The sequence below is a fragment of the Magnolia sinica genome, chromosome 6 (genome assembly GCF_029962835.1).
Source record: "Magnolia sinica isolate HGM2019 chromosome 6, MsV1, whole genome shotgun sequence".
Lineage (NCBI taxonomy): Eukaryota > Viridiplantae > Streptophyta > Magnoliopsida > Magnoliales > Magnoliaceae > Magnolia > Magnolia sinica.
In genome coordinates this window covers 3,957,267-4,080,911 of record NC_080578.1, presented here as the reverse complement: position 1 = coordinate 4,080,911, position 123,645 = coordinate 3,957,267, and the positions used below count along the sequence as shown (strand labels likewise).

The 123,645-nt window shown below is 40.5% G+C and overlaps 4 protein-coding genes and 1 pseudogene across 6 annotated transcripts in view; all 5 read left to right on the top strand.

Moving 5' to 3' along the window:
- Positions 1-18,572: 18,572 nt before the first annotated feature.
- Positions 18,573-27,989, top strand: LOC131247991 (NADH dehydrogenase [ubiquinone] 1 beta subcomplex subunit 10-B-like). Of its 2 annotated transcripts, XR_009172112.1 has the most exons (4): positions 18,573-18,905; positions 19,259-19,297; positions 27,778-27,819; positions 27,896-27,989. XR_009172112.1 is itself a non-coding variant. In XM_058248017.1 (3 exons), exons 1-2 carry the CDS (start codon positions 18,623-18,625, stop codon positions 19,276-19,278), a joined length of 303 nt encoding a protein of 100 aa, XP_058104000.1. In that variant the 5' UTR covers positions 18,573-18,622; the 3' UTR covers positions 19,279-19,297; positions 27,778-27,989. The 2 variants fall into 2 exon arrangements, 1 of the variants encoding a protein (XP_058104000.1); XM_058248017.1 differs by having other exon boundaries at positions 27,778-27,989.
- A 6,913-nt stretch (positions 27,990-34,902) lies between these two features.
- LOC131247990 (glycerol-3-phosphate acyltransferase ATS12, chloroplastic-like) lies at positions 34,903-53,771 on the top strand (annotated as a pseudogene).
- A 5,813-nt stretch (positions 53,772-59,584) lies between these two features.
- On the top strand, positions 59,585-74,898 carry LOC131247989 (TOM1-like protein 1). Its single transcript, XM_058248015.1, has 4 exons — positions 59,585-59,739; positions 60,314-60,926; positions 61,207-61,455; positions 74,319-74,898. The coding sequence occupies exons 2-4, from the start codon at positions 60,408-60,410 to the stop codon at positions 74,727-74,729; spliced, it is 1,179 nt and encodes a 392-aa protein (XP_058103998.1). The 5' UTR covers positions 59,585-59,739; positions 60,314-60,407; the 3' UTR covers positions 74,730-74,898.
- A 23,004-nt stretch (positions 74,899-97,902) lies between these two features.
- LOC131247988 (uncharacterized) lies at positions 97,903-109,228 on the top strand. Its single transcript, XM_058248014.1, has 5 exons — positions 97,903-98,573; positions 100,224-100,260; positions 101,068-101,304; positions 101,416-101,463; positions 108,187-109,228. Exons 1-5 carry the CDS (start codon positions 98,275-98,277, stop codon positions 108,682-108,684), a joined length of 1,119 nt encoding a protein of 372 aa, XP_058103997.1. The 5' UTR covers positions 97,903-98,274; the 3' UTR covers positions 108,685-109,228.
- Positions 109,229-117,867: 8,639 nt separating this feature from the next.
- LOC131247986 (cellulose synthase-like protein D3) overlaps positions 117,868-123,645 on the top strand; it is a 6,879-nt gene continuing 1,101 nt past the window's right edge. Inside the window, exons 1-4 of one of the 2 annotated variants that reach the window (XM_058248011.1) lie at positions 117,868-118,310; positions 119,687-120,596; positions 121,066-121,873; positions 122,534-123,645. The exon at positions 122,534-123,645 is cut by the window's right edge and continues 1,101 nt beyond it. In XM_058248011.1, the coding sequence (XP_058103994.1) occupies positions 119,719-120,596; positions 121,066-121,873; positions 122,534-123,645 (2,798 nt within the window). In that variant the 5' untranslated portion in view covers positions 117,868-118,310; positions 119,687-119,718. Of the gene's footprint in view, positions 118,415-119,686; positions 120,597-121,065; positions 121,874-122,533 lie in introns of both variants that reach the window. The other variant, XM_058248012.1, reaches the window with a different exon arrangement.

Below are 123,645 nucleotides of genomic sequence, written 5' to 3'. Positions count from 1 at the left end.
ATGATGGATCACCTTATAGGAAATAGTGGCGATGGGATGTTAATTATGAGTTTGTACCTAAGGTCATCGTGGTGTGATCCACGTAGATGAAGAGAATATACAAAAATTAGCTTGGTGGCTACACCACATAAGCTTATAGGTTATGACATAAGTCATGGCACAAAGGTCCTTTTAGCACAGTTATACCAAAAAGAAGCTTAAAGGAAAGTGTAAGTGGTCTATAAGATGCAGGCTTAGTCCGACATAAGTAATGATGTAATTAGTGTCAAAGCATGTCCATATCAAATGGATTCAATTTGGATAAAAAGATACTGTCATTTGAAGTGTGAAGTATAAATTAGCCATGAACTTTTTTTTATTTATGATGAGTTACGGGACGCACAACATATAAATTTTGATTGAAATAGATCATTCGAGGTCAATTGACCCATAAAGTAGATTGTGTTAGTTCATTTCGCAAGAAAACACACTGCTCTACTTCAGAAAAGAAAATTTAGAAAAATAAAAATAGCAATTTTAAATTTTTTAGTATTTTCTTCAATTTTAAATTTTCCATCTTCTTATAAATTACTTGTAATTATCACGTGACTCTTTTAGCAAAAGTCTATCTGAAATTATTTTTTTTAATTAGGCTTTTAAAGTGTTTTGATGTAAATAGATTTTTGTTGAGGTTAAAATTTTGTTGTTTTTGATAATTATAATTTTTGAGTTATTTTTTCTTTATTAATAGTGTAATTAGAAAATTGGATATTAGACATTATTCAATATAATATTTGAATTTTCTATTTCTTTTTCTTGTGAATTTAATAAACTATTTTGTAAATTCAATGTTTTTATCTCTTGAAAAAGACAATGATTTTCTTCATTATTAATTTATACTCTTCCTTGCAACAATTTCACATCAACTTATTATTGTAAGTTATCCAAGTTTTCTAAAAGCTGATTTTTGTTTTATTATTTTAATTTTAATTACATGTATGGTTAACATAATGCTTCTCACCAAATGAATGGTGTAGGCTATGATGAGTCCCATAAAACTTGGGTATTTCAAGCACGATTTTAAATAAGTGTAGAATTGCCATGCACGTGTCGAGGAAAGAGCTCTCTCTCTCTCTCTCTCTCTCTCTCTCTCTCTCTCTATATATATATATATATATATATATATATATATATATCATTTTTGTTTAGCTGAATCCAATCCTGGAAATACACGCAATCACCCACAACTATGTATATCGGGTAAAGCCAATAAGGAGAATCGAACCCTCACTTGTAGGGAGCAAACTTATGGTGAAGACCATTTGTCCAAACCTCGTTGGGTAGTTGAATCCTTACTTTTATCATTGAGCCTGCATTTAATGTATATATAATATATGCGATGATTTTTCATTATCGCCACATCAAAGCTAAATAGGTGACTTTAAAAAATAATAATAATAAAGAAAAAACCCCTTCTTTGTTTGTTTTTAAAATTTATGGGTGATGTAAGTTGGTATTGTGCCAGCCTAAGTATGCTCTAGGTGGCTTGATTGGTACCTTTTTTCACACCTATCGTCCATCTATGGCAGAGGTCCAGCCTCCGCCCCATTTTTCACCACCCATTGCAAAAAAGCATGCATAGTATGGATTAAGCCGCACTATGCACTTCCAACCGCACCACAAACTTGAGACCCTAGCACACATCAAGTGGAGCCCACCATGAAATTCCCGGCCTAAATATTAAGACGGGCAACTGACTGGGTGGATCGAACATGGATAAACCTGGCATCTTTGCAATCGCCAATCTTCCCTCGTGCAAATGCAGCCAAGATGGGTAAAGGTAAGGTGAAAATGAGCAATAAGCAAAATACTCCCCCCATCAATGTTATATGAGTCACCCCGAGTTGGGCTTAATTCCCAGACATATGCACGCTGTACAAGCCTAACCAGTCACTGTCCAGCTCAGGCCTGGAATACTTAGGCTGAGCTCCGGTCGCATAAGACCTTGTCCAGGCTCAGCCCACAAAGTAAAACTAGGCCCAAGCCTGTATCAAGCTGAAAAGATACCTTAGGGGTCCTTCGGCATCATGGGTTTGGGAAATTTTGAGGGAATTTAAAAGATCATTATATACCCTGCACTATAAAATAATTGGGGATTTGAAATCCAAGGTAGATGCTTGGATTTGGATTACATCGAAAATCATTCTAATAGTTGTATGTGTAACATGTGTGTCACTAGGCTATTAATCTATTAAGCACATGGTTCATTGATGATATTTTAAAACAATTAAATTATTGATTGCGTCACTATAATTACTTTAATAAGATAATGTGCGCCGTCTAAAAATTATCTATGTAAATCAATGGTTAAATTTTGTACGTTAGTCACCCGAATATGATCTTATGCTTGTGGCTCATTTGAGACTTGGAATTTCATCATTTTTTTGGGCAAAACATATATTTCAATGGGCTTATTATAATCATTGTTTCAAATATTATATACGTATACTAATTAGAGATATTAAAGTAGATTTAGTAATTAAATTTAAACCTTTGTAGGTATACTATGCATAACTACTTTTGAGTTACAGAAGATTCTAAATTCAAAGCCCCGTACACAATGGGAGGATTCCTAATCAAAGGGGTTTTAATTTAAACATTCGTAAATATACTATACATAGCCACTTTTGAGTTATAGGGGATTCTAAATTCAAAGTGCTTAACACAACAAGAGGATTCCAAATCTAGGGGGTTTAAATTTAAACCACTATAAATATACCCTGCATGGCCACTTTTGAGTTACTGGGGATTCTAAATTCAAAGCGCTGAACACAATGGGAAATTATACAGATTAATATAATTTCTGTATAATATGGAAACCGAAAAATAAAATTAGCTTGAATAAGGACAAGCTGAAGCACGTCTGAAACGTTGTCCTTAAAGTGTTATTTGCCCTTAATCAAATGGATTGAGTATGCTGATGGGTTACAGGCAATTCGCTTATAGGATACGACGAGCCTGGTGTGAGTCTGCGTTTAACAAACACGAAGGCCCACCAAATGGAATTCTTGTACACACTATCTGACAGAATTACAATATAGAAAAAATCTCAAAAAAGAAAAGAGAAGAGAATATGTGATTTTAGAAGATCGCTACACCGGTCAGTTCTTCAACCACTGGTTCAGTTGAACCGTTCTAGACCACACCATTGGTCTGTTCTTCAAGCAAAGGTTCAACCCTTGCTGTCTTGCTGGAATCACTAGAGTATAGGAGAGGAGTGATGACTGTCTCAATTCGTATGGGTCTGCTGGAGTGGGTTGAGAGATGGTTTGGAAACCCATCCAGACCCTCCTTTTATAGGCTATGGTGGCTAGGGGGTTATGGTCCAGAGACATAAATTTCATTAAGTCATTTATGGCTTTGGAAAACTAGCCATTTTTTACTGTTGTGCATGGCCATTATTCTGCTGCATACTGACTGTTATGAGACAGCAGCTAGCCGTTTTCTAGCTGTTGGGCTAGCCATGCAACAGTTACAGCTGATCTCTGCACTAATGGCACAGCTATTACAGTTTCTGCTGTAACAGCTCTTTTCAGTCCCTCTATATATACTGAGGGATATCTCTCCCAGTCCTCTAGTCTCTCTGCCAACTAGTCACCCGTTTTAGCCACTTAGTCGCACTGCAACTCGCACACGTCTCGCTCCGGTTCGCTCAAGGTCGCGAAGGAGTGACCCTATGTGACACGATATGTATGTACGAAGTGCAAAGTACGCCACTAACGCCTCTACAGCCACACAGCCTCACATGCCCACGCCCTCGCACAGAGCCCGTGACCGAGACCAAGTCCGAGTCCGAGTCCGAGACCGAGATCGAGACCGAGCCCGAGCGCGAGCTCGCGCGTGGGTGTTCCACTGCTACGCACTGGAACACGCAAGTCCATTCTCCTTTGGACCATGTAGGTAAATATTATAATACTCTACCATTCTCATATAAACTATTTTTTCTTCTCCCCTTGCACCGAGCTCGTGACCGTGATAAAACAGTGTTTTTCCAAACAACTTTTTATATATTATATATTATTTTATTATTAAAATATATTTTATTAAAATCAATATTTTTGCAACATTTTTTAAACATTTCTGCCAGAATAATCAGCTTATATATATAAAGAAAGATATCTTTCGATTTTAATCTTTCCTTAGTGTAAGTATCTCAAAACTCTGTCGAAATAACTGGTAGCCGCAGCGTTGAACTAGTTATTCCTAGTTAATAGAGTCGGAGAAACCACACACATATTCGCTATGTGTTTGTTAGAGTTCCCACAATCTTGCTCAACACATTTAATGGTTATGTGCTTATCCTAATTCGTGAACGATCCCGAGAGAAAACTCCGAACTTTCATGAGAGACTGTACCATCTCTATGTTCATATAGGTGAAATCCTTCCAGTGTCTCCGTTACTATAAGACACGTGTCCTTTAGACTGGATTTCATTAAGAGTTCTAAGATTCAACCCTTTATCATAACGCTCAGCACTTATCTATTATGGATAAGGTCATAAAATTTAGTGCTGAAAACTTTCCACATATCAGTGACTTGTTCTTACCTATTAAACTCAAAATTAGAGATTTTCTGACTTTAGGTTGGGTTACCATTACTGATGGAACTTTGGTTAAAGAGTTTCAATCTCATCCCTCTAGATGTAGCATTTACTACCTCTCTCAGTAGAGGTTTAGTGAAATAATCTGCCAGGTCGTTGCTTGATTTCACATAGGAAATAACAATAATTCCATCTCGAATCAATTGTCTGACATAATCATGTCGAAGACTGATATATCTAGACTTACTATTATAAGTGCCGCTATAGGTTCTAACTAATGTGGCTTCACTACCACAATGTAGTGACACAGCCGATATAGGCTTTACACAGAAAGGGATTTCTAATAAAAGATTCCTTAACCACTCAGTCTCTCTGTCTGTTGCAGTCAGGGATATGAATTCAGACTCCATAGTCGAGTGTATTATGCAAGTCTGTTTCTTGGATCCCCAAGATACACCTGTACCTCATAAGGTGAATATCCACCCTATAGTAGACTTGTTGTCCCCTGCACTCGATATCCAGCTCGCATTGGTATATCCTTCTAATACGATAGGAAACTCTGAATAAAATAGTCATAAGTCTTTTGTTGCTTTTAAGTAACCAAGGACTCTACTGATTGCATTCCAGTGTTCAGTACTGAGGTTACTAGTAAACCTACTAAGCTTACTTACAGCATATGCGATATCAGGTCTAGTGCATTACATAGCATGCATAAGACTCCCTATCGCACTCGCATATTCTAATTGTGCAACTATTTTTCTAGTATTTTATTTTAACTTGATACTTGGATCAAATGGGGTCTTTGCTTATTTTATATTTAAATGGTTAAACTTGTTTAGTATCTTCTCAATACAATGAGATTAACACAAAGCATAACCCCCACAATGTTTCTTAACTTTGATACCTAGGATGGTATCAACTTGTCTAAGATCCTTCATTTTGAATACGGAAGATATAAACCTCTTTATTTCACTTACACATTCCATTTTATTACTTATTATTAACATGTCATCAACATACAAACAAATAATAACGATACAACTATCATCTACTTTTGAATATATGCATTTGTTAGCTACATTATGCATAAAACCATGAGATAATATTTTAGAATCAAACTTCGCATGTCATTGTTTTGGTGCTTATTTTAATCCATATAAAGATTTGACTAATTTACATACTTTGTTTTCATTTTCTGGTAGAACGAAACCTTCAGGTTGTTCCATATATACCTCCTCATTGAAGTCACCATTCAGGAATACGGTCTTTACATCCATTTGGTGGATGTGAAGATGATGTATAGAAGCTAGCGCAAATAATATCCTAACGGATGTTATCCTAGTTACAGGAGAGTATGTGTCAAAGTAATCTATCTATTCTTTTTGTCTAAAACCCTTAACTACTAGTCGAGCTTAAAAGGTCTGGATAGTCCCATCAGTGTAATATTTCTTCATAAATACTCACTTATAACCTATGGGTCTAGAACCTAGAGGTAAGTTTACTAGTTCCCATGTTTGATTTGACAGTATAGATTTCATTTCATCGTTTATAGCTTCTTTCCAGAAAGCTGAGTCTCTAGAGGATACAACCTCTTTATATGTTTTATGATCATCTTCTATAGTCATCACTATAAGTATTTTTCTTATAACATTTTCTCTATCTCTTTCTACAAGATAGAAAATGATGCGTTGTGAGTCTATTTAGTCATCTCCTGGACTCTTATCTATTTTCATCCTTTGACTCCTATGAGGTTCAACAGGAGCTTCCACTATCTGTGGAGCTGTGCTATCTGGTTCTCTATTAGGAGTTTGGATTTCATTATCATTTGACTCCAAGGATGGTGAGTCTTCAAATAACTCAATGTCTCTTCATTCTATTACTGTATTAGACTATATCTCTATAAGTCTATGAGCTTTACTATTTTGTGCATACCCTACGAAGGCGCACTTAATAGCTATTGGTCCTAACTTAGTTCTTTTTTTATCAGGGGTTCTGCAATATGCAAGACACCCCATACTTTTAGATATCCTAGGTTAGATTTTCTACATTTTCATATTCCATATGGAGATATTTTATATTTTTTAGACGGAATTTTGTTTAGTATATGACATGCTACAAGCAGTGCCTCACCCCATAGATTTAGTGACAACTTTGCTCTTATCAGCATTGAGTTGACCATTTCTACTAATGCTCTATTATTCCTTTCAGCTATTTTGTTTTGTTGAAGTGTATATGGCATTATACATTGATGTATCAGTATATGTTCTTCACAGAAGTTATCGAATTCATTGGAGAAGTATTCTCCTCCTCTATCGCTACGGAGAATTTTTATCTTCTTATTTAGTTGATTCTCTACTTCTGCTTTATATATTTTAAACATGTTCAATGTTTCATCTTTGCTCTTTAATAGGTACACATACACGTATCTAGAGCAATCATCTATAAAGGTTATGAAGTACGTTTACCTCAACGAGTAATAATGCCGTTTAACTCACAGATATCACTGTGCACAAGATCCAAAACTTGAGACGATCTTTCAACACTTGGAAAATGTTTCTTTGTCATTTTGGATCATATGCACACTTCACATTTTTCGGTTTCATTATCTGTGTATGAGAATAAACCATTCTTAGCCATAAACTTCAAAGTACTATACCCTATATGGGCTAGTCTATCATGCCACAATCCAGCGAATTCAACCATATACGCAGAAGTGCTACTTTCATTCAGAGAAAACTTAACCATTCCGTTATAAGCATATATCTTTCCGACAAAATTCTCATTATTTGACAGAATCAGTTTACTTGACTCGTACACCACCTTTATGCCTAGTTTACCCAGAAGATCCCTATAAACTAAGTTTCGCCTCATGTATGGGACGTGCAGTACATTAGTCAGAATCACTTTCTTTCTAGAGGTGAATATCAGTTCGACAGTTCCTTTGCCGACAACCTTCGATCGGACTTCATTACCCATTTGGACTTCTTGACCATCAGTCAATTCCTCATAGATTTTGAAGGCTGATTTGTCGTAGCACACATGTACTGTAGCGGCAGTATCATACTACCAACTTGGAACTTTGTCTTGTATAGCATTCACCTCAGTGATCATAGCCATTGTCACGCCCTAAACCCGAAAATCGGATTCACAGGAATCCTGATCGCCGAATCTGGTGCCGACAGCCTCCGTAGTACCCCATTATCGACTCCCAGCGTCCATACGCCAGATTCCGATCCTGGGATCCTACAAGGAGGATTTTTTTTTATACATTTAACTCGCAATAAACATAACCACAAGATTACCCAATTCACAAAGGCAACATCATCATCATATATCCACTAATATAATCAGTTGAGTACAATGCTGGAAGGAAATACATAAATGAAAAAAAAACAAGCCCCAGAAGACCGCCGCACGCTCCAAGCTCAACATTGCTGCAACCTAACATCACCTGCACGCATCTATCGTGCATAAGCTTATAGAAAACTTAGAGGGTGGTGTAAGTGTGTGCACAAGGTAAGTGCCAAGTATTCTATATCAGAGCAATCAAGTTAAGCGGAAGTACTAACAAGTCCATGGATCATACAATATCAGGGTATACAACACAAATCAACTATGCAAATGAGGAGTCAAAGCGAGCCAAATATTAGATGCCGAGAATACAATGTCATAAATCACACAATATCGAAAGTACTGATAATCCATAAATTGTATAATGTCGAAATAAGCAGAAATACTGACAAGAGCATGAATTATCATAGTAAACAGAATATTGACAAGATCATAAATCATACAATGACAAAGTAAGCGAAAATATGGACAAGTCCATGAGTCAATCAATGTCAGAATATGCAATGTAGAACAACTATGCAAATGAGGAATGCAAGTTGCACTTGTGAAGAGAATACTCAGTGGGGAAAAGAGCTCTCTCTCTCTCTCTCTCTCTCTCTCTCTCTCTCTCTCTCTCTCTCTCTCTCTCTCTCTATATATATAGATATATCCTTGTCATCATCCTATATTTCTACAGGATGATGATGGTAATGGTTGGGGTAAAGCCAATAAAGAGAATCGAACCCTCACTTGTAGGGAGCAAACTTATGGTGAAGACCATTCGTCCAAACCTCGTTGGGTAGTTGAATCCTTACTTTTATCATTGAGCCTGCATTTAATGTATATAGAATATATGCGATGATTTTTCATTATTGCCACATCAAAGCTAAATAGGTGACTTAAAAAAATAATAATAATAAAGAAAAAAAACCCTTCGTTGTTTGTTTTTAAATTTTATGGGTGATGTAAGTTTGTATTGTGCTATGAGTTGTTGACCCACCCACCCTTATCTCTATGTGGCTTGATTGGTACCTTTTTTCACACCTATCATCCATCTATGGCAGAGGTCCACCCTCCGCCCCATTTATCACCACCCATTGCAAAAAAGCATGCATAGTATGGATTAAGCCGCACTATGCACTTCTAGCCGCACCACAAACTTAAGACCCTAGCACACATCAAGTGGAGCCCACCATGAAATTCTCGGCCTAAATATTAAGACGGGCAACTGACCAGGTGGATCAAACATGGATAAACCTGACATTTTTGCAATCGCCGATCTTCCCTCATGCAAATGCAGCCAAGATGGGTAAAGGTAAGGTGAAAACGAGCAATAAGCAAAATACTCCCCCCCCCCCATCAGTGTTATATGAGTCAGCCCGAGTTGGGCCTAATTCCCAGACATATGCACGTTGTACAAGCCTAATCAGTCACTATCCAGCTCAGGCCTGGAATACTTAGGCTGAGCTCCGGTCGCATAAGACCTTGTCTAGGCTCAGCCCACAAAGTAAAACTAGGCCTGAGCCTGTATCGGGCTGAAAAGATACCTTAGGGGTCCTTTGGCATCATGGGTTTGGGAAAATTTGAGTGAATTTAAAATATCCTTATATACCCGGCACTATAAAATAGTTGGGGATTTGAAATCCAAGGTAGATGCCTGGATTTGGATTACATCGAAAATCATTCTAAGAGTTGTATGTGTAACATGTGTGTCACTAGGCTATTAATCTATTAGGCATATGGTTCATCGATGATATTTTAAAACAATTAAATTATTGATTGCGTCACTATAATTACTTTAATAGGATAATGTGCGCCGTCTAAAAATTATCTATGTAAATCAATGGTTAAAATTTGTAGGTTAGTCACTCGAATATGATCCTATGCTTGTGGCTCATTTGAGACTTGGAATTTCATCATTTTTTTGGGCAAAACATATATTTCAATGGGTTTATTATAATAATTGTTTCAAACATTATATACATATACTAATTAGAGATATTAAAGTAGATTTAGTAATTAAATTTAAACCTTTGTAGGTATACTATGCATAGCTACTTTTGAGTTACAGAAGATTCTAAATTCAAAGCCCCGAACACAATGGGAGGATTCCAAATCCAAGGGGTTTAAATTTAAACATTCGTAAATATACTATACATAGCCACTTTTGAGTTATAGGGGATTCTAAATTCAAAGCACTTAACAAAACAAGAGGATTCCAAATCTAGGAGGTTTAAATTTAAACCTCTGTAAATATACCCTGCATGGCCACTTTTGAGTTACTGGAGATTCTAAATTTAAAGCGCTGAACACAATGGAAAATTATATAAATTAATATAATTTATGTATAATATGGAAACCGAAAAATAAAATTAGCTTGAATAAGGACAGGCCGAAGCACGTTTGAAACACTGTCCTTAAAGCGTTATTTGCCCCTACTCAAATGGATTGAGTATGCTGATAGGTTACAGGCAAATCGCTTCTAGAATACGACGAGCCTAGTGTGGGTCTGTGTTAAGCAAACACGAAGGCCCACCAAATGGAACTCTTGTACACACTATCTGGCAGAATTACAATATAAAAAAAAAAATATTAAAAAAAAAAAAGAGAAGAGAATATGTGATTTTAGAAGATCGTTGCATTGGTCAGTTCTTCAGCCACTGCTTCAGTTGAACCGTTCTAGACCACACCGTTGGTCTGTTCTTCAAGTAAATATTCAACCCTTGCTGTCTTACTGGAATCACTAGAATATAGGAGAGGAGTGATGACTGTCTCAATTCGTATGGGTCTGCTGGAGTGGGCTGAGAGATGGTTTGGAAACCCATCCAGACCCTCCTTTTATAGGCTATGGTGGCTAGGGAGTTATGGTCCAGAGACATAAATTTCATTAAGTCATTTCTGGCTATTAGAAAACTAGCCATTTTTTACTGTTGTGCATAGCCATTAATCTGCTGCATGCTGACTGTTGTGAGACAACAGCTAGCCGTTTTATAGCTGTTGGGCTAGCCAAGCAGCAGTTACAGTTGGTCTCTGCACTAATGGCGCAGCTGTTACAGTTTATGTTGCAACAGCTCTTTTCAGTCCCTCTATATATACTGAGGGATATCTCTCCCAATCCTCTAGTCTCTCTACCAACTAGTCACCCGTCTTGGCCACTTAGTCGTACTGCGACTCGCACACGTCTTGCTCCGGTTCTCTCAAGGTCGCGAATGAGTGACCCTCTGCGACACGATGCAGACGTGCGAAGTGCGTCACTAGCGCTTCTATAGCCACACTGCCTCACATACCCACGCCCTCGCACTGAGCCCGTGCTCGTGACCGTGACCGTGACCGTGACCGAGATCGAGACCGAGCCCGAGCGCGAGCACGCGTGCGGGTGTTCCAGTGCATAGCACTGGAATACACAAGTCCATTATCCTTTGGACCATGTAGGTAAATATTATAATACTCTATCATTCTCATATAAACTATTTTTTCTTCTCCTCTTTTTTTAATGTGGGACTATTCCCAAAACCCATAAAACAGTGTTTTTCGAAACAACTTTTTATATATATTATATTATTTTATTATTAAAATATTTTTTGCAATAATCCCCCACTTGATATTTTAAAAATATATTTTTTCGATTAAACATTTCTGCTGAAATAATCAGCTTATATGCATACAGAAAGATATCTTTCGATTTTAATCTTTCCTTAGTGTAAGTATCTCAAAACTCTGTCGAAATAACTGGTAGCCGCAGCGTTGAACTAGTTATTCCTAGTTAATAGAGTCGGAGAAACCACACACATATTCGCTATGTGTTTGTTAGAGTTCCCACAATCTTGCTCAACACATTTAATGGTTATGTGCTTATCCTAATTCGTGAACGATCCCGAGAGAAAACTCCGAACTTTCATGAGAGACTGTACCATCTCTATGTTCATATAGGTGAAATCCTTCCAGTGTCTCCGTTACTATAAGACACGTGTCCTTTAGACTGGATTTCATTAAGAGTTCTAAGATTCAACCCTTTATCATAACGCTCAGCACTTATCTATTATGGATAAGGTCATAAAATTTAGTGCTGAAAACTTTCCACATATCAGTGACTTGTTCTTACCCTTTGAATCCAAAATTAGAGATTTTCTGACTTTAGGTTGGGTTACCATCATTGGTGGAACTTTAGTTGAAGAGTTTTAACCCCATCTCTCTAGATGTAGCATTTACTTCTCTCGGTAAAGGTTTAGTAAAAGGATTTGTCAGGTTGTTGCTTGATTTCATATAGTAAATAGCAATGATTCCATCTCGAATCAATTGTCTGACATAATCATGTCGAAGACTGATATGTTTAGACTTATCATTATAAGTGCCGCTATAGGTTCTAGCTAATGTGGCTTCACTATCACAATGTAGTGACATATCCAATATAGGCTTTACATAAAAAGGAATTTCTAATAAAAGATCCTTTAGCCACTTAGCCTCTTTGCCTGTTGTGGGCTATAAATTCGGACTCTATAGTCGAGTGTGTTATGCAAGTCTGTTCCTTGGATCCCCAAGATACAACTACACCTCCTAGGGTGAATATCCATCCTGTAGTAGACTTGTTGTCCCCTGCACTCGATATACAGCTCGCATCGGTATATCTTTCCAATACGACAGGAAACTCTGAATAAAATAGTCATAAGTCTTTGGTTGCTTTTAAGTAACTAAGGACTCTACTGATTGTCCAGTGTTCAGTACCGGGTTACTAGTAAACCTACTAAGTTTACTCACAGCATATGCGATATCAGGTCTAGTGCATTGCATAGCATACATAAGATTCCCTATCGCACTCGCATATTCTAATTGCGCAACTGTTCTTTCAGTATTTTCTTTTAGCTTGATACTTGGATTAAATGAGGTCTTTGCTTCTTTTATACTTAGATGGTTAAATTTGTTTAATATCTTCTCAATATAATGAGATTGACACAAATCATAACTCTCATAATATTTTTTAACTTTGATACCTAGGATGGTATTAACTTGTCCAAGATCCTTCATTTTGAATACGGAAGATAGAAACCTCTTTGTTTCAGTCACACCTTCCATTTTATTACTTATTATTAACATGTCATCAACATACAGACAAATAATAACGATACAACTATCATCTACTTTTGAATATATGCATTTGTCAGCTACATTATGCATGAAACCATGAGAAAGTATTTTGGAATCAAACTTCTCATGCTATTGTTTTGGTGCTTGTTTTAATCCATACAAAGATTTGACTAATCTACATACTTTGTTTTCATTTCCTGGTAAAACAAAACCTTCAGGTTGTTCCATATATACCTCCTCATTGAGGTCACCATTCAGGAACGTGGTCTTTACATCCATTTGGTGGATGTGAAGATGATGTGTGGAAGCTAGCACAAATAATATCCTAATAGATGTTATCCTAGCTACAGGTGAGTATGTGTCAAAGTAATTTATCCCTTCTTTGGTCTAAAACCCTTAGCTACTAGTCGAGCTTTAAAGGTTTGGATAGTCCCATCAGTGTGATATTTCTTCCTAAATACTCATTTACCATCTATGGGTCTAGAACCTGGAGGTAAGTTTACTAGTTCCCATATTTGATTTGACAGTATGGATTACATTTCATCGTTTATAGTTTCTTTCCAGAAAGCTGAGTTTCTAGAGGATACAACCTTTTTATATGTTTTAGGATCATCTTTTATAGTCATCACTATAGGTATTTTTCTTATAACATTTTCTCTATCTCCTTTTACAAGATGGAAAATGACGCGTTGTGAGTCTATGTAGTCATCTCTTAGACTCTTCTCTATTCTCGTCCTTTGAGTCCCACGAGGTTCAATAGGAGCTTTCACTATCTGTGGAGCTATGCTATCTGGTTCTCTATTAGGAGTTTGGATTTCACTATCATTTGACTCCAAGGATAGTGAGTTCTCAAATAACTCAACGTCTCTTGATTCTATTATTGTATTAGACTCTATATTTAGAAGTCTATAAGCTTTACTATTTTGTGCATACCCTACGAAGGCGCACTTAATAGCTCTTGGTCCTAACTTAGTTATTTTTGGATCAGGAGTTCTACAATGTACAAGACACCCCCACACTTTTAGATATCCTAGGTTAGGTTTTCTACCTCTCCATGTTTCATATGGAGATATTTTATATATTTTTAGACGAAATTCTATTTATTATATGGCATGCTGTAAGCAGTGCCTCATCCCATATACTTAGTGGCAACTTTGCTCTTATTAGCATTGAGTTGATCATCTCTACTAATGTTTTATTCTTCCTTTCTGCCATTCCATTTTGTTAAGGTGTATATGACGCAGTACATTGATGTATTAGTTCATGTTCTTCACAAAAGTTATCGAATTCATTAGAGAAGTATTCTCCTCCTATATCACTACGGGGAATTTTTATCTTCTTGTTTAGTTGATTTTCTACTTTTGCCTTATATACCTTAAACATATTCAATACTTCATCTTTACTCTTTAATAGGTACACATATATTTAGAGCAATCATCAATAAGGGTTATAAAGTACATTTTACCTCTACGAGTAAGAATGTCGTTTAACTCACAGATATCACTTTACACAAGATTCAATACTTGAAACTATCTCTTTACACTTGAAAAATGTTTCTTTGTCATTTTGGATCGTATGCACATTTCACATTTATCTGTTTCATTTTTCGTGTATGAGATTAAACTATTCTTAGCTATGAACTTCAAGGTATTATACCCTATATGGGCTAGTTTATCATGCCACAATCCAACGGATTCAACTATATATGCAAAAGTGTCACTTTCATTTAGAGAAAACTTCACCATACCGTTACAAGCATATCCCTTTCCGACAAAGTTCTCATTCTTAGACAAAATTAGCTTTCCCGACTCGTACACCACCCTTATTCGTGATTTACCCAAAAGATCCCCAAAAACTAAGTTTCAACTCATGTCTGGGACGCGTAAGACGTTTGTCAGAATCATTTTCTTCTCAGAGGTGAATATTAGTTCGACGGTTCCTTTGTCAACAACCTTCAATCGGACTTCATTACCCGTTTGGACTTCTTGACCATTGGTCAATTCCTCATATGTTTTGAAAGCTGATCTGTCGTAGCACATGTGTATAGTAACGACAGTATCATACCACCAACCAGGAACCTTTCCTTAGATAGTATTCACCTTAGTGATCATGTCCACAATATCACCTTCTTCTACTGCACTTGCTTATTTTTTATATTTGCGATAGCGGCATACTCGAGTATAGTACCCGGTTTTCCCACAGACATGACATGGGCCATTAAACTTTTCATTTTTCTTTTGGGCATTTTTCTTAAATTTCCCTTTATTGGGTTTCAGGGAATCGTCCTTCTCTGTATGTTTGTTATTAGTGTTCTCTATTGCATATACCTTAGACGAGGTATTCCCGTTATCATTCTTTCTATCGTGGTTACGAGATTTTTTCTCAATTCTGAAGTATTTCTGGATTTGTTCTAGTGTGTAGTCCTCGGTTTTATGCAGCAACTTCTTTCTATAGTCTTTCCACATCGGTGGCAATTTAGCGACTATAACTCCGACTTGGAATGATTCGGGAAGATCAATCTTTATTGCTTTGATTTTGTTTACTATTAGCTGCAGTTCTTGGATTTGGGGCAGCAGCGGTTTATTATCTACCATGCTAAAGTCAAAATACCTGGCGATGAGAAACTTGTTGGTACCTTCTTCTTCAGCCTTGTATTTAAACTCCAAAGCGGCCCAGATCTCCTTTGCTGAAGACATCTGTTGGTACAGATCGTACAGGCGGTCGGAGAGCGCGTTCAGAATGTGTCCTCGACACAAGAATTCATCTTCGACTCGTTTGATGTGGGCAGCCACCTGTTCAGGTGTGTCTGTGTCGGATGCTTCAGGTAGCGCTTGTAGATTTGGATCTAATATGTAATAGATTTTCAGCGCCGTCAGGAGAAATTGCAGCTTGTCTTGCCATCTTGTAAAATTGGTTCTATCGAACCGATCAAGACGTATTAAGTCCTGATTCATCAACTTGATGGATGAAACACTGTTGGCTTCCATCAAATAACGCTTTAAGATTGTTGAAAATTATACAGATTAATATAATTTCTGTATAATATGGAAATCGAAAAATAAAATTAGCTTGAATAAGGACATACTGAAGCATGTCTGAAACACTGTCCTTAAAGCATTATTTGTCCCTATTCAAATGGATTGAGTATGCTGATAGGTTACAGGCAAATTGCTAATAAGATACGACGAGCCTGGTGTGGGTCTGCGTTCAGCAAACACAAAAGCCCACCAAATGAAACTCTTGTACACACTATCTGACAGAATTACAATATAAAAAAAAATCCCAAAAAAGAAAAGAGAAGAGAATATGTGATTTTAGAAGATCGCTGTACTGATCAGTTCTTCAGCCACTAGTTCAGTTGAACCGTTTTAGACTACACTGTTGGTCCGTTCTTCAAGCAAAAGTTCAACCCTTGCTGTCTTGCTGGAATCACTAGAGTATAGGAGATGAGTGATGACTTTTTCAATTCGTATAAGTCTGCTGGAGTGGGTTGAGAGATGGTTTGGAAACCCATTCAAACCCTCTTTTTATAGGCTATGGTGGTTAGAGGGTTATGGTCCATAGGCATAAATTCCATTAAGCCATTTCTAGCTGTTCGAAAACTAGCTGTTTTATGGCTGTTTTTTACTGTTGTGCATGACCATTAATCTGCTGCATGCTGACTATTGTGAGACAACAGCTAACCATTTTCTAACTGTTGGGCTAGCCATGCAGCAGTTACAGCTGGTCTCTGCACTAATGGCACAGCTGTTACAGTTTCTACTGCAACAGCTCTTTTCACTCCCTTTATATATGCTGAGGGATATCTCTCTCAGTCCTCTAGTCTCTCTGCCAACCAGTCACCCGTCTTAGCTACTTAGTCGTAACGCGATGCCACTAGCGCCTCTACAGCCACACTACCTCACATGCTCATGCCCTCGCACCGAGTCCGAGTCCGAGCCTGTGCCCGAGCCCGCGCGCGGGCAAGTTCATTCTCCTTTGGACCATGTGGGTAAATATTATAATACTCTACCATTCTCATATAAACCATTTTTTCTTCTCCTCTTTTTTCAATGTGAGACTATTCCCAAAAACACACAAATAGTATTTTTCCAAACAACTTTTTATACATGATATATTATTTTATTAGTAAAATATATTTTATTAAAAATCAATATTTTTTGCAACAGGTTCCAAATCCAAGGATCCAAATCCATACTCCCAAACATGGCCCGAGCTTGCCACCCATTTTTGTGCAAGATCTAAACTGCTCAGTGAGTAAGCCCCACCATGCATGATACATGATGGACACACCCTTAAAACCCCAATCAGGCTGGCCTTGGTTTGGTCCAATGGATCTTAGACATAGTCCAAGCTCGGCCCAAATAATTAATGGGTGAAAATTCTTAGGCCTGGGCTTAGCCCACGAGCTTAATATTTCCGTACCAGCCTCCAAAAGCCCCAACAAGCTCTCGGGTCCATCGACAGACCTAGTCTCGTTATTAGTTACCTAAATCGGTTGGAATGCCCTCGAACAATGATTTGGCCGGAGAAACCCAAATAACCGTTCAATTAGATTCGTGGGACCCTTGATTGGTCAGTTGTTGATTTTGGAACACAACAATGTAAATGGGTCTGGATCTAGCCCATGAGCCGCCAGGCTCAGCCACAACTAGGCGAAACATCTGAACATGGGCTATTCCAGCTCAGTCCAGTTTCGGCCCTACTCTTGAAGATATCCGCCCAGTCCAGGGCGCCTGAGTGAGATGGTGAATGTAGCATGCGCATGCGACACCGTGTCAGTTATTAGGTAGGGTGTGGGGCCCATCGTGTAGATGACCTAGCCCTAGAATCAGATTTGTCCACTCAAAATGTGGGTCACACTTCCATGAGAGAAGGAGCATGGATACAACCTACAATTCACTCTTAGCTCATTCGAGGTTATGGTTCAGAACATTTTCCATCTGATTGCCGGACCCGATCTCCCAAGCACGTGTCACATAGCCAGATGTACCGCGATGCCTCTTTTTAATCTCACTCGCGCAACTCCCTCCACAAAAGTCAAGATAGGCAAGGTGAAATTGGGGGAGCGGATTGCCTGTGACGCGGACACCGTGTGGCCGTGCCCGGCGCTGTGTGTGGCCCACAGAGATGTATTTGATAACTCCACTCCGTCCATCTGTTTTTAAAGATCACAATAGGACAATGTAGTAAAAATAATATGTGTAAAAAACCTATGTGGGCCACCCCAAACGAAACAGTGGGAATGGAAACGTCCATCCTTGAAACCTTCCTGGAGCTGACCATGATTTTCGTATGCCATCCAAATCGTTCATAGTGTTATCACCACTCAGATAAACTGTATGCACAAATAAAATCCTGATACAAAACTTCTGTCACCCTCAGGCGTTCAATACCCACTGTTTTGGGTGGTATGGCCCACGTGAGTTTTGGATCTTCCTAATTTTTAGATTTCTGCCCCATTGTAGTCTTTAAAAACAGATGGACGGAGTGGATTTATCACGAACATCTCTGTGGGCCCCATACAGCCCCGGTCACAGGTATATCTCTGTGCGGGGAATCACAGGCGATCTGCTCCTGTGAAATTGGGCGAGAGAACTCAGAGGAGAAGAGAGAGAGAGAGAGAGCAGGATGGTACGCACGGGCGGAGTAGAGTTCGACGAAAGTCCTCCGGACTTCGATCCGAGTAACCCGTACGGAGATCCGGTGGCGATGCTGGAATACAGAGAGTATCTGGTGAGGGAGAAATGGATAGACATAGAGAAGGCGAAAATACTGCGGGAGAAGGTGAAATGGTGCTACCGCATCGAGGGCGTCAACCACCTCCAGAAATGCAAACACCTCGTCCAGCAGTACCTCGACGCTACACGTGGCATCGGCTGGGGCAAGGACTCCCGTCCTCCCGATCTCCACGGTACTTTTCTCCTCCTCCTCCTGATGCAAGCAGTTGGTGCCAATGGGATCCAGACGGTTTATCTGATTGGTGTCGCCGTGGATGATGGCGGACGCCTCTGAAATCTTACAGATTGGAAGATCGTACCTTTCCAATTTTCCTCTTTTTTCTAGGCCGTTGATGTTGACAGGCCATCCGAGGAAGGGAAGATTTTTGGGGTGACAATATTCTAATCTCCTCAGTTGTGCCGTTTGGATCACCTAAACCATGGGCCTCGCTTGCCCGCATCAGGACCCCCTTTTTTTTTTTAATTCTTTTCTTTTTTGGCTGGGTTTCTTTCCTTTTTTCCTCACATTCTTTTATTTGATTTTTAGGTCCTAAGGTTGAGGAGTGATCCTGCTTGGAGCGTTGAGGTGAGTTGATTTTTGGTTGATCTGATTTGTTGTAATTATATAATTTGGTTGGATTTTTTGAGTTTGTGTTTATGGGTGTTTGTTATTTTGTTGAATTTGACCGAATTGTATTCAGGTGTTTGGGTGATCGAATTTGTTAGACTTTGTACGATTAGGTAGATACTAGATATTTTAATACATCATGAGAGTGTGTGTACTGACCATTCAAAAAAGAAGAAGTTCTAAAACTCCAATGTGTTCATTCTTTGTTTGGGTGCCTTGAGAATGTGATTGGGCAGAATATAGTTCTGTCCATAATGTAACGAATCATTTTTCATTTTTATTTTTTAAAAATATTTTAAATGACGTCAGGGTATCCCCGCCCCATTTTGAGGCGAGACTATTCCCTACGGATGCATGCAATCACCCGCAAACCACGTGCATCAGGTAATCCCGGGGAGCGGAATCGAACTCATGTCTGTGGGGAGCACACCCAAAACACTTGCCGTTTGCCCAAACCCTATGTGGGTATAATGTAACGAATCATAAACTTGAATGAGTAATACCATGATTTTGTTACAATTCTTACTATGGTGATACTGTGATGGCAATGCTTATGTTCTTAATTCTTATGGTATAGCGGTGGTGCTATAAAACCCTAATGTGTTTGTTCTTTGTTTGATTTCTTGAGAATGCGATTGGGCAGAATTGAACCAAGGGAGAAGCTGGGAGGAATGGGTACTGTTGCTAGAAATGACCACAGGAGAACCAAGCTTGTGTTCTCAGCTCCATCTTCATCTGGGGTTGGTGAGTGCAACCCAGCAAAGGTGGAGACTATAAAACTGAGATGCAGCTGTCTTTGGATCCTTAACAGTTTTATTATCGAAGGCAACCCATAAAGTTTCTTAACATGAATCTGGTGATCCAGGCTGTGCCCACAGAAGCATTATTTGAAGGTTGCTGAGATTAGGGCCGCTGTCTTAGTGTGTAGCCTTGACTGGTTTATATGGGTGACACTTATCCACTGCCTCAATGGATAGCCTCCCATCTTTTTCTTTCAATCAATCATCACTACCTAAAAAAAAAGTAGACATGAATTGATCAAATGCCAAATTCATGTTGAGAAGATAGAAAAACAATCAACCGCTTGGTGGTTTTTGCTTTCGATGCCTGAAATGTTTCTGTGAGAAACATGCTTTAAGTTCATGTGTGGCTAGATTACTTTTTTATTTGACTTGATGTAGCTTGAAGAGGAAGGTTCTGTGGCTAAGGTGAAGGAATGACGGAGCTCATTTAGGGTGGATGACTGGGTAGGTTATTGTCCTACCATGAAGCTAAAATTACAAAGAGCAAAGCTTAGACAGTTGAATAGGTAATATTCGGGAGCATATAGGCTAAAGGTTATTATTAGAAAAGTTCTGAGAAATATATGAGGAAGAGGATAAGCCTATTTATGTGAAAGAAAGGGCAAGAAAGAACAACTTAAAGATATAATTAAAAAGAAGGCGAGTTGGAAATTAAATGGAGAGTCGGAGTCAGAGGTCAAGGGTGTTTCTTTGTCTATGGTTGGAAGTTTGGACAAAAATACAGATTCTTTCATGGAATAACAAGTGCAAGGAGGAGACAAGATTCTCAGTTTGGTGGTGGACAGTGAAAGAATTGAGGTGGGACAAATTTGCACAGTACTAGTGAAGTTTTATTTGGCAGAAGAGTGGGTGACACCGAAACTCGACAATCTCTCATTTGAGCAAATTCTAGAGGAGGAAGCAAATTGGTTGGAGAGGCAGATTTGGGGGGCTGACAAGGCCAAGGAAAATCAAGATTGAGTTTTCTCCATTCGGAGGAGAACGATGTGACCCACCTTTTAGATTGTTTGCATTGAGCAAAGCCATCCAACCACCCATGTTTTTTTGACCAAGTTTAAACCATGGGCCTCCCGGATCCAATTCAATTAGATCCTGAGCTCTATGACTTGGAAAAGTCTTGTGCGACTCATCTAAGCCAACTCGAACTTGGTTGGACCCAATCTGGTTTGACACTAGAAGTCACCTAGATGATTCACATGATTCAAGTGAGTCGGGACGATTCCCCCCCAACCGGGCTAGTTGAGTCAATGCACCTCCAACTCGGCCAAACTACTATTTGACTTAGGACTGAACGAGCCAGTCTAGGTTGTCGAGTCTTAAAACTCTGATTAGACGTGTGCCCGGGCTACAACTTAGAGGAATGTGCATCTCAATACCAACCCAAATGGCCATTAGAATTAGCCAGTGAAATTTGGACAACTAACCCTTCGAACACACACACACACAAAGAATTTGGAAAGCTAACGATTTTATCTTTTAACCGCACATTTTATAGGCACCAATTGAATGCTTTGGATTATTTAGTTAGTATGGTTTTAGGGCTATGCTCTTTGTAGAGTGATAGTAATGGTGACTTATTTGTCTTCTTTCAAGTCGTTGAAATACAAATGACCTTTGGATTTGAAATCATTGCTTATATGCCTGGTATTGGCCATAATTTACAAAAAAAAACATCTTGTAGTATGAGAAAGAGGAATGGTTAAGGATTTACCTTGTGTGAGATATCACATTGTTTGGTGAACCCTGGGAATTATCGAAGTATAGGATTTTCATCTAGGGCATTCTAATGCATTGTAGATTCTTATCCAAGACTTGATTCATTTGATGATGCCATGTGAGTTGTTGAAAGTGTATGGCTAACCTAATTATGGAAGTTACCTAAGGGATTGGTGTAGGCTGCCATGAGATAAAGATCTAAAGAGTTTTGATTCCGAACTATTATGTCCAAGGTCTAATATCCACGATGGATCCTATGATTTGGACTATCTAATTAACGTGCATATATGCCGTATGCTACATGTGGCATATGAAACACCACAACTTAAAAAATGGCAGCAAACTATTGCCTTAGTCTTCTTCTTTGAATTTTATATAATATAATTGTAATCATCTGCAATGTGCAGTGCCATTTATAGGTCCCCAACCATGACTTGATGATGTCAGCCAAGGCCCACGGTAGGGCCTAGCATGTGCTGATTTTGGGTTGTTTGTCGCAAAATTTTGGACCCACATGTCAGATATCCCATTCACCATTTGTGAACGATTGGAAGGCTAATGTAGAAGATATGATCAATGTTATCAAAATCATACGATTCACGATATGAATCGTACGATTCATATCACATCGTATGGGTGTACGATTTGAATTGTACACCCAAATCATAAATCTTAAATAATGGCACGAATTGTAAGACAATTGTAGACTGCGTAAATGGATTTAAAAAAAAATCCTGAAAAGATCAATTAATTATTATTTTTTTATTCAATTTTTTTCCTTTTCTTTGTACACTTTTGCTTATAAAATATGAAAAGGCTCTCCCCTATTAAAAATGTCCTCATTTTCTCTTTTGAGAGAGAGAGAGAGAGAGAGGATTTTGATATTAAAAAACCCAAAACAAAGAAATCAAGATATCTTTTGATTCACGTTGGAATCGAATGCCATTTTTTCTAACATGATTTTACACTCAAGAAAGGTAAAAAACAAAATTTTTAAGGACTCATGTACGTTTTTAAGGTAATTTTTTTGAAAGACAACAAACAAAAACAAAGGAAAAAGACAAGAATCTTTTACTATCATGATATGTATACCATATACATTTTCTCAATTGATAATATCACGATATGTATTACTTTTTTAGTACATGTCAATGGTAAATGGATGATTGGTGAGTTTTTAATCTTTTAAGATTTACTCATATCTTTTCATATGCCTTTTATAAATATTTTTTGTAAATTGGGAAAAATCTTACAATTTGCGATTCAAAATTATTCAATTGCTTTTACAATTTGTGATACGATAACGATTTTGACAACATTGGATATGATTATATTGCTCTTTTTTTTTTTTGGGGGGTGTTATTTCTACTCTTGTCGATTTCTCTGCAATTTGGGTGTCACGATCTCATTGACTCGATAATCCGGTTGCACCATTTAAGTATCAGAGCATGTCATCTTAGGGTTTTTTTTTACTCTACATCATCTCCTAATGGCTTCGAAGGGGGTGAATTAGGAAGAGTTTGCACAAGCAACCTGATCCATATATTCATAGAGTGAGTAGATTAACTTACGCATATAATACAATGGGCAAACACACTAATCATGTGGAACCAAGTTGTTCCGCATCCATTGCGATACGGCTGTAATGGCCGATATGTATAGGTAATGGCCATGACCATTACATGACACGGTGGTGAAACAAGGCAATTCGTTTTTTGGGACCATATCGGTCGTTATGGATAAGTTTTCTCAAGTACTGTAAGGGAAGAAATTTAAATATCAATGAAGTTATTTCTCTCTCTTTCTGTACTCTAATATTCCCTGTGAGCATATATGTGTTCATATCTTTGTGATTTGGATGTTGCGATCTCATTCACTCGATAATTAGGTTGCGGCGTTTTAATATTAGAGCATGCCATCGTAGGATTTAAATATCAATGAAGTTATTTATATGCGTGTTCATTTCTTTGTAATTTGGGTGTCGCGATCTCATTGACTCGATAATTGGGTTACGCTAGTTTAGTATCAGAGCATGTCATCTTAGGTTTTTTTTACTCTACATCATCTCCTAATGGCTTCGAAGGGAGTGAATTAGGAAGAGTTTGCACAAGCAACCTGATCCACGTATTCATAGAGTTAGTAGATCAACTCACGCATATAGTACAATGGGCAATCACACTAATCATGTGGAACCAAGGTGTTCTGCATCCATTACGATATGGCCATAAAGGCCAATACATATAGGTAATAGCCGTGACCGTTACATGACATGGCGGTGAAACAAGGCAGTTGGTTTTCTGGGACTGTATTTGTCATTATGGATCAATTTTCTTAAGTACTATAGGGGAAGAAATTTAAATATCAATGAAGTTATCTCTCTCTTTCTCTCTAGTCTAATATTCCCAGTGAGCATATATTGTGTTCATATCTTTGCGATTTGGGTCTTGTCACGATCGCATTCACTTGATAATCAGGTTGCACCAATTTAATATTAGAGCATGTCATCTTAGGTTTAAAATTTTTATTTTATTTAAATTCTACATCATCTTCTAATGGCTTCGAAGGGGGTGGCTCAGAAAGAGTTTGTATAAGCAACCTGATCCACGTATTCATAGAACGAGTAGATCAACTAAGGCATGTGGTACAGTGGGCAATTGCACTAATCAAGTGGAAGCAAGGTGTTCCGCACTCTTTACGATATGGTCGTAATAGCCGATATGTATAGGTAATGGTTGTGACCGTTATGTGATCTGAGGTAGTTGGCTTTTTGGGACCATGTTGCTCGTTAACAGGTCATTTTTCTTGAGTACTGTAGGGGAAGAAATCTAACTTCAATGAACTTATCTCTCTCTCTCTCTCTCTCTCTCTCTCTCTCTCTCTCCCCTCTAATATTCATTGTGAGCGTATGCCTGATAATTTCTTTGCGATTTGGGTGTCACAATCTCATCGACTCGATAATGGGGTTGTAGCAGTTCAATACCAAAGCATGTCATCTTTTAGGAGTTTTTTTTTTTACCCTACATCATCTTCTAATGGCTTCGAAGGGGATGACTCGGGAAGAGTTTGCACAAGCAACCCGATCCACATATTTGAGTGAGTAGATTAACTCACGCATATAGTACAATGGGCAATCTGACTAATCAAGTGGAACAAGGTGTTCCATATCCGTTACTATATGACCGTAAATGCCGATATGTATAGGTAATGGCCGTGACCATTACCGTTACGTGATACGGTGATGAAATGGGGTAGATGGTTTTATGGGACCGTATTGGCCGTTATAGCCTTAAAGATCAGTTTTCTTAAGTACTGTAGGGGAAGAAATTTAAATATCAATGAAATTATTTCTCTCTCTCTCTCTCTCTACTCTAATATCCCCTGTGAGCATATGCGTGTTCATTTTTTTTGAGATGTGTGTTGCGATATCATTGATTAGATAATCGGGTTGCACCAATTTATATCAGAGCATGTCATCGTGGGATTTTTTTTTTTCTAGTCTACATCATCTCCTAATGGCTTCGAAGGGGGTGCCTTGGGAAGAGTTTGCACAAGCAACTTGATCCATGTATTCATAGAGCGAGTAGATCAACTCACACAATCGGTACAATGGGCAATCTCACTAGTTAAGTGGAACTATGGAAGAGCTTTGGCATGGAGGGAATCCGAGAATGAAGTTGGAGCAGGTGGACACATAAGGGAAGGTTCCTACTAAGGTTCTAACCAACAACGGACGGCCTCAACTTGTGAAGATGCCAATAATTAAATCCTTTGATTGTTAGAACGGGAAGTGTTTGCACAAGCAACTTGATCCATGTATCCATAGAGCGAGTAGATCAACTCACACATACGGCACAATGGGCAATCTCACTAGTATAGTGAAACTATGGAAGAGCTTTGGCATGGAGGGAATCCGAGAACGAAATTAGAGCACGTGGACACATAAGAGAATGTTCCTACTAAGGTTCTAACCAACAACGGACAGCCTCAACTTGTTAAGATACAAATTATTAAATCCTTCGATTGTTAGAATTGGACAGAGAGCTCGAATTAATGTAGAAATTCCAGAATTTCATGGTCGTTTGCATGTTAATGACTTCATCAATTGGTTAAGAAAAATGTGGAAAAGGTGTTCAAGTATAAGGACATTGCGGACAATTAGAAAGTTAAGTTAGTAGCTATGAAGTTTTCTTGTTACGTGTTTGCATGGTGGGACTATCTCCAAGCCTAATGAATCTGTCAAGGTAAGGAGAAAGTAAATCCCTGGGAAATGATAAAAAAGAAGTTAAAAAGAAAGTTCCTACTCATGACTTATGTACGTGACCTCATTAAAGGAACAAATTGGTATATGAATACATTGAGAAGTTCTATACGTGGATATTATGGGCAGGCTTTCATGAGTATGAAGACCAAACGATTTCAAGATATCTTAATGGTCTTAGCTAGAATACAAGAGATTACTTGACTTTCAAAGATGCATTTAAGATGTTCAGTGTATGCTCTCTTCATTAAAAGTCGAGGAGATAATTTATTCAGGACTTGGAAGATGATTTGGTGCCCCACGATGATTGTCATCGACGATGCGACAGTATGCTAACTTCCCATGTAAAGCGACCACGAGACCTTCCATAGGTCAAGGGATGATGGGCCAACATCCAGCAATGAAGCCACACCTTAGCCCGGCTGGAGGTGGCTATAAACGATGGGCTAGTGCACTTAGTCGGGGTAAAACAACACTCTTTTCACATGCTTTAAATGTAGACTCGATGCGACTTGAGATGGCTTGAGACGAGTCACCCAGTCAAACCTTTTCTATTTAAACAAAACTCAAAGAGGGATAGGCGAGATTTGAACCCTCACCTTTTCTTAGAGAAACATGGCCTTCAACCAAGGCACTGAACTTCTTGTTGTAGGCATCGTCATATATTTTATATCTTTAATTATTGTATGTTTATTAATATGACTAGTTTTTTCATCATCATCATTGAATCCTTGTCCCAATGCTGTTCTGCCATTTGACTCTATTGAGGACCAGACCTACAGTTAGACCATAGGTCATCAAGTCTTTTTGTACTACCTCCATCCATGTCCTTTTGGGCCTTCCCCTTGCCCCTTTAGAGCCTTTAACTTGTACCAACTCACTTCTAACTGGCGCGGTTCTTGGTGTCCGTTGCACTCCGTACATTAAATATTGAGTCGAGTCATGTGCAGACTCTATCGACTCCAAGTCAACCCGACCTGGCTGGATATCTAGTTGAGTTTTTGAACTACTGTTGGGCAGGGCACTAAAGTTCATGTGTAGTTAGTGACTGGGAGAGGCTCAGGTTGAGCTTATTGGTCCATCTGGTCAGGTGACGCTGGGCTGGGACCTAAAGAATTTGACCTGTTTCGATTTTTGCTCCTGGCTCAAGTTAGGGCTTACCACAACCTACTGATTCTACTAGTGTGATCTGTTGGCTGAAATTGATGTGGTTGGAATGCTACATGGTCTTGTTTATTTTTGCCAAAACTTCCATTGTGGCTTATATGCTAAGGCCCTATTTGGTAGACTTCTGAAAATGACTTCATCTCATTTTAGTTATCAGTAATTATATATTAGAGATCTTGGTAGGCACCCAAAGAATGAGTTTTCTTGTCAACAGTTATGTATTAGAGATCAAGATCTCTAATACATTACTGTTTCGATTCCCCTCCTTGGCTTTACCCGATACAAGTGGTTGTGGGTGATTGCGTGTGTATCCGCAGGGATTAGTCTCACTTCAAAAAGAGGTGGGGATGCTCTGTGTCTTCAAAAAAAAAACAACTTTGAATGTTAGAATAATAAGCAGGCATCTACCAAACGGGGCCCAAGCATTCTCCTTTGATGTCTTGTTCTGAGGGAGATGATCTTTTCTTTTCTTTTCTTTTCTGGGTACCTTGCAGGTACAGCAAATTGCCATTCAGATGCGGGAGGAAATGGAAAAGGTGATGTTAAAACGGATCTGGTGAATTCGTGTTTTCATTAATCAATTTCCGATATTTGTTTCTTTTGCATGTGAAGGTGATTTTTACCATAATCAAAATAACGGACGGCTTGGATGGATGATGTTTGAATTTCTTGCCAACGTTGCACAAAATAAGCTTTTCTTTTGCCATGATTATAGGGTTATGGTGCATTTGGATGTTGTGGTTCCCAAATCTTTTGATTATGAATTTTTGACAGAGCCGGTGGTTGTCCGTTTCTCCACATGTTTGAGGCGGCACAAAAATTCAATGCTGTATTAGGTGGAATGATCTCCTTTTTTAATTTTTTTTTTAATTAATTAATTTATTTTAAAAAATTCCCCAATCAAAGTAAAATGAGATTGTCGAGGTTGATTTGGTCAGAGAATGTTGGTTTTTACACCATCCAAAATTGTGATCTGAATGGATACCCATCCATCGTGTTGGACACCAACAGCAAAGCTTTGTTACTGGTGATTCTTAGCACCCGTTTGGATCGTAAGTTACTTATGTCGCAAGTAACTTATCTTAGTTTCTACTTATTAAGAACATAAGTATGTTTGGTAAACAACCTACTTATCAGCTTCTCCTCTATTTGGTCTCTCCTATGCCTCTCTTCAGCAATGTATGAAAAGTTGAAAAGCTAAAAAAAATTAACTAAAGTGATCAAGTACTTTTAAGTAAAAAAGTTGCTTATAACTAGTGGTAAACCAAAACTTACTAGTCTGAAATAAACTTACTGACTGCTGTAAGTAGAAAACGTGGTATCCAAACGGGCCTTTAATGTCTGATCCAGATGGGATGGTATGTGTTTGGAATCAAATGGTGTTTGCTGGCCAGTTCAGCTATTTGTCTTTGTGACGGTAGGTGCTATTGGAAGATTCTCTTTGGACTTGTGTGATCAGCAGAATTTCCACAGCTGGTGAAATAATCTTTTAGGTTATTGTATCCGAAGAAAAGTACGAGTTTTGATGGTGATTTGTGAAGTCCATCCAATGATTGGGGTCATCTGGAGAGCATGATTTGTGCTGATGGATGGTTCTGATCATCTGCAGTAGCTGCTTGTGGATCCATTTGAAATGCATGATGCAGAATTCAGGGAGTCACAGCACAGGAAGCAGTTGGGATGGGGATGCTTGCAATTAAAACCTTCCAGAGATGGGGCCCACCGTAATTTTGTATAACCCATCCAATTCATTCAAAACTCCGGTGGGCCACACCACGTGATTTGGAGGCTTTGGGTGGAAGCGGATTGCATGCTAGGTAAACTCTGTGGGGGCTCCAAGGAAAATTTTGATCATAAACACGCCCCTATTTCTCCTGCGGGAGTAAATGGTATGGAATTAACAGTATTATTGCAAAAGGATTGCATGCCTGGAAATATCACGATATTTTTACAGTCCAATCCCATGTTTGGAATTAAATTCTTCCTTCGGGAAATACACTGTATTAAGTGAAGCCTGCATTGGGTGGAACAGGAAATTGTAATCAAGAAACTAGATTTTACAACTGATGCACAGACACTTGTAAACATATACAACTCGAATGCCATGTGTAAAGGACATGTATAGATGGACGGCATGGATAAAACACATGCATCAACTTGGGCCCCACAAATTTAGCAGATTTTGAAATACACCAGAAATCTTGCAGTATTTATGATTGGTAGCGGATGATGTTATACTGAGATTGAGCTAATCCCTCTGGTTGCTTCCAAACCTCAGATGGAATTTGCACAGGACCAATTGCAATTTCATACTAACTAATACCACATCATGCACCAACGTTGCCAGATGTCTGGAAAGTTTGCCTTAGTCAAATACCTTGTGTAGCAAGAAACTTGTGCAGGTTGTTGACAATGAAGGGTAATAATTATCCTAAAGACTAAAGACAGAAGTAGGTGAATTACAGATATATAAATATAAGTGGGTGATTTGACAAGGGTTTGGAATCCTCTGCAGCAACTGTGAAGGGATTGGGTGGTGGCACCAACACCACCCATATCCCTGGTGATGGAACTACCTGGGCCCACCAGGATGTATGCGTTTTATCCCACAAGGGCCTTCCATTTTGTGAGCTTATTTTACAGTTGAGCCTAAAATTGAAGCATTTCCAAAGCTCAAGTGGATCGCTTATTTTACAGTTGAGCCTAAAATTGAAGCATTTCCAAAGCTCAAGTGGATCACACTATAGGAGATTGAATGTTTTGAAAACTTGTTGAGGGTTAAAAAAGTTTGGATCAAACTAATATTTGTGTTTTCCTTGCATCCAAATCCACCTTAACAGGTTGGATGGCAAATAAGGGCCCTAGGAAGGTTTCAAAGGTGGATGTTGTTATATCCATTGTTTCTTGCAGTGTGGTCCACTTGAGCTTTAGATATGCTTCGATTTTGGGCTTATGATATAAAATGAGTTGGAAAAATGGATGGACAAAGTGGATGAAACACATACATTATAGCAAGCCCCACAGAGTCTAGTCACCAGGGATATCTGCTATGATGGGTCAACCCAAAAACGGTCACCAGTCCCAGCAAAAGAAGCAATGAAGTTTAGAGAGGATTTTGAAATCCATTTCAACCAAAAAACAATCACTAGTCCTAGTAGAAGAAACAATGAAGTTTACAGAGGATTTTGAAATCCATTTCATATTTGTGGCCTCCATGATGATGAACATGTTTTTATTCAAGCTATTTATCCAAATGTGCCCTTTACATGCGACAATCAAGTCACACATGTATATGCATACAGGCAACCAACATTATTTGTGAAATCTGGTCCGTTGATTACAATTTAATGGTCCACCAAATGTAAGTTTTACTTAATAAAGTGTTTTTAAAAAAAAGAAGAATTTGATCCCAAATGTAGAATTGAATGGTCAATATCATAATATTTCCAGACAAAATAATCATTGTGCAATAATAATGTTAACTCTACCTAATACAACTCCATGCCATTTAATCCTGCGTAGCAAACAAGGCCTTAATGAATCAATTGGTTGCTTACTCTGTTCTGTCCAACCAATTGATTTTTTTTCTTCTTTAATCAATTATCATTGAGGAATATAAGTGTGCCCCAAGACCATGAACTTGAGACAATGCTAGGAAAGATGTGTGTATTATGGCATAAAACAAGATTGGTGCATATGTATACGTTTGTTGTATAAGAGGAAACATTCAACATTGTTGGATATCTAGAAAGTTCTAACTTAGTCATTCAGCTTACTAATGCAGCACGTATACTTGTGCCACTTTGCTAATAAATATCTCAAAGAGATTCATTTATGAGCAAGAGTAGGTGAATTACAAATATATAAATATAGGTGAGTAGCTTGATGACCCCCCACAAAACCCCACACCAAGATTGGAATGATCACGGAGAAAATGGAGTAAAAGCCTTGCTTGTTTAAAGGTAAATTCTTTTTTAAGTTTTAAATATGCATGCTTACAAGCAGTTTATACATGTATAACATGAACTCACACTCACACCTCTGCACTCACACCATAGTAGACTTTCACGACAATGGGTACTAGAACCCGTGACCTCTGATGAAACCAGTCCACCACTGACTATGAGTAAGACCACATAAGCAGATTATATTTTGCAGTACTCCTTGAATTACAAAAGAATCAAAAGAAAAGACATGTTTTGCAATTAGGCTCCGGTGCATCCTAATGCCACCGTAGAGAACGGATTAGTAGCGCCCCGGTCTCACCTGAGATGGTGTGGCCTTACTGTGGAGCCCACCTTGATATATGTATTCTATATCTCCATTTTCTTAGATCGTTTTATGGCGTGAGCCTAAAAACAAATAATAAACAGTGGTGATTGAATGCCTTACCGTTGAGAACTTCGTAGGACCCAGTTCCACCATATTGTTGAGGTCAGGTTTATTTTCTATCCAACTTGCAGATAAAGTTACATGAACCTGGACGAAGGGGATAAAATATCAACTTGATCCAAAACTTTTGTAGCCCATTAACAGTCAATCGCCATTGTTTGTATGGTATGGTCCGCCTGTCACTTGGAGCTGCTTCATTTTTGGGTCAAGCTGATATTTATGTTTCCCTTTCATCCAAGTATATGTGACCTTAAGAACATGTCAGGTAGAAAATAAGCATCACGGTGGGCCCTAGCACGGTTTCAACGGTGGGCCTCATTATCACCGCTGTTTCATGTGGTGTGGTCCACTTAAACCTTGGATCTGCCTCATTTTTTGGAATTATATCTTAGAAAAATATGGAAATTTTGAAGGATGGCGTGGATAGACCCCATACATCACGGGCTCCTCAGAGCGCTAGCCTGTGGCGAGCTCTGGACAGGCAGGGGAGTACCCAATCCGCATCCGCAGCGGACAGTCAGCGTGGGAAACTGAAGAAAAGTAATGGCAGGGATTGTCCGTTAGGTGAGTTCTGAAACAAGGGCCATACCATGATAGGAAGCACTTAGATGGGCGGTTCAGATTAACAGATCAACGCTGCCACGTCTACCATGCAAAAATCGCTGTACCATATTCCGGTTGTACCGGCGCCACGGTATCACCCCATAATCAGGATTTTGCGTGGTGTAGACCCAACGCAGTACCCACGTCTTTTCATTAGACCAACAAAAAAATTAAGCACTAAACTAAACCCCTGCTTTTTTCACTACTTTACTCTGATAAGAAGGGATATTTTCGTCAAAAAGCTAACGTCCATGCTTTAAAATCGCATTTGATAAGATAAGTTTCTCCCCGGCGAAAAAAGAAAAAAAAAGCGTTTTACGGACTCCCCTGCAATGCTAATTTTTTCTAATTCCATTTCCATACACGTCGGAGCCCTGCACATCTATACACACGAGCGTCAACATGAAAACGCATGTGCGAAATCTGAGCTTTCCATCCTGTTGGAAGATGTACTTAGATATTCTGGATTAAAAAAACAAAAAGCAGTTACAATCCTCAGGTGGAGCCACAATGTACGAAGCAAACTGACGGCTAGAACAAAATTTCTAGTGGTCCATTTTATTTTATATTCTATTGTGAATCTGTTGTGTTAAATGGCTTAATTTTCAGGCCAGAGGATCTAAAAGTATAACCGACTGATGGAAAGATCTTATCAAGCACGTGTCACATGTTGACACCTGTATCTGCGCGTGAACGAGCAGGTCTCCGCATGCACGTGGAATTAACAAACCTCTCGTAGTAAGGGGCCTACATTATCAGCTGCATTGAGCGGGAGCGGATTAAGTGAGACCCGGATCAACAGACGTGGGAGGGACCTTGACTGTGGGGTCCACTTTGATGTATGTGACTACATCCACGCCATCCATCGGTATTTAAAGCTCATTTAAGTGCATGATCCAGAAAATGAAGTAGTTCCAAATCCCAGATGGACCATAGTACAGGAAACAGTGGTGATTGACCAATAAAAACTTCCTGTGGACCATAAAAGCTTTGGATTAAGATGATATTTGTGTGGTAGGTTTGTGACCTTATCAACAGGTTGGATGGTAAATAAACATTCCGGTAGAATCCATGTAGTTTTTAATGATGAGAATTCAATCACTATTTCCTGTGGTGTCGTCTACCTATGAATTGAGTCCGCTTTATATTCATGATTATATCTAAAATGAGCTTTCAAAATGGTTGGACGGTGTGGATTTAAGGCGCATCCATCACTGTGAGCCCCATAGTCAGGGTCTCAACCACCTTGGTGGATCCCGGGTCTCACCTAATCCACTCCCGGGGCACGTGCGCTCTTCCAGTATCATGCAAACAAACAAGAAGGGTCCGGAATCCGATACAACACCTGTTTTAGGCACGCGTAAAACACCCATGCTCTGTGCTTCCCACCATTCTATGTATGTAAATCCAATCCGTCCATCGAATTCTACCTTCGAATTTAGACCTAGGGAAAAAGGAGATTGAAGAAATACTTCTGAGATGGGCCACAACAAAGGGATCAGTGGGGATGAGATGTAGCTACAGTTTTGTGTGTGAGGCCACCATGGTATATACCTTTCATCGAAACCACTAATCATATGTAGCTTATCAGAATGGATTGGAAATAGATAAATCGGCCAGATAAAAACTCATTCGGGCCACCCCACGTGATCTTAGAGGTTTTAGGATGAAAATTTTCCCATTGGTGTGGTCCTTCAGATTTTTATTTTTCTGATTTTTTTAATATACGGTTCAAATAACACTTCTCACATTCTGGACGGAGTGGATTTGCATACATAACACGTCGAATCCTCAGAACTTGGATATTTGACGCGCTGGCGTAAAACAGCTGTTGTAGACGATTCCCGTCCAACGAAAGGCACCACGTTGCAGAGCATCACTCTAGCTGCTTACACGTACATTATCTCCGACACGTTTGTTAAAGAGACGCCCTCACACTCCATGGAAAACACGTGCCAGAGACAACGGCCAATAGGTTGGTTGAGAGCGGATTAGGTGTTACCCGGGTAACAGCTTAGGGGTATTACCCGTACCGTGGGGCCCACCTTGATGATTTTATGTATATCCACGCCGTCCATCCGTTTATCCAGAAAGTTTTAGATGGGATACCAAAACCTATGCATATAAAAATCTCAGGTGGGCCACACCACGGGAAACAGTGTTGATTGAGTGCCTCACCATTAAAAATTCTAAAGGGCCCATCGTAAGGTTTTCATAATTTTTATTTTCAATCCAAACTTTTTATAATGTCAAAAATATATGGATAAAGGTAAATTATAAATATAAGACTTATCCAAAACGATTTTGGCACACAAATTTTTTTTAATGGTTATTCATCACTATTTCTATTGGAATGGTCCACTTGAAATTTTTATCTTCTTAATTTTGGTATGGAGTCATAAAAGGAGATTAAAAAACATATGGACGGTGTGGATATATAAAAAATACATCAAGGTGGGCCCTAAATTTCTAGGGTAACACCCACTAAGCTGTTACCCGGGTAATACTAATCCGCTGCCAATAGGTTTGGCACACGTGGCGCTAAATGATTCGCGAAAAGGCCCCTCGTAATCCAAGTCATGCTTTCGCGCGTGGGCGCGCTTCGTCGTCCCTTACCGCGCATCGCTGCCTATTTCGAAAATCCTCTGTAACTTCTCTCTACCAGAAGCAGCTTTTCGAGACCGAAATCTAGGGTTAGGGTTAGGTTTTTCTGTTCTTATTCATCTGCTAGATGTTTTCTTGATAGATTCGAGTTCATAAAGAAAATCAGCTGTTTTGAATCGCATTTGAGACCTCTGTTTCTTTTACAAATGTCAATATTTTCAGCTTATCTATCGATTTCTGGTTCTTTCTTAATAACTGGAATTTGTCATCATTCTCCTTCTCTACCGTCGCTGCGGATTTCTACGGTTTCCTGTTCCTTCTCCACCCGACCGAGCAGTCATCAGTGTCCGTGCATAGTCTATTCGTCGAAGCTCAGAGAAATGGCGGAGCTGGTGGAGGATAAGGAGTCGAAGAAGAGGGTGTGTACATTGGAAAGAGCGGCGGTGCTTTCATTGGAATCGGGGGCAGATGAGGAGGTCACACACTCTCGGACGTTTCTTGATGCTTGGAGCGAAGAAGGTAAGTTGTTCTTGATTTTGGCTACTCATTTCTAGATTCTATCGATGCTTCTTTTAGCAATATTTTCTGTTGGTGAATAATTTCTAACTTATTTCTGCTGCTTGGGTTTTGATTCTTCTTTTATTAGATTTATATCCAGTATTTTGAATGCATCTAGAATGATTTGCATCTAATCATAAAGTCCCCATACACATGCAATGTTATGCTAGTTGGCTCCACAAATAGCAGTGAACCCACTGCCACAAATTTTCTTCTTCTTCTTCTTCTTAACACACACCCACATTCCACATACTTATAGACTCACCCACACCAGACTGAGCCATGGAACCGGACCCTTCCTTCTCCTGGAAATTGAGGGTTGGCTTTCTAACTGGTACACTGGTAAAAGTTCCATGACTCTCTGCCCACCAGATGTCAACCTTCCTTTTTTAGCAGGGTGCTAGAACTGGCCATGGAGAGCCTCATACAGATGTAAGGAAATAAATTAAACATGTCCCCAAGTATAGAAAAATGAATAAGAAATTTTACAGTTGACATTTTCCCATAGTTTGCATCCACATGACAGTTTTCCAAACAATAGATAGAGCAGCCTTCTTAGGTAGAGAACATAGAGAGTACTTGTTTGGAGATTGGTAATGTACCTAGATAAACAATCTGTAATATCATACAGTTCCCAGTTTGCTGTTCTTATGGTAACTTTTCCTTCTCTTTTGTTGGTTAGATGCTATATTTTCTGTTAATTTTCTATTAGGGGATATCTTGATGGTATTTTCTTGGGTTTGGGAAGAAAACTAATCATGCATGTAACATTCTTTTAGGAAGTTAACAATGGCTGTAATCAGTTTTTTCCATCGTCTCTTTACTTTCTGGTTGCTTTGGAATACTTGCTTAATGTTTTGTCATGATGGATCATAAATGCAGAGCTTCTTTCTGGTATTAGAAAGGAAATGGTAGCTGGAAGGTTGCCTTCTGCTGTTGCTGCCAGGATGGAAGAAATATATCAAAATTATCGTAATGCGGTAAATAACTACCTCTTAATGCAGGATGAAATGCTATATTTTGGCCATGGATAGTATCATACTTTTCGAATATCTTTTTCTTAAATATAGGCTGACCAAGATCTGCAAGAAGATACATGCACGCATTGGCATAGTTTGATGCTGGCATCTCCGAGTATTTACAACTAATAAAAATTTTCTTTTCTTCTTTGAATTTAGACCCCATCATGCTCTTCAGCTAGCATTCACTGCATTATGTTTGTTTGTGCATTTTCACTGAAATTTCTTATATCATTATGCTATTATACTTTGTAAGTCCTCATTACAAAACACTGTTATTCTGTGATAGGGTATCCAAATTAAAAGCTTTTCTGAGATTTTTCTTTTTAATTTAAGAGGACATATGAAAATAGAAAATAAAGAGAAGCTCAGTTGCACGATCCTTCTACCTAGTTGATGCTCTTGCTTTGAGCTGTGCTTTGCTTCACACCTTGCAATTATAAAGACAAGTTAACCCAAAAGAGATGTACCATAAATATACTGAGGCAGCGCACTCACATTTTTCCTACCTAACAAGTAACAAGTATCCATGATGCCACTGGCTTCCCCTTGGACATGAAAGATGTACATGGAATGGGTCCTTATCAATTTATCATGCATGTCTGCCGTGTTTGGTGTACAGTGCACTCAACATGGGCGCTGATGTGAAGACTGAACTACCCTCTTCCTTGTGTTTGGTACTCTGTACCTGTTTCTAATGTGCATGGTCTTTTAAATGTTTCTAGGTCTAGACTCCTATATTAGTTTAGCACCATTTTGAAAATGGTGGTGGCTCGTTCTTCTCACATGTGGCACTATTTTGAAGCTATCCAGACCATCTGAATTGTGGGTCCAAATGTGATGGAGCATATCTCTAATACCACACCGATCAAGCAGTCTGAACCGTCCAATTAATGGCCTGTCAAACGGATGGTTAATAAGTAAAACAGTGATTGGTCCAAATTCGAGCGAAGAAATCAGAGGGTTAATAGTATCTTCTCAGTGCAATCTGTTGGTCATGCTCCTTTGGTACTTGGGTAAAAAATTTGGACAGTTCGGATTGCCATACAACTATGCCATGCATGCAGTTGAAGAAGAGCCACTCCCATTTTTAAATGGTGTAGAAACTAACTTGGGGGTGTAGCCCATGTTTCTAAGTACTTATATTTGTATTCCATATTATCTTTTCTTCATTAAAATATATCTTTGTGGGTGGATTCACTTATCAAGGAGAGGGCCTTAGATAGGAATGATTGGCAATACATGATTTGTAAAGGTGACTCCAAATAGTTGGGACAAGGACATTATGATGATTGGAGGAACAATGTAGGGCATCTAATAGCAGGTTATTTTAGCAGATTTAAATTTCTTTAAACATCTAGAGGTCTGGGGGTTTTGGAGTTTAACCTCCATAGGATGGTATTGATGGGTCTCCTCATCCCTAGGAACAAATCAATGCATTTCTTGAATGACCTTGAGAGCAAAAATGGATCTTCAACCTTGTTGAGAGTCATGAGACAACTAGCTTGCCAACAGGAGCAGCATTTTTATTTTTTTATTGTTTCCTTTAATGAACAGGAGTGGCATATCATGATAAAACTGAACCATTGGTGTTGTACGTTCTATTTTATACTGTTCTCAGCTTACATAGGGAACTGTAAGAAAGGTCCCATGACTTTGTATCATCATTTCTAGACAATGAGTCATGTAATATGGTTGAATGGTTAATTTTTCTAGGAATGATTTCTTTATCATGTTTCAGTTTCGGACTGGTTGCTGGTCAAATGGTTGATTTTTCTAGAGATGTTTTCTGTATCATGTTTTATTTTAGGACTGGTTCCTTGTTTGATTTATTTATTTTTTGAGTCACTAGAATTTAATGTTTTGTCTAGATTAGCTGTCTGTTTTATCCACTTGCTTGGATGCTAACATTATGAACTTCCTTAACACATGATGCTTATATTTAGGGATACACGAGATAAACACATTTTAGTAATAATGGTCTATAACTTCTCATTTGGCGTTGATACATTGGCTTATTTGGATAATGTTATAATTGAATCATCAATCTCACAGCAATCTCTTCTGTTGGTTTCCTGCCATGCATATATGCCAGTTTCACCCAATTGGTGTTTGATGTTAGATGGAACCAATATCTAGAACCTGGACCAGACCCCAACCTGTTTTTTGTGGGCTGTGCAGTTCCAAAATGGTCCAACTTGTCTGACCCATGATGTTCCCATGACAACATAAATTAATAAAATAGATATTTGATCAGTTGACTCAACTATTCATATGAGTGGGGAGAGATTGAGAAGGATGTTGTCCATAGACTTCAAGTGGGTTGGAAGAAATGGAGATGTGCCTTGAGAGTTTTTTATGTGATCATCGTGTACCACTCAGACTAAAAGGGAAATTTTATAGAATGGCTATAAGACCTGCCATGTTGTATGGGATAGAATGTTGTGTAATTAAGGAAGAATGTGTTCTTAGGATGAGTGTAGTTGGCATGAGGATGTTGATATGAATGAGTGGGATGACAAAGAAGGATAGAAATAGAAATGAATGCATTCAAGGGAATTTGGGAGTAGTACCAATAGGTAATAAAATGAGGGAAAGTAGACAGATTGTTTGGTCACGTGCAATGGAGAGACCAAGAACTGCAATAGTTAGATGGAGTGAGTTGGTACAAGTTGAAGGCTCCAAAAGGGCGAGGAGAAGTCTCAGAAGGACATGGGTGGAGGTATTAATAAAAGATGTCTAACTGAAGTTATGGCCCTTGATAGAATTGAATGGCAGAAAAGGATTCATGTAGCTGACCCCAATTAGCTGAGTTAAGGCTTAGATGATGATGATGATGACTCAAAAATTGGATAAGATGGACGGTCTTACCTGGACGGATGGACTGATCGACCTAGATGGGTTTCCCAAAATGTCCTTAGCGACCAGATCCAAATTGATCCAACCATCCTGTCTGGTCCAGATTTTAAAACACTGGATTGGACCCAAAACTTAGTCTTTAGGAGAAAATGGAGTATTTATCCTGTTATATTATACTTTTGAGCAATGTTTGTTTCTCTACTTTATGAGGCATGTGTACATTTTCTGAAGCTTTATGCTGCATCATTGGTAACTTGTCAGGTTTTGCAAACTGGAAGTCCCATTGCAAGCGAGGTCATATTGTCAAATATTGCTGTTGCATTTGACCGTATGTTATTGGACGTGGAGGTTTGGTCATTAGCTATGTGCCTTTAAGTTGTTTTGTTTCTTATAGAACTATTGTACTTGCAGTTTTATGCATAAATGTTTGTCTTATACAACAAAGTGCTGTATTTTTTGCAGCACCCTTTTAACTTTTCACCACATCACAAAGCAATACGGGAGCCTTCGACTACTACATGTTTGGTCAAAATTATATCCGTCCACTGATAGACTTCAGGTTATTTAACTACGTTAATGTTTAATTTAGCTATTTGTTCTTTTTTGGGTGTGGTACAAAATTTCGTCACCGCTTTGCATTGTCCTTGCTTAAGCTTTGATAGATTCAGATTCTTGAACAAGTTAATATTTATTCAATCGAAGTTCTGACTTTTCAGTGAAGTTATTTTTTCAAAGGTTATGAAATTGAAATGACCTTGGGACTTGGGAAATTACACCCTTCTGAATGGATTTCCCTTTATGTTTTGAATCTAATTGTTGATGAGGTTTTTCACCTGTGTGTATCCCTGCTTTAACCCTTTTTTTCCTTGTCTCTTCAGAAGTTCGTATGTTGGCAACATCTCCATTTTTCAAGACAAAAGAAAATCTCCAGAAGGTGATTAGTATAAATTGATACCTCGTGATTTGATTTAAGATTATATACATTACTTGCCATGGCCTAAAATTAGATTCTTACACCATTACCATATCATGCAATGAGAAGATATTGACTTAATAGTGACAGATAGGCATTAGGCATTATCACTTGCCATGTAAAAGCTGAGTATTGCACTTGTTATTTATTTCCCAGGGTTCACCATATTGGATGTTCTTCTCATAAAGCAACATGTATCGGTGCTTGAACCATCTTGGACATTATTTTTGGTTGCTCCATACTTTGGAAGTTATCCAAGGATAGTTGTTGAAGCCTGTAAGTCAAATTGTGCCTTCACCTTGAATGTCACAGTTCTAACACAATACATCATGACTCCTGCGTTTGAATATGGACCATTCACCGGTTGGCAGTTGTTGCTGTAGTAATACTTCTTGTCATGTCAAGTGGAGCTTCATAAAGGGATCAATTAGTTTGTGATTCCAATCACAATATGCATGGACGAATAATTTAGCCGTGCAAGAATTTATTTAATGGGGAGTGAGGCGGGTCATATATATTGAGAGTGGCATGTGCTTCTGGATCGGCTGTTTCTGTAGGGTGGATTGACCGTACCACTACCACAACAGAGTGTGATCCCAAGGTACTCTGAGGCCCTTGGATAGGGATCGTGCATCATGAACTGCCTGCACCATTGTCTCCTTTTAGTTGCTGGATATTCAAGGTGTACAGGTGGAGTGGTGGAACAATCATGATTGAATATTTGTTGGAGAGTAGTCTAGTAGATATTCAGCATACTTTCCAGATTGGTTGTTCTAGGTGGATCCCTACAAAGCCCGTTATGTGTGGGGACCCTGTTTAGCTTTAGTCATCTTCTCCAATAGATTTTTGTGTTTGGGATTTCTCAAATTCTGGGATTGGCATAAATTTTTTCTAAGTGGATTTTCTTCTTTTATATTAGAAATTCAAATGTAGGAATGGACAACATAAGTAGCATAAGTGGGAAATAGGCTCAAATATTGATAGCATTCAGCACACGATGGTGTAGGAGCATAACCAATATCAAAACAAAACCACCGCATGATGTTTTGCCTCACATTCGTCTTTGTCCGTCTTTCTCAATGCAGTGACCTATTTCATACTTTGAGAAAATATGGGAGGTGGAAAATGCAATCAAGGGGGCTTCACTAAAGATTCCAAGTTGTGAAGACTATCTCTATAGTGGACGAAAGAGACTTGGCTTTGAGGATAGATGTATGTTTCTGTTTTCTACACAATGGAGGAGGAAGTAAAAGTAAAATAAATTGGTAAACAATTCCACCAAATGAAGGTTTTGCCTCATAGTTGTTTTTGCTCATCAATCTCGAAGCCATGACTTATTTCATTCTTTGACAAAATATGAGAGGTGGAAAATTCAATCTACTGTGCTTCAGTTAAGGGTCCAAGCTGTGGATACTATCTTTTGTGGTGACCTAAGAGGATTTGGCCTTGAGGATGGAGTTATCTTTGTTTTACTCTGAGAGAAGCAAACATACTCACTGGCAAGGTTTGGAGAACTTCGTATTGGAAATTTGTTGTATCCTTGCTTACTTTCTCAGTGATAGCATGTTGTCTTAAGAAAAGAGTTGCAGAATAAACTTGTAGTAAGTACTTGCAAATAGGGCTGTACACGAACCGAGTTAGCTCGGTTAGCTTGCTCGACTCAACTCGAAAAAGCTCAATTCGACTCAGTTCGAAACTGAGTTCGAGCCGAGTCAAGCTTATTTTTTGAGCTCGAAAAAATTCAAACCGAGTTTGAGCTTGCCCGAGCTCGACTCGACTCAGATCGAACCCCAACTCGAATCGAACCAGTTCGGTGACTCGGTTACTTTGATATTGATGTTGCTCACCAAGTGTTTGATGAAATGACTAAATGAAGTGTTGGCTGGTGGCAAGGAAGGTATGTATATGAAACAAATACCCTGTTTTCTTGATTTTGATGTTGCCTACAAGGTGTTTGATGAAATACCTGTAGAACTGCTGCTGCTGTTTTACATACATTGAGAATTTGAAGGTGCAGTCCATGTGTTAGTGAACATGCTGCACAGATGAACTCGGCTCGAACTGGCCCGAACCGAGCCGAGTTCGAGCTAGGGTCAGCTAGTGGCTGAGCCGAGTCAAGCTGTGCCAAGCTCGACTCGTGTACACCTCCACTTGCAAACCATCCATATTCTAGGATACTCTCTGATCAGCATCATCATTAGTAGAGAAGTCAAGGGTGGAGATGAGAACTAGAATTAGCACTCTCAGTTTATAGGGGTCGTTTGAACAACTTTACTGATAGCACATATGAAGCTCATCATGGTAGGTATATAGAATTGCTATTAGCTGAGAGAAGCTTAAGTTATGAGCAATGATTTAAGGAATGAACTGGATGTCATGCAGTTCCCGTCAGCAGTTTGGTCCAACTGCCGGTACGACCAAGTCGATCCTTTCAACCAGGGACATCTACAGATAACACCATTAGCATATGCGGGGAGATAGCAGGTTTGAGTTCGATCAAAGAATGTCTAATCCGTTAAGGAAACAGTCATCCATCAGTTGATCTAGGGTTTCTAGTGCATTGGACCATTTTTGCATTGGGTTCCGGGCTGGCCATCCCATCTGGTCTGTTTGTTACCACATTGGTTTTGAGGTCTGCATACTGAAATTCATGAATAGCTACCTCCTTTTCAATTGGTATAAAATAATATATGAACTTGTTGTCCAAGCAGTCTCAAGCAAGGTATTCAATAACAGTAGTGGTGGCTGTAACGGCCAGCCTCATGGGTGTTATGATGCAGGTCGTTACAGCTCTATAATGGTCAAATTTTTTTCTAGGAAGAAACTGTATCAGCCCCATTATGGTATGGACTGTTATGGCCCCATTATGGCCATTATAGGGCCGTTACGGTTTTTTTTTGTCCTTTTCTTTTTCTTTTCAGAAGGGGCATTACAGTCTGTATCGTGTAACAGCTCCCCCTGTTACTTTAACAGCTGTGAGGTAACCATTTTTGTGTAGCATGTTCTCAAGATCCACACCTTCAATCATCCATCAATAGTGTGTTTATTACCGCGTTGCCACAATGATGATGTCATGGGCAAGAATATTGATATTAGTGCATGCAACAATGAAGAGATCTTGATTTGTGGACCTCTAACAGAACTTAGGGGTCGTAACATTTTGTAAAATCTCCCAACCCCCCAGATACGAAGGCTTATTTGAACTCATGTAATGCCCTACAAAGGTGAACCAGGAGGAGGGGGGCAGTTACTTGGTAGTTGGTACCCATGGAAGAGATTTTCATATGCACTGTGCTCTTGAGATTCCCATGGCGTAACTTGCTCAAACATCCATCCAGGCTTGAATCAATGTAGAAGAAAGTACAAGTTTTTATTTTATTTTTTAGTTATATGAGTTTTCTGAGTATGTTTCAGTTTTTCCACCAAATATTTTTTTTCCCTGGCTCTAACAGATATGATCAATACTTCTGCACTTTGATTCATAGGGTCGTAATGTTGTGTTGATCTCCAACCATCAGACAGAAGCTGAACCAATGATAATTGCCTTGTTGCTTGAGACATCACACCCTCATGTTGCTGAGAAGATGGTATGCTACTTTGTTATTTGTTTCATTCTAGGCCACTGAATGAAAACACAATCATGATTGTTCTTATTGACTAAATATTGTGCTTTGTACCACAGACCTATGTTGCTGGAGATAGGGTTGTGACAGATCCTGTTTGCAAGCCCTTCAGCATGGGAAGGTGCTCATGAAGCTTAGTGATTTGCAGTGGAGAAATACATATCTTGTGATTTGACTATATTTATTGAACTCTCACAATGTTTATTTCTGCATACTGCATTGTGCCAGAAATCTTGTCTGTGTATACTCAAAGAAGCACATGCATGACATTCCTGAGCTTGCTGAGATGAAAAAGAAAGCCAATACCCTGAGTCTTAAGGAAATGGCTCTGCATTTAAGGTATATCTGCTTTGTTTAATTCCTTTTCTTTCCTGATGATACATTTGGAAATACCCTTCAAAAAGATAAGACCTTCAGAAATGTGAAAGATGCAGAAGAGAGATTTGACACACCAATGCTAGTGACATAACAAGAATCTATGCATTTAATTTAATTTTTTTTTAATTATTATTAAGGCCTATATGAGTTTTTAAAAGGTGTACCCACTCTTTATTAAAGCTCTCCAACGTTGGCTTCATTGCTAGGGGAATTCACAAGGATGGATGCCCATCTCAAAGAAATTTAGGAAGCTGATTAATTCAAAAGAATGCCATTTCTTCAAAGAGTGATTGATTCTTGTGGTCCTTTAAAAAACAACCTTTTCCTTCATTTCAAGGTTTAGACCTTAATATGGCATCCTTGCTGATGTAGATTGTTGGTTCTTCTAATGTACTTGGTTTGAGCTTGTGTAAAGTGCTTCTCTGATTTTGTAAATTGTGAACAATACTCTTCATTGTTTGGTTTTCTTTTTTCTGACCAGCTTAACTGAATGTAGGACTGGAGCACAAATAATATGGATTGCACCAAGTGGTGGTAGAGACCGCCCAGATCCTTCCACGGGAGAATGGTATCCAGTAAGTTAGTTTACACCCCAAAGTGGTCACATTGAAGTATTGTCATTAGAATTAGACTTTTCTTATTATCGATCTTCGGTTTGTGTTGTAAATATATCCTTCTTTATGGGCATTTTCATCTTTCTTATTCTTGGTAGAATTTTTTATTTTTTTTTGAAAGATGACGAATATATATATATATATATATATATATAAAACAGAAAATATATTAAAGAAGAAAGGATTACAAGGGGGAGGATCAACCCGTTGAGTTAGCGAGAAAGGGATCCTCCCAAAGCAAACAGATTACAATCCTTGATATTAAGGAAATACAGTGCCCATTCCGTTGTGTGCTGCTGAACTCTCTGAAGATCAACATCCACTGAATTAGAAGTGTTGTTGAAACATCTTCCGTTTCTTTCCTCCCAAACCGACCACCAGACCGCCAAGAAACATAACTTCCAGATTTTGTTAGCTTGGGATCCAATATTGGAGCCAAGCCAAGCTAAGAAAAAATCCCCCGTTGAAGCAGGGCCACACCAGGATATGTTGAAGGATCTAAGGACTGCGTGCCATACTTGAGAGGTGTAAGGGTAGTGTATAAACAGATGATTCACCGATTCTTCATCCTTCATGCAGCAGAGACAAATGTTAGGGAGAATCATTCCCCTTTTTCTCAAGTTATCCAGGGTCAGCACTTTCTGTTTAGCCACCAACCATCCGAATGCTGAAATCTTTGGAGGAACCTTGATTTTCCACATTTTCTGAAGCAGATTCTCGGGCAACACAAGTGAGTTGCTGGCGATGCACTCATATAGAGATTTGACGGAAAAAGGGGCTGATTGGTCTTTCCTCCAAACTAGGGAATCCTCATGGGATTTATCTAGCTTATAGCTGTGTAGTCGATGATGCAGGGACGTGAACTCCTCAATCTCCCAGTCATTCAGGTTTCTCCTACAAACGATATTCCAGGCCTGATCATCCCCCACTGAGGTGATACAGTCAGCCACCAAGATGGACCGATTTGGGGCTAGATGGTACAGATTGGGGAAATCCTCTTTGAGGAGAGAATCTCCTGCCCGTTTATCTTCCCAGAAGTGAGCTTTATTCCTTTTTCTGATTGATATACTTGTCCCTTCCACCACCAATTTCTTTGAGGTGAGGATGCCTTTCCACACGTCCGATATTTTTTTCCGGGGAGTATCTTTTGTCCACCACCCACCCAAGGAAGTATCATACTTACTTTTAACAATTCTCGTCCACAAACTGCCACTGTCTGAGCCTAGTCTCCACGTCCATTTACCAAGCAAAGCTCTGTTCATAAGGTGGAGGTCTCTGATCCCTGCACTTCCAAACTAATGTTGTTTACACACTACTTTCCATTTAACGAGATGAAACTTCCTATCCTCCTTCCCGTGCCACAGAAAATCTCTTATGATTTTATCAAGGATAGATAAAATGGCAGCTGGGCATTTAAAAAGAGACAAAGTAAATGAGGAGGTTTGACATTGCTGATTTGATTAAAGTTAACCGACCATCAAGTGATAGATAACGGCGTTTCCATCTAGCTAGATAGAGGTCGAATCTATCGATGACTCTGTCCCACAGAAAGAGGAGGGGGGGGGGATCCAACGCAAAGGGGAAGACCCACGAAGGTAGTTGGCAGGTTACCTGTCAGGCAGTCGAGATTGTCTGTAAAGAGTTGCACTGCCTCAACTGAAAGATCAACTCCGTACATCTTGGATTTAGCTAGGTTTATTTTGAGGCCAAATACAGCTTCGTAACAGCGGATGATGGTTTTCAAATTGCCCACTTGTTCTTCTGCAGCTTGACAGAAGATTAGCGTGTCGTCAGTGAATTGAGAAAGGAAGAAAATACAGCGAGAGGAGGAGAGAGTCCGCTGAGAAAGCAGACGCAACTACTCTCCTAAAAAAAGAAAGTCGAAATCCTTAAAGGATTCGTCGATACAGGCCCATTCGATCAATAATCTCTTAGCCTTAGACGCAACAACCTCTGGGGAATTAGAAGAATCCTTGGAACATCTGCCATTTCTCTCCTCCCAAACGGTCCACTGAATCGCAAGGATTGCCATCCTCCAAAGCCTTGTCAGCACCTTGCTCAAGAATACCCCATGCCAAGCTTGGAGAAGGAAATTCATCGTGCCGGGGACGCACCAACTAATGTTGAATTGAGATAAGAAGTCTAACCAAATTGCAGAGATAAATGGGCAAAACAGGAGCAGATGGTTAACTGTTTCTTCGTCTCGCATACAACATAAGCAAATATTTGGAAGGATCAGTCCCCGTTTTCTCAAATTATCAACTGTAAGAATTTTCTTTTTGCCGACTAGCCAACCGAAGATGATATGTTTCGGGGGAGCAGAATATTTCTAGATAGGATAGATATTCTGAATTTCGCTGATGACCAGATTACAGTGGAGCTGGTTGTGCAATGATCTGACTGAAAAGATGCTGGATTTCTCTGGTTTCCAAATAATAGCATCTGCACATGATTGGGAAGGAGCAGTGGCATATATGCATTTTAGGAGGTCCGCGAACTCGCTGATCTCCCAGTCTTGCAGATTTCATCTGCTGCCAATGTTCCACACAATCTTACCATCTATCATAGAGTAGCAGTCCGCCACCAATACGTCTTTGGTAGGAGCTAAGCGATAGATATTCAGGAAAGAAACTTTAAGCGGGATGTCCCCCACCCAGATATCGTCCCAGAACCTTATATTCTCCCCATTGCCAAGACAAAAAGCCACACCTTTTAGCACCTCCTCTTTCGTCTTCAAAATACCTCTTCAAATGGCCGACGCCCTGTAGGAAGAAGACCCTTTAGTCCACCACCCAGTAGCTGATTTCCCATATTTGCTTTTAACAATAATATTCTAGAGGTTCCCGTCTTCTGAACCTAATCTCCAAATCCACTTCCCAAGGAGAGCACAATTCATACTCTTAAGATCTTTTACCCCAACTCCACCTATAGAGGTATGCTTGCACACTTCTTTCCAGTCGAGAAGATGGATTTTCTTTCTGTCTTCCATACCTTGCCAAAGGAAATCCCGCCTTATTTTTCCAAGACAGTCAACACCGAACCCGGGCATCTGAATAAGGACATGAAGTACAACAGAAGATTGGAAAGAGCTGCCTTAATAAGAGTAAGGCGGCCTCCCAGCGATAAGTATCAGCATTTCCATCTAGCAAGATACCTCTCAAATATGGAAATAACCTTCTCCCACAGATTTTTTGGAGGGGGCACCAATGCACAAGGGAAGAGCGACCAAAGATGTTGGCAACGTACCCGATGAGCACTCAAAAACTTCTGCTAGATGATCAATCTCCTCTTTTTCCATATTAACACCAAACATCTTGGACTTAGCCATATTGATTCTTAAACCCAAAACCGCCGCAAAGCAAAGAATAATAAATATGTTAAGTCTTGTACAATGGAAGACTAACCTAGCAGGCTATCCCTCAAATCTTTCTTTTGCTTTCTCTCTTCCCTCTTTCTTATTTTCTCCCAAGGGTGGCAATGGGCTCGGTAGCCCACCCAACCCAGTGATCCTGACTTGGCCTTGGGCTGGTCTTGGGCCTTCCATGATGGCCCGATCAATTTTCCGGTCGGGCTTGGGCTCAAGTCATTTGAGCCTGATCCGGCCCAGCACAACCCAACTTTATATGTACATGTGTTATATCCTGCAAATATGCTATTTCAGTCCTCGGTTAGGCTACCCATCCATCTTGAATGTCGACCTTTAGTTTCATTCCTTCAAAATGTCTATTTCTTTGTGCATGTGTGGCCCGCTTGCTCACCAGATAGGTTAGAGAAACATACAAGCAGGATTCTAGTTTGTTATGCTGCAAATGCAGATCTTCTCTAATTAATGAGATTGTTTAAGCATGTTTTCCTTTGGCCTTCCAGGCCCTTTGCTTTTCTTTCTTTCTTTTTTTTTTTTTTTGGTACATTCCTAATTTATTCTCTGGACTTGGGATTATTAATAAGGATCTCAAGGCATGGCCTGCTCACTCTGGGTGTATTTTATTGGCAGGGAAATTAAGCATTTCCTTCTCTCTGTTTCGCAAATTGAATATATTCATCAACTAAAATAAGCATATGAGTAAATGGCTGCCCCTTGTAAATTTTTCTCTGTGTGGTGTCAGATTATCAATGAAAAAATAGGGAAAAAAGAAAGAGAAAAGAATGGAATTTTAGTTTGCAATCAGGTTTACTTTTTAACTTTTTGCTTATCTTTTACTAAATCAGTATCCCTTTTATTTTCTATTTTTTGTTTGCATGTATGCTTGATTTTCCCGTCATAAATTGTGTAGTAACAAAAGTTTGAATGTCAATCTTTTTTTTTTTTTTTTTGGTACTAGTGATTTATCCATCAGCTTGCTTGCTTGTCCCTTTTAATGTATTTTTTGTCTGTCTGCTCACAACAAACATTTTTGTAATATGGTCGTGTTTGTGAACACTGTCGCACTCATCGTAACACTAGTATAAAGGGCTGAGCCTTATCATGTTCCTGCTTATTATTTTCTTTTTCCTATTTCTATACGCACTGCAAGTTTGCTCTCTTTGATTGTTATAATGCTATTGTGTTTAGTTGGTACTGATATAAGGGGGCCAGGCACCCTTTGATGTATCCTCAGTGGACAATATAAGGAGGCTTTCAGATCATTCAGGTGGTCCGGGGCATATATATCCTCTTGCATTGTTATGCCACGATGTCATGCCACCTCCTCCCCAGGTAGGCTCTCATCCAAGCATAGGTGCGTTTTGCAATGGCTTCATTTTCCTAAGGACAATTATTTTCTAGGTAGAGAAACAAATTGGCGAGCGGAGAATGATTTCATACCATGGAGTTGGGTTATCTGTGGCTCTGGAAATCAACTTCAAAGAAATTTCTGCTGGAATTGAAAACCCTGCAGAGGTAGGTTTTATAATGCACTATTCAGTTTTTTTTTTAATAACTCAAAGCAATAAATAATTATGAGCACACTTGTTGTTTTTTAAGTTGTATCATTAAAGAAAACAACCATGCTCATGTCCATGCACAATTTTTTATTTTTTTTATTTTTATTTATTTATTTATTTTTATTTTTTTTTGTAATTGGTACTACAATGGTAGTGAAGGTAGACCAGTCTGATGCCAAAGGTGGCGGCGGCTCCTTTTTTAGACTTCAAAAGAAACAAAGGGTCCATTTGGCATGTAAAACTTCCCTAATTACAATTTTATACAATTGAAAAATAACAAAATCTCAATTTAACAATATTTTGCCCAGTTTTTTTTTTTTTTTCTTTCTTTTTATTGACTGTTTGGCCAGCCTACCTTAAATCACTTTATTAAATTTTTAGCATTGTGAATGTTTGGGATGCTTAATAAAATATTACAATTTAGTTGTTTTTTTATGCAAAGGCAATCAAATGTGGACCCACTATGATGGATAATTGAAATTAACGGTTGGACCAATTCTGGCAATTTGGGTTGTCCATAATGTTGGTCCCACCTTTGATTGCACATCTATCCCAAAAAATCATTTTGATTGGATGTTCAACTATCCAATTAGTGGCTAGGAGAATGGATGGCATGCATCGATTATAATAGAGATGGTCCAATCATTTAATTTTGATCATGTGGGCCCACTTTTCGTTGCCCGATTCTTATAAACGTCACTTTGATCAGATGATTGTGTCCATCTGATCAATGGTTAGGATAGTGGCTGGTTTATATTGATTATGATAGAGGTCTGATCATTGGTTTGAATCATCGATCACATGGGATGCACCTTTCATTGCTGTCAACTAACAAATTCACTTTAATCTGATTTTCCAGATTATCTAATCAATGGCCGTGAAAATGGACAGCCCATATTTTATATAATGAGAACGTCTGGTCATTGATACACTTCACCTTTGATTGAGTGTCCATCCTAAATCACTTGGTCAAATAATTCTAACTACCTGAGCTTTGGCTAGGAATAAGGATGGTACATATTGATTATAACAGAGAATGCCCATTTATAGATTTAGACAATCCATGTGGGGCCCACCTTTGATTGCTCGTTCTCTTAAAAGTGACTTTGATTAGATGATCCTAGTTATCAATCAATGTCCCGGACAAAGGATGGTCCATATTATTATATTAGAAAAAGTCCAATCATTGATTTGGACCATCCTTTATGTGGGGCCTGCCTTCGATTTACCCCCTCTTCCAAAAGATTGCTTTGATCGGATGATCCTAACCCTCCAACTAATGCCTATTAAAATTGATGATTCATATCGATTATGATAGAGAAAGTTTAATCATTGATCTAGAATGTCAATATGTGGGTGCCACCTTTGACTGCCTGCCCCTCTTAAAATTAACTTTGATAAGATGATCCTAGTCACTTGATCAATGGTTAGGAAAATGGATGCTTCGTGTTAATTGTAAGAGAAGGTCCATTCATTGATTTGGATTGTCCGTTTGATTGCTTGTTCCTCTTAAAAGGCACTTTGATTGGATGATCCTAACCATCCTATTGGTGGGTGGGACAAAGGAAGGTCTGAATGTACGATCATTGATTTGGACCATTCATCATGTGGGGGCCACCTTTAATTGACCATCTCTCCCGATCAATGAATACCAAAATGCATAATTTATATAGATCATAATGTCCAACCATTGATATATGCTGTCCATCATGTGGGGCCCACTTTTCATTGATCATCCCTCTTAACAGTTCTTTGTTTGGTCATTGATTTGCATAATCCATCACATGGTCCCACCAGGACTGTTTGTAAAAAATTACTTTGATCGGATGGTGTGAGAGAATTAGATTTTGTAAATCATAATTATGATAATAACTTATTGGTTGCAATCAACCTATGTAATAGGCTATTTGATTGTGCTTGATTGCACTCAACCTATGTAATAGTCTATTACATTGCGCGTATAGGAATTTTGTGCTCTCATTGCCAATCCTAGCACAGATAAAGGAGGGTTGTGTCAGGTTGGCAGCCAGTGTCAAACTTATGCCATAACTTCCAACATTAGGCAACTCCAATTAATTGGGATAAGGCTTAGATGATGATGATGATGATGATACATATGAATAGTTTTACTTTTTCATATTTGAAATTCTCTTCTTCGTGATTTTGGGAGGGAATTTGCAAATTTGCAAAATTTTCCCATGAAGACCAAACACTCCGTGTTTAACATAAAACTGGAGAAATTAATTTTAGAAACCATTGGTAAATTGCAATTTTCATATTACCCAAACGCACCCTAAATGTGTTTCATTGCAGGCCAAGGTAGCCCTTTCACAGGCTTTATATGATTCAGTGATCGAGCAGCACAATGTGCTCAAATCTGCTATACATGGCAACCGAGGACTTGATGCATCAAACTCTGTTGTCTCTCTATCACAACCATGGAAATAAGTCCCTCCACTGTAGCTTTTTCATCATTTTCCCCCTGTTGTCAGGTATTCCTCTTTGCACAATCATCTGAGACAAGATGGAAATAACACACCATTAAAAATTATGGGAATTAACCTTAGGCAGGTATCCCTCTTTGCATGATCATCTGAGCCTTTTTTTTTTTAAAAAAAATTTTGAAATTTAAATATAAAAATTATGGGTATTAAATATTTACTTTTAGACCAATATCTTATAAGATTAGTGGGCCTGTTGTGTAAGACATTAGTTAGATGCTATTGGAATGATATTTTCTTTCTCTGAGATCAATGTAAGATGTAACTAAGCATCCATAATGTATCCAGTGCATAGTATTTTGCTAGCTGTATCATGTATGTGATGCTGGTTGTTGTGGTCTTGAAGAGTTTTTTTTAATTTTTCCTGAATAGGGTTCAAACATTTACTGGAAAGGCCACCTAGGTGCCCAGCCAGGAAAAAGCCTAATAATCCAAAACTGTTAACAATAACTCTTTGTAAGTCATTATCACAAAATGTACAAGAAAAGATGCGATGTCAGAAAATCAATTTTAATTGCCTTATTAAAATTATGAACTGCTATTTCCAATAATGTTGATTCAATGACTAAACACAAGCTATTAATGAATTTCTATTTCCCTTTTCCTTGGATGGCTAAGCTGGGTCGAACCACCCAAGACCTCAATGTTGAAATATGCTGCGTCTACCATTGAGCTATGGGCTATTCCCCACCCCCCTTAAAAAACAAGCATAGCAGTTCATCTTCATCATGGGACATCAAATGCTAATAAATTTTTAAGTCAGCCACAATGGCAGGAGTCATTTAAACTGGAGGCTGTGGAATATGAATGATCAACTTAACCCAATCTGTGCAACATCAATATTTCTTTGTGGTGATGCCTATGTTTTGAGCTAACCCACTGAGCCATGATGAATGTGCCCAAGTTACAACATATCACCCAAGAATGTCAAGACAGTCCTCTTCCTTGTCACCCCAGAACTATCATAAATTTCTACTTTTTACCAAATAAGGATGGTTGATGTGCAAGACCATTTCCATATTGTTATTTCAGTGATAACTGTCATACAAACACTCAAACACAGTCCGAAAGATTTTTTTTTTTTTTTTAGGTTAGCTTGTTAGCACACACCCATGTCAGTACACACACTCCATGTTAGCCACCCCCGCTAGGGATCGATACCAAGGTCCAAGACCTCAAGTGCAGTCCGAAAAGAATCAAAATGTACTATATGACAGTGTTTTGATCTTACATACATATAATCACACATGCAATGCTCACTTCTATTGTGCTAGTTCTAAAATAGAAATGTCAATGCTTTATTGCAGGTTCAGGCAGTTCTTTCACAGGCTTTGTATACTTCAGCAACTGACTAGTACGATGAGCTTGGATTTGGCAATTGGACAGATCAATGCTGTGGCAATGACCCTGGCAATTTCTACAGATGTTGGCCCATTTTCTCAAGTATCTCTCTAACCTCATCTCTTTTTTTTTTGGGTCCGGAAACACATTTCCCATGGATGGGAAATTCATAACTGTGTTGGCCCTTCAAGGTTAGGGTCCTTGTTTTACAGATTCGTTTTCACAAAATGATGTAATGCCATTCATTGTCACTGGTGTATCATGTCGTTCCCAATTGCTCAAGAATTTTGTTAGTGTTGATTTAATAAAAACCTTATTGGCTCGCCTTGTTATTAGTTCTGGATATGTTTGTAATTTAGGATGAGTTTGGATTTCCGAGCATCTTGAATTGTGATCATACCATGGAATGGCTGGTGTTCCATTTGTTGGATATGGGCCTATAGGGTCCACTCCGGTTGACCGCTGGTGGGTGGGTCCCACATGGATTTCCCATATCTCCTAGATCTCTGCTTTTGTAAAAATGGAAGCAATCCCTCGGTGAAAGCATCCCATCGAGAGAATTTTTCAAAGTTGAGAGAGGAATGATATCCATTGTCCATTAGCCGTTGTTAGTGTCCAGGGGCCATCTTAACCGTAGAGGGGTGAGTAGATCGTTTTCACTCCCATAGTAGTTAGGCTGGCGGCTGGGCATAGGCCGTACATCTTTGGCTTTGTGCGAACATCTGTAAGATTGTGTAGATACTATCAGATGCTGTGGACCCATCCATCTAGCCTCCTGCCAAATTAGTAGAATATTGTGGTCAGTCATTCCATGTTACGGCCCGCTTAGATCCTTGCACTAGTCAAGTGCTGGATTGGCCAATCTAGGCATTTGTGGCCGTTTGATTGGCTTAGGATTGTTGATCCCGCCTGCTGCTCCCGTTTCCCTGAAACAAGCAGGGACTTGGAGACGGTGGGTTGCACAATAGTCAGTTTAATTCGAGTTCTTCTATGCCATGTCTACAATTTCAGGGTGTCTGCATATCAAGGGCCGTGCCCTGCCAGAGTATCAATCAACTCCCCTTGGCGGAAACCTCGTCATGGGCATGGGGTTGCTCCGAAGGCTCATTGGGCATGACCTGGAGACTCCAATTTCTTGCTAGTCCCTTGTATCTGTATAAATATAATCCATATATGTTGATCCAAACCGTTCATTTGTGGCCCCTGATGTAGATGGCATCAACTGGATGATCTTAACAATCTGAGCAATGGATTCCTACCCATCAAATGCAAAATCATGTAACATGTTTTTTAAGTTAAGGTAATGATTTTAACATGAAGCCCAGTTTGTCCCATTTGAGTCTTGATTCCATCCTGTGACTGCAATTCTCTCGAAATGGTGGGCCCCAGTTGTTTCCACTACTGGTATGTGGTGCAACATGTTCTGCAGGAAACATCCAACCCATGCAAATGGATTTCTACACTACCTGCGATTTTGGGGTTGTGACCCATCCATAGTGGGGTACGAGATGCAAAGAGATCGGCATCAGTCTCGGGTCTTGTTGATGATCATAAAATTCCCTGTGGAGCTGGTCAACACAGGTATGGTTGCAACTCAGGTGAGGCTGGTTGCACTTGCACCCTTTTTGACCTCAAGAGGCAGCCCAAAGGCTCAGCTCAAACCAAGGTATTGAATACTCAACGCAACTGGAGATCTATTGCTTCACCAGCGTTTCCCAACTCAAGATGCATAAAGGGTCAGGTTTAGGTTGGATTGGGTTGCCGAAGGCCCCACCCAAGCCCAACCCAACCAGGGTTGAGGATTTCCAACCGGACCCTGCCCGACCTTAAAGTTCAGGTTGAGACAGTTGGGTTCGGGTTTTAGGCTCACGCTTTGCTTTCTCTGTAAACTGCCCACCTGATTCAGGTTCAGGATTTCCAACCCGAGCCCAACCTCAACCTGACCCAACCTGGGCGTGGCTTATTTACCGAGGTGGGGGTCCACCGTAATGTATGTGACTACATTCAAGCCGTCCATTCTTATTGAAAGCACAGTTCAGGCATGATCCAAATCTCAGCTGGAGCATAGTACAGGAAATAGGGGTAATTTGCCATTAAAAACTTCTTGTGGGCTACAAAATCTTTGGATTGAGCTGATATTTGTGTGGTCTCTTCATTTAGGTATTTGTGACCTTGTTAACAGGTTAGATGGCAAATAAACATTCCACATGGAATCGATGAGGTTTTTAATGGTGAAGGTTCAATTACGACCGTTTCCTGTGGTGTGGTTCACCTAAGATTTTTTTTTTTCAGCTTCTTTTTTGGGATCATCCCCTAAAATGAGCTGCTGTTAAAATGGTTGGACGCTATGGATTTAAGGCACATACATCACTTTGAGCCCCATCCTCAGGGGTCCACCCATCTCGGTGGATTGCCTACCAAACAGGAAGTTCTGCTGTTGGAACCTAACAAGTGGCCTTTGTGAGATATCTACTCCCGTTGACGGTTTGTTAGCCTCATCCTTAGTCAACCTAGCAAGACAAGAAGAAGAAATGATAAAGGCGGTTCGCGCGAGTAGATACTGAAGAGACATTTAGGGGCGCATGTACAGAAATGGCATGCTCATGCAGTATCAGGGCCATTCAATCCTCATTGTGCGGGCCTGCTACAAACATGCCGTGGTCGGAAATGGACGCGGTCCACGCGGATAGGATACTATCCCTGCCCGTCCCTAGCTAGGATTAGACAGGGGCTCTAAGGGATTACCTTCGGGTATGGGTTTTATCTACACCGTCCATTCATTTTGTCGTATCATTTCAGGGTACAATCCTGAAAAATGAGTCAGCTACAAAGCTCAAGTAGACCACAGACCACATCACAGGAAGCAGTAGTAATAATGACACTCACTATTAAAACATTCGTAGGGCTCACTGTATATGGTTAATAGCCGTCCAACCTCTTTCATAAGGGCACATGAACCTTGATGGATGGAAGAATAAAAAAATATCATCTTGATCCAAAACTTCTTTAGCCCTTAAAAAGCTTTCAACAGTAAGTGGTCCACTTGAGCCTTGGATCTATCTGATTTTTGGGCTTGTATGAGCTAAAAATCATGAAAAAATAAATGGACGGTGTGGATAAAACTCATAAGTCAGGATGGCCCCTCACAGCCCTTGTCCGATCCTAGCTAGGGACCAGCAGGGTAGTACCCAATCCGGTCCGTCGAAAATGGGCAATTACACTCATCGGGCGGGAAGACGATCCTACGTGTGCCGTGAATACACATTTCTGCTTTGAAATGAAGCTTTTGCTTTTTTACAGGAAGATGGCCCCGTCAACTACCCGGTCCACCGGGCGGGAAGACGATCCTACGGTCAGAAATAAAAGAATCCTAACACAACGAACAGCAGAGCTCAGATGCACGTTATATACGTTTGTTACAATACGGCGATCTATTATTGGGAATTATCACGTGCATATTTAGAACTTATAATAGGGAATTATTTGATACTCTGGCTGCCTATGACACTTTAATAAGCAGGCACTTAGAAGTATTACACGTGGCATATATTTACTCAAATAAATCCTGATTAAATTGTAAACTGCATTGCAACTAAGTTACCTTCTAAAAGTTTGATTGGTCGAACAATCCTAAACCTTTCGTGTGTGGAAACTTGTACATAGAGAGAAGATGGTTGTATATTTTTCATTTTGAACTTTTCAATAAAAGGCCATTAATTGCCTATTACCTTCAAATGGCTCTAGGGGGTGTTTGGGGGCATGTCATTGGAAAGGATTAGGTGGGATGGAATTCAAAAAACATAATTATTACCTATGGTAGGGATTGTTCCCTGTTACCATGGGATAAGCTTAATCCAAAGCTTTGTTTGTAATATTGTGGTACATTGAATGGATATACCTACCATCATTTGAAACTATTGAGAATAACACACATGTATTATATCTAAACCGTTCATTTGTTTTGTAACATCATTTAATGGCATGGACCTAAAAATGAGGCAGATCCAAAACTTATGTGGCCCCAAAGAAGTTTTCAACTGTAGGTATTCAATCCCCGCTACTTTCTATGGTGGGGTCCACTTGAGCTTTAGATTTATATGATTTTTTGGCCCATGTCTAAAATGATCTTGAAAAATGGGTGGATGGTGTGCATATAGCCCACACATCATGGTGAGACATACACAACTTACTAACATTGAGTGAAATTGGCACGGGACCCAATGCGATTCCATCTAATCTACTTCCAAGTTTTTCCATTCTTATCAAACGTGGACAACCAAATGCAATTCTATCCCACCTAATCCCATTTAATACCATGCACTACACGCCCCTTACAAGAGAGTTCTTACACCAGAAAGCTAGGTGCCCCTTTGTGATGTTTGTGAGAAATCTATCCTCATCCATTTGTTTTCCCCATTCAATATAATAGATAAGGCAGAAATAATAAAACAAATCCAAAACTCAATGAGGCTACACTATCGATGAGGTGTGAAAGAAATGCTTACCATTAAAATCTTATGGGTTCAACTTTGATTTTATATATCCTTCCTACTGGTATTAACATGATACAATACCTCTTGACTATAGGAATGTTTCAACAGTGGTCCTTCTATACCTACTCTTTCTTCTCGAGTTGCTCAGAGTTGCTCACTTAAGCTTTGGATCTGCCTCTTTCATCTTATGCCTTAAAATGGGTGGACAAGATGGATGGATAAATTAATTTTCCACAAACACTGTCAATGGCCCCACCTAGCTTCACACGGTAGGTTGTGTGGTTAAATAGAGAAGAAGTAGATAACAATGTGTAAGGACTCTACATGACCTGTTGTGTTGTTTGCGTTTGATTATGCTATTTATTTGTTCTGCCCCCTTCATGGCATGAATTGAAATATATAAGCTTAAGTGAACCACACCATAAGAAATAGCGGGGACTAAATGCTTAGTTTTAAAACTTTCTAGAGCTACGAAAGTTTTGAAGCAGGCCGATATTTGTGTTTTACTTCATCCAAGTTAGCGTAATCTTATCGGTCGATGACAAATAAACATCCCATGATTACCTTTTCTTCTTCTTTTTTTTTTTTTTTCATCTTTTTTTAAAAAATATTTTATAAACCCTAAAATGAACGGACTTCCTAAACTTAAACCGGGATAATAAAATTTTAAAAAAAAATGAACTGACAGCTTAGATATAAAACACATACATCAAGGTGGCCCCACAACACCTGGCAACAACACTTAAGCTGTGTGGGCCCATGTTATATGCGAGTGTCATCTAACCGTCTATATTTCAGGTTGTTCACATGAAGGGAACAATGGCGGATTTTGAGTGGGGGAAGCCGGAAACTTCCATACAGAATGTGAGGTCCGCCTGATTGTGTATGTGAAATCAAATCCGTTTATCAAGGGCGGCCCACCCAGATGAATGGACACACAAAAAACAAGGCCGATCCAACGGTGAAAGTCAAACCTTTATTGATACTGCACTCTTCACTCTTTACTGCCACTTTTATTAAAAAATTGGTACAATCTGTACTAATGTATTACTAAAAATAGAAAATTCTGTACTCATCAGCGGCGGGTGGGTGTAAATATCAATGTATCTGATCCACTGCCTCTGGAGGTGAACCCTGATCTCTTGCATCCATATCGTTCATCATCCATAAAATTATGTTTTGAAAATAATCTGAACCGTTCATCCATTTTTTCTTGTCAATTATTTTTACTTGTGAAAAATTCCCTTGGTTTTTATACATTAAACTTCTAATAAATAGACCTTTTATAACTGACGGTGACAGATTTGTACGAAACCGATTAGAGGATTAGGGAATACGAATGGTGTAATGTTTTGTTTGTGTCACAGTATCTATTTAGATCTATCAAATGAACGGTCTAGATCTATCACCCATCTTTCAAATCTGCATAAATGGCAAAGCGGTACGTCCGTGATTCGAGATGCACCGGAGCCTGTCCTTCCTAACGCATGTGAGACTTCTAACAGCGGGGAAGAGCAGAAAGCCTCTCTTCTGGTCTTCGCTTTCAAGCTCTTCGCTGCAAATTTCATTTTCCGGGTACGTTTTCTTTTCTTTTCTTTTTTCTTCTTTGCAAATTGTCTTTTTTATTTTGTCATATAATCTTTATTTATTTATTTATTTATAATTGGGTTTTAGCAATAGAAGCTCTTGGGCTGTTCTGCATGTCTTCTTTTTTTTTTTTACCCTTCCTTTTGGGGTACAAAAATTGCTGTTTTTTTTTTTTTAAAAAAAAATATTTATTTTTAGTTGAATTTGTATAATTTTTTTTTGAAAAATATTGATAGTTTTGTTTTGTTTTTGTGATGAAATTGCATTGATTTTAGTATGAAATTGTATTTGGATTTTGAAGAAATATTATGGATTTTATATATTTACTTTTTTTAGTTTTTGAAATTTTCTATGTTGTGATTTTTCTTTAAATTTTGGAAATTTTGGTGGGAATTATTATTTTGTGGGTTGGATTTGGTTTTAGGGGTTTATGATCTCGTTGTTGGGTTTTTATGATTTCATATTCTGTGAGTTTTTTGTGGGTTTTTGTTTATTTGTTCAAGGTTTTAGCATTTGATCATATCATGCTCATTTGAACTGTTGATTTCTGGGTTCTGATCAGGTTCTGAGCTTCTGGAACCCGAGGATTGGGCTAGATTTGGGGTTAGGGTTTTGGGTTTTTGGTGGGAAGAAGATATTGGATTGAGGGATTGAAGATGGGTGACAATCTGATGGAGAAGGTTAGTGCTTTTGGCGAGCGGCTGAAGATCGGCGGTGCTGAGGTGGGCCGGAAGATGACAGCTGGCATGAGCTCGATGAGCTTGAAGATGAAGGAGCTCATCCAGGGCCAGAACCAAGCTGAGAAGGTTGTCGAAGAGGCGACGGCAGAGACGATGGAGGAGCCTGATTGGTCCACCAACCTCGAGATATGCGATATGATCAACAGCGAGAAAATCAGCAGTGTTGACTTGATACGTGGGATCAAGAAGCGGATCATGCTGAAGAACGCCAGGGTTCAGTACCTGGCGCTGGTGTTGCTTGAGACCTGCGTGAAGAACTGTGAGAAGGCATTCTCTGAGGTGGCTGCTGAGCGGGTCCTTGACGAGATGGTGAAGCTGATCGATGACCCTCAGACCATTGTGAACAATCGGAACAAGGCTCTCATTCTGATCGAAGCGTGGGGAGAGTCGGCCAGCGAACTCCGGTATCTGCCCGTTTATGAAGAGACATACAAGGTACTCTCAAGTGACATTAGAGTGTGCGTTTGGATGTATGCATGGACGCCAATGAAGCACTTGATTTCAATTGGTATCCATGAGGCAGATTTGGGCGGAATCAACGCCCTTGAACATGCATTTTTCGGCCACCCCAAATGCATAGGAAATGGATTCTTATCTATTTCACTGAGTAAATCCAAGCAGTACCTAAATTGGAGTTTTTGCATTTAAGGTGATTCTGTTTGTCTGAGATATGTTCCTTTACTTCTCTTCTCTTGTGTATCTTTGTTTCTGTCAGAGTTTGAAATCCAGAGGAATACGTTTCCCTGGTCGTGACAACGAGAGCTTGGCCCCGATATTCACCCCACCGCGTTCCGTTTCTGATTTAGAGTCAGATACGAATCCAACACAGCAGCAGGCTCCCCATGATATCCCTGTCCATAGCTTCTCACCAGAGCAAACCAAGGAAGCATTTGATGTGGCTCGGAACAGCATTGAACTTCTTTCAACAGTTTTGTCATCCTCTCCTCAGCAAGATGCCCTGCAGGTTATTAATTTTACTCTTTTACTGCATAAGTCAAGTAGCTGTTTGATTTTGCTATTTGTTAGATGCTCTGCTTTTTATGTGAGAATAAGATGTTATGTACCTTTAAAAAAAGATGTTATATGATAATATGTTTGGTCTTTGGTCTTATACTTCAAATGCCTTTTTCAGTTTAATCCCTGATAGATTCTTGACTTCTCCTTTGTCACAATTGTTTTTGTTCATGAATTCTATCCGCCCATTACTCTCAAATTGCATTTCTTACTTCATAATGCAGCCTTGAGCTGCAACTGTTGAAACTTTCTTGGTTTTATATGGATATTGTATCCGCTTGAATTGCAGTAAATTTGGAGAATAACAAAAAGGATCTTGGGATATTTTTAGGGAGAGGGGGAAGGATCTTCACTTAGTCTTTGTTGATGTTGACTTGAGAGAAAGCATATGATAGGTCCCTAGAGAGTTAATCGGGGGGGTTTGGGAAAGAAATGAGTTAGCATGTAATGATGTCGTCGTCATCATCTAAGCCATATCCCAACTAATTGGGGTGGTCAACAGGAGGATATATTGATGTGATTAACGATACATATGAGGGAGGATCGACAAATGTGAGGACCACTACCAGATAGATAAGTGAGTTTCCAATTACTGTAGTCTGACACCAGGGGTTGGCGTTGAGCCCAATCTTTTCCCAGTGGTTATGGACGAGTTAACAAGGGATTTACTAGAACAGGTCCTGTGGTGTATGTTGTTTGCAAATGACATAGTTTAGATTGACGGGACGAGGGAAGGCATAAACACAAAGTTAGAGTTATAGAGGGATGCTTTAGAATCTATAGGTTTAAATTTTAGTTTGACTAAAATAAAGTATATGGAGTGAAATTTTAGCACCAATAGTTGGAAATGAGGAATTGGTTAAGATTACTAACCAAGTACCCCAAAATGACCATTTCTGATATCTTGGGTCAATTATTCATGAGAGCAGGGTGATTGAGAAGGATGTTGTTCGTAGAACTCAAGTTGGGTGGAAGAAGTAGAGATGTGCCTCGCGAGTTTGGAGTTGTCTCATAGGTCCTTTTCATATTTCATGGGTAATGTCGGAATCGGTTAGGGATCTCCTATCGTTTGTGCTCTCTTGGTAGTTTCCTAATAAATTGTTGTGTTACTCTTAAAAGAAGGGTATGAGCCCTCTTTTGGGAGTTGTTTGCAATTTCCCTTCATTTCTCCTTCACCTTTTTATATTTCTACTTATCGGGACTATTTTTAACACATTCTTGATTCTAAATACGATTTAGGCCAACATTCCATCTCCCCTAGTATTCTGTAATGGCCACCACCATTACCATTACAATATAGGCCATATCGGCAGTTACTACTTTTTGAAAAAAATTATGTATCGACCCAAGAATGAACTGCTTTGGTTTTTTTTTTTTTTTTTTTGCCTCGTAACGGTCATTACAACCCCATAACCCGTAATGATAGCCACTATTACGTTTACGTAATCGTTTTTGCATACCTTGCATCTCCCAACATTAGGTCTCTCACCAACCAACCTTCCAATTCAAGGTATGGCAAAAGTTAATAGGAAAAATGACTCATCCTTTGGCTCACACTAGCTATCCTTGAAACCCAAGTCCTACCCCACCTTTCCTCGCTAGATGAGAATGACCAATACAGTCAAAAGATCACATTCCTAGTTTTAATTACACACCATGTAGTCCAAGCCAAAATACTACTACCTCTAGTACATTGGGAGCTACGATCTTGATCCTTCAAGGCATGAGCCATTGCTCTCCACCCGGACCCACCAATGGCCTCCATCTCCCATGCATGTGGAGCATGACATGAGCTCCCCATATTCGATTTGATAGGGCATCTTTGACACTGTGATGACATGGAGAAAACGATAGTGCTATGGTATGGATCCTGCATGCAGAAGGAAACAACCAATCTAGATCGACAAAAGGATCCTAAATGAAAACCCTTAAGGATGGGACTTTCCATTAGTGGGGAAATTCATGTTTAGGGATCCCTCCCTAAACTCGAGATATCTCCGATGGAAGATTTCACAAGTCTAGCGAACAAAATGTAAGGTAGAAATCTTTGAGATGGAGAACTATTTCTATCTGTTTAAATTTTCAAACATAAAGGATCTAGAAGATGTGATCTTCGGCGACCCTTGGGCTATGTCAAAACAATATTTGATGCTATTGAGATGTGAACCCAACACCTTCCTAGCCAATGTGGTAATCGTGCGCACAAGTATCTGTATTCAAATCAACAACTTGATGATGGAATAGTGACTTTAGAAGGCCCTATCCACAATAGCGCTTGAAGTTAGCAGGCTACTGAAAACTATGTGACTATGGATAACCTGATCAGAATGCAATTTGCAATAATTAGAATTCATGTCGACCTAGCTAAGATGAGCATCATCCAAGGTACCCGAGGATGAGGGCAGTTCTTTGGATGATTGGGGTTACACCATATCCAGCCTCTAAACAAACGAAATGATTGTGCAACCTAGGTTTGGTGGCTCTGGATTAAGATCCAGAGCTGGAGAAAAAGTAATGCCATGCTCTACATGCAAATCGCATCAAATGCTCATTGATATAGATATTATGCCTTGGCGCGTGTTTTTGCTTGTAAATTGACACATTCTAAACTATTCTCGGGTTCATCGCTCTCCTTGTAGACATTGTTCTCGAGATTGACATTCTAGCATACATTGTTCTCGGGATTGCCATTCTCTTCATAGACACCACTCCAGAGCTCAATCCCGAGATTGAGATAGGCTTTTGTCAAGGGATTCCGCTCTCCAAGAAAAAAATGAGTGTTTGAAGAGTCCTGGCGAGCTCGTGGGGCCCGACGGAGCTGGACGGGGATTTCATCCATGAATATACAAGTTCGCATCAGAGGCCAAAGAAATTAGAGATAAGGGGTTATCGAAATTGGGGGCCATCCTAAAGTAGAAGAGGATGAGGGAGTATGGCATTTAACAGTCAAAGTTTAGAATTTGATGAAGAAATGAAGAACTTCAAGGAGCAGGGCTGCTCTTCGAGAGCTGCCCACAATCTTTGTGGAGAGTTTCCTAGAAGAGTGGATGGATGTGAACTTCTACGGAGTATTTGGATATTTCAACATTGAAAGAGAAGTTTACATTTGTAGAGGAAAGGGCTTTCGATTATTAGAGGCTTTTCTTTTGTTCACATGAACACAAAAGAGGAGATCTTTTCGGCTATTAATGACTTGAAGGGGCATAGATTCAACGGCGTTGAAATTTGTTTGTAGAAGGCTCATTATGGACCAGCGGAGGTTAACAAGGGAGGTCCTCCTCCAAAGGATGCTTCAGCTCGAGGCCGAAGTGAAAGAGAAGTGTTTCATCCAGTTGGGGCCCCTCCTACTCCTACCATTGCAATTGAGGCTCCAAAGTCAAGATCGGTGTTGTTCAAAGAAGTTGTCATTGGAGGAGGCCTGGATCCATCTCTTGCCATGATGCCTCATGTTGAGGTTTCGATGACCCCAAGCTTGCATCAGTCTAAGTGGATTCAGGCCAACATATCCAAGGGTGGTGGAAAAACCTGGAAGGAGCTCCACTAGAGCCTGGTGGCGACACTTGTACCAAGAATACTCGTGTCCTCCCTCTTGGGCTGGCTGGATGAGAACTACTTCTTGGGGAGAGATGACTACATCCTTCAATAGCTCAACGAAGTTGAGGTATGGGTTTCTCTTCAACAATTAGTGCATCTGGAGCGGGTGGTCTTTGGAGGTCAGTTGTTTCTTAGGAGTTAGCTAATATCACTATGCAAATGGCCAGATTGGTCGAGGCTAGGTTGGATTGATAAGTGGCTTTTCTTGAAGCAGCTTTCCCTTGAGCTCTAGTTTGACGAGGCTTTTATGGCTATTGAGTCTTGTCTTGCAGAGTTGTAGGAAATCAATGATGCAACTTCTTCTTATGGTGACCTCTGAGGGGCGAAGATTAAAGTTTGCCGGAAAAGGTCTAGTAAACTTCCTATGCCCATGTCGATTGTTGTTGGAGAGGATAAGCTTCAGATTCAGATTTGTCGAGTGGAAGGTAGTCGGAATCATGCAAAGGGGAGTGATTCAGAAGTGGCTTCTCATCATCATCTCATTAGTTAGGTGACAAGAGCTGTCGGTTTCCATCGTGTGGGGTCTGACAAGGAAGATGGAACACAGTTTTTTTGCTCCTGCAATCCTCAGTATCTTGAAGCAGCCGCATGTCCGCTGCTGATCTTGTCCATTTCTGATTGCTCATCTCTACCCTCCGATATACATCCACGTGGCCTGGATTAGGACGGCCAAGAGATTTCTCTACGCCGGTTGAGATTTCTCTACATCAGTTGGCATGCAATGAATAATCTCATTTTAATTCGGTCGGCTCTGTCCAACACTCCTGCTTGGATGTCAGAACGACGTGCCCCCATGTGGTGGGTTTGGTAGCTGTGTATATAATACATGTAGAGAGGAGTGGTGCTATTGTCGCCTAGTGCGATGCCTCACGGACACCTATCCTATTGCATTGATGATGGCCCTCCCTTAGGCGGCTCTCAGTCAGGTGTGCATAATGCTTTGATTCCTTTTCCGACCACGTGGCAGCAAGAGAATCATATCTTTTCAAGTGTGGGAGGTGTTTTGTCCGTACCCCAATCTTGAGCCCTCAACCAGAGTCGACGCCCCCTCTCTAGCCTGTTGCTCTCGACATCTATTCGCACATTTTCCAGAGGTGTGATGTCGCGGGTTCTCATGATGATTCTCTCAGAGAAATGGCCAATCGTGACATTAATGACATCCTTGGTTAAGCCGCTGTGGGGCTTGACACTCCTCATATCACAAAGACGTTTTCTATAGTCCAGATGAAGTCTCTTGTCCTTCGCTTCCCTTGGATGGACCGATTTAGAAGTTGAGGCAGTGCTCTTGCCTTGTGTTTGTTGTGGGTCCGTGGGTCAGTGTGTGCTCTCCGAAGTTCATGTGGAACCCTCCCTTTTTCCCAATCATATTGAGCACCCCTGAATTGAAAGATATCTTCTGATTACTTCTCTAGGTTAAAGGGGAGATAAAGTGGTGTCAACACTTCAGGCCAATATGTCTAAAAGAATGTGATCATAATACTAAATTCTTTTATGGAATTAGCCAATGCCAGTCAATTGTATTTACTCTCTTATGGTAGATGGGGTTAAACGTGAGGATAAAAATTCTATTTTGGATGCGGTGATAAACTTCTATTCTAACCTTCTTTCAGGTGAGGTTAGGAGGCATCTGACTTTAGACAACTTCCTTTTGATCGCATTTCTCAAAAGGAGGTAGAAGCTCTGGAGTTACCTCCTCAGGAAGAGGAAATCAAAGAGGCGGTTTCATCATTAGCCAGGGATAAGGCCCCGAGTCCAAATGGGTACCCTCAGGCATTTTTTAAAAATATTTTAGGAGCTTCTAAAAGGTGATTTGGTGGGATTTGTAAATGAGTTTTTCGTTTTTGGTTGTTTTCCTGCAGAGATGGGTTGCTCCTTTTTAGCCCTCATGTTGAAAGTGGAAGGTGTTGTCGGTTTGAGGGATTTGAAACCCATCAATCTCATCGGCAACCCATGTAAAATTTCTAGTAAGCTGTTTAGCCAAAGATTTGAGGGTAGTGCTTCCGAAGATTATATCCCCTTTTCAGTGAGCTTTCGTTCCGGGGGATTGAATTTTAGATAGTGGCTAATAGCCCACGAGTGTTTAGACTCCTATCATCAGGCGGGTTCGAAAGGGGTGCTTTGCAAACTCAATCTGGAAAAGTCCTACAATTATGTCGATTGGCCTTTTGATTACATACTGGGTAGAGTTGGTTGTGAGTCCAAATGGAGAGGCTAGATAAAATTTTATGCATCCTCAACTAAATTTTCTATTTTGATTAATGGATCCCCCCTTAGATTTCTTCAAATCCTCAAGGGAGTTGTGGCAAGGGCTCTATCCCCCTTCCGCTTTGTTATTCGTTGCCGAAGCTTTGAGCAAAGTGCTGGTGAGGGTCAATCAGTGGGTCTTTTTCAAGGTTTTCAAGTTCCTAATTTTCCTAATAGAGTCGGTGATCTTCAATTTGCGGACGACACTTATTTTTGCAAAGAAAATAGTCCTATGGTAGATAATCTTATGAAAATAATTAGGTGCTTTGAGGTGACTTTTGGCCTTAAGAGTCAACCTATTCAAAAGTGAACTGTTTGGGGTCCATGTGTCTGATTTTGAGGTCTCGATGTTGGCAAATATTTTTGTGTGTAAAGCAGGAGCCCTTCCCTTTTCGTACTTTTGGTTACTTCTTTGTGTTGGGAAACCGGCAAAACATCTTTGGGATAAAGTTCTTACAAGGATGGAAAGGAAAGTTTCTCCTTGGAAGAGTAGGTTACCATCTTTAGCTGGAAGGTTGACCCTCATTAAGATTCTCTATCAAATCTGCTTTTGTATTTCATATCCCTTTTCCAATGTCCTATGTCTTTCCTTCATAGGATATACAGGTTAAGGTGTGACTTCCTATGGCAGGGGGGATCTCCTTCAGACAAATTCTGTTTGTTGAGTAAGGAGAAAGTTTGTAAATCTACTTCAGAAAGGGATGTGGGTATAAAAAATTTCAAGGAGGTCAACTTGGCTCTTTTGGGGAATTAGGTTTGGAGATTTGGAGTAGAGGAAGAGAGTCTATGGAGGGCCATTGTGATTACTAAGTATGGGTCCTCTCGAATGGGATGGTGGATAAAGAATTCTTTGCTGTATCGTGCTTCTTCTATTTGGAAAGTTGTGGACAGGATAATGCCAAAGGTTTTCGAGGGTATAGGGTTTTCTGTTGGGGATGGTAGTCGAGTTAGATTCTGGGAGGATATTTGGTGTGGGGATTCTTCCCTAAGGTCAATCTTTCCTAGGCCTTTTGCGTTATGTCCTGACCCGGAAATTTCAATGTCTAACTGTTTTATCCTGTCAGGGGATTGTGGAGCGTGGGTCCCTCCTTGCCGTAGAAATCACTTGGATGAGGAGATCGCCGAGCTGGCTACTTTCCTTTCTCGCTTGAATGGGATTCAACCAATTCCATTTGAGAAGGATTCTCTTATTTGGAGCGTGGAGAAATCGGGCGAATTCTCAATTAGATCCTTCTTTGGCCTAATCTCGGGCTCCCTGGCTCAGGCTTCTCATCACTACTGCCGCGGTATGGTCTTATGGCGCTCCCCCAAAGGTAGCTGCCTTCGCGTGGTTTGCGGGAAGAAATAAGATTTTGATGGTGGACAATTTAAGTAAGCTCAATATCTGACTCCTTTGTTTTAAAGATATGTAATCAGTTAACCATATTTTCATACATTGTGATCTGACGAGGGAAGTTTGGACCAGCATTTTGCTTCAGTTTCAAGTTCAGTGGGTTATGCCGCTTACCTTGGACAGTCTCTTCCTAATCTGGCACTCGGCTGCTCCAGGCAATTCTTCTCTTCCAGATGGAGGATTGGTCTTCTTGCAGTTATTTGGACTTTCTGGCTTGAAAGGAATGATCGATGTTTTAGAAATAGAAGAAATTTCAGTTTTTGGGTGATCAAAAGGGTAAATAGTTGTATAAGGGAGTGGGCTCCTTAGGTTCGGGTTGCCTGCCTTGTATTTGTGTTCTTTCTCTTTTCCTTCTCTTTTTGTTCTTTTGCTGTTTTCTCTATTTTGCCCTTCTGCCTTAATAAAATCAGTATCTTTAAATAAAAAATCATGACACCATTACTTTCAGTACAACTCTTACCTACTTGTCCACCTAACACCATCTCTCAACAGTCTCCTATGCATTAATGTTTCATTTCTATGAAGAAGAAAAAAACTTGCTTAGTCTTAAATGAATTTACTCTCTTGTCATTAAATGTCCAAACAGGCAAACACCAAATCAACCAGTCAACTATTTTGGGTCCCTTCTCTTTTCTTACACCAAATGGTCCTACCCGTGGATACTCATTCCACCATGATCTACTTTTAGAGGTTATGGATTTTTTGAATAATCTAATGTTCTAGTTTACCAGGGTAAAAGTTTCATTCTAGTCCACCTATATTTGGTGAAACCACTTTCCTGGCTTTTTAACGTTCAACATGTGATTTTAGCAATGCTTTATTGATCTATTTACTCTCAATTGCTTGCTTATCATTGGGACAACAACTTCCAAATCTGGACTTATTTTAGAGCCTGAAATTCTGCGCGAGATCCTTGGATGGAACCTAGAGCCACCATCCCTAGCTTTATATGGATCCATGTGGTTTGAGTGGCTTGTTATGGTATGAATTAGGCTCGGAGATGGAACCGAGAATCATAAGGCAAGCACAACATGAACAAGTTTCTTATGGATAAGGAAATCCATATTGATAAACGAGGAGGGAAAACGTGAGACAAACCTTGAGTGCCAATACAAAAGGATTTGTGCATTGATCAGCAACATGTTGATTAGAGGAGGGTTTCTATTGCTTTGACCATTGGAGGAATCTTTTTGTAACGTACATATACCTAAGAGGAACAGGATGCCAACAAGATTAGGACAGAAATTATCTATCCAATTGAATTTAGTATCATCATTCAGAGGGTTAGTGAGAAACACATTCCACAAGGAAAACATTCCGCGACCTGTAGAACTTTCCAGCTTTTCGATCAGAGCATCCACCTCCTCTTCTATCAGTACCCAGAAGGTCCTTAAACCAAAGAAATTGAACAATGTTGATGTTTTGTGGACAGCTTATAAGAATCGGTACAACGAAAAAAGTGTAATCTGTCATAGTTGAGAGGAGTATCTTTGATTTCTTTCTGTGGCAGGTTCAAGCGACCCCAACTTAACGCGAGGAAATGGACAACATCTGGATCCTTTCATTTTTTTTTCCTCCAAAGAGCAACCAGTAAGATATCATTTTGGAAAGAAAATTACATAGAAAAGATTACATGGAAAACAAGAACTGGGATTATCAATGGAATCTCTCAAATCTTAACCAAAACTGTTGTGAAGAATGTTGTTGAAGTGTAGGCTGTTTTTAAAAAATTAAAAATTAAAAAATTTAAAAAAATTTTAAAAAAGCATGTTAAACTGATGAGGAGGATGGTGGAACCCCAAGAAGAACTCTCAAACTCAAACTTTCGGGTTTTGAGCTACAAAACTCAACTAAGAAGGCTACACAAAACAATGACCTCAAATATTCTAAAAATCAAGAGCCCTGAGGTGCGAGACCCCAATTTGGTCTGTGGAGTTCGTCTGTCTGAGCTTCTACTTGCAGTACAGGCACATCAGAAGCAAGGAGCAGAAACTGAAAAAATGCATCTTCTAGTCTACCCAAGTCACCCTTAGGACTCTTAGTTAGCCCCCAACCCATCCTGTATTACATGTCTACCCCTCTAGCCTGCCCAGGAAATAACCAATCGAAATCAAGAAGATTTAAATAGAGCTGTCAATGGACCAGGCTGGCTTGTCTCCCCCCCCCACAAACACACACACACACACCAAACTGGGCTTGGGCTGGGCTTGATCTGCGAATAACAGCCCGTCAGCCTGGCCCGATTTCAGCTCGGCCCATTAGGGTTTTAAGGGTACGAACATGTCTTTTATTTTCTCCAGCAAACTCAAACCCCGCCTCGCCTCTCTCCGAGAACCCTAGCCCCCTCTCATTTGTTATTAGATATTAGAAATAATTTAGAGCTGAATCTTGTAATAATCTAGACTGTGCATCAGTTGGGCTCCACATGGAGGATGGGGATTCATAAGCATTCATCCTCACCTGTCCCTCTACACTCCAGCCATTCCAACCCCTGGGTTCGGATTTGGGCCGGGCTCGGACTCGGGCCCAGCATAAACATTTCGGATTAGGTTCGGGTTGGATGTAGAACTGACGGAATAGCGATGCCGTTTTTTTGTAAAGGGATGCGAGGTTTGATATTATAAGTAAGAAAGAAGAAGGGGAAAGAAGGAAGAAGGTATATACAAGTTACAACATTCTTTCATGTATGCTAGAACTCTCTTTCATAAATGCAAAGACTTGGGGAATTTAAATGACTTCAACGTCCTAGGACCAACTTATAAATGACAACAACTTTCAATGTCCTAGGGTTTTCTAGAACTAATTAATGAAAAACAAGTTCCCATGGTACTCTAGGTCTTACTAGAAGGCCCATCAATTCTTTGCTGTTGTACTTCATTTGTGGCCCATTTGATTGATCGTATGGACAACCATGGGCTTTCTTGGGCTCATACAGATCGGGATTGAGTTGCTGAAAATCCTCTGCATTGATCCATGTGCAATCTGGCTGAGGGCGATTCTTCTTCTTAACTAAAAACTTCTGCCATCCACCACGCCATGTGGAAACAATTTGATCATCAAGCACGTGTTCAGTTTATTCCACATTTCCTGTAGGTTCTGCAGGATGCTGGATGGCACATTCTTCAAGTCTCCTTGTGGTAACCAAAATATGTCGTTCAAGCCTTCAATGTTGGAAATAGGATTAAATCGAACATCCAGTGGAAGCTCTAATAAATAAGCATGTTCTCTAAGTCGCTTCAAGATGCAATAAGGTCGAACATTCTGTGAATGAACATTGTGATAGGTGCCTGCTGGAAATCATCCTCTCTAGGAGTTGAGCAACTGAGAAAAACATGTGTAGTCCCAATCTCGTTTCAAACAATTTCAGAAGAAGATGAGAACAAGAAGCAGTGGCTCCAAGGATCTTCATCCTCTTGCCATTGGCTTTTGGGTAGCAGTTGGGAAATAGCCATGACCTTATTGCAGGCCCCTTAGGGGCATTTAAGTATTGTATGAATAGAAGCACCGACAGTGGAACAGTTATTACCATTAAAGAACGCTTGTACTTTTTACATTTCCTCATTTAATTGTCTGGTCTCTCATTAAGAGTCATTGCAACAAGGTAAGGGATAAGAGAGAAAAGAGGCGGGGCTTGCCCATGTGCTTGATCAGGTCGGATTCATCAGCATACCATTGCCACCATCAAACCAGGTAAGTAAATAGGCTCGTTTTCCTGTTTATGTGATTGACTTGTTGAGTGGGCCACCAAAATGTGTTTTGGCTCCCAATTCGGTCGTTGTGTAATTGCATCACTTGATCCATGATAATCTGAAACGTAACATGTTACACTATCTGCTATATAAATTATAAACCTATTGCATGGAGGTTTGCTAGCCCCACATGCACCTCTGCATGCAGATGCACTTGCCAACCTGGCATGTATGTAGGACATCCAAGCTGTGTATCAAGTGGCACGCACCTGGTAGATCATCTTGCCAAATCTGAGTCCGATCAACTGTCAAGCAGGCTACAAATGCATCAAAGTAATGGATGTTCATTAAAAAAAAATAATAATAATAATAAATGCAAGTTTCTTTTACTGGCTATTGTTTCCACAAATCTGGGGGCTACCTGATTGTTAGATGGGCCTAGTTTTTGGCCAGATGATCTACTAGATAAGTCCCATTTGATAGATGGTTTAGATGTCCTACATACTCACCAGGTTGGCACATCCGGCCACGTGAAGATGTGTCAACAGTTCGGATCACTGAGCTATGCTGGCACAAACTGATATTTTCAGTGGTATTGTATCAGATCTCTCGATTTGGCGGGTATGGCCTGTCATATACAATAAGGCAGTTTTGAGTTTGAGCTGGATGTGGTTAAATTCCAGGTTTCTGACCACCTTTAAGATGCGATTATCTGCCCTTTTCTTTTGACCATTACATGTTACCACATCCAATAGGTTATCCAGGCTGTTTCTAGTTTTATTGATGATTTAGGCTCTCCAGGTCCATTATTAAAGGTTGTGTTGTCAGATCTCTGTCATTGTCAAATCCCCACCATGCATTCAATTTTCGTCTCTGTAATAATTGACTATTTTGGCCTTGCATGGTAGTTAGATGACTTTCATATTAGCAGACACCATTGTTTCTGATGTGATCCTCTGTGGGGTCCACCTCTGTACCAGTCTATATGACTCATCATACATTATTACATTAAATACATACATGCACCCAATGAAACACACCAACCAAGCTCATATTGCTGATGTCAACGTGTGTGTGCATGTACTTGCGTTTTTTATTTCCTGAGTTCCATATTTGTTCCGAACAAGGAACTTTGTAGATGTGGGACCTATGGTTGGTCTATCTAAGCCACTGATCTTGCCCCATCATGGATGGACCGTTCCCAGAATATCCTCTCAATTGGTCAACTCTAATCTTCCCGTTGTCGGCGTGCAAATATGTGGTTAAAAAGAACACAAACAGATCACATACAACAGAGGAAATACCAGAGATTTGATGGCTAGGATCTTCCAATTTGGGAGATTTTGAGGGAATGGTCCATCAGTGATGAGGGCTGTCAGATCAATGGCTTAGATAACCAACCATGGGTAAAGTAAGTCCCCTGCTTGGAACCAATAGGGAAAACATGGCCTAAAGAAAAAAAAGCAGAAGAAAGTAGAAAAGAGGAGGGGGATATGATGAGAAATCATTGCACTCCCAATACTAGTTGCAAAAGGTCCAAGAGACATCATAGTGCCTGGAATGCTAATCTACAAAAGGTCTTTAACGACATGGCCCAGGCAACCACGGCCAACCTAGCTCTTCATGCACACCTCCTCCGGACACATGATAGATTCAGAAAATTCCTGTTGCTTGAAAACATGACTGGGTAATTTGAGAACTCTCTGAGTTGACTCAATCAAGACTTGGTTTGAGTTGAAAAGGTTATCTATTCCTAAGAAATTTGATCTGAATACTTCAAAAATTCAAATGCTAGAAAAAAGAAGAAACTGATAAACTACTCTAAGAATATGTCCAGCCTGCATTGCTTATTGTCATCATTGGTGTTTGATTCGTTCTGTTTCCCATTGGCAGGATGACCTGACGACGACACTTGTCCAGCAGTGCCGTCAATCCCAGTTCACTGTCCTGAGAATCATCGAGACGGCCGGTGACAATGAGGCCTTGCTTTTTGAGGCCTTGAACGTGAATGACGAAATCCAGAAGGTCCTTACCAAGTACGAGGAGCTGAAGAAGCCGCATGTCGCCGCGCCCGAACCAGAACCTGCAATGATACCCGTTGCTGTCGAGCCTGAAGAATCTCCACGGTCTGGGAAGGAGGATGCGCTCATCAGGAAACCGTCCGGCTTGCGAACGCGTGCAGGGGAGGATGAGGACATCATGGATGACCTCGACGAGATGATCTTTGGCAAGAAAGGCGGGCCATCCCAAGGGCATCAGGAGCCAAAGAAACAGCAACAGAAGGATGATCTTATCTCCTTTTGAGGTTTTTACACAATACCCATGTTTTAGTTTGAGGTCTTTGATGTTTATACTAGGCTTTTTGTTGTGGTGGTGGAGACTTTCTTTCAATCATATATGCTTGGATGGAAACTATGATAAATTCACAGATTGAATATGAGAGTTGGGATTTGGGGGGGTTTTTATTTTTCAATTGTTGAATTGGGTATGGGTGGTAACAAGTTTCTGCAGTGAAAATTGTTGGTGTGTGAATCAACTCCAATTCATGCCTTGATTGTATTCCTCCAATGGTCTGGTGTGCATGTGATCATTGTTGGAGATAGAGTGTGGGGCCCACCACCTTCCAGGGGTGGGGGGCATGTAGTGTATTTGCCAATCATGGCCATCAGTATGTTATAATTAGACTGGGCTGGACAGTTATACACTGAATATTTGGCGTATTCTAATCTTGTGTTTATGGGCAGTACACATTTCCTTTTCATTATCAGTGAGTCTGGTCCTGTAGCCTTGGCACATGTTTATGGGATCCAGGTCCTTCATCGAGTAGGATTATCATGGATGGTTGTCACGAATAAGTAATCCTGATTATATCATCCTAACCATTAAAATGTGGACCTTTTGAGATCTGTAAGGATGGTTGACACAAGAAATGACAGTGTCACACCCTTTTTTCTTCTTCGTGTATTGTTCTAGTAACATTTCTTAATAAAAATATTTTTATTTTCTTCGCATGCCTTAAATCTGCAAGTGAGACTTGTTTCTTAAAACATTCATTTGTGCAATCACTGGTATGGATTGTCCATTCCTTCCATGCCACTATTGCAAGGACAAGGTGCAAGAATCGCAGTGATCCTATTCCAATCAAAGCAAGATATAGTTAGGGACCGATCAGCTACTACAGTATGGAGGCACAAGAATGCTGTGCCTCTCCTCTTGTAGAGGAAGGATATCTGCGCCGGGATATGGCATGTACAATGCATGTGGAGCGAGTGGAGAGAGGAGGGGAGGGCAAAAAGGAGCGGCGGAGAGAAAGGGTGTAGCTACATATAAGGGGAGAGAATTGTGTCCCCAAGGATTTAATGGTAGACGGCTCATCCCCACTTTTCTAGTGCTATATTCCACTCAAGCTTTTGATTTCTATCATTTTCATGCTAATATCCTAACATGAGGTGACATAGTGAATATGTAAAAGTTTTCGAGGTAGATCCCATGGAGCGTTTGTTGCATGGGCTCTTTATAATGTGTCTACGCAAATGGTACAAGGATTAGAAATGTGGGAGCAAGCTACTTATATATGAAAGGGATGGAATTGAAGGGTCAACCACATCTTTGTTTCTCTTTAAAATAAAAGATAATGCCCTTGAAGGGGCTGAATGGGTGAACCCGTACGATCTAATGGATTCACACAATCTTATGACATCAACCATTGAATTTGGGTTTTTTCAACCGCTTAACCATCAATAAGTCTAATAATGAGTGTGGGTAGCTAAATTAACTCTTAGATTGAAGTATTTAAACCTTTTTAAAAAATTAATTTAAAGGTTTTAGAAATTGACCAACTTCAAAGGAGATGAGTTAAATAATAAAAAGAAGAAATTATTCCAATAATACCTCACTCCACCTGTAAATGACCCTAAATCCAAAGGCTGAAGTCCTAATGTATCTATAGCAAAAGTCCAAATATATTATAGTAACCTCATTTTGGAGTGTATTCTAATAACCTCATTTTAAAGTGGGTGCAGGGCTACAGCCAGTTAAGCCATGCGGGCTACTTGCATCTGCGTTTTAAAATGACAGGGTGCGGGCCACGCATACACCATTGGTGGGTTAATCGCAAAGCATACTCCTCGCGTTCGACGCGGATTGCGTACTACCCCGCCCGTCCCTAGCTCCGAACGGGCAGGTCTGTGGGCGGGCTCACCGTGATGTATATGTACATCCAAGCCGTAAATCCCTTTTCTTAGATTATTTTAAGGCATCAAAACAAAAATGAGACAGATCCAACGATCAAGTTGACCACACCAAATAATAAGCTTGGTTGCATTAAATGCGCAAAGCATTAAATGTCAGTTGCATTAAATGCAAGAGTCATCTGTGGTGTGGTCCATTTGATCGTTGGATCTGCCTCATTTTTGTTTTTACAACTTAAAATAATCTGATAAAAGGGGTAGACGGCTTGGATGTACAGATACATCACGGTGGGCCTGCCCACAGACGTGCCCGTTTGGAGCTAGGGACAGGCGGGGGTAGTACGCAATCCGCATTCCCTCTCGTTTTGTTACAAATTTACTAAAGTACCCTTACTAAGGGGTTGTGCGCTAGTGGTTTACAAACATGCGGGCCCACAGTAACTATTCACAACTTCCGACCTGTTCATCAAATGTGTCACCTCACCTTTCTTTAACCATTTAAAAATTCAGCCCAAGTCGCCACGTGTCAGCACTCGCGTACAAAATGGTGGGAGTCAATTGTACTCGCATTAAGGAAAACTGTAAAGGCTCCGCGATTGGCAATACGTAGCCTTCTATTTTGCAATTAAGGTGAGCCCTAGAGAAAATTAAGCGTGGCCATTCCCATCCCACCTTGTTCCTTGAGTTGTGGTCCACCAAAGTTTTGGATCCATCTGATTTTTAGATCCTAAACGTAACTTGAGGAGGTGCATCTGATGGACGGGTTGGATGTGATACATATTATGTATGGGGTCCACTTCAGCCTGATGGCACGATAAGCTGAGCACACCTCAAGTTGAAATCCCTTCCCATATCCTGTGAAAATCCAAAGTTTAGGCAAACTTGGAGGAGATTAACTTTGCCAACATCGAAATTAGTTATGAGCGAATGAATTTTTAGTACTCATATAAATAGGAGATTAAAAAGATTTATAAAATCCACACAAACACACCACAAGAAAAGAGATTCGGCTATTAAATTTTTTAATTTAAAATTTTTAAAAAAAAATTTAAAAAAAAAACCAGAGAGAGAAGGAAAAACACTCCTTTAATTGTGGGTTGAAATGGGCTTCGAGGCTATCACAAAACAAATAGCGTTGTATGCAGTACGGATAAAATAAAATGGGAAAAAGACAGATTGGGATGTGGTTTGCGTTCAACCCTTCCACCTCAGGTACTCGGTCCTGGCAACTCTGTGGGGTCTATTGTAATTTATGTAATTTATCCATGCCTTTCATCTATTTTTAAAGATTATTTTAAGATACAGGTCCAAAAACAAGGTAGATCCAAAGCTCAAGTGGACCACACCACAGGAAACAGTGGGGATTGAATGGCTACTATTGAAAAATTCTTGGGGGCCACGGAAGTTTTTCATCAAGCTAATATGTTTGTTTTCCCTTCATCCACGTCTATGTGACCTTATGAAAGGGTTAGATGGCCCTAGGAAGGTTTCAACGGTGGTGTCATTATTGCCGCTCCTTCATTTGGTGTGGCCCATTTGAGCCTTTGATCTGCCTCCTTTTTTGGCTCATGCATTAAAATAATCCATTAAAATGAATGGAAGGCGTGGATAAAACACATACATCACGGTGGTCCCCCCTGCCACGACCGAGTCCATCGTGGGAGCTAAGTTCGCACGTATCTTCCACCAGCTAACATTGGTGGAAGGGAATCTTCACCGATTTCGAAACTGGTGTTTGCAAGTTTGCATTTTGAAATTCTAGTCAGATTCTTGCCAACAGCCTTTTGCCTTTTGATGAAAGGAGCTAACGTGCGCAACGTGCGCGCCGAACTTACGGTGTAAAGAGCTTCTTTTTTTTTTTTTTTTAATCAATAACTTATAGAGATGCTCCAGTGCTCTCGGAGTACTTATGAGTTATAGTGCACCTTGTTGCATTGGGACACTTAGACAGTCCAATTCATTGATCTAGACTGTTCATTGTGTTCAGCACACATTCATGGGCTATCATGCAAATATCTCACCGATCTTACCAATATGAACCGTTTGATCAATGTTTTTAATATGGACAGTCAATATAATTTATAGATAAGTTGGTCCAATCAACAATTTGATCCATCCATTAGTTATGAACTGTCAAGGATTGCTTAAGATTCACTTTTGGGTAATTGTAACCATCGCATCCATAAAAATGGATGGCTGTAAAAAATAAGGCCAATCAAAGACGGTTTGGATCAGGTGTTCTGGACTCAATGAACGGTTCAGATCGATCGAAAGACTGTCCAATGACCCGATACAACTAGGACCGCTATAACTTATAGTGCGGTTAGAGCGATGGAGCATTTCTCAACACCTTATTTCATCCTCTCTCTCTCTCTATAGTCCAAATTATTTTTAAACTTCGGAGAATCGGCATTGTTTGATTGGTGTTAATCTTGAACTCTGATTCATCCACGATAGGGCCCACCATTTGGACCGTCCGGATTTCATTACGCATGCGCCTGTAGATCAAATGATTGACGAGTTCACATACATGTACATCTGAGATCCGTGCTTCTCAAACCGGCCAATCTAGTCCTATGTGAGGCCACGTGTGTGAGATCCCACACACTTGCCATGACCGTTGGAAAACGTGCCAGATGGACGATCCAACTTCTGGATTTGAGTAAAGAGATAGATATAAAAGATTGGCCACTGATCCACTTTCAATGCCAAAATCCAGCAGCTAGGATTATTGGACCAAGTTCGATTTTCGGATATGGTCATATTCTGTGGTGGGGCCCAACTGAAGAACGGCGAGGGCCCCGCAGAGGATACCTAGTAAGGATGTGCGAGGAAAATCCGCATTTCTTTTGTAAAGCGTCCTCTGGTGGTGCGCCGTACAAAAGATTTTTTTTAAAAAAAATCAACTTCCAAACGAAGTGGAGATGAATACTGGGGCGATTTGCGCACGGATGCATTGAACATGTATCATTCAGGGGACACGTGTTGGCGCCAACCTGGCATGCTTCTGCTAGATCGTGGCCTTTCATCAGGCTGGTCTCCTCATCAGATGGGCCACAGTTGTCGAACGAAAATGGACGGCTACAATAAATCATTCGTGGCCTCTAATCCAACATGCACATGTGGCTATTTTTTAAGGCCGGCGGATGTCCACAGTGGGGCCCACTGATGAATGGCCCAAACCTCGAATGTACCTGCCAGGCAGCACGAATGCCATGAAAGTGGATTGCCTGCAGCAGCCGCACGCAGTGATATTTATGGTGGCACGATTATGTGGTGCACGTGTAAATGTTATGGGTGAACACGAACCGAGCTAGCTCGGTCTACTCGAGGTTCGAGGTTGAGTTCGAGCCGAGCCCCTTTTTTTAGCTTGTAAACAAGTTCGAGCCGTGTTTAAACAGGCCCCCAGCTCGAATCCATTTCTACCATCGAATTTATTTTATCATTGTTAAATTCAGATTTTTCAATTGATGAAATGCCTCTTATATGCCATCTCCAGATCATATATGATTACAAAAATTGCACCCCATGAAGGTTCTTTTAAGCCCAACTATGTGATTGATGGGTATTTTTGGTGATGGTTGGCAATAACTCATGTGGATTGTCGAAAGAGGCATCGATAAACGTCAGTATCAAGGGGTCGTCACGCAAAATCAGGTGATATTCCATTAATCATGCTAGCAGTTTGGAAGGAGGAACTGAAATGGATGGAGTAGGATTTCACGGAATTATAATCAAGAGTAAGGATTGGCTGTGTTGAAGGCCCAAGGATTTCCTGTCCCGCAGCTTCTTATTGGTACACGTCATTGCCCGATGACACTAGCTCACGAATCATGCCATTTTCTTTTGGGGATTGCCTACTACACAACACAGATTTTAACAAGTAGGTTTTCTCTAGCCCCACCATGATCTATGTGGTAAGGAATGTTACTTTGTCATAGATGTTGCTCACTAACTGTTTGATAAAATGACTCAACGAAATGTGGCTGGTGGCAAGCAAGATATATACATTAAACAAATACTTTTTTTTTTTTTTTCTTTTTCTTTACTTTTGTTTTTTGATTTTTATGTTACTTAGAAGGTGTTTGATAAAACACCTATAAAACCATTGGATCTGTTTGTAAAATAGTGGGCTTTTGAAGTTATAGTTCAGGCGTTTGTGGAAATGCCTCGATGGCGATCTCGGCCCAAGCTAACTCGAGCTGCTGACCGAACCGAGCCGAGCTGGCTAGTCAGGCTCAAGGACTAAGCCAAGCCGAGTTTGAGCTGAGGTCAACTAGTGTTTGAGCCGAGTCGAGCTGAGGCAGGCTTGACTCGGTTCGACTTGATGTACACCCCTACGTGTAATGTATATATTTTATCCACACCGCTCATCTATTTTTAAAGCTTATTTTAGGGCATGAACCCAAAAATGAGGCGGATCCAAATCTCTAAGTAGGCTACGCCACAGGAAATAGTTAGGATTGAATTACTAGCGTTGAAAAGTTCTTAGGGGCTATAGAAGTTTCGGATCAAGCTGATATTTGTCTTTTCCCTTTATCTAGGTCTTCGTAACCTTATGAACAGTTTGGATTGAAAATAAACATCACGGTGGGCCTCAATAAGGTTTCAATGGTAAGTATCAGTATCCCCACTATTTTCTGTGGTGTGACCGTGTGATCGATTTGAGCTTTGGATTTTCCTGGGATCATAGCGTAAAATGAGTGGAAAAAAAAAAGAAGAAGATGGACGGCATGGATAAAATGCATACATTATGGTGGCGGCCACGTGGTCTTGCCAGCAGGGATATCCCTGGTGGCGGGTGCTCCTGCCAAACCGATTCTGAATTTCATGGGTCCTCGAAATACCTCTTCAATCCATCTTCTCCTCTTCTCCTGTTGCTTGGAATGCTTATAGTCTCTCACATGTGCCAGCTACATATGTAGAAGGTGGGCCCCACCAAGAAGATAGCCATACCAAAAAATCCATCCGGTCCACTTATTAGGAGGGTTACACCCGTAAGCTTAACATGGACCGTTTTGATTCTTTCGTATGGTGGTCCCCACCAGCCTGATTTTCAGGTAGGGCCATCCTGGTGGTGCGGCCCACCATATGCACTGTTCTGATTGCCACGTAGGCACTTATGGTACGTGTGAACGTGCATGTGGTGAGAGCGCGTGTTGGGACTACCAAACCTATACCCTTCATGCATGGTAGCATGTGCGCATTGGCGATGACTTATGCAATGCACGTTACAGCATCTGGTAAAAATTGCGTGTACCAACCTGCATACAAGAGATCGTGTACCAAACAATCTCCACCGCACATCCATCTCAGGCGAGAATCTCGATGCACATTTTTCCTCCATTTAGAAAGGTGGTTTGCTAGAACACATTCAGACGTGCTGTTATAGGATGCATCTGGACCATCGGACAACAACCATTGGATCCAGGCCATCTTTATCTATGCCCATATGTATATATCTCTATCTATATTTGTATACTATAAGCTACTAATTATAATATTTTTATGGTTACAAATAGTCCTAACAATTTTAGTTATTAGAGGGAAATTATCATTTAAATTATGTAGTCTTTTAACAATGGACGATTCAGATTTTGCCACATAGAGCCCTCTGGGTCCACTTTCTTGAAGTACATGGAGGAGCTATTGATCACAATCGTTTAGCAATGAATGCCAGTAAAAGTTTCCAGACAAAATCAGGTGAAGATCGATTTCTTCTTTTTTCTTACGTGTATTTATGATTTTCTGTGTATGTAATCTTATGGATGCCATCTATTTTTAGAGATGTTGGAAATACAACCATTTATTTTTTGGTTTTATAGCTGTATCTACTAACAAATCAATGGCGTATTCATTTGTAGTCCTTATAATAAAGGAGAAATCATTTGCATTGGTTACAATAAAGGAGCAATGAGTTACAACCGTCGTAGGATGAGGCCATCAATAGCCATGCTTTCAAACATTTCGTTCATCTCCATTAATGAGTATGGCCTGCAACTCTTCTCTTTATGTGCTACCGTGCATAGAAAATATAATACAGTATTAAAGGCTATGTACAGCATTCTTTGATGACGATGTGAAATTTATTTTGTATATCTTTTCCACACTTTGTCAATTCAAAAGTTAGATCAATTTGGAAACTTGAGTGGGCTGCAACAATAAAAATACTCCACCATTCCATCATTCTCACGTGGTAGCGCGGTTAGAAAGGTGATCCATGTTCAACAAAAAGAGGTTAAATAATCAAAGTGTTAATGCATTTCATTTAGAACGTTTCATTGTTCATTATCCTCTGTTCATGATGAGGCCCATCATAAAAATGGTTTGGATCACAAAACATGACCCTAAATCCAGGGGTCATAATGCCAACACGCTCCATTGCTACTAATCACAATATATTTTAGAAAACCACCTCCATGGTTCTCGATCAATAGTTATAAAACCATGTGACCTAACTTAGGACTCTATGGGACCCATTGTGATGGATGTGTTATATCCATATTGTTCACTTGTTTTTTTAGTTCACTTTAGGGGCATGAGCCCATCATTGAAGCTTATCCAAAGCTTAAGTGAATTACACGGTGGGAAATAGTGGAGATTGAATGATTACAGCTGAAAACCTTTTTAAGCCACAAAGGTTTTTGGTTTAAGCTAATATTTAATTGTATTTTACATTCATTCAAGTTTATGTGATCTTATCAACAGGTTGGATGACAAATAAACATCATCATGCATCCTAAGAAGGTTTCAATTGCGGTTGTTTCTTACAGTGTGGTCCAATTGAGCTTTGGATATGCTTCAATTTTAGGCTCATACCCTAAAATGAGCCGGAAAAATGTATGGATGGTGTGGATAAAAAACATAAACTACAGTGGGCCCAATTGGTGTTGGGGTCACACATAATCCACATCCCATCATATCTACAGCTCTCATTGTATTGTGGGTTTTTTTTATCTAAAAAGCCCCATATTATGACGTGGTTATGGGAGGCTTCAGTCATTTCTTAACTTAAATTTTTGTAACCTTAAAATCACCTTTCATTTTTCGAATGACAAAATGCCCATCTGCCATGTCTATCCCTTGTATGGTGAGCTCTCATCTTGATAGAGGGAATGCCTTTTTTAAAAGGAGCATGGGCTCACAAAATACTAAAATTTGGTCCACCTCTTAGTTGATTTGATCCGTTCATTTTAATCAGATAGTCGTAAACTCACGGTGAAATTTTTTTTCTATTTTTGGTTTGAAGTTATCTGTGGCCCACAACTAATAGAAAAACCCCTACTTTGAGTTCACGGGTGTCTGATTAAAATGAATGGATTAGATTAACCAATGGGTAAGCCAAATTTCAACTTTTGTGGGGCTACGTATAACGCCCTGAATTTAAGAGGTCGAGCACAAACTCAATCCTTAATATTTCGTGTTTCACTTATGCTTTGCAGAAATGTGAATTTATATAACACATTTAATTTGATATTCAAGCAATCATAAAACTAAGCTAAACATTGTAACATACTATGAAATATATGCATTAGAAATGAGTAACGAAATAAAATATACCGTGCGCATATATCCAGAGTATGGGGTCCACGATTGGTCTCCAATATACAATTCTAAAATAAATAAAAAATTGTGTCAAATATAAAGTCTACCCAACATAAACATATCCACTGCATTAAGTCGAGCGATGAGCCGACTACAATGGTCTATTAGATAACTGGAAGTATAAGAATTCCTGCTCTGGGTCAATATATGCATCCTCCAATGCGTCCACATCGGTAATATGTACATTTATAATAATATCTGGTTGATTTTTTAAAACACAATCACAGAATGGGTGTAAGTGATCAACTTTGTGGTTCCATTAATTTTAAGTTATACATGTTATCAAATCAATCAACACATATATTGATAAAAGCAGGTAAACAACCACTTCTTAACTACTCTTGTTAAATGGATAATGTCATTATGAAATGATGCATGCACATTACAATCCAACACTCTCACAAAGCAACTTCAACGCTAATTTTGTAAATGCCAACATTCCATCATCACATTCTAACGCCAAATCGCAACAATTTATGTTAATACAATGCAGTTGATATGTATAATTAATCGGGTGGTTAATTAAGTCTCATTCATACAACATATCTGGGGAAGCTAGAGTACCTCCATTGCATTATTGTCTTAACTGGATCACTAGGCTTGGAATGGCCATAGCGACTCTTTGCCTGTGTCCCTTGATATGTTTTGGGTTCATCACTCTCAGTTGATCACATAAGATAGGCAATTGGTATCAACATTGCTCAATGGATACTATGGGAAGGTTCGTTACCCTAGTATAGACCAATAGTACGAACACAGTATCCCATGCCATTATACTCAACTCATTAGTCTTGTAGGATCATGTCGTTAACAGTTATATGTCGACTCATTCAATGAGAATGGGATATCCTAGTTTCAATTAGTCGTTGTCATACATTTTGAATATAACATAATCAGTCAGTCATTACCCTAATCTGATTAGCTTGGGAGAAACTCGATGCAACCGGCATTGGATATAAGCATCCTGCGTAGTTCAGCTACTGTTGGTCATCTGTGTTCAACCTTGATTGATTGAACAAGCCTACGATGACCAACCTAATGTGGGCTACCTCTTATTTCAGGCAATTTACTGGCTGACCCAATATCGAAGGCAATTCTAATAATTAACTAAGGAATAGCTAATTCTTAAACAATCACAGTGACATTATGCATAAAATCTAAAATCAGTAAACTTATTCATTTAGGTATTTCATCGAGGATGTGACCAATTATAAATAAGTAATAGCAGGATTTGTAAATGTCACTAAAATATAGCCATGTTATTCCACATTCAATCATTTAAAACAAACAATCATTAATTAAAACCTTTAAGGGTCGATAAAAGGTAACATATGAGCAATGGTCTGCACCTTGTGATGCGCTCAACTTATCTCTTATAGAATTAGGGTTTGGGGGAAAGATCGTCGAAAATCTAAATAAGTATGCGGAGCTTGGTAAGATTCGGGAGAAATCAACTTACATGATCTAAATTTTGAAAATAAGGCTTAGATCTTATCTTCAATCACTAGCGAGAAGGCTCCGACAAAGGGTCCAGTTGCAGCTAGATTGATGATCGAAGGGAAGAAGGATAAAGCTCTTCTGATCGATCTCTCACACACACACTCTCTCTCTCTCTTATTCTTCCCCATTTTCTCTCTCTTCTAAGGCTAAGGCATAAATTCATATAGGGAGAAAGGGGTGTGAATTAAAAGCCAATTTATAGTATCGGAATATGTATAAATGGCCTTGAGAGCTAAATATTTATTATACTAACCCTATGGGAGGTTGTTTCCAATTACCAGGGTCTACTAGGAGGTGTACGTGATAATCTAAGCCACAGGATAGGTACTCCACTAGTAGATTTATGTTTGAATATAACCATTCACTAATTGGATGCATCGATCAATCAGAAAAGGTCCTAACTCATATCGAATGTCACCGAGCGTTGATTATGGTTACAACTATATGGATACGAGTGGGGCAATAATCTAAATCGGTGTCCTACATTTGGTAATCATGTAATAGTCTGAAAGCTACAACTTAAACAAAAAGCGAAGGGTGATCATTGCACTTATATTCAAGTTACCACATACAGAACTTGCATATTTTATGTACTCAGCTTGCAGGCTAAAGTTGAGCGATCTTACGTGCTATCTCTACTCAATATTTGCAATGGACATCAAGCTTGGTAAGACGAACGTTATTTTATACTTTCAAGTTTAGCCGATAAAAAAGATACGTTCTACACCTAATTCAGTTGATTATGACACTTTTGTAATAAGTTAAACCTCAAGATTTTTCATGAGTGAGTGTTAGCATTAAATTAGTTAAGTTCATGGTGCTACTCACTCGCGATTAACATAAACAAATATTTGACTATAATTATTTTAAATATGTTAGTTTTACTGTAATTAGGGCATTTAATTGAACTTCTATAACCTTCTAATGGTTTCACTCGTGAATGTACCAACGTTTCAGTATGAAATTTTATAAAACGTTGCACCATGTTACTTTTTAAAAACATCATTTCCTTTTGAGATGAAAATTCATGGCACAAGAGACAACTATGTCAGATTGACATTTTCATATATATATTTCAATGCTATAAAAACTTGCCACAACCGTGGGCTATTTTGACCAAAAAAAAAAAAAAAACTTCTATCATAGCAAACCGTTAAAAAAGAATGCCAATTAAGTAGCTTGGCTAGCACCGACCTCCGGCATAGTGCTGCAACGTGGTGAGATGTGATTGGCAGGGTCACATGCAGTCAGACATGAGTCGAGCATCTACTTGGCTGGACTCCTCTAAAAAATCCGTGCCTATCTGTAACGGTGTGAAGCCTCACCATTCCCATCTCACCACGTCACCACACCACCGCTACTGATGGTGTAGGCCCGAGTATCTAATCCACGTCCCTCTCAAAAAGTTAATCCGCTTCCCTCAAAAAAGTTAGTAAAAACAAAATTTGAACATGCACCCGGCCCACCAGAGAGATATTCGGTACGGGAGCGGATTGCCAGCTCTCTGTGCCCGGAGCTGTGTAGGGCCTGCAGAGATGTCCGTGACAAATCCACTCCGTCCATCTGTTTTGAAAGACCACAATAGGATAGGATTTTCAAAATCAGATAGATCCAGAACTCATGTGGACCATACCATACAAAGAAGTGCGGATTGAACTCCTGGTAGTGATAGAAGTTTTGTATCAGGATTATATTTGTTTCTAAAGTACATATGATTGGTAATAATTCTATGAACGGTTTGGATGGTATATAAACATCATGGTCAGCTCCTGGAAAGTTTCATCAGTGGACGTTGTTGTTCCCACTGTTTTGTTGGTGTGGCCCACCTGAGTTTTGGATATTCCTGATTTTGAAAATCTATCCTAATGTGGTATTTAAAAACAGATGGACAGAGTGGATTTATTACAAACATCTCTGTGGAGCCCACGCATCCCCGGGCACAGGCAATCCGCTCCCATTCGGTACACCTTCTCGTTTATACGAAACCAACCACTTGGAACACATGAGCTCCTGCTCGTATTTTAATGGGCTGTCTTGTAGTCTTCTGATTGCCATAATCCACGTATGAGCCACGGTCCACTTAGATCAAGACACGAGATTTATATTATCTTAATGAATTATGGTTCTTCGACAAAGCATGCTCGTTGCTATGTGGTGCATGCACGAGATTACCAAAAGTAAAAGAGAAGTCCCACTTTTCATGCAATATAAAATAATATACTTGTATTATTTCAATATTGTAATCGAATATCTTATCGGATTCCACATTCTCATGAGGTATCATGAAAACCAAGGGACTCAAAAATCTGAATAAGTCCAAGAAAGCTATCTTTATGTTTTTTATTGTGGAAAATGATCCGGTGTTCTCGAGTCGTCCTAAGTGATTGTGCTCCGGGTTGCATGGGGACATTTGTACAATGAGATTGATTTATCTGGGCTGTCCACTGTGTCCATCGGATGCATCTCGTGGTCTAGTATACAAATAGTATAGTGATTGGATGATCGTAACCATTCGATCAATGGAATATAAAATGAACGGTTGGATCATTTATATAGAAGAAAACTGATCACCTATAAGTTGCCTCCACCGCTCTTGGGGGGGCATGCCGGAAGCCGATTGGGTGGTGACCCCAACACCACCGATATCTTGGTGACCGGACTCCATGGAGCCCACTGTGATGCATGTGTTTCATCCACACCGTTCATCCATTATGCCAGCTTATTTTGGAGCATGAGCCGAGAGTTGAAGCATGTGTAAAGATTAAGTGGACCACACCATAGGGAAATAGTGTGGATTGAATGTTTACTATTAATAGTCTTTAGGGGATATACGTTTTGTACGTCCCTTCATCTAGGTTTGTGTGACCTTATGAACGGGTTGGATGGAAAATAATCATCAGGATGGTACTTAGAAAGGTTTCAACGGTGAAAATTTTTCCTTATGGTGTGGTCCACTTAAGCTTTGGATATGTTTCAATTTTAGGTTCCTTTCATAAAATGAGCTGGCAAAGTGGGTAGGGAGTGTGGATAAAAGACAAACATCATGGTGGGCCCTACATAGTTCAGTCACCAGGGACATCGGTGGTGTTGGGTGAATCCACGGCTCCAGGATGACAATGTCAGTGTATTCCACGATATCAACGGTTCTGATCCCTGGAGCACATGTTGATATTGTGGAATATACTGTCAGTGGATGACGGTGGGCCCACAGAGTTCAGTCACCATTTGTTGGAGCCCATGATGGATAAGCTTCTAAAGAATCAGTTTTATCAGGCAATCCTAACCGTCTGATACAATTGGCGTGAAATTTCCTATTAGCCCACGAGATTTGTGGTGGAACTAATGGAGATTTGAGATTAATTGAGCACCATATAATGCCGTCAGAGCCGTTGATATCGTGGAATGCAATATCATTCTCTTTTATCATCATTTTGGTGTGGACCCAGAGATTATACCGTATCATTCACGCCTCTAGTTTGCAAAATTGAGATTCTTAAACCAGGGATCAGAGCCGTTCATATTGTGGAATACACTGTCAATGGTCCATTCACCAAAAATTCTTCCGGATGGGAAGGTTTTAAACCTTCCAATAGGTGGTCCCAAAAAAAAGGTTAAGACAAAAAATGAAATAATGGTTCGAATTCAACCAAGGTCAAATATTCAATGGCTAGGATCTTTCAATATTTCTATTTTTGTTAGAAGGCAATCCATTGTAAGTCCCATCGTACCAACATTTTGGATTGATGAACCATGGCCCTTACCTGTACAAACTAAACAGCGAGTGTACATACAATCTCTGCACCTGAGCATTAATGGTTCCTGGAAAAGAAGAGTTTTCTAACTACGAGGGAGCCATGGTCCAGTAATCCAAAAGACAAAAGCCTTTGATACTCGGGAAGGGTGTGGCGTCTCATACACATGCAATTAATAATTACTTAAATTGCATAGGTGGCACATAATTAATTCCAATCCCACCGTCCACATTCTGAGTTTCAGTTTAGATGTATAAATATATAAGAATTAGAAATATTTGATTATCTGACCATCGGATTGGTGCGCATTTTATTGAATGGTTAAAAATGAAAGATATTATATGGTTTTTATTCAATAAGCGTACATAGAAAAGGAATTTGGAGAGCTCAGCCATCGAGACTTGAGTAAGCAAACCATAGGTTAGCACAATCCAGTCAGTGTAATTAAGTTACTCGATGCCACGTGTATAGTTTTTAAGTGCTGGAGTATCAAACATCAACTTCTGCTGAGCATCAAATAATTTTCAATTCAAAATGGGATATGATGAGGCTGAAGGCGGACGGCACACACACCAAAATCTCCGAGATTATGAGATCATAACCATTGAATATTTTATATTTTCTAGCTGAACGTGGCTGCATCCTAGGATACATTCAAGGCAACCCTACCAAAAGAAAATCAAGACAATCCTGACGGTCCAAATCGAGGTGTCCATTATGGGCAGAGCTAGCTCGATAATGTAGATGATAGAAAGATCCTTACCATCCACCAGGTGGGTACTAAATGGTGGTACCGAATGGTGAAATCCGACGGTTGATAGGTTCCATCCGAAAGTAGAACTGTGATTAAATCTACCCTTGTAATTTTATTTTATTTTGAAAAAAAAAAGTTGTGGGGCCACCATGATATTTGTGGGACATCCCGTTCGTCCATTAGGAAGGCAGCCGAAAAATCAGGTGAACCACGCCGCACGTAAAAGTGGGGATTGAGACATCCACCCGTTGAAACGTTCTTTGGGCCCACCAGGGAATCTCGCACATGTTTGTTTTACATTCACACTTGTTTGACTCACCCGCATGGGTAATGAAAGTATTCGATTGCATGTATACATCATCGTGGGCCGCAGGTGAGTTTCAATGGTAGATATCCACATCCCTACTTTTTCTTGTGGTATGGCCAGTTGAGTTTTGGATCCGTCTGATTTTTGGACTCAGTCCTGACATGATAAGATGCAAACGATAGACCGACTGGATGCCGCACAGACTTCAAGGTGGGCCCCACGGAACTTATGGTTGCACAGGCTCCATACAACAGCTTGTTGTAGGAAATTCGCCGATGCGGATGGGTAATAGTTAATAAAGTCCCTGGCTAGGAACCGAGAGGATCTGTGAGCGGCGACGTGACGTGTGGGTTTTATCCACCGTTCATCCATTTGTTTTCGTATCATTTTATGGTACAATCCTAAAATGGTGGACCATACCACAGGAAGCATTGGTGATATTGACACCACCGTTGAAACCTTCCTAAGGCCCAACGTGATGGTTAATCGCTATCTAATCTGCTCATAAGATCACGTAGACCTGTAATATCAGCTCGATCCAAAACTTTTGTGCTCAAAAAGTTTCAACGGTGAATGCTTAATCCCTTTGTATGGTCTACTTGAGTATTGGAACTGCATCGATTTTTCCTTGTACACTGAAATCATACGGCAAAATGGATGAACGGCGTGGATGAAATACATACAACACGTTGGCCCCACAGAGACACTGTCTGTTTCAAGCGAGGGACGGGCGGGGTATTACGAAACCGACGTCGCGTCCGGCATATTTCTTTTATATAAAGGGAAGCAGGAAATCGGATTGCGTAGTAGCTCGAAAATAAAGCGTAACCAAAGCTCAAGTGTACGATACCGTAGGAACCTGAACGTATTTCATTTATTACACATGCACACATACACCAGCACAATCGGGCCATAGTGGGATTTCACTACCTACGGATACTCAAACCCTTAACCAGGTGATGAAACTCCTGAGGGCATGTTTGGCCGTACCGATCCCACGACATTAGGATGGATGGGATCACGATATTCTGAGATATGCATTACGAGCCAAACAGACCGGTGAACTTGTCCCGGGATATAAGCAATTCATGGATCTTAAAACAATCCACTGACATCACCATCATTACCTTAAAAGTGGTCTCATCCCTTAGTTAGGCAGATTAGAAGGTAAAATACCCAGATATGCAGGGCGTGCCAAACAGACCCGGTGAACTTGTCCCGGAATATAGCAATCCTATGGATCTTAAATCAATCCACTGACACCACCATCGTTACCTTAAAATCCATCCCATCTCTTAATATCATGGGATTCGCCGGGCCAAACCGGCCCTATGAGTCTATGGATGAGGGGAAAACACAAATATCCGCTTAGACTTTCATAAATTCAAAAAAATTTCAACGGTGGGCATTCAATTTAGACTATTTTGTATGGTGTGAGTTTTGGATTTGCTTCATTTAGGATAATGCTCTAAAATTATACGGTAAAATGCAGAGCGGATAAAATGCACGAGTGACTGTGTGCCCACAGAGTTTACTCCGTACGCACTCCACTTCAGCAAGCAGTGCTTTGTAACGTTACGTGCATCATGTTTGCTGTGCCACGTGTACGGTCTTAGAGTGAGGACGAGAGTTTCGAGAAAAGTTACTGCACTCGCGCTGGACGCGGATTCACCGAGAACCTTTGCAGGAGATTTCCTGCTACGGGAAGTCACGTGGCCCACCGTGATGTCTAGGGGAAATACGGGAAAGGACTGGCTACTCCCCTGCCACCAGCCAATGGTGGTGGTAGGTGCTCTGTAGGCCCCACCATGATGTATGTGTTTCATCTACGCCGTTCATCTATTTTCTTAGATCATTTTAGCTTATGAGACAAAAAATGAGGTATATAACAATCTCAAGTGTACTACATTGAAAGAAACAGTTTTGAATGAACATCAACCATTAAAAACTTTTTGGGGCCATAAAAGTTTTGGATCAATCTTATCTTTACTTTCTCCCTTCATCTAGGTCTATACCAACTAATCAATAAATTGGATGTCAAATAAACAATACAGTAGACCTTAGGAGGATTTTAATGGTGGATATCCAATCACTATTGTTTTCTTGTGTGGTTGACCTAAGATTTATATCCCTCTCATTTTTGGGATCAAGCTCTAAAATGATATGTAAAAATAGATGAAACACATACATCATGGTGAGGCCCATAAGAATTGACCATCAGCCATGTGGTTGATGATAGGGGTAGGGGTGTACACGAACCTAGCTAGCTCGGTTAGCACGCTCAAATCGGCTTGAAAAAGCTGATTCAACTCAGTTTAAAGCTAAGTTCGAGCCGAGTCGAGCTGTTTTTTTGAGCTCGAAAACAAGTTCAAGCTGAGCTTGAGCAGGCCCCAGCTTGACTTGACTTGGATCGAATCCAGCTCGAATTGAACTCGGATCAAACTAGTTTAGTGACTCGGTTACTTTGCTATTGACGTTGCTCACTAACTATTTGATAAAATGACTCAACCAAATGTGGTTGGTGGCAAGGAATGTTTGGCTAGTGGTAATGAAGGCTTGGGCAGTGGCAAGCAAAGTATGTACGTTGAACAAATACCTTTTTTCTCCTTTTTTTTGAAAAAATTTTATTTTTGTTTTTATATTACTTAGAAGGTGTTTGATAAAACACTAATAAAACCATTACCTTTGTTTTACAAACAATGAAATTGTGAAGTTGCAGTTTAAGTGTTTGTGGAAATGCCTCAATGACGAACTTGCCCTGAGTTGGTTTGATTTGTTGATTGAACTGAGCTGAAATGGCCAATCAAGCTTGAGGATGAAGCCGAGCCGAGCCAAGTTCGAGTTAAGGTCAGCCAGTGTTCAAGCTGAGTTGAGTTGAGGCCAGCCCGACCCGGTTCAACTCGATGTGTACACCCTAGACAAGAGTAATAGAGCAGATTAGGTGTTACCTCCAGTCTGACTCGAAGTACACCCCTAGACAAGAGTAATAGATAGGAATAGGTGTTACCTCTTAGGGGGTGTTATGCTTAATGTGGGGCCCACAACATCTATCCGTTTCCCCACGTTATTACAAAAACCATGTAGATTCAAATCTAACGTGGATAACACCACGAGAAAACCGTGGTGATTGAACGCTCTTCGTTAAAAGCTACGCAACCCATTGATAAAGTCAGACCGACCTCTGTTAAGGTAATATAGAAAGATTAGATTGATCCAAAAATTGTGTGGCCCACCAAAACAATTTAATGGTCATTTACCTCCTTTTTAGTGGTGTGGTCCACCAGAGATTTGTATCTGCTTAATTTTTGAAAGAACGTCCTAAAATTATCTGAAAACAACAGATGAGTGCCGCAGATATCCAACATATTCTTCAAGGTGGGCCCTACAGAGTAAGGGTGGCACATAATCCGCCACCGTAAATCAGCCATACGTGCATGGACGCGGATTGCGTCCTACCCTCGCCCGTCTCTAGCTACGAACGGTCAGTTTTACGGGCGGGCCCACCTTTAACGTTGGATCTGATTCATTTTTTACACACACCTTAAAATGATCTGAAATAAGGATGGACGGCGTGGATAAACAGCTACATCCCGGTGCGCCCGCCCACAGAACTGCCATTCGTGGCCATAGACGGCCGGGGTAAGTGCAAACGTGCCCTCATCATGTGGGCCCCACCCTACAGATTTCCGGAGCCAAACGTTAGGCCAGTCCGTTCATGTGGTGGAAAACATGGGTGCGTTGAACCTGGTACATCCGTAAGTAGATTCTCTTATTTAGTTTATATATATATATATATATATATATATATATATATATATATATAGACGAGTGTGGCCCAACAAATGAGAGGCTATTCTACTTTTCTTCTACCGAATCTACAAAGTGGGGCCCACGGTGGCTTGGATCTTGCACTCTAGCGCACGTATCAAGCATGTCTCTTTCCATCACATCACTTGAAGAGCCGATTTGTGTGTCAATATCAGTTTTGACGACGGGGCGTAACTCCAAGGCATTAGCGGAGTGGACCCATTCATCAGTAGACGTAGCTAAGGTCGAATCTCCACCGTCGATTTGTTTTCATTCCACCGTGCCAACCGATCATCCACCCAAATTTCAATTCAGTGTAATTTATGGACCACCGGCTATCTAAATTGTCAACTAACGATTTGGATGGTTCAATTTAAACTACCTATTGCCACGTGTGTAAATTCTCAATGCCTGTGTAACAACCGTCGCACTCGGCAAGAGAATCAAAGCTTTCACGCACAACATTAGGGTGATACACGGTTGCCCTAATGTTGGAAACGGATTGCGTGGTGGGCCGCACACCACACACATTGGTGTGTTGACGTCACTAAGTTATGTGGGTGCCACCATGATGTATATGTTATATCCGAACTGTCCACACATTTGGAGAGAACATTTTATAGCATCATCTCAAAAATGATGCAGATCCAAAGATTAAGTGGACCACACCACAGAAAGCAGTGGGGGAATGACACACACCGTTGAAACTTTCTTAAGGCCTACCATTATCTTAATTTGCCATCTAACCTGTTCATTGTGTCATATAGACCTCAATGAAGGAAAATTGATCCAATACTCCTATGGCTCCCAAAAAAATTTCAACGATGAGCGTTCAATCCCCATCGTGGTGGGCCCAAAAAACGTAGTGAAGTACGGAGTTAGGTGGTATCGCATACTACGCAATTCGCTTCTGTTCGCAGACGTACTAGAAGTCACACGAGCTACAAGCGCATGTGTACGAGATCTGGTCTGGTAATCTGACGGATCCCCAGTACTTGTACCCGTCCTGTGTACAAAGAAGAGTGGTTGGAAAAAGACTGAAAGGGCCAATAGATATATGGCTTTTTCTCTGCAGAAGTTGGTCGCATGCTTATGCAATCCTAACCGTTAATGTGACTGTCCTCACTGTCGGTGGCCCATGCAACAAAAATCCCCTAGATCGGGATAATCTAGCGATAAAATGAAGGGTGGTGATTTTTTTTTCAATATGATATCCGCATCGGGCCCACAATCCAACGGATTGATTGGATGATTGAAACTTGAGCTCCCCTTATACAAATTGGGACCCGCCTGATCAACGGCAGGATCTCATGCTTCGGCACGTGTGCGAGTGGCGTTTGTGTTTCATCTCAAATCTGGCTGAACTCACGTGCCTCAGGCGCTTCTTGGATTTTGCGTGGCGCCTATGAATCGCCGATTCCCACGCCGTCGATCTTGACTCGTAAAGACAAAACATAGTCATTGTGTCACCAGTAAATTTCTCGGCGTTATCTCGGAATTTTACCATCTCAAGAGAGTGAGAAAAGAAGTGCGGAGATTCGGCTCCTACAGCATTCTGCCCCACCACATGATGATCAGACCGTTTAAACAGGACGCTTGCAAGTGCGCCTACATTTGAATTGTCGCTCATGCTTGTCACGCTAGGCATACAAGCGTGCGAAAGATCCAAGCCGTTCAGTGCAGGAGCCACACGTAGATGCTGATAACAACGGTGAGTTTAATATAGACCCTCGTTCCGTTCCTGGCCGACCATTATTTTAAGTCGGTAAACGTGCATTCAGTCAGAGAATCCAAGAAGTGGGCTCGCCCACCTGATGTGGATTGCTTGTTCCCTGGGGACGCGGATTGCGTCCTATCCCCGCCGGACGGTAATCCGTTCGGGCAGGGCTCCGTGGGGCCCAAAGTGATGTAAGTATTTTATCCACGCGGTTAATCGCTTTTATTAGTTCGTTTTAAGTTGTGACCAAAAGAACGAGGCAAATCCACAGCTTCAGTGGATCACACCAAAGAAAGCTGCATTGATAATGGCACCCACCGTTGAAACTTTTATGAGGGATACTGTGATATTTTTTTACCATCCAACTTATTAATAAGGTCATGTAGACGTGGATGAAGTGAAAACACAAATATAAGCTTGATCCGAAACTTCTCCAGCTCACAAGAACTTTTTAATGGTGTATATTCAATCCCTACTTTGTGGTCTACTTAAGACTTATACCTGCCTAATATTTTTGCATCATATCTTAAAATGATCTGAGAAAAATGATTAACGGCATGGATAAAATACTTACATCACTGTAGGCCCCACAAAGCCCTGCCAGGCGGATTACCGTCCTGCCGGTAGGATGCAATCCGCGTCCGTGCCCTGAAAGCTGTGTGGGGCCTACTGAGATATTAGTCATGAAATCGTTCTGTCAATCAGGTTTGCAAGACAGATATAATACATGATCGTAAAATTCAGGCGGATCCAAAACTCACGTGGGCCACACCACACTAAATATTGGAGATTGAATACCCACCATTGGAAACTTTGTCGGCGTTCACGGAAGTGTTGTATTAGGATGATAGCTGTGCTATAGTTTATCTGAGTTATAATAACCGTTTGAACGGTTTGGATAGCATCTAAGCATCAAGGTCGGCTCCAAAAATGTTTCCGTTCCCACTGTCTCATGTGGTATGGCCCACATGAGTTTTGGATCTACCTGATTGTTCGATTCATATTCTATTGTAGTCTTGTAAAACTGATGAACGGAGTGGATTTATGGCGGGAATTTATGTGGACCCCACACAGCTTCATGTGCCCGGGGCACAGGCAATCCGCTGGGTATCTCACGTGTGGGATTTCGGCACGAGTAATATGCGATTCACGTGAAAGTACAAGACATAAAAATGCTTTTGGAAATATCTTCAATATATCGCGGTAAAATGGCCCCACCTTGAACTGACACCTACTCAATGAACTTGGAGTGAGAGCTTGGACTTCTCGTAAATGCCAATTGCACTCGCTCGGGTGCAGTCCGAAACTACACTTGCCTCAGGCGTCGAAAACTGTTCACACGTGTCATATCAAAACCGTCCATCAGCCAAAACTCACTACGTGGAATGAAATTGTTAAAAATCAGATCAATTTAATGATAGGGTAGAGATCCGTGGAGGAAACTAACGAACGGTTAGAATGAGTTTTCCAAGGTTCCGAAATGTAATCAGACGTTCGTGCTGCCCATCTGAAGATTATTTCCATTTTTTTTTTGAGAAATAGAATGAAAGTAGTGGGGATCATATGATGAATGGATGGGATTTTACAGAAACAGGCCTTGTACTTTAGTTACGTGTGAGACGAGTGTAGTTCCAAGTGCGATCCAGCATTGTATTTCTCATTTCTGAGTTCTCTCTCTCCTTCTCTCTCTTTCTGCTGCAAGTCTGGAACTTCCAGTCGCTCCCACCACCACCACCTGCTGCCGCTCTCTCTCTCACTCTCACGGACAAAAACCCTCTCTCTCTCTCTCTCTCCCAAAGACAAAAAACCTTCTCTCCTCTCTTTTCCAAAGACAAAATACCTTCTCTCTCTCTCTCTCTCTCTCTCTCCCCCAAAAAAAGAGAAAAAAATAACCCACCTAAAGAACCCAAGGAGAACACTCCTCTGCAACTCCATCATCTCTTCCAACATAAAAACAAGATCCTAAAACCCATCTTCAAAACCACATCTCTCTCTCTCTCTCTCTCTCTCTCTCTCTCTCTCTCAACAAAACCCCAGTTCCATAAAACCCCAGAAAAACCAGACCCTCTTCCCACCTCTTCGAAAACCCATCAAAACCCCTGTCTACGCCACTTCCCCGCCCCCCTCCAAAATCCAATCCCTCCCTTCTCTTTACATGCATTTGCATTTTCTCATGCGAGTCAATGAGTTTGGCTGCCCTTGATTCTCTCGAGGGAAATGGGGTGCTCGATTTCGCATCTGGCGGCGAAATTCGCATTCTTCCCGCCAAGCCCTCCAACATACGGTGTGAAGACTGAAGACGATGGGAGGGTGGTAGTCTCTGGCATTCCCCACGACAACTCTATGGACGTTCTCCTCATCGATACCAAGCACGGGAGCAAGATTGTCGCCTTCTATCTGCGGAATCCGTATGCTCGGCTGACTGTGTTGTATTCCCATGGGAATGCTGCTGATCTTGGGCAGCTTTACGATCTCTTTGTCCAGCTGAAGATCAATCTCAGGGTTAATTTGATGGGGTAATCTTCTGCATGAATTCCAATCACCATTTCCTCTGCTTTCATCTGTTTTCGAAGATCTCCTCTGTCTCTCTCTCTCTCTCTACTGTTTTTTTTTTTTTTAAATTTTTTTTTTTATTTGATGGTTTGGTTTGGTAGCTGATTTTCTTTTTGTTGAAGAAATCTGTAGATTTTGTTGGATTTTAGATGAAAATCACTTTCTGGGTTTTTATTTTTTGTTTGTTTGTTTGTTTTTTTTTTTCAGAAACGATATTTTGATTTGATTGGAGATTTCTTTTCCTGGATTTTGTTTTTATTGTTGGAAGAAAATATGTTAAAAAAAAAATTGTCATTGAAGGTTTGGTGATTGCTTTGCATTCTATTCAGGGGGAAGATTCTGTTTTTTTTTTTCTTTTAAAATTTGTTTATTATCCGGATCATTATTAGGAAAAAACCCAGTGTTTTCATTCATATCCTAGTCATCAAACATGCTAGATCCATATCAGTGGCACACATGTATGAGATCGGAAGGTTCATCTGCTGCGCCCTACTTTAGATGGGCATCTCCTAGAAATCACAGATCAGGCTATCCAAGTGATTTTTCAGGATTACAAATGGCTACAAGAAGACGTCAGACTGAAGGTCGAGATTTGATAAGCAATAGTCCTCCAATCAGCGGTGAGGATCATCGCATCAGCTGCGAGTCTTGGGGTATGGCACATTCACAGTACGGCCCCATTGTTGACAGCTCGTCTCGATCTTTTGCAATTTGGCCATTTTAACAGAGAGTGCTTGATAAATATGATTATAACACTTGCCGGCAGGTCCAGCCCTGACTGTTATTGTTACGATTGTGATGGGTTTTTGTGTGATTTGGGTTCTTGAAATTCATCAGTTGTTTTCCACCATTTCGGTGGATTTTTATTTTTTATTTTTTTATTTTCTTTCTTTCTTTCCTTCTCTTCTTCTGCTCTTCTGCCGGGTAAGCCAGGATTGAAATCCATGTCGTCAATTTCATAGCTTATTTCAGCGGATTTGTCTGTTTTTGTTTCAATCTGGTAGATGTTTCATTCTCTTCCTCTGTTCGGGTAGAGGTTTTCCGTTCTTCAATTCAGTAGATGTTTTGTTTTGGCTGTTGGTGTTGTTGTTGTTGATGATGGTGGTGATGCTCTTATTTTGTTTTCCCTTTTTAGAATTATTGATATGGAGTCTGCCGAACCCACTCATCGGGAATGAGGCAGGTCATCAACACCCCGCGACATTTGATAATGTGCACCTGTTTCCAGGATCCAAACGTCAATCAGGTGGGTCCCACTGGTTACATATGTTTGCTAAAAAAAAATTAGGCTGGTCCATAGGTCAAATGGGCCACCTTATGTTATGGATGACTAAAACAGAAAATTGGTTCAGCTTCCCAAAGCCACCCGGCTGTTTCTAGTATCACGCAATTGCCAGCCTATTTTCTGGGACAAGGAATCTGCAGTGGGACCCACCTGTTGGACTGCTTGGATCTCGCACCCATGTGCCATGCTGGCACGTATGGTGTGTGTACTGTCTTATGTTCTTGTGGGATTGGCAAACCTCATTAACATCTTAGTTTTGCTTTGAGATTTTCTTTCCGTCCATTTGTTGCATTATGTTTTGATTAGGTGACTCCATCTCCATCTGCAGATATGACTATTCTGGATATGGAGCCTCTACTGGTAAGGTAGGGCGTTATTTCCTCTTGGTGTGTTCATAAATTTCATTCCATCTGCACTTTTCGCCAATACTTTTAAGACTGGCTTTTTATAATTGCACTACTTCTAGTTGTTGGATTTCTGTTAATTTGATGATCATGACCAGTAATTCTCATTTGCCTTCCACCAAACTTTCTTGATGATGCATCTATGGAGAGAGAGAGAGAGAGAGAGAGAGAGAGAGAGAGAGAGAGAGATGGTGGGAAGTCTCTATTCTAATTTTCTATTCTATCTGCAATAGTGAAGTGCTAGGGTGATATGCATGAGGAGAAATTGAAGAGGCTATTCACACAAGATTTGACAACATGGAACGCATGCACAAGATCCATGCCACTTATGAGCTTGATCCAACCGCAAACAATTGAACATGGCCCTAATCTGAATATCAAGTCTGGTTCACTCAACAGGTGGGCCATGCATGTATAATAGAAATGGACAGTTGGAGAAGGATGACTGATGGCCTATATTCATTGTAAAGATGTGCCCTGCCTGACGAGTGTGCCAGATTGTTCTTGTTGGCGAGGACATATTCACGGTAGGCCATAGGCCCAGCCCACTTAATGACTGCCTTGGATCTCCCAAATATGTGTGTGTGCCACAAATGTCAATCTCCCCTCGAACTGATTGCCTCAGCATCTCCTGTCCACAGTATCATTTGCTTCGAAGACAAAAACCTATAGGCATTGACCACGTTGTGTCGTTTATTTTTTAGTCTAAAGAATCTATTGATTTAGACGTTGAAATATTAAAATGAGCTATTTTGTCAATGGATTCAGCCAAGTGAGTCGAATACTTACGCTGACATAGAGGCGGTATACCAGCGCCTGGAAACAGAATATGGAGTTAGCCAAGAAGACTTGATTTTGTATGGGCAATCTGTCGGAAGTGGCCCGACGTTGCACTTGGCAGCTCGGTTGCCAAGGCTGAGAGGTGTTGTTCTTCACAGTGCCATACTCTCTGGCCTTCGTGTACTCTGCCATGTGAAATGTACTCTATGCTTCGATATTTATAAAGTGAGTAACTCATCTTGCCTGCTGCAATTTAGCCAGAGGACTGTTCTTTTTATTTTCTTTCTTTCCCCTGTTGCTGATTCTAGCCACTAATACATCTATTGACTCATGCAGAACATCGATAAAATTCAAAGAGTGAAGTGCCCAGTGCTTGTAATACATGTAAGTACTTCCTGTGTTTCCTTGTACTGAGTATTGACATGAAACCAGGTGCTCAATTTACAAGGGTATCTCTTCTTGCAATTTGTTTTGAGCTTTTCTAATCCACATGCACCATTGCATGTGCTGACCCAGCACCTGTGGCACATCTGACCCCTCATCAAGTGGGTCCTACCATGCTGATGTCCAATCAAACTCATCGGGCAAGCAACACATGTATGGCAACAATGGATGGTTTAGAAAATGTTGCCAAGTTTAAACTTTACTAAGTACTTGTTGCGAGCCTGAATTTTGTCTCAGGTAATCTTCACAGTGGAACCTACCTGACACTTGGTTCAGGCCTTCAAGATGTGCCAGGTTGGCTTGTGCAGCAGTGTAAATAGGCATGTGTGCTTAGCTACAATACACACTTAGAGAACTTGTTCACATGAAACTCCATCTGCCCATCAAACTTACCATGCTAATATGTGACATTCTCAAACATGAATTGCATAACCGGTCTATTACATACATGGGTTAGGCACTAAAGAGGGGAAAGATATTTACAAGCTAGCAAAAGTAAGGGACAGGAGAAGTAGACACATAAACCACATTAAACCATCAAGAGTGAGGATCAGAAGGTCTAAGTGAAGGACTGGGATTAAGGAGAAATGGTGAAGCTACTTCCAGAGCTTGTTGAATGAAGAGGAGGCGATAGAACTGAGAGAACCCCAGGGTGCATGTGTATTCTTGTAGAATTTAGGTAGGTGAAGCAGAGGTAGCTTTAATGAGAATGGGGAAAAGAAGGCTGTGGAGATAGACAATATAGCTATAGAAGTAGGGTTCCACATGAAATAGGAATAGTTTGGCTAACTGGTCTTGGCAATAAAATTTTGCAAGCGATGAAAATGTGAAATGAGTGGAGGAGAATCATCATAATTCTTGTTGACAAGAACAAAGGAGGTGCACTTCGTTGATGGATTGTTGGCGGATCTAACGTATGAGTCACACTAAAGCTTTGGGTGGGGAAGGTGGAGCTAAGAGTAGATAAGGACGAGGAAAAAAACCCAACACTGGCTTCATACCAGGGAGGTCAACCAAAAGTGAACGTTTTTTTTTTTACCAAGACATTTCATGGAAATGGAAAAGTATAGAGAAGAGGAAAAATCCATGTATGATTTTATAGATTAAGAGACAACGTGCTTATGATAGAGCACTTGGGGAGGTTATGTGCTGGGTGATGAAGAGAAAAGATTGTTGATCAAGAACTAAAAAATGACCATTTTTTGATATGCCAAGTCAATAATTCAGGAGAGTGGAGAGATCGAGAAGGATGTTGCCGATAGAGTAAGAGCTGGGTGGATGAAGTGGAGATGTGCCTCTGGAATTCAATGTGATCGTTGCCTGCCAATGTTTTTTTTTTTTTTTTTTTCCACGAAAAGCAGCCTACCAATGAAACTATAGGGGAAATTTTGTAGGGTAGCTATAAGACCAGCCATGTTTTATGGGATACAATGTTAAGCAGTCAAGACTCAAGGAACAACATTTTAATAGGATGAGCGTAGTTGATGTTGAAGTATTTCAAATAAAAATAAAAATAAACTTAAAAAAACATTTGTAAAAGCAAGCCCATGAAGACCTCTATAAAAGGGATCTAGATCAAGCCATCTAGGAGTTGGATGCCCCCTACACATGAGTATTCCGATGCATACGTTTGCTTAACTCATTTCTAGACCAGTTTTCTCATTAGGCCAACTTTGGGTACACGTGCAAGCTTAAGCATAAATGAGCTCGATTCACAAAAGGTATGGGTGAGAAATCTAATATAAGTTCTTTTCATTATCTATTCCCATTTGATGTGGGACTATTATCTTGCACAAAAAGACAACAAAAATAGGGAAACATACAAAAAGAACAAAACAATGCTAATTTTTTCTTCTTTTTTCCTTTATTATTATTATTATTATTTATTTGAAATACTTCAACAATCCCTCACTTATTTTAAAATAAAAAATAAAATAAAATCTTGGTATAAAGAAATGCTATTGTACTTCGATGAAGGGGATGAATTGTCTTGAACCTCACTTAGTGAACCATGTTTGGACTACAAGAAATTAGTGAACGAAGTCTTGAACCAAATTTATTTAGTGTAGACTATACACAAGACAAGTACACAAGACACACATAATAGTTAAGAGTTTAAAGGGTGTTTAGAGCTGCACTTTTGCGACCATGTGTAATTTCCTGGTTTCATGAATGCTTTAGAGTTAATTAGCCCGATTCTCATAGGAAGTGGCCCCATTTCCATACTCATATAGGTGGGTTCATCAAGGGTGTCTCCGTAACAACTATCACCCCACCTTATAGGCTATAAACTCATTAAGGAATAATCCCAGCCTTAACTCATTACAGAGAACAAAATTACTTACATCATAGAGAGGGACTTGGAGAACTAACTTCTCCTCAATTTTGTAATGCATTTCAACCAGGAATCACACGAGAACTTGTTTTTCTCATTAAAATTATTTATTGGGATCTCTACTCCTTTGGTTAGGTTACGATTTATGGTGATTCGTTTTTATATGGGCTTAAGTCCCATTTGCCTCGATGTTTTCCTGATTCCCTAGTTAGGCTTCTAGTTAAATGATCCCCTGTATTCTCACTGGATCTTATAAAGTCTAGAGTTAGAACACAATTTTTCAGTAGTCTCACATAACCTGTTTTAGATTAATTTGTCTAGATTTTCCATTATAACACTTATTATTAGCTCTTCCTATAGTTGTTAAGCTGTCACAACGAATGGATGTGGGTGAAACCAATGTTATGCAAAAGGGTATATCAATCAATAAAGTTTTAATTCATTCTGCCCCTCTCACCCTAACATTGTTGAAGTATTTCAAATTTATAAAAAAAAAAAAAAAAAAAAAAAAAGACGAGAAAAAGAAAAAGAGCATTGTTGTCCTTTTTGTATTGTCCTTTATGCTTTTTTTTCCCCGTCTTTTTATGCAAGATATAGTCTCTCATCGAATGGAAATTGAGAATGAGAAGAGCTTATATTAGATTTCTCACCTATGCCTTTTGTGAATTATGCTCCTTTATGCTCAAGCTCATACATGTGCCTGAGGCCAGTCCGGTGAGAAAACTAGCCTGAAAATCAGTGTATGCACCCGAATTAGAAATGAAGATGTTAAGATGGATGAGTGTCAAGAAGAGGAAGGATACAATTAGAAATGAATGCATTGGAGGGAAGGAACTTAAGAGTAGCACCAATAAGTAATAAGATGAGGTAAAGTAGTCTTAGATGGTTTGGTTGTGTGCCACAGAAACCAAGAACACCACCAATTAGGAGTGAGATGATGTAAGTTGGGGGCTCTAAAACTACAAGGGAAAGGCTCAAAAGGACGCGGGTGGAGGTAGCAAGAAAAGACAAGAGGACCTATGGTCTAGCCAAAGTTTATGACTCTTGATAGAGTGGAATGGCAGAACAGGACTCGTGTAACCGTTCATAATTAGTTGGGATAGGGCTTAGATGATGATAATGATGTTGTTGGTCCATTGAACTAGATAAGGGGACAAATGATAAATTGCTGGTCTTAAAGAAGGCACGATAGCCTAGTGGACCAGAGGCTTAAAAACTAGTAGAACCAAGATGGAGTATTTGAAATGCAACTTCAGTAAGAGTAGTTTAGATGGTTGAGAGAGTCATCAAAGCAGTTGTTTCATTACCATGTTGTATTTTATTTTATATTATTATTAATTTTTAAGGTGGGAGTGCTTGATTAAGATGTTACCAATAGAATTAGTGGTGGACAGATGAAGTGGAGATGTCCCTCTAGTGTGCTATGTGCTGCATTGCCCACGAAACTTTTAAGGAGATTTTTTATAAGATAGCTAGTCGAGTAGCTATTTTATCTCCTTTTTAATTATGTCCTTCCTAATCTTCTCACAAATCCACCTCAACAGCTTTGTCTCTAAACACTCGGTTAGTCAAATAGCTATGACATAGTTATTCAACTAGCTGAGTGTTTAGAGTCAAGGCTGTTGATGAGGATTTGTGAGAAGATTAGGAAGGGCATAATTAAGGAGATCATCCAAGTAGTTTAAGAGTAGTCCCAAATCCTATAAGAGATAAAATAATGGAGAGCTGATTGGGATTGTTTGGTCATGTGCAGCAAAGACCATAGGAGATCCACCTTATGAGTAGATTGGCCTGATTTTTGGGCCTGGGCGTTGTGGGCTCAAAATGGCCCAAGGGATCGAACATGCGTGTATGAATCTGCCTAGCATTAATCTTTATTCTTTAATATGCATGTGTTGCTTTTTCAAAAATCAAGAATGAGGTCATTGAAAGCAATCCTAGAGTTCCTGAGAGGAAGAAAAAAGACAGACAACCAACTGAGACGGTTTGGCTATGTGGGGAAAAAAACAATAAGAGACAGCTCTAGTGATGAAGGCAACCTTGATTATGGTTAGAAGGACCTGAAAGGAGATTTGAGGGGAAAACCCAAGGGGACTTGGATCAAGGTGGTGAAAAGGGAAATAAATGAAGGCTTATTCACTTACCAAGGACCTTAGATTGGAAGAATAACCCAATGGTGATAGATGAGGTTTTTGGTTCAATTCAATTCCGTTGGATTCTCTATCTGTTTAGCACTATCAACTGCGCCAAAGTTTTTCTTTGTTTAGTCCTCTTATTTTATTCTTTCAATTCTGTAACACATAAAGTTGATTTCCCAGGTCTGAATGGGTTGGACCAATTGGACTGAGCTGTCCACAGAAAAACAAGTTGGGCCCCAGTCGAGGTTGCAAAACATTGCATGAAACTTGAAATGGATTACACAGATCCCATCAACTCATTGATTACAGTTCTACAATATTAGTCATTAAACATAGCTCCCATCAACTAGTTGTATATTAGGCTTTGTCAAACTGGCATTGACTTTTTCCTTTTTACTGGGGAGAAGTCTCTGACTATATTTTGCAGTAGTGCAAGTACCAGTGCCCAGAAATCATTCAGTGATGAATTTGCATTTCAGTTGTACACTATTAACATGGGGGATGCTAGGCTACATGACAGGGAACAATGGACGTGGAATGATAACCATAGGTGTGCATGTGGGGCAGCCATGGTCTGTGTGTGTGTGTGTGTGTGTGTGTGTGTGTGTGTATACACCTTTCATCAAACCCATTAACCAGTGCTTAGTCACCACTCACCAGGATGGAGTGAAGATACACAGACTGATTCAAAACTCAGGCGAGCCAAACCATGTGAACTTAGGTTTTAGAGGCAATTTTACAATGTTCCCATTGCTGTCCCCCCATCAGAGTTTTTTGTTAGGCTGATCTTTTGTATGTATGGTTCAAATAAGGCTTCTCTCCAAATGGATGGGGGTGGATTCACATATGTACCATGGTGGGCCCTGCATAGCTTGGGGGTTTTACACAGCTGCATTAAACAGGTGTTGTGTATGATTCTGTTCCTGTGTCAAACCGGTCACTGGCACTTCTCATTTCGGCTATGTGCCAGTGCCCATTGAACTAAAATTAAAAAAATAAAACTAGTCACAGTTTTTTTTTTTTTTTTAATCTCACCATGGAGAAATCTCTGACTATATCTTGCGTTAGCATAAGTACTACTGCCTTGAAATCATTCAATGGTGAATCGACATTTTACAAAGAATAAGGTTATGATGTTTTGCTGCATTGAAATCACTCAATGATGAATTGACATTTTACCAATGATGTGAATATGGCATCCACTGTAGATTGCAATCATGCATGTCCAATTTTAGAGTTCGGTTTTAGTTTCATGGGCTGGGTGAATTTAGGTAGGTGACATTAACCTGACTTCTTTGCCATTGAGTATTCAAGTCCTCCAAAAATAGGTTGTTTTAGGGGTTAATTTTGAGTTTAAATTCAAACTTTACTATTTTTAGTAAGTCGTGATTTTTGCTATTTTTAGGGCATTTCATGGTTTGGAGGGCTCTAGAATAGCTTAAAGTCCTTATTTGAGTTATGTAAAGAGTTCTACTCAGTTAAGAAGTCGTTTATTATTTTTAGTAAACTTGTTGTTTTGGAAAAGTTACGAATTTAGGGTTAAGGCTTATATAAGTCACATGAGAGGCTTTGTAAATGTTTTTCATTAATAATATCAGTTTTTCTTTTGTTTTTTAAGAGATTTCTTTAAGAGATTTCTCTCCTTGTGGATTCAACGGCTATTCTTGAGAAGCAAATGGTCCTTTTTTTATCATACACTGGTTGTGTTAGAGCTGGGCATGGACTCTCTTCCCTAGCTCTTGGGCTGGAATTGCACACACTTCAGCCCAGCCCAGCCCAGCCCAGCCTGACCCATTTGCCACCTCGGTTAAGGAGTTCATTATGAAATCTTAAATGCTGGTATGACCAGATACAACCCCCTCAGTCTGTTCCCACTACAGAAATCAGGCACATGTTGATTATCCGATGGACCACACATGTTGAATGTGGACAACCATCTATTTCTTTTGTACATGGATGATTCCGACAAATGAGTGGAACAACCTAAGAACATCTACATGGCGAGACCGAGCTGATGGGCAGCTTGGATTTTACACTTGTTTTCCAGACTGGCTTTTGCAATTCCTGATACTGGGTTCCAGAGGGCCTTGTTAATAGAAACTATATTCATCAACATATTGTAGAACCCCATTTTCGCTTGGAAATGCACTGCTGTCCGTTGATTTTAAATGGGTTGGTCGCTCTCGACAGGGTACCGAGGACGACGTAGTGAACTGGTTTCACGGGAATGGGCTGTGGCAGCTTGCAAGGGAACCATACGAGCCCTTGTGGATCAAGGGAGGTGGGCACTGCAATCTGGAGCTGTACCCCGACTACATCCGCCACCTGTGCAGATTCATCCAAGAGATGGAGAACATAACCACGAAGAGCCGGCTCAAGAAGATACGGCAGAGCCTCCGGCCACCCACGAGGACTGCTGCCATAACCAACTTTTGCTGTTGTAGATTCACTGCTGCCACAACCAATCTTTGCTGTTGTAGATTCACTGCTGCCACAACCAACCTTTGCTGTTGTAGATTCAGGTTACGATGGCCCAAATGTCCAAGCTGCCGGTTCCGATGGCCCAAATGTCCAAGCTGCCCAAACTGTTGGAGGCCCAGATGCCCAACGTTATCTTTACCACGGTGCTTACCACGATGCTGCTCGTGGCATTGTGAGGGGAGAGGATGCTGCTGCTTCTGCTGCTGATGTTTAGTGTTTGTACAGAAATTGACAAATCACTAACCCCCTTATCTTGAGGAACTGTTGGGCCCACGTTTTGGCCAAATCTCCAAGATTTGGAAGACGCCAACCGTTGGATTTTTGGCCAACTTTAGTTTTTCTGTGAACTGATGTGAAGAGGGTAGGCACTCTCAAGTCTGGGAGTTGTTTGGTCCCACCCCTCATCCACGGCCGGGCCAACCATATCAACGTTTCGGATTGCTTTGATGTGGACCCCACATGCTGGGAAGCCAGGAATTAGCATACTGCATTTAAGCTGCTGGGGTGGAGGCGTCACTACAATCCCTCAACCGACGTGCATGCAATCAAGAGGTAAGTGTAGCTGATGACCCTTCGTTGATGTTGTAAGAGGATTCGTATGGGACGTTGCTGTTATTTGTATTTTTACTGATTTTGTGTGGGGTCAGATAAAGATATTATTGGATTGGGATGGGACGCGTCCATGCTACCAGATCGATTGTACTATGTTGAGCCTTATGACCGTTGAATCAGAGGGATTGTGATGGGACCAGGTTGATAACCACCAAAAATTCCACCATGGTGTACCTTGTCACCGCTGGACCAATGGAGCGTGATGATATTGGGCCCCACTTAAAAATAGTTAGGTTTGGCTGCCAACTCTCACCTAACACAACTGCTCAATGAGAAGATATGAAAGCCGAATTAACACTGGAGGACGGTACGCACAGGTTTTCATTTTATGCGAGTGGGGCCCATTGCTTAGAGATCTGGACCGTTGGTACGATGTGATCTGCAGGGGATGGGCATTTTCCCATTTGAAAGTCGGTGGTTTGCATCACAAATTTAAAGGGTTAGATTGTGCATGAAGGGGATTTTTGGGGCACGCTCCATTCTGTGGTAGGGACCAATAGACCAATGGTCTGGATCAATGAATCTAGTACTATGGTTTTTTTTTTTTCCAACCGTCCAATATATGTCCGCTAATTCGATAGTTAAATAAATAAAATAAGTATACGTTATTTTTTATTTGTGATGCATCTAAACGAGGAACATAAATACTTGTTCAGTTCAATTTGAGTTTACTTGCGTTCCACGTGTTTCAGTGCCTGTGTATCATCCATCACACACTGCCAGAGTAATCTTGCCCGTCGATGATTTTCCTCGTGTCTTTTGAGTTTTGGCGGTTTTGTAATGCCCGACCGTTGGCGTCGCGTAGATGGCAACTGTACCTTCACACGTTTACGTAGGAAGCCAAACACGCCTTTCCTCTCTAATAACAGCTGTGGTCGTGATTATTATTTTTTAATTCGAGGACGATAACACGGCATCTTTCATTTTGAAATAGAAATATGATCGAATACGCGTCACTTGCGTATTACATATGAGCCGTGCGAAGATGGGCCACTTCATAAAGATCAACTGGGACGAAAACCAGTTAATCAGCCGAGCTACTGGAATAAATGTATACCCGATGGTCAGACTCAATGCACGTGTGTGGCCCACTTGATGACTGGATTGTTGCAATTTTTCTATACAAGTGATCTTTGTGGTACATTCCACCCTTTCCACGGCTCAGATGTTAGACTGAAGTGGCCAATGAGCATGGAATAAAAGGGGTTGTATGATAATTCAACTTACGACGTTGTAATGAGACGGGCTCCTCTGCAACAGTTGTGGATGTGAAAACAGTTTACGAACACACGGGCCACACCGCGGTGTGCGTGTGTCATCCAATCTGGCCAAAAGAGTTTCCTAATTATGTAATTGAGAATACCAAACAATCAGGTTGATCCAACCATCAGGTGGGCCACATTACAGAACAATTGATGACCACTTAAGGGCCGCCACGTTGACATGAGGGCCCACCTGATTGTTGACCAGCCTGATTTTTTGGGAAGTCCTATCTTCATTGTGACGCAAGCCTTCTGGTGGGTCAGATGCCATACTTCCACCGTTGTTGGGCCCACACAAAACTGGTTCAACACTTTTCTCCTCTGTTCTAGATTCGGATCATGAGTCTACACGCTCAGCTTATGGTGTGAGTGTCTGTCGAGTCCACTGTATTTGTGCTCCTCACTTCCTCCGCGAATTCCTCCCTATCATGAGGCTAACTTTTCACCCGCGGCATTAGACATTTCTGTAGGGCCCACAAAGCCATAATTTTCCTCCACCTTTTCTGCACAAAATGTTGACCACTTACCTATATATATATTTTTTTTTTCATACCGTTGATTTGAATGGTACTGATCGGATGGCTATAATCATTACTTGATTTTTTATTTTTTATTTTTTTGATTTTCTATCCATTTGAAATCATGATAGGACCGCTATCTGGTGTCAATCGGCCGGGCTCGGACCTGAAAATTCAGAATATTGAATAGGGCCGATCCGACGGCCCGGCCCGTTGACAGCCCTGGCTACTTTGTCCGCTACGTGGAGGACTATGGAGGAAGGGTTCACCATATTCAGGTAGAACCAGAGCTACCACATCTTTTCCATTGCTTTATGTCCATTTCCATGCCGTTGATTGTATGGTCATGATCGTCTAACCCATGCAACTATAGCACAGTTTCACTGGATGAACGGCTCGGATAGCCCCTGATGGGAACGTGCATAGAAATAACTCAATACCCTTTCCGTCCATCAGGTTATCCAGTGGAATCCTGTACAACACCTGTTTTACGCAGCGGTAAAAAACACCCAAGCACTTTAGGCCCACCATGTTCTATATATGAAATCCAGTCCGTCCATCAGGTGAGCTCCTCGATGTTAATCCCTGAGGCAAAAAATCATCCAGATCAACAACTCAGGTGGGCCAGGCAACAGGGAGAAATGGGGACGACACGCCAACCATAGGTTTGTGTACGTGGCTATCATGGTGTGCATCGTTCATCATACAACAAGGTGGGCCTGCGTAAAATAACCGTTGCATACGATGCCGATCCACAGCTTCTGGTTCCGTACCATCATTCCCGCTACCGTGCCACTTGTGCAAGACATCAGTACCATGAAACCCGCAGTCCTCACCTTCAAGATAAACCTTCCCGAAAATCAAGCTGAACCACTCACTAGGTGGGCCACACAATTATTTTGAGTCCGCCCATCAGTTGTCCACTGATTCTAAAGGTGTGGCCCAAATACTCATTCCTGAATCTTGATCCAGCGCACTAGATCGGAGAAGGCCTCCATCTACGACATCCAATGGCGATGATCCATTCACAAGTTGTCTTTTACGGGCTGGACTCATGAGATGGTTGGCTACATTTTTTTCGCACGTGGCACTCATGTAAGACTATCTAGACCATCTAAGTAGTGGGGCACATTGCAGGTGGAGCCCTTTTGTAAAATAATACTGACCAGGCAATCCTGACTATTCAATTGATGGCTGTCAAATGAACAGTTACAAGGGAAAAAGGTGTTACAGATCAGATGAGGACAATTGGTGTATTTTCCTTCTTGTCGATGGATTCAATTGGAAAATAACCATAATCAGGATTTCAGTAATCGGGATCGTCCATCTAGTTTGCTCTGTAATGAATGGCTGCTTTACAAAAATCGTCCCTATTAGACAATTTTGTATGTTCCACCGTTAACTACTTTCTTCGAACGTCTATTTGAAAACGAAGGCCAATGAACAGATGGAATTTTAGGATCATGATGCATCCAAAGTAGCAGAATTATATGGACGGTCTAGATTGACATATCACCTATCCACATGTTCTGTAAAGAGATGACTCTACCATATTCCGGTTCTACCGATTGTACCGAATCATCCCAGTAGTTTCTTTCGCGGAAACACCATACTACGAGTCGAGCGAGGGTCCTTTTGAACTATGGTGAGATTTCGCCGCGTAAAATCCTAGAAACGCGATTGCTACGCGAGGGAGCAGCCATCTGAGTCTTCCATATCCACATGTGGCAATGTGTGAAAGATCCAGTCGTACATTCTGTGGGCCCCACCTAGCATATACCATGTACGAAAATTCAGGTCAGTCCATTGTCAAATGGGCCACATATGTAAAATGTATACTTAAAAGAAATCAACCAACGGTCCACATTTGGCTACAACTGGATCACATGACGACCAAACTGGCTTGATTTCATGGTAATGGCATATAGTAATGGGGGCCCACCTGACTAACGGTTCGAAACACACGTGTTGAGTTTGCCCGTGTGAGCCAAAAGATGGGTGTGGCTGCACTTGCGAGTAGCCACGCAAGGCCTCTTGCTGTTTTCGGGCATGCTTTGTATGCTTTGTTTTCTCCTGCATTCACGCCGGTGGATTGGCATCTGCAGTTAGTGGGCCTGACGTGATTCGTGCAAGAGGCACCGGATGTGGGCCCACACTACATCACCGTCACGGTTTGGCCCACAGCTGGCCTTTTCCATCGTGAGAGCACGACGCCTGCTTACTCGCCACGTGGCACACGTTTCAGAATTATTACGCCGTTATCGCGAAGGAAACCATGGCCCGGAGTTTTAGTTAAATAACGAAAATACCCTCTGACTGAAGGACGAAAATGCCCCCTCTATCATCTCACTATTACGAAAGAGGGGAAGCCGTGATGCCTGGAGGCCTAGGCTAGGGCTGCGGGTTGCGTCCGGTTGGTGCTCAACCATGACCCAACCGAAGGTTCCTATGCCGCAACCCCAATCCAACCCAATCCAACTCAACCCAACCCAACCTCGGGTTAGGAATTCTCAACCCAAGCCCAACCCAAGCGGGCTCAGTCGGGTTGATTGGATTGGTCAGACATACTTGCTAATATTTTCGTTATTATATTAGTTTATTATATTTCAATATAAGACTTATTTTTTATATCTATGATTTTATTAATTATATATGTGATTATTTATCATAAAGAACTACATTTTTTTCTTTATAAAAACAATCTAAAATATAGGACAACTATTCCTTCAAAAGTCATGTAGCATAGCCTGCAATCTATTTGAGAGAGAGAAATCCGGCATATCTTGTTAACTTAAGTCCTTGGAAATGACATGGACAAATGAGAGCCGACATCACTAGTGTGCTTTTGACACAAATGATCCACACTTAATTATAATTTAGAAATAACTTATATATCGATTGAGTTCAGGTTGAGCCGGGCAACCCGAGACCTCAACTCGAGTCTAGCCCAAGTTTTACCAGGTTGGTGTTTGTATAGTCCAAATTTGAGATCAAACCTAATATATCTTGCCTAAGCCCAACTCAATGTCGGGTCGGTCGGGTTGAATCCGCCAACTTTCAACCCTAGCTTAAGCTGTTTGAAAACGCATGGGCAGTTGCGCAGGATAGTTCCCACTATCATCACACGGTAATCAGGAAGGTTAATTTGAAGGATTGGAAGTTGGAATTTCCATTACTCTCTCTAAAAGGAAAAAACCGAACATATCAAAGTTGAGGAAAAAAACGAACGATCCACATTCGATGAGGAAAATTTACAATGATCCGACAGTTAAGATTGTTCTATAGTTGCAATTTTGAGCCGTGGCACATCGAAGTATTGGTCCACCAGATCAATGGTCACAGACACTACACTTCTAACAGATCGATGGTCCCAAACACTATTGTACATGAAGATCACAAAAACTGCAACACGTATTTCATGAACATGACGGTCAGAATCATCATATCAGCTTAATTTCTTCGGATACATGAGGGTCAGAGTAATTATATCAGCTTAGTTTTCTTCAGATTGTCTATAAATAATGGATTCAGAACGTGGACGGTTCCGATCAATGCAACGTCCAGCATGTTGGACCCAGTTAGGCGACATACGCAGTAGAATCTGAGCCGCGACAGAGGCAAAGCAAGCCATTCCCAACAAGGAAATGCCAGTTTGCAGGCATTAGCTGGATTGCCAGGATAGAAAGGCAAGGCCGCGTCATGCAGGGAGATATTGGTTAAGCCATGATTCGTATATGACGTGTCAAAGAGGTGCTCATTTGAAAGATGGGAATCATGGCCATTCATGGACCGAATAATTATGCTGGTGGGCCACACATGTAAAGAGGAGATATTCAATTAATTTGTTTCCCGAGTAGATTGCAGTAAAAGCGTTGGATAAAGAACATATTTGTGTGGTATCTTTGCCAAGGTGTTTTGTGACCTTGCCAACTTGTTGCATGGAAAATAAACATTTTAATGAACGATCTAAGCTGTATATTTTAATTTGAGACCATTTATATTATAGAATCAGTCGGGTGACTAAACTAATGTACTCTAGCAATGGTATAGTGGACCGCTAGATCTAATTCATTTTTCTCGACTTGGGGGAGTTTCCATGTTGTATAGACCGTCAAATCTTAAGGATCCACTCTTCCACACATACTTTCATATTCCGTGTGGTGTGGTCTAACAACAATTCGAGAAAACTTTATTTTTCAACTCAAAGTGGTTGAACTCATGCCCACATAGTCAAGGGTCCCACCCACCTTGGTTTTGTCTCACCAAATGGCTCCCCATGCATTGCATATGCACGTCATCCATATGTTTTTCTAGCTCACTTTAGAGCATAGCAAAAAAAATAAAAAATAAATAAATAAAATCCAAATCTCAGGTGGACCACCTTACAGGAAACAGTGGTGATCGACCATTTAAATCTTTTATGACCACTTGTTGTTGGCTATAAAAGTTTTGGATCAAACTTATACGTATTTGTTGGAACTCGTCGGGGCCCACTGAAATGTTTATTTGTCATCTAACGTGCTGACAAGATCACACGTGAAGGGAAGAAAAAAAAATCAGCTTGATCCAAAACTTCACGTGTCCCACACGAAGTTTTTAATGGCAGGCGTGTTCATCCTAAGCCTCATGAGATGAATGGACCGGATATTGCACAGGCATGTTAAGTTCCTAGGTGTGATCTGATGCTTTTGTCTCTTCCTCATGAAAACTACTCACCAAGCCTCCCCATACATTTAGAGGTGTAAATGAACCAAGCTAGCTCGGTTAGCTTGCTTGACCAGACTCGAAAAAGCTCAATTCTTCTCGGTAATTCGAAGCTGAGTTCGAACCAAATTGAGCTGGTTTTTTGAGTTTGAAAATGAGTTTGACCTTACTCTAGTTTAACTCGTCTCGAATCGAACATAGCTTGAATCAAATCAGTTCGGTGACTCGTTTACTTTGATATTGATGTTGCTCACTAAGTGTTCGATGAAATGACTCAGAGATGTGTAGCTAGTGGCAAGGAAGGTATGTATATGAAACCAACACCCATTTTTTCTTGATTTGTATATTACTTAGAGGGTTTTTGATAAAATATCTGTAAAACCATTGTTGTTATCTCAAATACTGTGAGATTTTGAAGGTGCAATTCAGGTGTTTGTCAAAATGTTGCAATGGCGAACTCGGCTCCATCTTGGCTCAAACTTGGCCCAAACTGCTGACTAAATCGAGCCAAGCCGGCCAGTCGGGCTCAAGGATGGAGCTGAGCCAAGTTCGAGCTGAGGTAAGCTAGTGGCCGAGCCGAGTCGAGTTGAGCCAGCTCCACTCGATGTACACCACAACATACACTAGTGCAGAAAACTTTGATACTCTGGCAGTGTGCGGCCGATGATGCACTGGCACTAAGAAACTACACACGTGGCATAAGACAAATCGAATATAAGTGGATAAATTGCGGGTCCTAATTTAGATGTATCATGAACCAACAATTACGCTTCTTGCATTTGTGGACATTAATTGGCCGGTTAAGATGAAGAGCATTCAACGGTCATTTTTTAACAAGAAAGTGTCCATGAATCAGATATTAGGATTGGTTCTGATTTTGAGATTGTGGTTTAGAGAAAATGAATTCCACAATCTAGACGGTTTAATTTGAGTTAATGTACGCCGCGTGTACAACATCTACGTACTTGAGTATTAACTATCATACGTCGCCGTAGTATGAAATAACTCCTTTGTCGCGATCGGACAATAGTTCGTTTTGCCTCTGTCGCCACAACGGATCAACGTCTCTCGCCACCAACTGAGGCCCACACGCCGAGTCCAATGATCGGAACTGCCCATTTTGAGGAGCCTGTGGTATACGAAGCACTGTTATCAAAGTTACTGAAGATGTGATTTTCTTTTTACCGTAATTATCTGTAGATGAATTTAGAACATTGAATAATATTTTCAACGGTTCACATCAACTCTAAAAATCAAAGCTATTATCATAAAAAACGTGACTATGGGATTATATTTTTTTTACAGTAGGAAAGATAATATGAACGGTTCAGATCATTAAAACATCTCAGCATGTGGACCCGAGTTGGTTGCAACACAAGATGGATCCTGAGTCGACAGAGACAAAACAAACTCCTCCAGTAGTGCTGACGCACGGAATTCAAAACATGTGGGGGCCGTTTCCATTATCAGTACCGTTTATCTGATGTGGGATATGGAGAAAATCTCCTTAAGATTGAATAATCCAAAACCTTCTACATTTGCCCCTTTATCAATCGGATGCAGAACATTGATGCCAAGTGTTTATTTGCTGACCGCCAATTAATAGAAGGTTCAGATCGCCCAGCAAAGAAGGTTTCCGTGCTGTTTCTCATCCACAGTGAAACAGATCAAATCAACGGTTACGATGACTGAAAGAAGCGTCAGATGTAGGGAATACCATGTATCTGACGAGCTGGACCACATGATCCCTCGAGGACCGGAATCGTCTACAACACCTCTTTTCGCAGCCAGGAAATGCCCGATCTTTGTAGGGCCCACCATGTTGTATATGTAAAATCCACTCCATCCATCAGGAGAGAACCCTTATTTAATCTGCACGTACGATCAGGATGCTTTGTCTTTTCACTTCATCCCGGTGATTTACACCTGATTAACGGGTTTGATGAAAGATACACACCATGGTGGTCCCGCCGCATACAAACCTACGGTGGCACCCCCATTCCCATTATTTCTGTGGTGTGGTCCACTTTAGTAGTGAATCTAGGTGATTTTTCTCTTGTGAGCATATAATCGAGGATAGAATTTGACGGACGGAATGGATTTTATATGGGTGGGCCCAGGGAGCTTGGGTGTTTTACCGGCTGCGTAAAACAGGTGTTGTGCTTTCGTAGACTATTTCGGTGCATCACAGTCCATGTACTGTTCCGAAATTTCCACAAGGCCAGAAGGGTATTTACGGTAATCTACTTTTCGTACTTTTCAAGTCCCCGGACCCGAGCTCTACTCCGACGCTATAACTCCTCCAAAATGGGTCCTTTGCCAGTCTCCTTCTGCAAGAGAAAAATCCAAAGACAAGAAACCCTATATCCGCATTTCTATCTTTCGCTTTCGTGCCAGCTTTCGCTTTCCCAAAAACATTGTAAGTGGGCTGTGGTTTCTGAGATTTCTCTCTAGAAAACGCGTTTCTGGACCGCCGGGGATCTTCGGATCGGCTTTTGTACTGAGATTTTTGCGTTTTTTACAGCTAAAAATGCTATAATAAGCTTCGAAGAATAGAAAAGAACTCTTCAGTTGGCGTGTAGGGCTTGGACTTTTGCTTCGGACCTGGTCGCCATGAAAGCTTCAGACACTTGGACTCCATCTCAGCGGTTTCGCTGTTGAAAGTTTCAGATCGTCGTTATCAGCTGTCTTTTATTTATAAGATTAGTGGAAGATCGGACGGGATCTACTATAAAAGGTACGTTTTTGAAGCTTCATTTCTACGGATCCAGTTGGAGGATCGTTTTGGAAGTGAACGATGCGATTCGGAATGAAAATCGCTCGATTCCGTGAGAGATTGAGGTAAATCGGGATTTGGAAGCGATTTTATAGAGATCCTGCTGGAAGTTGCTAAATTTTCTGTGTTTTGGCATGGAAATCTCTTGATTTTGTGAGGCATTGAGGTTAATCGGGTTTTGGTAGCGATTTTATAGAGATCTTGTCGGAAATTGCTGTTTTTCGGCATGAAAATCGTTAAATTTTTTGATAGATTGACGGTTTTGGTATCGATTTTGTGGAGATTCTTCTGGAAACAGCTAAATGTCTTCTTTTTTTCTTTTTTTACTTTTTCTTTTTTCTTTTGGAAGCTGGGATTTTTGCATGTTTTCACATAGATCTTGGAAATTTCAAGGTTTTTGAGTTGAGTTCGCTTTTCGTCTGGAAAGCTGCAAATGCCCTTTGCCTGGTTTTGCTTACTTCCCGCTTTTAAGCTGAAACCAGCTTTCTTCAGCCCCTTTCCAGTGAAGTCTTCTTTAATCCTTGTAATTTCTATTCATCTTTTGCTCTGCAATCTGCTTTTTATTCGCTTATTTCATTTTCTACGGATTCTACATTTCTATGGTTTCATTGTATGTGTTCATGCTAAAACTTTAAAAATTCATCATCGATCCAGCAAGCTGTTCGACCTACAGAGATATACATTCCTGCGGTTCAATTTGCATGAAGTGCCTCTCAGGACATCTCAAATGTACACGTGGCACATTTTATGTTGATCAGGACCGTTAATTTGGTGGTCCGTTGTGTGAGGATGTCATGGTTCAAAAATTAACAATTGTAGACATATGATCAGTGGTTGAGAGAAAAGTGAGCAATCCACATCTCGCAAAAATGTGTACATGATGCACGCATCATAATCACATCTCTTTTTCTTTGCCATCGTGGCACATGCTTATGTGGATCAAATCCTTTAATTGATGGTCCATCATTTATTCCCATCATGCCCCAAGAAATAACTATAGTAGAACATCTGATCAGTGATTGAGAGGCGTGCAATGGTCTACATTCAGTGCAAAAACTCACAACGATCAAATTGTTAGAAATCTCCAGTAACTGTTTCAGGATCTGGCCCGTCCCCATGATCACCCACCAGATCGGTGACTGATAAATTTATATGTTTGCCAGGTGTATAGTCATGGTGGGAACACACTTCATGATACTTACATGAAGCACACATCATAACGGCATTTCTTTTTCTTTGTTATTGTTTACATAATTACAGATCTTTTCAAAGTTTCCCTTGCAATCCTGTGGATATTCAGTTAAATTTACATTTGCCTGTTTGCTCTAAAATTTCAGAATCCGGGATCAGTCTCTGCTAGTTGTTAAATATGGCTTCTGATTCTTTCAAAGGTAGCCGCTCTTCTCGATCAATGGCATCAGCATCAGATATTGAATTGCAGCAGGGCAAGCCTCCTCTTCCTCCGACTGTCGCTTTTGCTCGGCGAACTTCCTCAGGCCGTTACCTCAATTTCTCAAGGGATGACCTTGACAGTGAACTTGGCAGCGTTGACTATGCCAGTTACACTGTTCACATTCCACCAACCCCCGACAACCAGCCAATGGATCCATCAATCTCAGCAAAGGTCGAAGAACAGTATGTTTCAAATTCTCTCTTCACAGGCGGATTCAATAGTGTCACTCGAGCTCATCTCATGGACAAGGTGATTGAGTCCGAGGCGAGCCATCCGCAGATGGCTGGCGCCAAGGGGTCCTCATGCGCAATACCTGGCTGTGATTCAAAGGTCATGAGTGACGAGCGTGGGGTAGACATCCTCCCCTGCGAATGCGACTTTAAGATCTGTAGGGACTGCTTTCTGGATGCTGTGAAGTCTGGAGGTGGGATTTGCCCAGGCTGTAAGGATCCTTATAAGGCGACAGATTTGGATGAGTTGAACATGGATACAGGGCGTCCACTTCCGCTGCCACCACCAAATGGGATGTCGAAGATGGAGAGGAGGTTGTCTTTGATGAAATCCACCAAGTCGGTGTTGATGAGGAGTCAGACAGGTGATTTTGATCACAACCGCTGGCTGTTTGAAACAAAGGGGACTTACGGGTATGGAAATGCTATCTGGCCAAAGGATGGGGGTTTCGGAAACGAGAATGATGAAGGGGCTGAAGTGGCACCCACAGAACTGATTAACAAGCCATGGAGGCCACTTACACGCAAATTGAAGATCCCTGCTGCGGTTCTCAGCCCATATAGGTATTACTGTTTCTCAATTTTCTGTTGGGAGCATCAATTATGTCCACTTACATTCATAGAAGTTTTCGTTTACCTTGAAAATAAAGCCATCCTAATTTTCTAAATGACTGCTGAAGCTTGTTAAATTGCACACTACACTGTATTTTATTAGTTCCGCTGATGATTGCACTTTGTCCTTGATCCTCCATTGTTATTCCCTGTGGAGGTTGGCCATGCAGTATTAACCTTTTCCCCCGTTTAACTTCATCATATCAATAAACACTTTGTAACAGAGTTTTATTCATCATGCCAACTTTGCAATATATATGCAGCAACTTTTAAGGCATGTTTTTTTTAGTTTTTTTTTTTTTTTTTCATATGATTTGAAAATTGTCAAGAGTATCAATTTTCTGTGTTTTTTCATGCCCCCCCTTTCTTTTCTGCCACTTCAAGATGCCTGTTTAGACATTCTTATCTATTGTTCCCACAGGCTTCTCATCTGTGTTCGAATGGTTGCTCTCGGCCTGTTTCTAGCATGGCGAATCAACCATAAAAATGAGGATGCGATCTGGCTATGGGGGATGTCTGTTGTATGTGAGCTGTGGTTTGCATTCTCTTGGCTACTCGATCAGCTCCCCAAACTGTGCCCCATTAACCGTTCCACTGATCTTGCTGTCCTGAAAGAGAAGTTTGAAGAACCAGGCCCTCACAATCCCACTGGAAAGTCTGATCTTCCGGGGATAGATATCTTTGTCTCCACTGCCGACCCAGAAAAGGAACCTCCTTTGGTCACGGCAAATACAATTCTGTCCATTCTTGCAGCCGATTACCCTGTTGAGAAGCTCGCTTGCTATGTCTCAGATGATGGAGGTGCTCTTCTGACCTTTGAAGCAATGGCCGAAGCTGCGAGCTTTGCTGACCTCTGGGTCCCCTTCTGCCGGAAACATGGCATTGAACCCAGGAACCCGGAAAGTTATTTCAATTTGAAGAGGGATCCTTACAAGAACAAGGTGCGTCCAGATTTTGTCAAGGATCGGAGACGTGTAAAACGAGAGTATGACGAGTTCAAGGTCCGCATCAATGGTCTTCCAGATTCAATACGTCGTCGATCTGATGCATTTCATGCTCGAGAGGAAATTAAAGCCATGAAGCTCGAAAGACAAAATGTGAATGATGAACCAGCTGAACGTGTGAAGATCCCAAAAGCTACTTGGATGGCAGATGGCACTCACTGGCCTGGCACTTGGATGGTTCCTTCACCCGAGCACTCTAAGGGCGACCACGCTGGGATTATACAGGTATTATTCCTACCAATCATTGAGATAACACTGATATTTATGATTTTGTTTTGTTAGATTAAGATACTGTATTTCAGTATTTTCGTCGTGTTATATTCAATTCATCTTATGTCCATTTCTTAATGTGGTTTGGCTTCGACACTTTTTCATGAAATTTGGTTAAATTCACAATGGTGGCTGCAATTCTCTGCGTGCATGCCTTAGTTATCAAAAAAGGTAGTTGTTGCAGTCTTTTGATGATCCACCAAAAGGAGAACCGCCTCCAAGATAACTGTGTAGCTTCTTTGCAAGTCTCTGTTTTTATTTATTTATAAAAATAATAATTCCACTACTTATTTCAGGTTCCATCAAAACCCAAAAAAAAAAAAAAAAAAGGAAAAAGAAAAAAGAAAAAAAAAGAAGAGTATTTGATCGGGAATCGAGAAGATAGGACCTAGAGTCAAAATAGGACCAAAAAATTCAACTGGAGAAACTTTCAAATTGAAGTCAATTTTTTTAGTTTAAAACACAGATCTCATACATGCCCATGCTTGCATTCTCTTCTTTTTTTCCTTTTCATTTCGGATAAATGTCTAGTTGTGCATATCAAATGTCTCTTTGTTTTGGTATCTGGGCCCAAATAAACTTCAGCCAGTCTGCTCAAAATGTTTGTGTTTACAGGTGATGCTGAAGCCCCCAAGTGACGAGCCATTAAGAGGGACCTCTGATGACTCCAAGCTCCTTGACTTCACCGATGTTGACATCCGTCTGCCCTTACTGGTTTATGTTTCCCGTGAGAAGCGGCCTGGCTATGACCACAACAAGAAGGCCGGTGCAATGAATGCCCTTGTTCGTGCCTCTGCCATCATGTCCAATGGGCCCTTCATCCTCAACCTTGACTGCGATCACTACATTTACAATTCTCAGGCCATGAGGGAGGGTATGTGCTTCATGATGGACCGAGGTGGGGACCGCCTCTGCTACGTCCAGTTCCCACAGAGGTTTGAAGGCATCGACCCTTCTGATCGATATGCCAACCACAACACTGTCTTCTTCGATGTCAACATGCGCGCCCTTGATGGCCTCCAGGGCCCTGTCTATGTCGGCACTGGATGCCTCTTCCGCCGGATTGCCCTCTATGGCTTCGATCCTCCTCGCTCTAAAGAGCACCATCCTGGATGCTGCAGCTGCTGCTTTTCCCGCCGCAAGAAGCCTGCGGCTGTTGCCTCCGAAGAGAACCGTGCACTGAGGATGGGAGACTCTGATGAAGAAGACATGAACATCTCTCAGTTCCCTAAGAAATTCGGTAATTCTACGTTCCTTGTTGATTCAATCCCAGTGGCAGAGTACCAAGGCCGGCCTCTCGCTGATCACCCAGCAGTGAAGAATGGCCGCCCACCAGGAGCTCTCACCATCCCGCGAGAGCTGCTTGACGCATCAACAGTTGCAGAGGCAATCAGTGTCATCTCGTGTTGGTATGAAGATAAAACAGAATGGGGTGAGCGTGTTGGGTGGATTTATGGGTCTGTGACGGAAGACGTGGTCACTGGTTATCGGATGCACAACAGAGGGTGGAAATCGGTTTACTGTGTGACCAAACGTGACGCTTTCCGAGGCACTGCACCAATCAACCTCACGGATCGGCTGCACCAGGTCCTCCGCTGGGCCACTGGCTCCGTCGAGATCTTTTTCTCTCGCAACAACGCCCTCCTTGCCAGCCCAAGGATGAAGTTCTTGCAGAGGATTGCATATCTAAACGTTGGAATCTACCCATTCACCTCCATCTTCCTGAT

What these genes read in the sequence shown, in the direction of transcription:
- LOC131247991 (XM_058248017.1), top strand. Translation starts at nt 18,623, where the DNA reads ATGGTACGCACGGGCGGAGTAGAGTTCGACGAAAGTCCTCCGGACTTC. An exon ending in CCGTCCTCCCGATCTCCACG is followed by an intron (nt 18,906 to 19,258) that starts GTACTTTTCTCC and finishes TTTGATTTTTAG; the next exon opens with GTCCTAAGGTTGAGGAGTGA.
- LOC131247988 (XM_058248014.1), top strand. Translation starts at nt 98,275, where the DNA reads ATGGGGTGCTCGATTTCGCATCTGGCGGCGAAATTCGCATTCTTCCCG. An exon ending in CTCAGGGTTAATTTGATGGG is followed by an intron (nt 98,574 to 100,223) that starts GTAATCTTCTGC and finishes CTCCATCTGCAG; the next exon opens with ATATGACTATTCTGGATATG. An exon ending in TATGCTTCGATATTTATAAA is followed by an intron (nt 101,305 to 101,415) that starts GTGAGTAACTCA and finishes TGACTCATGCAG; the next exon opens with AACATCGATAAAATTCAAAG.
- LOC131247989 (XM_058248015.1), top strand. Translation starts at nt 60,408, where the DNA reads ATGGGTGACAATCTGATGGAGAAGGTTAGTGCTTTTGGCGAGCGGCTG. An exon ending in TTTATGAAGAGACATACAAG is followed by an intron (nt 60,927 to 61,206) that starts GTACTCTCAAGT and finishes TGTTTCTGTCAG; the next exon opens with AGTTTGAAATCCAGAGGAAT. An exon ending in CTCAGCAAGATGCCCTGCAG is followed by an intron (nt 61,456 to 74,318) that starts GTTATTAATTTT and finishes TCCCATTGGCAG; the next exon opens with GATGACCTGACGACGACACT.